Below are 129,563 nucleotides of genomic sequence, written 5' to 3' on the forward strand. Positions count from 1 at the left end.
CTTGGTGGCGTCAGTTTGAAATTTTACAGCCGGAATGATCAAAGAGTGAATCAACAGAGTCTGATGTTGAGCTCATTGTCACGGACAGAGCTTCCATAAAAAGACAACCAGCACGCTCGTTTATATATATATATATATATATATATATATATACCTTTTATTTATTTATTATTTTTGACAGAAAACTGATCTGCTTTCAGCAGTTAGGAGAAAGCCACATATCAAAGAAAACACAGGCATGGTCAGAAAGGGCCAGTCAACACCCTTTGCTACTGTAACAACCAAATCCAGTGTGTGTCCTTGGTTGTGTGTGTGATCGGAAGTTTCAAATACACCACAAAAGTTGGCAGTGATTATCAATGTGGATGTTAAAGTCGCCGGGTTATGACAAGACGGTCAAAACCTGTGAAGCTGTCGACAGAATTTTGCAGATGATGAACCTGTTGATCCTTTTCAGGCATCGCAACTGAGGCACGCATCAAAGCCAGAAACCAAAGACCTGTGTACTATCTTCATGTCATGTCAAGTGATCCGCTTACTCTTAGTGATCAAACACAAGTCCACACTGCAATTGACTAACTCTTGAAACTGAGGACACTTGGCCGTTTTTAAACTGTTTTGGATGTATTATGAAGCAGTTTTAGTGTGTCGTAAAAAAAAAAAACCTAAAATCCTTGATCCTTGGTCCCCCTGGGGGAAGTGGCAGGGCAGATAAAACAGGAGCTGGGAGGGCGGCAAGGTGAACCCTCACAGGTAGTAGCTGGCATGTGGGGTGGAGACTCTCTCTTACTTGGCTCTGATGGTCCCTCATGTTTGAAACTTTCTTCATCCTTCAAGGTTGTTTGCGCTATGCCTCGTCCTCGTTTCGATTCCTCTTGTCTCTTTGGCAGAGGGGGCACATGAGGGTGACGCAGGGAGCCAAATAGGTCGGACGCCGACAATTTTACCCCTGACTAGTTGGGGCAAAGTCCATCCGCCCTGAAAAAGTTGAAGTTGTCAATTAAGTGACGCAAGACAGGTTATCATGGCGCCGCGACTGTTTGTTGAAACAGCGAGTATTGTGTGTGCAGCTGTGTTGGTCGACAGTGTGTTGTAGACATGGTGGCGGCGGCGGGTGCAAACGGTCGGCAGAATATCCGGTTCACCTGTAGAAGAACGTGTGTCTTGGTATATGGTCGCTAACATAAGGAGCCCATGGGATTACATCTTTGCGTGAGCATAGGGATGAAAGCGATGTATGGGTCGCGATCTGTTGCGCCTACCTTGGTCTGTCTCGTCTCCACTTCCGGGGTGTTCGGGCAAAGGACGTCGCCCCGAGGGGTTTGCTCACCTCTTAATTTGCTCCGGGAGGGTGCCATTCGAGAGGTAGGCCAACTTCCGGTGGACTGCCACATAAGGCAGCCAGGAAGGAGGGCAGGGTTGTGACTCACCTTGTCATACTGCGGTGGTCTGCCTTTGCCTCCTCGCTTGGGGAGAGCAGCACATTTTGGTGCTCCGGATCAGAAGTCATGCCTTTTTACGTCTTTCAAACAGCAAAACGCGCCCACAGTCAGAGTCTGAGGCCCGGTCGTCTGCGTTCTCTGTTGCCTTTTGCTTTCAGAATGACCCTCCTGGTCCGGACCCTGCTGCGCTGCGTGAGGATGAGATGTTATGCAGGTCATCTGACGGAGATGCAGGGGTCCCGAGGCGGCGGTGCGAATCTGTTCTCAAATAGCACTTTGTTGTCGGAGAGGTGTGTTGCTGACTCTTCCTTTTGTTTTCCACGGCTGTGTCCTACTAAGCAGGAGGACGAGAGCTAAAATGGGGCGGTGACCCAGCCGGGGTGACAGGAAAATTGGTCGGTGTCCTGGTCCGACCTGGGACAGGCAGAGAGGCTATGAGTGTGTGTGTGTGTGTGTGTGTGTGTGTGTGCGCATGTCATCTTTTGCCCTCTGTTTATAAATAGCATTTAGTCGGAGGCCGCTTGTCTGTTCAAAACAAATTAAATCAGCAGTGTCCTTACCTGCTGTCACTGCTTCCTGGGCCTAATTCTCTCTCTGTTTTGTCTCTGCCTCCGTCTGTTCCGCAAACACAGCAGGAAAGCAGCTCGTCTCTCTCGTTTTTTGCATCAGAAGGGCGAGAGCACTCGGCGGGTTCTGATGCAAAATGTTGAAGAGCGCGTCCCTCCTCCCTCCTTCCTTCCGTCACCGCTGCAACAGGTTGGTTTTTTTTTGCACTCTTTGTTTCCCTGACAGTGAAATCAGCCTTGTCATAATTCCCATTCCTCTATGTGTGTGTGTGTGTGTGTGTGTGTCATGGGTCGTGTTTAATCATGCGACAAGATGTTTTCAGAGAGGGGCATTGATAATTAGGCTTTAAGTGCTAAAATGGAACATTTGCATTTTCCTCCAAATGGCCCTCTCAAGTGTGTTCAACTGAAGCGAAGTGCTTTGTCCAACATGTTTTTGCAAGTCTGTGCAAAGTGCGTCTATTTTTGCTGTGTCTATGTTGGTGTATGTGTTTGAAAGGTTTCAGGCTAGGGCTCTGTATACAACATCCTGTCACTAGCCAAAACGGCCGACCCACTAGTTCTGAGTATCAACAGCGGCGTCCTATCATTCCAGCCCGAGCCGGGATTTGAACGCTCATCCTGCGCCACCCTGCCCTACCACCCTGCCCTACCTCCCCCGCAGCAGTGCTAGCCTCCAGTGACGCAACCTTATGGCAACAGGGCTGTGCGAACAGTGATGATTTGGGTCGGTCGCAACCGTTCGTTTCAACAGTAAGAACAAATTCAAACTTTTTGTTACCACTACTTACTACTGCAAGCAGGTTCGTTTGCTTCCCGGCCATTCATGCACAAATCCTGGTCTTACATATTCATCCACGGCATTCAAAATTTGTGTGTGTGTGTGTGGGGGGGTATATATTAACATTTGGCGTGAAGTAAAATAAATGCGGTTGGCTACATATAAAGAGATTCGGTTCTGTTTTCTCCAGGAAACCTGGACAGTGCGGCTTTTAAAGGGTTTCAGTTTATAAGAAGATACGATGACCCACTGCGTGTTGCTCTTGCTTGCCCCCGGGCGAGAGTAATTCACGTAGCATATTTTATGAAGTGATTATTTTGTAGGTAAGCTTTTTCATCTGCAAGATGAAACCATGGCTGTCAAATGCACGCACAGCAGTCCCTCTGAAATGTAGTGGAGTAGAAGTATGAAGTGGCATAAAATAGAAGTACAATACTGGAGTCAATGTGTTTATTTACATTTCATCGCTGGTGACCACTTCGTGTCAGGGAAGCCGAGGCAAAACCTAACTGACAGCATCGGAGGCAATCAATAACCTTCTTTATACCAATAGCATGAGGATGGCCCAATTCCTGGGTTTGCCCGGTGCCCCCGGATCACTAAATCCACCTCTGCCAAGTCTTGATGCCCGACTAAAGGCCTGGTTCCAGAAGCTTGGTGCCGGAGTGACCCACAGAGTTAGTTGGGGAACTACTGTATAGCTGGCAAGCTGACCGGTGATGGTGACTCACAGCCAATAGGCTACGAAAGCTTCCTCCGGTAAACTTGACGTGATAAATGTTGTGGATTTACTTCGTCCTTGCGAGAACTCACTGTGACGATTCCATTGGAATCCACTGATTTTGTTCTTAAAGCTGATGTGACCAGGCCTCAAATCGTGTAAGCTAAAAGCAAATCGAAGCCTTTGCTCCGAATGGAAATGAATAGATGCTTCTGGTATGAAAAAGAAGACAATGTGTGTCCGTAATTAGATTCTGTTTGCTCTGAGCCAACTCACGAGTTAAGACAGGTTTTGACGTTTTTTTTATCACGACAGTGAGTCTGCTGTTGTTGTCATGGTGATTGCAGAGATGCCGGGCACTGTGCTCGTGTGTGTGCCATGTATGCACATGCGTGCCCATCCGGTATGTACTTGTGCATGTGTTGGAAAAAAAACAAAAAACCTGCAAGTGGCTCAGTACACATAATCCAATCAATCCTGTGACATTTGTGCAACGGCCCCGTCCTGCTGAACCAATCATATTACAGTGATGGCCAGCTGTGAGGGCGCAGCCGGCCAACGGGGTCACTTCACAAGTGAAGATTTGTTTTTCTTCCTGTAAAATAGGAGCTGAACCGTGAGTTTTTTGTTTCTGCTTGTCTCGTATCATAGCCTAACCTGTGGAAACAGGGAGCCCACAGTCTTTTTTTTCCCCCTTTGAAATCTATCTCTTAGTCGGGCTTGGTTTCTCCCATTTTATGGTTTGTTTCTCTGGGCCATGGAGGGACGTGCACTGAATGTAGATAAATCCTTATTGAATGGCTAGCAATTAAAAAGGAAGATATACAGAGGAAGATAAGCAAATGAGTTTATTTCCAAATTTCGAGTTAAGATGTAGGCGTAGGTGGGTCTATTTATCCTCGAGTCTATTTGGGACGGGCCTTACAATTATTTATGCATGTCGGGTTTGGGTAGGTTATCACCTGGTCCGATTTGGATGGGGTCAAACATTTTGGCCACATTTTCAAGACTTCTACTTCTCATCGCACTCTTGAAAGGAAAGCAAATAAGTGTGAATAAATGGTTTATGGCTATAAAGAGCTCCGGGAATGAGTCCTAAAATCCGGAAATGTACACTTCCTGTTCCCTCCTCTCGAAGTCAATGGGTTTCTTGAATGGGTTTTTGGCTAGATGCCTGAAATAACGTCTGTGGTTAACGCAAGCTTAAGAGATTTACACGTTTTGTTCTACGACATAAAATGCGTCAGTAGATACCCCCATTCCTGAATTTTTAAGCTTTTACGTGTCTTAATAAAGGCGGTTGCTAACAAGCGGCTCCATGAGACTACAGAGGTTGTCGCGTCACGTCTTCACGCCGAACACGGAAAGTCATCTACCCATTAGTCTGCCTTTACAGCCTTATTGTGTCTATATCTATGTGTCTATATATCTATATCTATCTATATTCTCTTAAAAGTGAAGCTTAGTAGTGGTGACGTTGAAGTAGTTCCTTTATAGCCTGACGTTAGCTTTTTACTTCTGGCGATTCCATTTACGGTCCATGAACTAATGATGATCATCTCGCTGAACAAAACGTGTAAGTATCAGGAACTTTTGTTTTGCCACAGAGCTTATTTTCTGCAATAATCCAAAATCCTGTGGAAAAGTCCCATCGGCTTTTAGTCGAGGGAACCAGGGCGACGCTAACTTCCAGGTTTGCTTACAAAACACGTCACCCCTGCAACACTCTATAGATGGGTCACACTTGGAGGGCAATGATGAACTACTGTCATTTAGATAAATTACTCGTTGATCTTAAAACACATGGCTGAATTTGCTCATGCTTTTGCCCGGGTGGTGGCCACCTGTCAGGGGATAATGCTTTTGTTTTATAGAGGGACTGTTGGTGCCTGCTTTGTATTTTGAGAGTGTTGTTGAGAGTCGACAGAAATCATCCTCCAACAATCTGGAGCTAGAGAGAAGGAGGGGTTGGTGCAGTCCTGTGGGACAGAAACTGTATGGCCTCACTGGAAACTGGAGCAGTGCGCAGTACGTGTCTGGAGAAAACCCGCTGAGGGTTCGCGGGCCAGGGTGTCACGTTCGCTCTCAGATGGCTCGGACCAGGTCAGCAAAGCAGCTCTGCAGCTCCATTTACTTGCTTGCTCACAGACAAAACGAAACCTGGCAAAGCTCTTAAAATAGCTGATCGTCCACCTCTGATTTCCTCATCCAGGGAATTGATGTCTACTATTTAATAAATTCCCAGCATCAGATTCCAGATTTCATATACACACAGGCGGAGCAGGGTGTGTGTGTGTGTGTGTGTGTGTGTGTGTGTGTGTGTGTGTGACACTGAAGAATTGATTGCCTGTGCCTTTCAGAGGTGATGTTTTAGTCATGGAGACCTTTAGAGGCCGCCTATCCACCACTAAACATTATTTACTTTGGATCAATAGCGCCTCTTGACACAGTTTGTGTATCTAAGAATGCGTGTGTTGACAGGCAATATGTCAGCTCTCTTACTGTACATAAGACCTAGGTCTTGCGCTTTCAGGTGCATACATTCCATCGCTCATGTCCCAGCGCTAAAACCTTGGTTTGTCAAGGCTGAGTCCTTACCGCAGTGGCCCGGGTTTGAGTCCGGCCTGGGCCCTTTCCTGCAAGTTAAAAGTTGGACATTGTGCCATTACTTTTGTGGACGTGAACAAAAGCCACCAGACAGAAGTTCATGGGATATTGAGGTAGAATTGACTGTAGTTTATGTAGACACAAAAGAACCAGAACTGAGAATGAAAACATCTGGTGACCTTCAGACTTTCGCGGCATACCAGGCAAGTCCAACCCCCATCAGCCCTAGACCTTTTTAAAAAAAAAAAAATTGTGTTTAACATTTGTGTAAAGATTACCTGAACAGCAGGCTGAACAGTAGTGTTTCACTGCACTTGAAATAGTAGTCGTTATTATCAACAAATAAAATGTAAAAATGGCGGCACTTGTTCCTTTTGACTTTGGATGCGTTTCTCTGGACAAAGGCATCTTTCACACGAATGCAATGTAATGTTTGTGGCAACATCACTTCAGCGGAATTGCCACGATCGCTGGACGCAAAGTGAATCAGCACAAATGGCTTGAGTTCAAATTTTATGAACTTTGACGAGCAAATTTTCCCGCCATTGACCCACAGCGAGCCGTCTCGACAGTGCCACATTTGAGGAAACAGAGAGGCGGTGTAGTAGCTTAATTGCTTAATTGTGTTGCACCTCCCACTTTTATTTAACCTCTTTCGTTGGAGTATGAACTGCCCCACACAAGAGATGTGGTTTAGTGACAGTTAGTAGGACCAGTCAAAGGTAGCGAATAGGCCTTTTGAGTCCTACTGTCCAAGCAATCGAGAAAGCCAGCTAGAGTTATTGTGGCCATGACTGTGACAGACTAACGCTTGGTTGTTCATCACTGGCTAGCTCGTAGGCTACAGCAGCTCACCAACTAGCCCCATGAGTGGTCCCTGCGTCGCAAAGCGTATAGCACCCAACCACACAAGGACGCGACTTCGCTGTGACACTTTCTAGCGTGGCCAGGCTGAGATAATCCAGGGAAAATTTGACCTTATAGTAGCACTAGAAAAAAAAAGGGGGGCCAGGGGTCACCAAAAAATATCAGACATAATCCTTTGCTTAACAGTGGGGAATGTTTAACTTTAACTTTTCATATGTTGGACACAATGTAAAACAATGTGAACGTGGTCAGAAATGATTCAGTATGTGAAAAAAAAAAAAGAATCCATTCGACGACTGCGGTGACTCTTTTGCTCTCTGACAACTAGCCATTACCGAGCTGAAAAATCCTCCCCGCTGTGTACAGAAATCTCTTCTTTGCTCTGTGTGGTTTCTCTCCTGGCAGTAAATATGGTTCTGGAACAGCGGCCTGACAAAACGCAGCAAATCAAATCAGCGAAATGATTACACTCCAGAAGCGGAGGCAGGCAGAGACGCCGTTTCCTCCTGGCCGAGGTTGTTGCTAATGAGCTGCTGTTTTGTTTCTGACTCGGCGCGGCACTCAGGCCCAAACACGGGGGTGACCTCACGCTCCGGCTCTCTGCCTCACCACGTTGTCCTAATGACTCAAATACACACAATATGCACTGGCGCACAAATGCTGAGATTCGCACACCTGCCCACTCCACTTCTCGAGCCTTAATTAGAATGTGGAAAGTCTTTGCTGCACACTCCTGGGCAGCAGATCGATGGATGCTAATTGGATTGTTTGTGAGAGCAAGAAGGAAGCGTGTGTTCGCGGGTTTTAGGTGCACTGAACGCCATAAAAGCCGATGCCTTTGTTGTAAAGTGACCGGACAAGCTGGGTCCATTCCAGACTGTTTTCCTCATGCCAGGTTACAGCAGGCAAGAGGTTCGTGAGAAACTGAAACGCTCTGAAATATTGCCCGGGACAGCGAAGTGGCGCTGTTCCTTAGCTCATAGACTCCCTGCTAAGTCATGTTTAAGTGTGTGTGTATATGTCTGTAGGAAGAGGTGGGGTGGGGGGTGGGATTTCTTTCCCAGTTCCACTGCTTGTTGCTGTGTAAAAATAGATCCATCTCATTTAGATGCTCACAGATGGCTCCATCCACAGGAGGATTTAACGGAAAGGGTCCATCACCAACTTTCAGCATATTTAGTGGCACTGTATCGTCTGTCGTCTCCAAGCTCGGAGGTCCTGACATTGTTAGACACAGATTGCAGACTCTCATATGGCTTTTTTTTTGTGTTGCAACTTAAGATAAGAGTCTGTCCCAAGCGTGTCCCGCTTTAAGAAGCACTTATCCTACCTACCCAGAATATTGTGTGTCTTATTTTGTGTACGTATTGTTGCCGGTAATTAATTCCACAAAACGGAAATGGCTTTTTAACAGCCACTGTCTTTCCATTCTGGGCCACACTGTGCCATTGAAAGCCAGAAAAACAAAATCAAACACCACTCCCCGGGCCTGACGATCCCTGAAACGACGAGCGCAGAACATCTGAACGGAATTGGAAGCCAACCAAGTCAGCAGTCATTCACAACGGCCTTAAAGAATACATGGCAAACTGCCACACAGCAATAAGAGACTTGTCTTACATAATATCCAACACTTTCATAACCCCTAAATCTTACTCAATGTTGTCAGTTCTGTTGGACCAACCGGCACAGATCTGGAACCTGGAAATGGTTGGGAAGATAGAGAGTACTTGGTATAAGTCTGGATCCTCTATCACTCAATAATTACAGACCAATTTATAATTTTTTTTTTCTTTTATCTAAAGGTGCTGGAGAGAGTCATTTCAAACCTTTTATGCACAATAACAGTATTTGTGACAGTTTTCCCAGTCAGGTTTCAGAGCTCGCACAGCACAGCGACGGCTCCTGTGAAGGTCTCTAATGACCTACTTTTAACAGCTGATAGAGGTGACTGCTCAGTCCTCAGCCCTCTTGGATTTGAGTGCCGCGTTTGACACTATTGATTGCGCCGCGCTCCTGCACCATCTCGAAACTGGGCTGGGTCTTAAGGGAACTGCCCTACAACTGCTGCATTCATACCTGTCCAATAGAACCTTTTCAGTTGTTACAGCAAATGCCAGTTCCTCTGAGCTAACACGCTGACAAGGACTGTAACACTCCATTGCCGCCACATCATAATAACAGATCATTTGGTACATTCTATGGCAAGATCTAAATCAGTTTTGATTGGTCCAAGACGTGCTTGACTCAGGGACGGAAGGTGGGGGGGGCGGCACAGCTGGCCCCGCCAAAAGAGTAAGAAAAGAAAACTGTGTTTTGAACCAAGTTCTTTCTCTTTAGCTTGCACAGATAGCTTTGCTACGTCACATGGGTTTTTGTACATCTGGTGACCTTCATTCACATCTTTTAACCTTACCGCCTGCCATATCAGGACCAAATACATCAATCATTCAAATGAAGGTCCACGTTCTCAGCGGAACACGTGCCGCAAGCTCCGTGCGATGGTGAGAATTTGCTTAATCAAATGAGAAGGCAGCGGAGTGATCCTGCACGAGAGGGGAGCCACCACTGTTTTACCGCAATTGTAAGCGCTCAGGGATGCCCATTTGTATTCCTCTCTATTACCAGCAGGAACCATCGAGGCTTAATCACGGCGGAGTAAAACTCCGAGGGAGAGCAGAAAATGTGCATTTCAAGCCAATTAAGCCTTTGCAATTAGTAGTTAATCAGTTAGTAATGGAGAGGCTCTTCTCAGAGGGGAGACGGTGGCTCTGCTGCCGCGGAGGGAGCAGCCGATGAAGAGGGACCACTCCATTTGCTGACACGCTGTTTCGTCTGGGTCGGAGGCATAATGGAAGCGTTCGCTTTGTTTTGTGTTGGTGCAACTGGCAGGTGAAATACATATGCAGCCACGACAGGAAACGTGTACCTCAGAGACCAACGCTCCGGTGTACTGTGCGGCCCCCGTATTTAAAAGGGCTCGCAGGCCACCGGGCTTGTAGATTTTCCAGCTTGTCGCTGACATATTCACTGCAAGTGACTCGCCCCGGGAGTGTTTCGGGCCAGACCTTGCTTTGCATTTGACTCTCTCAATTACTGCTACTGCTTTGCTTTTACTACCTTGGTTTGTATTTTAATTCTCTTTGACATTTTATTGCATTACTGTGCTGATAATTGGGGTTAGGGTCAGCATTTTGATATATATTTGTTTCCCCAAGTATTTCCTCTGGTTGAATATTTTTCTTTTGGTCTCTGATACCATTTTAACTACTAAATTAAAGTATATCCCATTTTTCTTTGCATGCTAGCGCCTTAAGTGTGCCCTTACCGTAGGCAAAAACCCCCCTTTTGCGATCAGCTGCAAACAAACAACAAACAAACTGAGTGTGTTTAATGAGTGTATTGTTAGGATGAAAGTCCCTAGGTGTAATTTGGCCTGTAAACGAGACCTGGTCGAGCCCTCTTTTCTAGGGCTGCCCCCGCGGTGATTTGAGTCATCTGTAGTCCCTGTCGAGTCTTCAGTATTTTAGCTGAACTGTCAATGAGCCATTTTTCTTTGTATATTTATCTTTGCCATCACTCACAAAGGATGATGTAGATGTTTTAGCCTTAACTCAAGATAAGTTTTCAAGGTGGTTTTGCCGAGACGAGGAAAGAGACGGGCAACGAAAGCAGGCACAAGGAGGATTAAAAAGGCAGGGTCATAACATGAGCAGAGCTGATAAGTCGGTAAAAGCCAAAGCACATATCAGAGTAGAAGGCGAACTGGAGAATGCCCAAATTTCCTCCGCCGAAGAACAACAAAAAAAACACCTTGGACAGGACTTTGTTTAGCCTTAAAGGATCAAACCAGAAGCTTTGCATGTCCTTGCTAAATAAGTAGAAACTGTGTATTAAAAAAAAATTAATTCTTATCTTTGCAAACCATTTCCTACAGTATACCATATTAAATTTGAAGTCAACATCCGGCTGTTGAATCCACGTAATTCCAGTATGCCATGAAAAGAACTTGAGGTACAGGTAATCTACTTTACACGTAATCCACCAGTGTTTCACAGTAATCATGATCTAATATCAATATTCAAGAGTCTTCTGTAGAGCGTGAACTCACAGCGGGAGTGTGGAATATGTACAGAGCTCCTATTTGATGTCTGGGCTCTGCCCTTGTGGCTCCCCAAAGCACCAAGCTCAGCGCAGCAGGGATCGGAGATGACGATAACATCTTCCGGCCCCTAGGGGAATCTCGGAACCCACGGGTGGTAAACTGCCACAATGCCAAGGGTGCATTCGATGTGAGTATGTTACGTGTCAGTAGCAGCAGACTTGAGTTGACAGCCTTGAACTCACAGACTTTGCTTCATGTGACAAATAATAAGCGAATTCATTAAAGTGTACAAACGGAACACTGTCTCTATTTAAACAATAACATGACATCGTTCTTTCCAGGAAACTCCTTGGAAATCATTAAGAAATTATTTTGAAATTACAGGGGGGGGGGGGATGGTGTTTCCAACATTTTAAGTCTGTTTTTGTTATTGCGTTGTCCACCCTGAGCACCCTGAAGTATTGGCTGGGACAGTTTGTCTTCCCCAATACAGACAGTAGGTGCATCAGTATGCACATGAAGACTAGGGTGCAGTTAGTCCGTTTGGGCTAGGCAGTTAGGAGGGGGCGCTCCACAATCACTCAGTCTCCCTGTGGTTGGGTATTGTGTGACTCAGGCTGCCTTGTTGTGTTCTTTCAGATGTACTTATCAGAAGTATTCGTCGCTTGTCTTGAAGTCCATTTGACCATGGACTTGAACATGGACACTGAGCATAGTAATACTTTGGTCTGAATTAAAAAAAAAAAAAACAATTTTCATAGTAATTTGGGCCGGTTAAAAACTGAAAAGATACCCCAAAAAAAGCTGAGGGGCACTGTTGAGGGGCTAGCTGTATCTACCAGGCCTTTGGAGGTAGTTCCGACCAAAGTGGTTTCAATAGTTTCAGAGCTTTTTGGTTGGAGCCATGCTGTTGGAGCATGAGAGAATGAGGGTTGGGGTAACATTGGAAAGGGAGAGGCTAGAAGTAGAGTGATTGGAAATTATAGAAAAGGGATGAGCAGGAGTCATTGTTAGCCATTGGTAGAAGTGAATCTACTGGTGTTTTATACTGGTTTGGATGTTTCTAGAAACGTGCGTCTTTTGCAGAGGTTAGAGGATGGCCTGCTAGTCATAAAGCTTTGATGTCCCAGTGTGTTTTCACAAGCAAGGCCCGGAGAGCTTTTTCTGCCCTTGCTTCTGCTGGAAGTGGCGATTATGCAAAGGTTAAAGGTGAAGTTCTAAAAGTTCCTAAAGCATTCTGGCAGAGATTTAAGAACTGGAAGAAAAAGGGACAAGCAACCCCATGTCGAATTTGCACAAGATACTCATTTCACTCATTGATGCTCTGATTTCAATGCATGTAATAGTGTAACAGTTCAAGAGTTCATTGTCTGCCCACCTTGCTACTTATATCAATGAGAAGAGGGTGGAGACGGCATCTGTGGCTGCAGTTTTGTCGTGGCGATCAGAAAACCTGATGCTGTCTGGTGTTGGTGAGATGATGGTAATGAAATACTCAAACACAATATCTGTCTTTGTTTCTAGTGCCTAAGAATTCTTTAATGCTTGCGAGCAAGTCACCACAAACCCCCCCCCCCCCCCCCCCCCCCCCGAGTTAAGATTTTTTTTTTTTTGTCTAAAGCTCTTTTGTTTGATTGATGGGCTTCAATGTGACTAAAACCACCTTCCATATCCCAGGTATGGTTCCAGTCCTTCAGCGCACGACTCGTGTAACATGGACAACACAATAAAAAGTCCTCCAGTGCCCCCCCCCCCCCCCCCCCCAAGCCTTTACATCCCGGCAAAGGTTGTTATGCAAGTGCAGCAGAGGGAAAATTTCAGGTTTGGGCCGAGTAAGTCTGGATGCTGCCAGTGAGCCTGTTCATGTTGCCTGTGAGGCATGTTCCAGGGACAATTGGAAAGTTTGATCCAGGTAAGGGCCGTGTGCAGGATGTGGGTTACCGCGTCATCAGTTGATCTGTTGGATCGGTGGGGAAACTGAAGAGGGTCTAGGGTGCCGGGTAGTGAGGAGGAGATGCGGTCCTGCCGCTCATGACCACGGAGGTGAGTGCCATTGGACGGTAGTCATTCAGGCAGGCTGGTGCGAGGGATCTTGGGCATCGGGACAATGGTGGTCTTTTTGAGGCTTGTGGGGATAACGGACTGGGCCAACTCTGGTGCTAGCTGGTCACTGCTGCACTGCATTTTAACCCTCTTAAGTAACCTAATTTTGTGAAAACGAAACAAAGTCGATACTGGATTTAACAGGTGGCCAAAAAAAACTCTAGTTCGATGCCTTTGTTCTGTGTCCTTTGGATGTCTAAGCAGGACCTGCTTCTTTAGCTGTAGAAACTAGATAACCCAATAGTATATCAAGGCCGTGGTGCATCTTTGAAGTCACTATGCTGACAGGCAAAAGTTTAGCTTGTGAGACTCTCTCTAAATTAACATCCCAGTGCTTTCCACTTCTGAATGACCCCTCTCTGTTTTTACCATCCCGACATCCACTTTCAGCAAATGTGTCACATGAATGCTCTCAAAGTGCTGTTTCATCTGGACTTAAAAGGTATTAAAATTACAGATACATTGGCTGTCAGAATAAAAAGGTAATTGAATGCATTTCACATGCATTTCACAGGAATGTAACCATCCCCCGAAAAGATTATTTCTGAACCATTCAGCGTCTGGTTACGTTTTGAGAGTGATCTTACATTACATTCCTCCCTGATCTCTGGTGGAGGCTCTTGCTGTCCTCCCTGTCATCTATCAGGTGACTCTTTCAAACGCATCAAAGGGCTCTATCTCCATAAATTCTTTACTAATGAAACCAAAATGGCTGGCACTTCATCCCCTTCTCTCAAAGGTGATCAAGAGGACAGAGAGGTATCATTTCATTTCGTCAAACAGTTTCCGACTCTCTGAAACATGGTGAAAAATATTGGTTGGAGGTACTGTACATGTGCTAGGCATGTGTATATATATATTAAACTTAACCTGGGGATTTAATCATCTAATGTCAATGTTCTTGTCTGGCCATACATCTTCAGACACAAGATGCAGCACACCACATGGGATGTTTGGTGAATGTCCATGGAATGCATTTGAGCGGTCAAAGAATTTGTAATCTCCAGAAAGCTGATTGTAACAAGGAATGGCTGCAAAGAAAACTTTGACTGACTGGACAGAAGATGTGAAACGTGTAAACTCATATCCCCGAACAGTAGAGGTGCTGGTGGTGTTACAAGCTTTTGCAGAAGTGCCTGAAGATGCTGTCCCAGGCCACCGGAACCCTTTCAAGGTCGACAGAAGAACACCCAACTTTTCTCCCAAAATACAATTCATTGCATTGTTCCAGAAGAAGTTGCTAAGTCCACGTCTTCTAGTGGGTCTTAAGTTATTCTATTATGAGAGACTACGACTTAAAGAAAGGTATACGTAGGAGTGTTTGCTTTGATTGACCGGTTTCTTGGGCCTGTCACATTCAAGCGGTGTCGCCACCTTTCTGGCCCCATGCCGTTGAAAAGATGGAACGGTTGCATGCGCCATTTGTTCAAATACCTAAATCAACATCAAACATCTTTAATGTTTAATGGACAAGCATGAAGTCGGATTAGATGGATGTATCAACAAAATGTGACGTTTCCAGTCCACGTTGCTTTTGTTAACCATAGCCATGATCATTCCGTAAACCTTAACCAAGCAGTTCTTTTAACCATGGTGACGAATTTTCCCTGCCTTCACTGAAGTTGTTGAATACAAACCTGCACAAATCTGTTGGCTGATTGGCCTGTGTGCTGACCCGTTAGTATAGCAAATTCACCTTATGTGAGGAACATTTCTCAACCTCTCTTGTTCTAAACCACATAAATATCTCTGACAAGCATGGTGAACCCCTGTGAGCATTAAAAACCCTTTAACTGGGAAAAAAAAAGGAAGAAACCTCTCTCCCAGGATGAACAGATGTGGAATAGATGCCCAGGACCTCCTCACAACTTCCTCTCCACCATGGAACCTGGATAAGGACAGATTAGTCAAACACACAGCAGGGGGTTAAGGCAAAACGTTGAGTTACAAGTTTGGATTTAAAGGCCTCACACTGTCTAATGTCAACAGGGAGGTTATTCCAGAGGAAAGGGGCCATTATAGGACAAGGCCCCGCAGCCAGCCAGCTGACTTTTTAACTTAAGGTTTAATGAGATCAGAGAGACAAGAAGGGACGAGCCCATTTACAGTTTTATAACCCACGCAGAAGCACCTTAAAGTCTGATCTCACATGGATGGGGAGCCAGCGAAGGGAAGCTAAAGCTGGTGCGCCATGATCAAATTTTCTAGTTGTAGTTAAAATTCTAGCTGCAGCATTCGGAAACAATTTGAAGCCTTTTAGTACTAGTACACGTGGCAGGCCTGACAACAAAGCGTTACAATAATCTAGTCTGGATCTTTTTTTTTTTTTTTTAATGTGCTGATCAAAAGAGAAAGAAGGGATCAAACGTAACACCAAGATACTTGGCTGTCAAACTTTGGGAAATCACAGTGCAGCGCTGCTTTTTGACGTGAATGCCGGATAATAACTGCTCCTTAGAGTGGTGCTTGGAAAACTAAACGTTCATTTGAACTAGTCCCACCCGTCTCACCTGTCAACCACGAGTCTCATGGTTCCGGCTCTGAGTGTGAGTGAGGTGCTGGACCGGACTCGAACCCGAGCCGCTGCGGGTAATTCAAGAACTCAGCCTTGATATGTGATATGCGCTCTACTCGGTAAGTAGAATGGTTGCTTTTAATCATTAACACGTGTGTTTGTATAATTTAGTTAACTCTAGTGTGGGCTCTAGGCTGCTAGCATAACATACCTGAGGTGGTGAAAGATAAAGTTATGTAGCCTGAATAAATAGGAAATCCTATGTAATACCGGGTTTTGATACCCATCCCTAATTGTGACCCATGGATGTAATACAGATTTGGAGTGTAATCTAGCTACCTGCTAGCTAACCCTGATGGGTTGTTTGATTCAGACCGGGTCCATTTTTTTTTTAACTTAGAAAGGGGCAGGTGTTCACAGACACACATTTATTTAGGAACCCTTCAATTAGTATTAGTATTATATCAAGTATTGTTAGCGACACGGTCAAAATGAGTTATTTCAACCCATAATATTGCTTACTATAAAGTGTAAATATTTCTTGACCCCACATCTTCATCCTGTAACATCAGGCGCCCACTTTCAATTCAAAATCTACTGTAATTCTGGAGCTAAACTTGAATTGCTTCTCCACCCAAGGCAACAATTTGTTTCTGTGCAGATTACAAAAAGGTTCATTCTCAAATGTTTTTTATGGTGGAAAGTGAAGAGTTCCTTTACTTAACTTTGTTTGTTTCCCCCAAAACAAATTCAGGAAAAATAAGGCAGTACTAGTACAATTACTCACTAAACTTGATTACATATTTGAGATACTACTTCATATTTATGATTTTCTTTTTCTCTCAGGAGCCGGTAGAGACCAAAAACAGAGCTAAAAGGAGAGTGAATATTGTATTACATTCACCAGGTGGACGCAAACACTTTGCTAACACATCAACAACTTTATAGGGTGATGCTTGTTGTGCCGCCCCAAAGTAGCTAACAGATTCAATGCATCCAGGTTTTAATGCTACTTCACTTCAACTCTGTTACATTTTTAAGGGAAATATTCAGTATCGATGCACACGGCCACGTCTCCGTGAATGATGACAGTATCTGATTTCGGATATTACTTTTTCTTTTGGGGGAGGGGGGGAGTAGGGGGGCATAATCATCCTAAAAAGGCATAAAAATTTACAACCTATATAGCTAGGTAGCCTTAAAACATTTCTCTCACCTTCACTGTTTCTGTAGTTACTGGTACTTTGTAAGGCAGTATGGTTTATGGGCACAGTACATTCAGCATAAAGGCACGTTATTAGCTACAGTGACAGTAACATTTTCATGCTTTTCACCTCCAATCGATACCTGTCCTATCCCTACGAGATGAATCGTTGTGGCAAAGCTAATGATGCCACCGGAGGAAAGCTGGCAGGATGCCAAACGGATGGAAGGAAAAAAGACAGTCAGAGGTGGAGGGTGGAAGAATTAAGAGAAGGGGGGGGGGGCCCTCAGGAGGGGCGTATTTAAGGAGAAAGACGGAAAAAGATGGATGTAGAAAGCAAGGAAGGAGGAGAAATGGATTTCTGGATGTAGTAGATGTATTTAGGGATGGATGAGTGATCAATACTAGAACAAAGCCCGCCTGGTGTAATGCAGCCTTGTGAAATGGCTTCTTTAATCAGGACTGTAGCAGAGAATCAGCACTGATTTAGCCAGAAAAGGCTGATAAATCCATGGAGTCTGGTATCTCCAGTTTGAGTTTTAGAGTCAGGTTTAAGGGGTCGAGCCTTTTGCAGTCATGGTTCCCATCTCTGCACATCTCAACGTGTGACGAATGCGTCGGGGAGCTGCCGATCTTGACCAAAAGTGAAAAGAAAACTCACACACTCAGACACACACACACACACACACACACACACACCCACTTTGGGAAACACTGGTATAAGAAACAGTTTTGATGCTTGTTCATATACCTGAGGAAGGTCTTGTAAGTTCTTTTCAAGACATACTAGTATAAAATGTGTGTGCTTCAAAAGGCAACGTGTGTTCATAGCTTTTACATCTGAGTGGGTTGCAGCCAATCAAGATATATTCCCAGCTTTCTCACAAGTCATACTTTTCCAGTTCTAACAAGTTCTCACCGCTCAAACACCAGTGGATCATCCTTTATATGGAACGAAGCCCTTAAGACAGACTGAACAAGCAGCACACAAGTCCTGATATTTTGAAGCTCTGAACCCCCCCACCCCCCCTCAATCTGCCCATTAAAAATATGTAGCTCTATTAAAAATAGGCCGGAAATTTGCAGATTCCGGGTCAGTCTCTGCAGGGAAAGGTGTTTTTTTTTTTTTTAATCCTTAAATGTCCTTAAGCTATGTTAAATCTCTCTAATATTCAAATCTGATGTAACTTGGTAATTCGATTCTGAAGTAGATGTGACTTTTAATTGGATTTTAGAAGTCGATGTAACTTCTAATTTAATTTCGAAGTTTCTAATAAATGCAAAGAGGCGCTGCCCGTGCACTGCAGAGCCACGTGGGCTGTGTGTGAGCGCGAGTTTGCCCCATTAAACGTTGCGGTAAGTAAGTGGAGGGACTGAGTTCTGAAGGTCTACTGGCACCGAAAGCGGTTCTCTGTGGGAAATTACCTCTCTAAGAGAAATCAGTTAGTGAAGCCAGCGAGTTGCTCTCCTCCATCTCGCTCCCTGATGTCTAATAATCCTCAGCCATGCCTCAACAGTTCAGCCTCAACAGTGCGAAGCTGTAAAAAAAAAAAAAAAAAAAGAAAGAATAGGCTGCTAAAATTCCATTTCCTGTTACTCTGGACCTCTTCCGCATTGTTCTTTTAAAGAGCTCAACACTCCAGAGTTTTTGTGCGAGGACGGAGAGAGATACTGGGGGAGGCATGAATAAGAGGCCAACAGAACTCCCTCAGGGGGGTTATTGCCTATATTTGCTGATGTGAAGCCTCGGCTAATAAGACGAGTCCTGGATGACCCACAGGTGCTCATTCGCGTATTTGAAACGTAAGTGCTGATGATTCGGTCAGCAGTAGCGAGCACGAGTGGCGCCAATGCGTAAACTACACGGCAAAAGAGAATAAAATCGTGACGGGGGCACACAGCCACCACAACCAGGTACACCTTGAAGCCACCTACGCGCCATTGGTGGCCAGCACAAGGATCGTGAGGGTCTGGTCCGAGGAGACCCTCCAAGAGTGTTTTCCATTGTCACGGACTGGGAACCGTTCTAGGAGGACTATTGAGGGTCCGTCTCACTGCGCGAAAGATTACATGTGCTTCTGGGAGGAGAGTATTGCACCTTCCAAAAAGGTCCACTGCTTCCCAAACAATTAAAAAAAAAAAAACTACAGGGAGAAGATGAGGCCAAAATGGGACTGGAGCCTACCTCCGTAGTACAGGGGGACCTAGAATTTGCTACCAAGCAGAACCTATTCTTCAATAGGATCGACACAACCCCAACCCCGGTGCGCTCCGGCAGTGTGTCTAGGTCCCCACCCACCACCTCGTCCTCCACCCACCACCTCTGCTGAGGACTCTGCTCTCCCTCCCAAAACGGAAAACCATCAAGACCATAAAGAACATGGCTTCCTCCCCGTCTCTTGTGATGGGATCTCACTTCTCCGCTCCACATGCAAATAAACACAACAAATGTGTGTGTTTCTGGGGGGCCCGGGCCTCACTTTTTGTCACTGATTTTGGTGAAACTGGATCGTGTTTCGTGGGGGGATGTCCTCCGGCTGCTCAGCCGACTCAGGGACAGAATTTGGATTTATCGAACGTAAAAGTGTGGGACATTGTGAGGAGGGGCACCCATTTTCCATTCAATTCAATTCCATTTTATTTGTGTAGCGCCCAAACCATAACAGAGGTTATCTCAGGGAAAATGGATCACTGAGGCACGTGTGATTGGCATTTTCTCTCCAAACAACCAAATTCTAACCAATATTTTTTTTTTGTAGTCTATTCTCTGTGGAGAACGGAAATGAAAAAAAAAAATGGGGCCAGCCTTTCCCCCTTTGTGCCCTCCAAACAACATTCCCCCCTTTGGTTGGAACAGAGCTGGACGAGTCCCAGGGAAACGCCAAGTGAGTGGCTGCTGCTGCGGGCCTCCTCTTCCTCATTCCCCCCGTGTTCTCCTCCGGGCCTACACCTGACAGCGGACAGGAAATTAAAATTGGGCCTGGGAAATAGATCGGATATCCAGTCGGCGCGGCGCTGAGGAGATATAGAGCGACAGAGCCGATGGCGGAGTGGGGGTAGAAGGGGGAGAAATATATTACAGTCCGGAAAAAAAATGTTCACCCCCATGTCAGTCGTCGGCTCAGTTCATCATGTGAACTACGATTCTCGTCCACTGTCAGAGGTGACGCTCTCCTTTAACGATCTCCTCCTCCTTATGCATTATTATCATGCCGGCTGCTCAGAAACACACGTGAGAAAGTAAAACGCCAATCCACCAAATATGACTCAATTCAGGGATGGGATTCGTCTACCCCCCCCCCCCCCCCCATCATCAAACTAATTTTAATATTAGACAAAGATAACCCGAGTAAATACAAAATGCTGTTTTTAAATGATGATTTCATTTTATTAAGGGAAAAAGGGCCAGGTAGGTTTGGATAGCTTTTTTCCCTTAATAAAATGAAATCATCATTTAAAAACTGCATTTTGTATTTACTCTGGTTATCTTTGTCTAATATTAACATTTGTCTGATGATCTGAAACATTTAAGTGTGACAAATATGCAAAAAAATAAGAAATCAGGAAGGGGGCAAATACTTTTTCACAGCACTGTATATACCTGCTTGCAAACACGTATGATCTTCCAGTTCGTCAATGTTGCCGTGTTGCCCTTTGCTTTCCAAATATTTGGACAAATTATATTTCGAAGTTTTGGCAACATTGTTTTTCACATTTTGAATCGAATTGAATAACTCCCCACAGGCTACAGAAGTCCACAGGCTCAGGGTGAATATTATGATTATTAATAATAATAATAATAATAACTGCGACTGTGCAGCTGCATGGGACTGTGGCTGTATGTTTCCCCTGACTGACTCAAGATGTGCTTGAAACGGAAAACAAAGAGGAAGGAATGGACTGTGAAGAACAACAACAGACAAAAAGTTGCCAAAGAGTGATTCCGGTTCTACACATCATGTTTCTTTGGAACGCAATCTGAAGGAAAAGTTGTTTGACAGGCAGCATCGGGGGACGTTAACTACAGGTTCAGGATTCAGCGGGCTGCACAGGCTGGGGGTAAAAGCTGCCGGCAGCGCACTTCACCGTGGTAGTGGGTTGTAAAGAGTGCCACGCCTACCAGGGTATGATGGCAGTGAGGGAGAAAGAGGTAGAGAGGCAGTGGTCCTTCGTGAGGGATTCAGTGGTAAACGAAGGAAGTGACGTCCACGGCAGTTCCTTTTACACCCAGCATTCAAGCCGCGGTATTGAGGTCCCGCCCACACACACCCCGCCCGACCCAATCGTGAGCGCGCCACAGTCAATCTCCGCTGCCAATCGTGACGTCTTACCCCGTTTTTATAGCATCAAATAACTAATTAAAACCAAACTAGATAAAGATAAATTGACACTTTTCTTGTGTCAACTTCTTTTACCTCAAGCAACATTTTATGATGATATATGCACGCCGTCCTGCCGCCCCCAAATACTCACTAGAGCGTCAACTGTGGATTCATCCGCCGCTGAAAGTAGTCCCCCAGCAAATGCACTATTCCCCCCCTGTTTGTTAAAAGCAGTGACACAGCTGTTTTAGAACATTACTGAGCCTTTTTTTAAAAAAAAAATGTAATTCTATATTTATGAGCTGCTCTTAAAGATTTAGATCTTCAGTAGGAACCAATGCACTCGGAGCTGAGTGCGACAGACAAACTAGGGAAGTCAGAAAGTATTACAAGACGGACTCTAAACAAACCGTTGGTTCATTAGATTTGTTGACTATAAGAAAAATATAGAATGGCACCAGATGTTTCCTTTAATATGAGACAGCTGTGAATTTACCTATGTCAAAAAACAAAAACAAAAACATGCAGAGCGACCCAGTAACTCACCTGGTAAAAAATATCCTCATCCTCACAGACGTGGGCTGTGCTGATCCTTTGGACTTTGTGACTGAACACCTGCAAAGCATCAAAGTTCAACCCCGTGCCTCGCCGGGGCGGCTATCAGCTCCAAACCTGAAGCACGTCAACGCGACGGGGCATCGTTGAATCACCGTTTTTTAAATTGCTGTTTACAAGCGCACGCACAGACACAATCCAGCACCTCCCCGAGGACGGAGGAATGCTCCTTCAGTGTGTGTGTGTCTCAAGTGTTGGTGGCGAGGACAGTGGGCTTTGTTGTTTTGAGCTTGAATTCTTTCTTCTAAAGGTGGCACGGTCGTACTTTGCCCAAAGACTCCTGCTTTCATCCCGACCATCCCGGAGAGGATATGCCGCCGTGCAGAGAGCAAAGTGTAGAGCTCAGCGAGGGGGCGGGGGAGGGGGGGGTTGGGTGGGTCCCTGACTACTCTTAAATGCTGATCACTGGGTGTTGGGAACTCCATACAAATGTGTTTGAATCCTCACAGTGTGCCGCGACAAGTAGGACGCAGGACATCAACGTGACGGACTTTCGGATCAACGGAGAGCCACGACTGTTAAAGAACCGCCTGAATTTGCCTTAAAGCCACTTGGACGGGAGGTTGTTAAGATGTTTCTGCACCAATGTCACTAAAGCGTACTGTGTACTGCAGATTTTCTGAGCTGGCATACGAATGCAAATCGATCGCAAACCCACTCCTCTTGTCATTTTAAGCTCCAGCTGCTCACATTCTCCACTGATATCAGTATTGCGGGGTTTTTTTTATTTTTTTTTTATCACAGACAAATTAAGGTCCATTACAGAACCCAGCATATATAGTAGTCCCTCATAAGTGACAGTTGAATGGGGGAGATTACAGCCAGTCCATTTTATGCCCAACCACTGTCCTCTCTCTGAATGTCATTTTGGCAGAATGAGCTGAGGAGCGGGAAGGTCGCCACGTGAAAGAAAATTGCATTAGAATTTCATTTTGTTTGATGAGATGATCTACTGGGCGACTCGCGAGCGTACGTGACCGCTGGCTAGCCACTTAGTCCCACGAGCATTCTCTTCACACTGTAAGACAGCCGGCGTGAAAATGTCACTCTCTCATTTTCATTGTGTTGTATCGTTCATTCATGGCGGTGCTGGTGCTGTTTTCCAGAGTTGACCAACCGGAGAGCAGAGAAAAAAGGTATTTCCTGAGCTAGCGTATGCTCCCCAGAGGATTTCCATGACAGAGCTTTTCCTTTAGCGCCAATCTCACGCCAAAATGTCATCCGAGCACAAAACATGTCAGATAGTCTCGTTCGAAATGACGTGAGACGATATTGGCAAAGCACGATCCTGTCTTTCAAGGGGGTAGGCCCTTTGTCTTTAGCTTTAAGAATAGCCTAAATCAGTGCTATGTTGTTTAGTACATTCCATGGGCCCAGCACGGTCTAGACTGTCATGAACATTGCAGCTTTTGAAGGGATACTTCACTGATCCGGCGTTATGTGTCACAGGAATCCTATTTTAAAAGAAATGCAAAAAAAACGCAGCAGCGGAGGTGGATATGCTCTGGCTTTTAGCCCCTTATAGGGGTTAAGCTTCAAAATCACTTGGTCCTACACCTCCCATGAGGCAAGTCAATGGTGCCACCCATTCCGCCGTCGAGTTCCGCAAACACTAAAGGTCTCCAGGCCTTTAGTCTCTTAGTCTAACCCTGACGACATCGCCATGATGTCGTGGTTCTTTTTGCAGACTTTGACAAAGCCCCTCCAGAGCCACAGGGGAGTGGGACTATAAGCCATAAGCACTTGCAGGCTTTAGTTGATGTCATCATCTTGAAGTGCCTTTAAAGTGCCAGAGGGTCTGAGGTCTGCAAAAGCTTCATGACGTCTTGTTTCCGTGGACAGCAAAGTGTGAGGCGGATGGTTCGTGGGGTCATGGATTGCTGTTTTAGTTGTTCGCTCCCTGCAAAGCAGGTACTTTTGGACCACATCAACACATTTGGAGTTCCCATCATGAGAATAACAATTGCTCATCTCTGTTTTTTATAGCGCCACAACACTATTGTCATTGTGGGTTGTTCCCTTGAGCAAAGCCCGTAGAGTTGCTGAGAATCAGAAAGCGGGCCTGTCGTGGAGCCCCTGTCACTCCTAACCTGGCCAGCAGTGGCCCTCAGCCCTTCCTGCAGTTTCCCCATCACCCAATTGGCTTCGTAGTATATAAATGTTCCTTCCTGTCCCTGGTTAGTTCCCGCTTACCTGCTCCCTTTCTGGACGGGTCTTGCCTGCTGTTGTTGCCTCTTTCTGCTTTAAGGCCAAGTAAACTGCCTCACCTGCCCTGCCTTTGCATACTGCTTTGAGTTACCAGATTCCTCACACACACACACACACACACACACACACACACACACCGATCCCTCACATGGCCCTGAGCCCTGTGGCAGACTTAGCGGGAACTGTGCTTCATTGTCTGCAAGCCCACATGGGCGGACCCAGAAATTGGCCGTAGTCCTGGTGTAGTGGCCCTGATGTGCCAATGCCGAGAGTGAACGTGACTGAAATGTCAGCCTTTTTGCACAAGTTGCACTTGTGCGTGTGTTTTGACAAGCTGTGTGTCGCTCCTATGGGTTTCTCAAAGGGCTATTGGCTTCAGACGAGGCATTTTGGACTCTAGAACAAGGTCTGTATGTGGCTTATGTGTCTGGCTGATGGGAGTCTTTTGTTGTCTAGAAACTATTAAAAACACGTCAAAGAGACATGCCGTTGCAGCCGCGACACATTACTTACATTACATTGCTACACATAACCATGTGTCCGAGCATGCTCGGTAATAGGTTAGCCTCACAAAAGAGCTGCTCTCAGAGATGCAGCTGTGAATGGCCACGTAATAATGTATAGTGTAAATAATAATAATAATAAAAAAACACAACCAAGCTTCATCCTAGTTAGTAACGTTTTTTAATTAAAAAAAATATCCTCCGAGAGAAGAACGCCCCCAAACCCCTGGATATTATATGGCTTTGGTGTCACTACAGTTTGAAATCAAATATGCAAATATGGATGGGGGGGGGGGGGGGGGGGCATGGCTGTACACACACACACACATTCATACAAGAGCAAATAAAGTTGTTAAAATTGTCAAAGAGATGGAAGTCAAACTCAAATCCTTCAAAGATAGATACAACTTGAATTACAGTTTATGTCGCCCCCCCCCCCCCCACACACACACACACACTTCTGGTCCAAAATCACTGAGTCACACTTCTGCCATCGCTTCCTTCCTGTTCCGTCATGATGATTGCGAGCCCCGGTTGGGGGGGGGGGGGGGCTGGTAATTAAGAGGAGGAGTGATGGAGGGTGAAGTGGGTTGGGGGGGGGGGGGGCAGAGAAAAGGAAATGGAGAGAGAGAGAGAGAGAAAAAAGAGAAGGGTTAGATATGAGGGAAGGTGAGCTGAGTCATTTCATAACCCCGGGATAGGCTGACATGGAGATTGGTCTCTATGCATTCTGGATCAGCAGATGAGGAGTATAATTTGAAGGCAGCATGTGAGGCAGTAAGAGATTTCATATAAAGGGAATGAGAGTGAGAGGAAAGAGAGAGGGAGAGGGTTGAATACAGAGAGAGAGAGAGAGAGAGAGAGAGAAACCCTGCGGATACGCAGTGAGCTTGAATACTTGAAAGAGAACTTTCATGTCATTGTTGCGGCTGTTTTGACAATTTTGAATCTTGAAGCTGTATTTGTAGAGGCGTAAATGTACCACTTCACCCAATACTGGGTGTTAAAAATGACAATGTTCTGCTTTCAGTCAAGTTCAAACGAGAGAGGGTCTCGTGGTCACGACAGTCACATTGAGAAAACGCATATTCCTTGTGGAACAGGGATCTACCCTCTCCATGATATTAAAGTATTAAAGCATAGTTCCGATTTTTTATTTCAGAATTAGAAATACTTTATTGATCCCGGGGGGGGGGGGGTTACACAAGTTACAGGGGCTCCCAATTCAAGAATAGAAAACATAGAATGGAGTTAGAAATGGGAAGTATGTAGAAATGTAAGATATAAAAATAAAAAAATGTAATAAATATAAAAAATATGTACATTTACAATATTTAAGTGAAAAATAAAAAAATATATACGATAGCAGTGTATATGTCTATATATATATATATATATATATATATATATATATGTGTTTCCAGCTCCACCCCCACAACGTCACTGGCCTTGCGGATCAGTTTGTTGAGTCTGTTGGAGTCCGCCACCCTCAGCCTGCTGCCCCAACATGCAACAGCATAGAGGATAGCACTGGCCACCACAGACTCTTAGAACATCCTCAGCATAGTCCGGCAGATGTTGAAGGACCTCAACCGCCTCAGAAAATAGAGACGGCTCTGGCCCTTCTTGTAGAGGGCATTAGTGTTCTTTACCCAGTCCATTTTATTGTCAATGTGAACTCCCAGGTACTTGTAATCCTTTACAATGTCCACACTGACCCCCCTGGATGGAAACAGGGGTCATCGGCGCCTTGGTCCTCCTCAGATCAACAGTCAGCTCCTTTGTCTTTGTCACGTTGAGCTGCAGGTGGTTCTGCTCGCACCATGCGACAAAGTTGTCCACAGCAGCCCTGTACTCCTCCTCATCACCCTTACTGATACATCCAACTATTGCTGAGTCATCGGAAAACTTCTGAAGATGGCAGGTCTCTGTGCAGCAGCTGAAGTCTGTGGTGTAGATGATGAAGAGGAAGGGAGAGAGGACAGTCCCCTGTGGGGCCCAAAAGATGCTAACATGAGGTTTCAGCAGTCTAAGCCGAAGTGAATATTTTCCTATTTCCAAGTTCCAGCGCGTACAGGAGGACAAAATACTGTAAATGTGCTAGCTCAGACTGCTGAAACCCCATATTGTCACGGCTGGTGCTAGCAGGGTAGCAGGAACACAGGACCTGGAAGCCGACATGGGTGGGACCACTCCGGAGGCAGACAACATAGGCGGAACCATTGGCGATGCTGGCGACCAAGGCTGGGACTCTCTGGATGTTGGCAACAGGCCTGGAGGACCGGACCAACAGGCCGCTGGAGTGCAGAGCAGGAGGCTGGCAACAGGAGAGCTGAGCCGGAGGCCGGCAACAGGGCAGCAGGACTAGAGGCCAGCGACAGCTGTGAGACAGGCAGGTGAGCTGGTGGGGCCAAGGAAACAGGGGACTGCTGCAACACAGGAGCTGGTAGTTGCTGCAACCCAGGAACTGTGGATTGTTGCAGCACATGAACAGCAGACAAATGTCGGCCGGGCTGCAGACTGGGAACAGGTACAAGTGTGGGGGCAGCTAAGGCTCTGAGGCGCTGGACAGGCGTCAGGAGCCATGACGACCACGACTACTTAGCGGCATCCACGGGACCGTGTCCAGGGTGTACCGCACCCCCAACAGTCCCACGGCGACCCTGCAAAGGATAGGCAGTTACAGAAAATGGATGGATGGATGGGACCTTGGGGATAGTGTTGAGTCACTTGCACACAAATCGGTCTGCATTATTGGTGTTATTATTATTACTATTATTATCTTTACCAGTATTAGTATTATCACCATTACTATCACTTTTACATCTCTATGTAATGTGCTACTGTATGTTCTCTACGCTCTCTCTTCTGCTTAAAGGTTTCTGCCTGTTAAAAGGAAGTTTTTCCTTGCCACTGTCGCCAACTGCTTGCACTAAATATATACAGTGCATCCGGAAAGTATTCACAGCGCTTCACTTTTTCCACATTTTGTTATGTTGCAGCCTTAAACCAAAATGGATTAAATTCATTTTTTTCCTCAAAATTCTACACACAACACCCCATAATGACAACGTGAAAAAAGTTTTTTTGAGCTTTTTGCAAATTTATTAAAAATAAAAAACCTGAGAAATCACATGTACATAAGTATTCACAGCCTTTGCTCAATACTTTGTTGATGCACCTTTGGCAGCAATTACAGCCTCAAGTCTTTTTGAATATGATGCCACAAGCTTGGCACACCTATCTTTGGGCAGTTTCACCCATTCCTCTTTGCAGCACCTCTCAAGCTCCATCAGGTTGGATGGGAAGCGTCGGTGCACAGCCATTTTCAGATCTCTCCAGAGATGTTCAATCGGATTCAAATCTGGGCTCTGGCTGGGCCACTCAAGGACATTCACAGAGTTGTCCTGAAGCCACTCCTTTGATATCTTGGCTGTGTGCTTAGGGTCGTTGTCCTGCTGAAAGATAAACCGTCGCCCCAGTCTGAGGTCAAGAGCGCTCTGGAGCAGGTTTTCATCCAGGATGTCTCTGTACTTTGCTGCATTCATCTTTCCCTCTATCCTGACTAGTCTCCCAGTTCCTGCCGCTGAAAAACATCCCCACAGCATGATGCTGCCACCACCATGCTTCACTGTAGGGATGGTATTGGCCTGGTGATGAGCGGTGCCTGGTTTCCTCCAAACGTGACGCCTGGCATTCACACCAAAGAGTTCAATCTTTGTCTCATCAGACCAGAGAATTTTGTTTCTCATGGTCTGAGAGTCCTTCAGGTGCCTTTTGGCAAACTCCAGGCGGGCTGCTATGTGCCTTTTACTAAGGAGTGGCTTCCGTCTGGCCACTCTACCATACAGGCCTGATTGGTGGATTGCTGCAGAGATGGTTGTCCTTCTGGAAGGTTCTCCTCTCTCCACAGAGGAACTCTGGAGCTCTGACAGAGTGACCATCGGGTTCTTGGTCACCTCCCTGACTAAGGCCCTTCTCCCCCGATTACTCAGTTTAGATGGCCGGCCAGCTCTAGGAAGAGTCCTGGTGGTTCCGAACTTCTTCCACTTACGGATGATGGAGGCCACTGTGCTCATTGGGACCTTCAAAGCAGCAGAAATTTTTCTGTAACCTTCCCCAGATTTGTGCCTCGAGACAATCCTGTCTCGGAGGTCTACAGACAATTCCTTTGACTTCATGCTTGGTTTGTGCTCTGACATGCACTGTCAACTGTGGGACCTTATATAGACAGGTGTATGCCTTTCCAAATCATGTCCAATCAACTGAATTTACCACAGGTGGACTCCAATTAAGCTGCAGAAACATCTCAAGGATGATCAGTGGAAACAGGATGCACCTGAGCTCAATTTTGAGCTTCATGGCAAAGGCTGTGAATACTTATGTACATGTGATTTCTTAGTTTTTTATTTTTAATAAATTTGCAAAAATTTCAAAAAAACTTTTTTCACATTGTCATTATGGGGTGTTGTGTGTAGAATTTTGAGGAAAAAAATTAATTTAATCCATTTTGGAATAAGGGTGTAACATAACAAAATGTGGGAAAAGTGAAGCGCCGTGAATACTTTCCGGATGCACTGTATATATATATATATATATATATATATAATTGAATTGAATTGAGTACATTTCACAGTCTTGTGGCGTGATGTGCCTTTTGAAATGCCTGCTGCACACCAGCCCCACAGGCATGAAAAACGCACAAGGGCCGACTTTCGGACATCACTCAACGGAGAAAGAGATGGAGAGAGAGACAGAGTGGAGGTGATTAAGCAGTAGGTGAGAAATGACAGAACAGATTATAAATTCAGTGCAATGAGTTAGGACGTTACTGCCAGGACCAGGAGAGAGGGCAACACACACACACACACACACTCTCGCTCACTAAAAGTATCAGAAACAATGGTCCAGCGTTCACCAGAGATATTTCAGACAACGCAGTGCGTGACATACACTGGGTTGATTCCGGTGTCTGGCGTTGCACATCGACAGTCCTCACTCCGTGTTGACCCCTGACCTTTCAACCAGCAGGTCGAAACCCAACCTGAGGAGGTTGCAGCTTCACAACTCTCTCGTTCTTTTTTTTTTTACTCCCTCAGTATGGAGAGGATGCATAGCAGGATGTCCCTGACACGGCGTTGGCGCTGTAAGACGTAAGCGTGTTCAGAGCTTACAGCAAACCAATACTGCTGCTGAAGCGAGATTTCCCTCCAAGCCCGCATTTCTCGATTATGCATACACATTGTCGCCAACAGCAATGCAAGCCGCCGTTTCCAAACACGGTAATCATTGCTTTGGACTTTGGTTCTCAATTGTTGTTGTTTTTTTGTACGTCGCAGCTTAAAAACTCTTCCCACAACTTGCTCGTTGTTCAAGATAGCACACCGCGGGCCGTCCAAGGCTTGAGTTTTTAACTGTTTATGTTCTATTACACTCACTGGCAGGCATCGGTTGGATTAGAATTGTAATCCTAATTGTTGCGGTCACTAACACTATGTGCAACTCCCATGCGAGGCCGGATTAACCTGCTAGGAGGCACCTGGGCAATGATTTACTTGTGACCTGTGGCGGCTTCATTATATTCATTATGCGCTCAGAGCCCAGTAGGTGCTATGCTTCAATAATACCACAATGTGCGTCTTGTACGCGCAATATAAACTGTAACAACTGAGGTTTTAAAACTAGATTATTTCGTTTGTGGACTCCAAATTTGTAATTAATCAAATTACTGAGTTCTCGGGGCTTCGGGGCAAGTAGCCCAGCGCCCGGTTGGTAATCCAGCCCTGCTTTCACAGGCTGCTACAACTAAGAAAAGTTACGTGAATATATAATTGTAATATATTTATTGGTAGGTTTGATTAAAAAAAAAACAAAATTCATCTAGGTACAATGCATGTGCAAATACACAACCAAAACCTTCAAACCAGTCCGGCAGTTCCTTACATTTTAGGAGGGTGGTTGTTAAAGGTTCAACAGCGGCCGCAAACCAAATGAACCAACTGCATTGTGATGCACCGTCGAAGAAGATGTTTCATCTTTCACCAGACGGCCCTTTCAGTTGTGACATCCTGTAGAGGTGTAGCATCTTCTGGTGGATAAGAATGAGGTTGGTGGCAACCTTTTCGGCGAACCTCTGTGGCCTTCATGGGGACTGGAAGCTATGGTGTCCAGCAGTGATGCACTGACAGTGCGCCAAATTGTGTATCCACATAAATTCCAGGAAAAAGAATGATGCATGTCACGAAAAGTCAACTCCGAGGAGGGATATCCTCAAAATGGAGCACAGATGATGGCGTATCCTTATCCACCGTGAGGCATGAAATCCCCCATCTGTTGAGGATTACATTCCCTCAAGAAGTAGCAGCCTCATCACTCGCAAGTCAAGAAGCCAACAAAAGTGCTGTCATGCTAGAACTGCATTAGATTCAAGAGTGCAGTTATTGTAAATGACACCTCTCAAGGGTGCCACCCTCACAGGTTTAGTTTCGCCACTCGAATCCGAAAGTTGCCATCAATCCCCTTAAATCCTTTGAAATCTGCCATCTTTTTATATCAAGGCCCACCGTCTCATTGGTCTGCGGACTTCTTCTTGTGCCACCACCAACACTTTTGTTTGTTGTGTGTGTGATTTTATGTCCCCCTTTTCCATAATGTCGAACTGAACTAAACGAAAGCCGCAAACCATCCCAGTGTGCACCAAGGGCCATGAAGCCAGCAGAGCTACATCTTACGAAAAAAGAGCAAGATCTTGGTGACAAGGGTGAATGTTGTAAGGTTGTCCGAGACTGGAGACATGTCCCTGATCTTTGGATATTTTTTTTTACCAAACTAGAGCGTTTGTGATTGAAGATTGAAATATTTTGAATAAGGAATCGTGAAAGACATCTATCATGACAGAAATGACTCTGAATTTTGAATAAATAGAGTGTGGATTAACTGGGATTCAACTGATCCATGCTCACACTGTATTGTTCCCACATCATTGGAATGGAAAATGCGCTTAAAACAAGCCGCTACATCCATAACCTGGACATAAATTTCACTTTAGAAGGGCCTGCATATTGTCCGGTCAAATCTTTCCGGCCCCCGTCACGCTTACCTGAAGGCCGAGCGTCTCGAGGTTCAGTCTTGTACTTCTATGTTGTTATGCACAGAACGAGGGGGGAAGTGGTTCTTTCTCTGCACACAGCATCAGTCCAGAAATGTGGGCAGACTTTCAAAAAAAAACAACAGAAAAACCCAAACATTTCTAGTCAAACACCTCTTCCGGCGAAGAGGCGGGAGAAAGCGAAACGGGGGTCACCGAGGAGACACAGACTGCGATAAAGCAGAGGGCAGGCAAAGGACAGAGGGGAGGGCGTGAATAGAGGCAACTTTACGGCAAGAAAGGGTGGCAGATTGAAGAGGAAGCGGCGGCGAGAGAAAGAGGTGAGAAAGTCAAGGGGGGGTGTTCGTCGGATGGGGAAAGAGAGAAGAGGCGCCATTCAGCGCGCTCCTCTCCATTGACACCGTAGAATTACTGAGTTGGCAACCGACGATAAGAGAGCTGTGATGGCAGGTTGCATGAGCGCCGCGACTCCACGCGCCCTCAAGAGGGGAAGCAATCATATCTGTGGAATGTGGCGGAATAATAACAGCCCGGCTCTGCCACCGGAAGTCACGCTCGCTTTCTCATAGAAATAGGGCTCGTAGGGAGGATTTTGAAAGCGGCGCGTGTAATTCCATCTGCGGAGGCAGGATTACGAGGCAATGTGTTCGCAACATCATGCTGCAGCCAAGGATGTGTGTGTGTGTGTGTGTGTGTGTGTGTTCATGTGTGTGTGTGTGTGAGTCTCTCTGCCCCTTTGCACGCTTTTAAAGCAGTAAATCACACCTGACATATTCCAGTCGTAATGTATCATTAGTCATTCAGCAAGACCGGGAGAGAGGCGGGGAGAGGTTCATGAGATTTTAATGGCCAGCGCGTCGCGGCAAACAAAGCAGAATTAATGAACTACAGTCAAACTTTACGGCCTGCTCAAGAAAGGAGCAATTCAGTCTCAACTGATGTACAAAAGGATCATTAATGACTGGTTTTTTTTTTGGGGGGGGGGGGGGGGGGGGGGGGTTAAAAAGCCACGTTTCTGTCACAGACTAAGTGGCAACTAGAATTTTAAGTTTGTGCTCCAGTCGGAGGAGGGATCTCTCAACGTCCGGAGATGATTGATGATGAACATTACAACAAGACAAAGGCATGTGTCCGAAATGACCCCCTCTTTCACTTCTTCGCCACCCCCCCCCTGTATAATAGGCGCTCAGTAGTTAACTCAAAGGTAAGAGCAGCAAATTGAGATTTCCGACACCTCCATTTTAGCATCGCGTCTATTTACGCGCTCAGAATTCGGACCCCCATATGAACACAGTCTAACGGACAGCCATGCTAGCAGCCTGCAGGCGCGGCGGTGCTTAGAGCTAAACATTCCACCATGGTCAAAATGGCAACGTTAACATGGTTGTGATGTTTAGCAGGCATCGCTCCACCGGCTTGGCAGACTTTACCCTCTTGCTCTCGTTGGCCTCCTCAAGGCGATCCTCCCACAGGGACAGTGACACAGTAGCTAGAACTCAGGGGAACATGCAGCTGTCCAGCCATAGCTGGGAAACTGCTTTGGTGGCGGGACCTCAGCCCACGGTGATGTTCTCCCTCTGCGGATGTCCTGCCCCCTATGGGTAAGAGCGTATCTGGTACCCTTATTGACGCCGTGGTGGATGTCTTACATCATCACCAGAGGCTGCAAATTCTGCTGCACCCTGCTGCCTGCCATACACCTGAGACCATGAAGTCTGTTGTGGAGGTTCAGAGCCCCAGGGCCTACACTTGGCACCGCCTACACTTGGCACCACCTGCACTGCTAGATACACGTTGAGGGCATTCCCTTGTGCAGAGAGACTTTCCTGCCCTACCCAATGTGCTCTGTGAGTCTTGAAGAAACACTCTGACATGTTGGTGAGGTCCTTTCTAATGCTTTCTGTTAGAGGGGGGGCCTCTGCCGTAGCAACTGAACCATGCAGCTTCTTAGTAGCAGGTTTCCCTGAGTCCTGTCCCCGCTTGCAATCAGGTGTGCGCTCACGTCTGCATTTCTTACAATGCCCTCCAGAAAGATGTCTGCCTTCACTCAACTGGGCCGCCCGAATGCGATCCTCCATCACCCCCCCCTCCCCAGGACATTCACTCAAGGACATTCCTGATGGCCATTGCAAGGGTCCGTGACGACACAACTAGGAGGCCATTCTCCCCACCAGCTGGCCACAGTCTGCTGCCAATCAATATGGGTTCTGACTAACACTCACCCAGTTAAACATGCACAATAAATCAACCCCCCCCCCCCCCCCACGGGGGATAAAGACAACACAAATAGTACCTCACCACCATTGCTCACCATATGCACACAAAGTCAACTCTAGCTTGGGACGTCAGACACAGTCCAGCACACACACACACACACACACTTACACATTCCACCATCTAATTACGTCAATAGGTGTTGATATCGATCTGTAGACTAAAGCTCTCCGCATCTGTAAATGAGATTGTGTTCCTCTGCTCAGTCAATTAACCGGCCAGAGACCAGCCGCTTCAACTTGCTGTTTCCACGCCGACCTACAGTATATACACTCTTCAACGCCCTTGCTTTATCATTGGATTTAGCCTTCCGGGGTGTATTATACGACAAAAAAAAACAACAACTATACATTGTGAATGATCGAACAATCTGTTAATTGTAGTATTTTCTTTGTTTATGACACAATCCCTTTATCAATTTTTATGGTATACTGACTTACATTATCTTTTAGCTTCGGTTGTACAGATTTCGGTTCTATGAAGAATTTGAAGATGCTCCAAAGACATGACATCATAATGAGCTAAAATTCCAACATAGGCACAGGCGGACCGTTTCTGTTGCAGAGTTCAGAGGGTTAATGATGTAGCTGTACGATTACAGTGCTGCCTCCACATCTTCTCCCCGTAGCTGCTGGGAATGAGGAAGATGGTGCGTAGGAGCCACCAGATAAGGGGCAAAGAAAAAATGTCAACAAAAGAGACTACAAAACACAACATTCCAGTAAACCAAATCATCTAAATAGACTATAAACTATGATGTCAAAATATGTGCAGTTAGGTTGGTTTCTAGGCTCTAATCCTCACACTCCCCACAGCATACAGTACGCTATGTACAAATGGGGAGTTTAATAATAATAATAATAATACTAATAATAAACTTTTATAGCACTTATCTAGGCACAATAACAGTTAGTAAGTGTGTTGCAGTCAGAACAACGCAGCAAATCTGAGAGAAATGGTAAAGTTTGCAGAAATAATCAGCCAACGGTGCAAACTAAGAACACAGGGTGCGTGGACATGGTAGAAAAGGGTTGGTAAACCTCCGGTAAAAGTTCAGCTTTACGAAGTGATTTAAAAGATGCGACTTACGCCTGAGATGCTCCAGCAGGGAGATCCTTGACTGGAGTCTGACCACGCAGGCCTCAAAAGATACCAGCAGGGTCTGAAAATCAATTCTAAAACGCACGTAGGGAGCCGGCGAAGGGTAGGCGAGGATGAGGGGTGACTTGTTTGTGTCCCTTTTCCAAGCACTTGTTAAGAGCCGGGCCCCGGCGTCTTTGGACAACCCGGAGACAAGTGCCTAATTCATGTCTGAGGTCTGAATGACCGCAGCAGTCCAAATAAAAAGCATGGACGTCTTCCTAGGAATCTGAGGAAAATGAAAGGTCTTCGGGGGGACGCCAAGTTGTCAACAGAATTTGATGTTTTTGTTTGTTCCACTTGCTAAAACCAATAGATTCAAACACCCCTTTATACCTGTTGCTATTTTTATCTTTTAAATTTTTTTTTTATATATATATATATTTTGATTGTAATTTCACTGTGTGTTCATGGTTTTTTTGAGGGGTTTTCTTTAGTGTTGTATTTATGTGCCTTGTGTTTTATGTGTGCTAAATGTATTTTCATACATGCAGACATTCTAGCAGTGGCAAGAATAGTTTCAAGACTCAACAATAATACGTTTTTATACAACAAAACATACAGAACTGCTTTTTCGCACATATGGACTCAAATACTGAAGGCACTGTTCCATGTATTGTACTGTTTCACACTTGCAACACTTTTTGTCAAGCTGCCAAGCCTGGAACCAGTATAGTAGCATATGAATTAATATGCATGTCATTCTGCACGGCAAAGTCAGTTCCTTTGTTCATGTATGAGTTCAAAGTGCTAAAACTGAGTCTGCCCGAGTCCTGGAAGGCGGGAGTGCTAGCGGTTGTCAGATTGGCCCCTCTGTAAATTGGCCAATTGTCGCTTGATTTTCATTCGTATCCACTCTGAGGTCTGTTTTATGACCCAGACGTCATCTGAAGACAGGGTGTTTGGGGAAAGTTCATCTAATCTAAAGCAGGCGGTAGCACAGGATGCCAGACACTGGGAATGGAGCCTTCAAAGACACCCTGCCACTGTCGGCCACCACTGTGCCCAGTGACGCAAAAGAAAAGATGGCCAGCCGTGGTGACGCGGGAGTGTTGCAGCAAGTCCAACTGCACGCAAATGTCCTCTTGATGCATCGGAGCGGCAATCAATCCTCGTCCTGACTCATTGGCGAAACAGAAGGGGCGGCCTAGGGGCACCATCCATGAACCACAACAATCCATGGTTCAAGTCCAGCTCGGGACCTTTGTTCAATGTCATTACCCATTTCTCTTCCCTCGTTTCCTGTCATCTCTCCAATGTCACTCACTAATAAGGTTATACAATAAGAAAAACAAACAACCGACATTAAATTGTGGAAAATCAACGCAGTCTAACTTTTTTGAGCTACTTGAACGGGAAAACCGATGGAGTGGGAATGCATTGCTCGGGAAAACCCAATCGAGCAACCCGCTTTGAGTCTGTATGCGCAAACAAAAGGTTAAGGTCCCCCTTTTGTCCCACGGTAAGACCACCGCCGACAATAAGATGTCATGGATGTTGTGAAAGTGATGACGTGAGTTCAGTAGCTCTTCTGCATTGAAAGGGTCGCTCTTTAGCAGCAGCCGAGTCACACATGCAACAGCCAATGGCTGCCTGGGAGGAAGGAAATCGATCTAAAACCCGATCGAAGGTTTTAGATCAGATCAACAGATCAAAACTATACATACAGGTATTGCCAAGAAAAGAAAAATTAAATCAAAAGTCAAATACATTTTTTTTTTTAAATGAGTGATTCACATAAAGGCTTGTTTTCAGGAGGGATTTAAAAGATGAAACGTAGTTTGCCAGAACTGATTTCCTCAGGCAGCTCGCCCTGATAGAGAAAGCACAGTCGCCTGTAGGTCTTGAGCCTGTGGACTGCGGAACACAACCGAAAGGGGGGTAGGGGCCTCGCTTGAGGAGCTAAGGCTGCGTTTCGGCTCACAGTCAGTTAAAAGGTCAGCGGTATAACTCGGGGCTAGACCTTAATAAGCAATCAGCAGAATCTTAAAATCGATTCTAAAACAGGAGAAATGTGGTCTCTACGTTTAGGGCCAGCTAAAACTCTCGCTGCAGCGTTTTTGGACAAGCTGGAGAGCGATTTTCGACCTCAACCATGTTCAGGCAGCGGAATGTAAAAGAAGCAATAAAAGATACAAACAAGGTGCAGTCAGCTGGTCGAAACATGTAAAAACCATCAGTGTGAGCCTTTAAACAAGTTGTTCCCACGCTACACTCATCCACTATTGAAGAGCCGCCGTGACACGCAGCCTTTTGCAGCGCATTTTCTCCGGCCCATGCAACATAGATGCGCCAAGTGCCGAAGTGCTGTGGCAGAGGCAGGGGAGGCGACATGGGATTATGACACAAAGATCAGGGCGTTTTTGGAGGGCTGCTTTCGCGTCGCCCTGCGTCCTCCTCCACCATGCAATCAAGGGTTCGGCTTTTCTTCTTAACCCCCCGTAGCCTCGCGCAGTGAAATGCTTACACTGGTGCGCAGTCGATTGACACATCAGACGCCAGCCGTGTTCTTCCTGTGAAATAACATCTCTTTTGAGGGGGAAAAAAAAAGAAGCAGCATCAAACTCTCAGCAATGCATCAAAGGTTTTGCAGCTACGGCGGATAGATAAAAAAACGGAGCAGTGTGTTACATCACTCGCAAGAATAGAGACGCACTCCTCCTGACCCCTCTGAACCGACTGAGTGAAGCGGATCTGTTGCTGCCGCCTGCTTTGAAAAGCTGAATGAGTAGGAAAGGATTGGTGCGCGATTGTTTTTTTTTTTGGTTTGCAAGCACTTCTGTGAGACACAAAGGGTGGGGGGGGGGGGCGTCATGAAAAAGTGTGTGTAGGCTAATAACGCTGTGTTCTTGTCTCGGCGGCGGAGGCGAGAGTCCGCTGCAGGCGAGCTGCACTTCTGTCTGTTCTCTTCAAAGTCGCTTGTTTTGGGCTCATTAGCTTAAAAAAGCTAATCCCAGTGGAGCGGGGGTGGGGGGTGGGGGTTTCCATAACAAAGCAAACAGTCTATTAAAAAAAAAAAAGGTACAATGAACTGACGAGCCAAATTCCCCTCAATGCCCTCATTAAAAACATCAGTAGGCGATGTGCGAGTGCAGACAATGCAGCCTCAGAATGGTTGGCGGTGGGGGGGGGGGGGCTCCGATTCCGCCTCTCTGTCTGTCTCTCCACGACGTCAAACCACAGGAAGATGCATGAGTCAGCAGAGTGTGATGTGATATCAGTCCTATGACATGCACGTTTTGAGTTTGAAAATTGAGTTTTTCATCTTTCACTGACCTCCAAGCTCCCACATGTCAGGCACAGCAGGCTTGGTTGCCCATGACTACATGGCGTCCGTGGCCCTTCACACAGCCGGGCATAATATTGTGCAAACACGTAGAAGTTGTGGTCATCAACAGAAGGATGATGGGGAGCTTATAAGACCTGTGAATATCAGACGTACGTCCCACAGGGGGTCAGAAACCTCGATGGGAATGCTCATGTTGCTCTGTGGTCTGCTGGATGCATTAGTAGCCACTAGCCATGAGCACTTTCTAAGCACACAACGTATCAGGACCAGCACATATGAAGCCACTCAGAAAGGCGGGGCGGGGAGGCTGCCGTTTGTGTCCCGTGTGAATCCAAAAGTCAGCGGTGACTTATTGTTTTCACCGAGACCATGGTCTTTCCCTAAACCTAACCAAGTAGTTCTTGGTCCCGAAATCAAAAACCAAACTGCGACCACTTCTAAAGGTTAACCACGCGTTAGAAAGGCTTTCTGGCAGAAAGGCAGGACTTTCTCCCAGCAGGCCGCTGTCCATGTCCCAAGTGAAACCAAAAGTCAGCGGTGACTTATTATTTTCACCTAGACCATGATTTTTTCCTAAACCTAACCAAGTAGTTCTTGGTCCCTAAACCTAAACCAAACTGCGACCGCTTCTAAAGGTTAACCACATGTTAGAAAGGCTTTCTGGCAGAAAGGCGGGACTTTCTCCCAGGAGGCCGCTGCTCATGTCCCGCGTGAAACCAAAAGTTAACGTTGACTTAGCATTTTAACCCAAACCAAGATCTTTCAGTAGTTTTGGTGCCTAAACCTAAACCAAACTGCGACCGCTTCTAAAGGCTAACCACGTGTTAGAAAGGCTTTCTGGCAGAAAGGCCTGTGAGGCCTAGTAACGTTTGTTTATTAAATGGCCCCCTCGCCTCGTGGCTTGTTTTGATCCGCTCCCATTTCCGCTGCGCAAACACAACACTGCCTGTGCGCTTTTCAAATTAAAACCGCCCCCAGCGTTTCAGTTGACAGAAACCCTTAATTTCTTAACAGGGCTTTTATATAATGAAACACGGAACGGGTTGTGGGAAAACTGGAGCTCGTACGTTACCACAAAATACAGTTTGGCCGAGACATAAACACATCATATCACTCCTGTTAGACATCTATAACATGGCCATAAGATCAGGGATCTCGCCCTTGATCCTCCAGGCACAGCAGCCGGGGACGACAAGTTAGCTTCCCTGGCCTAAAGAACCGCGGTGCCGAAAGACAGATGGATGTTTGTGTTTACGCGTGTCATAATGTGTTCAGCAGTTTCATATTAACAATATCAGAAACAGTAAATTAAACTGTAAACTGTTATGAGTAATGCTGATATGGTAATATTATCAGCAATGATAGCGACAATGTCGATAACAATCACTACCCTGCTTTCCGACAAGACATAATAGAATACAACAGACAAGAACAAAAAGATGTTTTTTACGCGTTCTAGCCGCGTTTGCACGTGCACTTGCAACACTATAAGATCCCCACGGTAATCCCCCCAATGTAGGTTACTTGACTTAATGACTCGTTTCTTTGAATGAGTTAGCGAGGATTCCGCCATTTCAAGACATCTGCCGCTGAGCTCTGCAGAAAGGCTCCCGGCTGAATGAGGCCAATGTCCTCGACTACTGTTAAATATTCAACAAAAAAAAATGAGCCCTACATTTCTGGAATCATATTGAAACAAGTGTGACCCACTCTCCTTTTTCCCACAAAGCCCTACGCTGCCAGGAGTCCAGCCCGCAAAGGCTGCCCTGCCTGCCTGTCCTGAGTTCTGGGTGAACTGTCAGCCGCTCAGGCCATTACAAGTAGTTCCAATTGTTAATGTTATTGTTCTGTTGTGTTTCCCTGGTGGTGGGCCCTGATTGGTTGACACCGCACCGGAATATAACCGGAAACGTTGCCAGATTGGGGGGGGGGGGCTGCAGGATGGTTTTATGTCGGTAAAAATCAGCTTGGCTGGGTGGACAAAGCTTTGTCCTGGTTTGTCATAGCGCGGACGTAGCAAGAAGAAGTACTGAAACGAAGCAAAGGAGCTCGATTGACAGGCAGACAGAACACGTCAGCTAGTTTGGTTTCTTCATTCGTAGCCCCACCCGGTGGAAAGGTCACAACAATTAGACCCGACCAAATTATGATGAAGAAAAGAACGAAAATGACAGAGATCACTGGACAGAACCAAAGAAAGTCCCAGAACGAAATGGAAGCGTATGTAGCCCTGAACACAGACGGAGCGCACACAACGGGGGGGGGGGGGGGGGGGGGGCAGTTGAGGACGGGTGGGGCTGCATGTCCTAAATCAACGTCGGCATCAAAGTCCTAGAGAGACCAATACTTGATCAAAAGCGATAACGAGAGTTCCTCTGTCCTTCCGGTCCCGCTGACCCTGAACTGAATTGATTCGCAGCTCTTCTCTCCAGAGCGGAGGAGCAGCCGGTGGGACTGTGAGCTTGTTCTGTACCCCCCCACCCCCGCTCCCTCTTCATTTGGAATGCCACTCTGGGCGTGGACGTGATTTCATGTTCTGCTGGAGGTCATTGACTCGTCTTATTAATCACCATGTTTCACAGCGCTGCCAGGAGACAGACAGACAGACAGACAGACAGACAGCTGGTCCCTCAGCAGGTTGATAACGGGGCCTCTATTAGCTGCATGTTGATGCCTCCAGTCGGGCCCCCCCCCCCCCCACGATGAGGATGAGGCAGCCTCCACCAACTCAGCCCCGTGTTGCATAATGTGTGTGTGTGTATGTGTGTGTGTTGTGCATCATTAACTATCATTGAGAATGTGTGTGTCTCGCTTCCACATATGTGTATGTGCATGCAGCCATGTTTCAGACTGGATTGGATCCTCACTGCATTTGCATTTAAGGGAGAATCACAAAAATATGATAATAATAATGGGAGGAGACATGTTGGTGGGGGTGGGGGGTGATTATGTGTTCCGCTGGATTTTACTCAAGCTCACGCTGTTGGTTACTGTCGGCTTTGCGGCCTCTGGAAAAGGAGGCGTGAACACAGCACAGGTGGGGTTTAAAAGGGGGGGGGGGGGGGTGGTAGATATGGCGGTTTGTGTTCCATCAAACTTAAATTAGAACTTCAATGAACTCCTCTGTTTTGTTTGGACATTTAAGTGAACGCTAGGGCGCATTCACCTCAGTATTCAGGTCCACACCCACGCCACCTCCACCACCACCACCTCCATCTGCTCCGCTCCGCTGGACTTGCTGCTCTCCCCCTCATGAACGCGTTCATTGCCCCCTAATGTGTAAATAATTAGATACATGCTAAAGAGTCTAACATCGCAAGTTATAGTAACAGTTCCTCTCAAGTGTAGACTGGGCCCACGTAAGTATTATGTAATGACGGCTGCTTTATCATTTCTGAGCCGTCACGGCCAGTCGATGATTAACAGGAAAACAACTGGTTCGGCAATTTTTAATATGTAAATACGCCAGTGGCTTCATAATAAATGCGACTGCAACGGATGCTATCCTATTCTAGTCTCTCAGTTTATCAAATCTAATCTTCCATTTAACTGTATTTCGCTCTACTTGTTGTAGAGAGCTGTGAGGCACCAAGGTGGGGGGGGGGGCCTGTCTCTCTCTCTCTCTCTCTCTCATCATCTTGGCCTCGTTCAGCATGGCTGCTCGGCCTGATTGCCTGCGATTGTTGCTGGGCCGCAGCAGCTATCGGCCTGCAAGACGCTGAGCTGGCCCGGTTTGCGCTCCAGGTTGTTTGTCGGTCGGCGTGGGGGAACATTTGTTTTTGCTTTTTTTTTTGTTCTAGAATGAACTTTGGCACGTGCTTGCATGCAGCATACCCCCGCCCATACGTTCTGCGAGTGAGGGGGGGGGGGGGGGTCAGTGGGCGCAGTTCAGGTGGGTTTTTCCAAGTTTGCAAAACTTTACGCATAAAATTACCTCCTCCTCAAAAAGGTGTAAAAACTGTAAAAAAAATAAATAAATAATAATAATAATAAAGAAAAGTCCTGCATTCAAAATCGCTAGTACAGAAATTGTACTTTAAGTCAACAAGTATTTGTCATGCTAAGTGAATCCCTTTCATGGAGATATATGTAAATATATATATTATAGGATTATTGTCACATCGCAATTGTGTTGTAACTGGTTGAGGTGGAGCTGATTTTAACACCTTCATAAAGTGTTGGGCTGTTCGCTCTAGCAACAAACCAAAAGAAATCAATCAATTGAGTACTGAAAACTCCATTTTGTACTTCAACTCCCCTACACTTGAAGTACAGGGGTGTAGTTAAAGTACAGGTACCTCAAAATTGTACTTCTATTACTTACATTCCACCGTTGAAAGGTCAGGACCCAAATCAGTGCAAATTGACGACAGCGTCACAGCTTGACATTAAGTAGCGAGACCGCCGGGACTGAAAGGAGAGCACCCGGTTGGTGCCCAGAAACGGCACGATTAAAAAAAAACAAATACCGCAGGATTCCATGCCAAGCTGCTGGGGGCCTCCGGGATTTTTTTTTTTGTCTTTGAGTAACTGGCACAAGCGCGCAAGTGGCTCCGAAAGCATGCGCTCACAAACACAGCAGTGCTTTTCATGCAAACGCCGACACACATCTGTGTGTGTGTGTGTGTGTGTGTGTGTGTGTGTGTGTGTGTAGGCCTCTGTGCAAAGCTGTGTCATCTGATGCCCTTCAGGAGCAGCAGAGTGGCCCGCTTCCCAATCTCTCCCTCCCCCCCCCCTTATTAAAGCAATGTGCGTTTCTCCCGACAGTTATGTGCCTTTGTCGGGCTTTATTTAACCTCCGCCGCCCAACTGTTGCCTCAGATATGCCACTGCTCCGCGGTGATTTTACGATTTTTTTATAGTACAACCACACTGTAAATCACCACCGCAAGGCAACTGGAGGAACATTGTAATGAATCCATCACATACGTAATGCATTCTCTGCCCTCAAACTACTGCATCCATTCACCAAAAAATATTCGACATCGTTTCCCGTAAATGAATAATAGGTGTGTTAGCACATCACCTCCAATTCATTCCCCGTGTCGGGGGCCTCTGCATGCAACCCCACATTCATTACTGACTGCTTGGATTGATCGTAGCTTCGTTGTGATTTCGGGGCTAAAAATATGTGGACATCCTGCTGGCTTTGACCGTTACACACAGCGCTGTTTTATCTCCTGACACCCCTTGAACACATTATATATATATACAGTGCTTAACAAATTTATTAGACCACCTGTCATAAAAATGAGAAAACACAAATATTTTAGAAATCTGTCAAAAACTTGTTTCAAACTAAGAATTGTATTGTTATTTATTAGGCAAATAACAAACTGGAACAACTAAATAGTGCTTCTTCACATATATTAACCACAAATCTTAATATTCTGTATGACCTCCTTTGGCCCTGATAACAGCTTGCATTCTTTGCAACCACAAAACAAATGCTTCTGTTCAGAAACGCAAGTAAATAACTGTAATTTGGCATCTCAATCAAAAAATAATAATGTGGTTTTTTGTATAACAGTAAATTTGAGAATTCATGGATAACAACAATAATTATATTTTAGCATTAAAGATATCATTTTGATTAAAGAGCTTGGCTTGCACATACTGGTGGATTAACCATTACAGAAACACCTTACACTGGGTGGGGGTCTAATACATTTGTCAAGCACTGTATATATATAAAAAAAAAAAGAGATGTTACGCGAGTAAACTGTGACGGTATTGCTGATGTTAGCCAGTTCTTGCGGCTTTCTTAATGCCGTCGAACCCACGAAAAGATACGGACCAGCGGCGCGTTAGTCCGTCTCCCGTCAGTGCTTTCTGACTTCCCCCACCCGGTCTGTGGCTCACAGCTCCAAGCCCATTGTTTTCCTCGTTCAAGACACACCTGGGATTTGTTGATGATAAAAATAATGCGGAAAACATCGCCAGAGTTCATCCTTTAAAACTCCGCTGCATGGGCGCGAGTAGCTGTAAGGGCTTCAATGAGGAGTCATTTGAGGGACGTCATTAAGTTATCTGACGGCACAAATTATGATGATCGGTTATGATTTGAGGATAGGCGGGACAGAATGTTCCTTGCGTATATATGATCGCTCCACGGGCCTGCTCGATTTTGCGTCCGACATATGCTGTCCCCAAAAATAACACGCACACAGTCGGTGAAACTGGCAGGACTTTTCTTTTTTTTTTTCCAAGATGAAGCCTCTTCCAGTTCACTTGACTTCCTTCCAACGCGATTATGCAATGCGGCGTTTTATTCTGTTTGTTCTATCAGCCGCTAATAGCTCATTATCTACTGGAATTGGGCCTTTCATTTTTTTTTTTTAAATGCAATCGCTCATCCAGTTAAGGAGCCATCATTAGGCATGTAACCCATTAAATAATTATGGGCCAATTTCCAAGCTTCCGTATACTGTCTAAGCTTGTGAAAGAAAAAGGAAAAAAACATACTAGAAGAGCAGCTGACTGCTTTTATGATCTGAAATGAGCTACTTGAAGACTGGGAAGTTCAGTTCAAATGGCATCTCTGAAACCCGACCATATGAGTGTGTGTGGCGTGGTCTTTTGAATAGTAATTGGCACGTGACACACACCTTCCAAAAACCGTTGCATATGACCGTTCAGACACAAAAACTTCCTGGTTGGGGGTCGAGAAAACAATGCTGACTGGAAACAGTTGTCTCCCATGTGGACCCATCCATCCACCCAGATCTCCTCCCGACAGGACTTTACGTCTCGTACCAATGGCGAGCTTTCCATCCAGTTCAGATCTGACTTGAACCAAAATCGACAAAGACAAAACGCCAATGAATCCGTTACCGTCATTTAAATATTTGGAGGCTTGTTCATCGAGATGAAACAGTTGGTGCCGCTAATTCTCCAGCTGGTGCCGTGAAACCGTTGCAGACGAAGAGGGGGCAACAAGATGGCATAATCAAAAGGGCGCCAGTCAAACCTCAGAGGAAAACCATGTAGGTTAACTATGATCAGAAAAACAAACATAATTTGAGGTTTTGCAGAATCACCCCAATATTGACATTCTTATCTGGCAATAGAGTTGGCCATGTAGCAGTTTCTTCATGCTGTTTCTATTCCCTGTGCAGTATATCACATCGCAATGAACTACGCGTCGCCTGGGTGTGGCTGTAAATTACTTAACCAGAGTTACTGTTTTGGGAGGCAAAAGACAACCAGGAGTTGTAATGGCATCTTGTGTGCTACATCCTGAACTTCCAACACCTTTGAAATGGTTCAGTTGTGCCACTGGCATCATCCGTAGTCAGAGATGGCATTTCTGAGAGGGACGCTCTCTCGGGGTTAGGAGTAGAACCCGGATGACAGCGAGTTAAGCAAGTTGATAAGAAGAACAAGCCCCAAATCGGTGGAACTGCCAACTGTTTTGATGACCACTATGGACTTCAAACGCGACAGGGGTTGTCGTCAGCAGCCACCTGTGAATCAGTATCGCAAAGTACAGCACAAGCAGCTTCTGTTTTCCTCCCTTCTTTCAGCCGCCAATCACCACCTCTGTCCAGGCAGCCTGAGGGTTACAGGAGAAACAAGGGGAATGCTGAGTTCTTCAGCTCCACCGTACCTATCTCTTTGTTCTCCCGGTTATAGGAGGAGACAGTGCAGAGGAAGTTCAAGCACACCGAAGAAAGCCTCAGACATGAGAAGAAAGAAGAAACAGCGTTTAAAGAAATCGGGAGAAAGAAAGCAACAATAAAAAATGGCAAGTATGAAGTGTTGAAGAAAAAGAAGAAAATCTTAAATTGAAATGAAAGCCAGGTGAAAGTGGAGATTGATTTGTCAAACCAGGTCAAATCAACAGGCAGATTGAGGCTAAACTTGGAGCAGGCTTCGCATTTCAGACCAGAGTAGTACTGAGAGCCTGACCTTTACTTAGGTCCATGTATATGCAATTGGAAAAGAGCAAGTTGGTTCTCAGTATATTGTCTCCTGTCTACTGCATGAGAAATATGCCTCCCTCTGCCAAAGCAGAAACCTCAGGCACTCTGCGAGCAAGAAACCACCTCAAACCCTGTTGGGTGATGAAGACGGTGGATTTAGACATTGCCATGGAAGGTAAGAGTTGATTCTTTCGAACAGATGAATTGGAAAAAGAATGTTTCTTGAGGCCTCTCTCTGAACGTCAACACTTAAATTTTTTATCAGAGGATGTGCCGGAGCCTCTCCTATCTCAAAACTTCCTGCGCTTACATCTTCAGTCTCTTGAAGTTTGATCCTCAAAGGCACAAATCAGTCTGTCTTCCTCTTAAAAGCGCATTTCAACCGAAGAACAATTTCCTCGAGTGTGTTTAGAGAAGGAGGAACTTTTGCGGCGGGGAAAAAAAAATGTTATTTCCCAGATGAATTGAGCAGATCTCAACAGCACAGTAGACTTGTAAGTAAAAGCATGTGATTTATTAATGTTGGTTTTCAGTTAGTACTTCCCAAATACTTGTTGTTGGGAGACAGTGAAAGGTTTACTGGGATCGGGCGTTGCCCGATATACCTCGGAGAAGACTCTCAACGTCATTTAATAGGTGAAAAGGGCAGAGAAAGACGTAGGAAGAGAGGACTAACCTTTTCTTGACCTTTACCAGTAAATGTAAAGACAATTAGCCTGACAAACGCCCACATGTGACTAAGGTCATTACAGTCTGGCAAGACTCAGGAGCTATTAGCTTGGGAGTATTGGATGGATCAGCCTTAAACAAATGCACACATGCCACATTTTAAGTAAGCTGTGTAAATGGATAATTGACAGTTCAACTGACTTCCCTCACTGAGACATCAACATGAAGCCTTTTTTGCGCAAGACTGGACAAACGCACCTCTCTCAAGGCCATCGCTTGATCTTTGTTGCTGATCGTCAGACTGGAGAAACATTTCACTTTAGTTGTACCTCGTATAATTGCATGGGTCCAATAAATTGATTGATCGATTGATTGACGTTATGTCTACAATCCACTTGACATAGCAGGCCATACGTTTTGGGAGTTTGAAGAGGCAGCGAGTCACATCTTGATCTCTCAAGAGATCAAGTTCGCCGATTGATCCGCTTTCCAACCGATGGGACTCAGGTCGATTCCTAGTACGTTATCACATTAAACAGATTAGTATCCAATAGCAAAAATGGAGCTTACCAAATTTAAGATGGCTTTTCAAGACTAGAGGACAAGATTTCCATCAGTGAGGTTGTTTTCGAACGTATATAGATCATTTGCTCTGGTCCAAATCAGTGGACGAGCTGGTAAGCTTGTTGCGTTTTCCCATAGGTTCAGTTTCATTTCACACACAAAAAAATTCCAAGCAAACCGAACAGCATCACTAAAAGCCATGTGACAAAGCTCCCTCTGCTCATTGGTCAGATGGTTAGATTGACTGAGTTTCAAGGGCAGGGGAAAGAAAAGCCAAAGCCAAAGCAATAAATAGGTGATAACTTTGTATTAACAAGGGTTATATCTGATTAACATGAGGCTGAAATGTATGTAACAGGGTAATAAGGGGCCAAAAACAAAGGGGAGTAATAGGAAACATATTTAAAGATGGCAACTGTCAAGGAATGTTCCTTCTTTAGGCTGAAAGGTAGCACGCAGTGGTCCCCAGATCACATTCAGGCACATAAAAGCAGTAAGTCCTTGCCTGTCTCTTTAAGAGCAATAGCTGAACTTCAATAAGGGAAGTTAAGGCAAGGCTGTCTCCATCACCTAGGAGACCAAGGCCGGGGGGGGGGGGGGGGGGGGGGGGGTACACTTTGCCTCAGACTCCACTGTGATATACTGTCTCCTCTGAATATGACCTGATTGACATACAAAGTGACTTGTGTCAACTTAGGTCTTTAGCTGGGTGAAGAATAACCTTATTTGGACATGTCGTGAATCTCTATTAAATACTCCTCGCCAGGAAGCAACCTTCAGAATTGGGTGGCATTACACTGTGTTCACTTGTAATGCTCATCTCTAATCTCCTCAGCCGAAATTCACTAAATGCTTCTGTATAACACATTCAAGTCCCCTGAAACCTTTGATAACGAGTAACCGGCTTGTAGTTTTCCATCACAGCAACGAGGCAAAGTAATAGTGAAGTAATATTGTGGTAACAATATGGTAACCTGCTAACAAAAAATGATTATGTCAGTGGAATATTTAGATTAAAAAAATGGTAATATGGTGACATTGCTGGGCTCTGAATCCAGAGATCTGAGTTCAAATCTCAGTGGACGCTGATTTTAAGCGGGAAGGCAGATAACCTACTGGTTTATGCAGTCATGCTAAAGCTAGAATGTGTTTGTATACAGTAGGCCCATTTGATGTTTGACCAAGTGTTTGTAGGCTGTCTTTTTCATGTGTGGGTTCGAATCCCACTTCTGACAGCAAGTTTTTACACACATACATGGTGATATCATGTAAGAAATTATTGCACAACGACCTGGGACAGCTTTGTGGAGGTTCCATGGTGTAATGGTTAGCACTGTGGTCTCCGAATCCAGCGTTCAGAGTTCAAATCTCAGTGGAACCTTGTTTTAAGCAGGAAGGCAGATAAGAGAATGCAACCAATACCTGATAAATAATAACTAATACCTGAAAACAACATAAGTGCTGGAACATGAAAGCAAGACCACCGCCTTGTAATAATCCAATGAAAAACTTGGCATAAACCACCTAGGGTGTAATGAGTCTGTGTTTGAAATACAGCTCATGAATTACCCTGATTTCCTTTTAAACATGTATTCTTACAGTGTGTGGTGGGAAATATCATGAATGAGAAAGTTAGCTGTATACCTTCTTCTGCAATTATTTTAATGTTGGGTAATATTAACTATGGTAAATAACTCAGCAGTTTGACTAATCTGCCGTTTCATATAACGGATATGATATTGACGTTTTTATTATATTGGCCTACATTCCTGTCACTGGCTCGGAAGTCAAAATGAACGTTAGCAAGCTAACGTACATATACGCCTTTTTCATCGCTTTCTGCAGAAGCCCGCCAATACATTCGTTTATACATCTGAATTTAAAGGATTTGGTAAAGAATATTCTGCTTCATAGTCAACATGTTGTTCCCCAAATGCTGTATTAACAGCCTAACGTCACCTAAAAGCCACAATAACAGATAACATTAGCTAAAGGCCAGCTGGCAAGAACTAACGTCAGCGAAATTCACGACAGATAATGGAGGGTTTGTAATGTAATAAAGAGAATGCAACCTATCCACTAATGGATAATCACAGACCTTCGTCTGATCTTGTTGCATGTGCAGATTTTTACTTTGTTTCCTGACTAGTGCAGCGCCTGGTCTTGACATAGCCAATGTACTACATCATGTTACATAGCAAAAGTTCCGCTACTGATGGCCTGAAATGTTTTCAAAACCCACTTCTGAAAGTTATTACATACATATATGGTGATATCATGAAAAAAAACTGTTGCACAATGGCCTGGACAAGCTTTGTACAGGTTCCATGGTGTAATGGTTACCACTTTGCACCAATGCAGCACCTTACTGATTGACGTTGCATTGCAACCAAAGATGAGCCATGCTATGTCATTGCATAGTGTACAAAATCTTGTATGCATGTTTGGGGAAAAGTACTAGGCAGTCACTGGCCTCTCATGAAACTCCAGCTGCTGCTCTGCCAGGTCCCATTCACAACCAATAGCAGCATGTCGTTATCCCAGCTCTTCATTCTGCATGTATGAACGGCTGTAAGTCATTACAGTCTTAACCCATGCTTTTTCATGCGTGGGGTCGAATCCCACTTTTGACAGCATTCTTTTACATACGTACACGGTGTGTCAAATCTCGGTAGGACCTGATTTTAAGCGGGAAGGCAGATAAAAGAATGCAACCAATACCTGATGAATGATAACTAATACCTGAAAACAACATAAGTGCTGGAACATGAAAGCAAGACCACCGCCTTGTAATTGTAATAATCCAATGAAAAACTTGGAATAAACCACCTAGCGTGTATTGCGTCTGTGTTTCAAATACAGCTCATGAATTAACCTGATTTCCTTTATAAAAAATTATTCTTACAGTGTGTGGTGGGAAATATGTTACCTGTTACAGTGGAGCTAACTACCTTGAACTTGTGTAAAGCATTGACATTATCACCATGAACGTGGCCTAGTCTATACAAATGAAAACTGTCATTATGTGAAAGTGATATATAGGTTCCATGGTGTAATGGTTAGCATGCTGGACTCTGAATCCAGTGATCCGAGTTCAAATCTCGGTGGGACCTTGTTTGAAGCGGGAAGGCAGATAAGAGAATCACGAATGGATAATCACAGACCTTCGTCTGATCTTGTTGCATGTGCAGTCTTTGTTTCCTGAACAGTGCAGCGCCTGACTGATTGACGTTGCGTTGCGACCAAAGTTGAGCCATGGTGTATGATTGCGTAGTGCACTAAATCATCACAAATGCGATGTACCATATCATATTACATGGTGAAATTTCCATAACACAAAGGTTGCACAGTCAGGATGGCCCAGAAGCTGGGGAACATTTGTATTGATACTTTAATAAACAACTATTAACTATTTACAATACATTGCACATTATTATTTTGGGAACTTTTTCCTCATTTCCTCCAACCATTGGTCTTTGGTCAGAGATTCTGACTGAGGACAATACACTCTGCCACGGTTATGGCTGTGTCCAGTGTCAGCAGTGCGGAACTGGCCACACTTTTTACACGTGTTTGCCTCTACAGTTCGCCTATATGGCCTCTTTAGAGTGGCTCCGGCTCCTGCTTCCACTGTTGTGGTAGGCGCACTAGGGTAGGTGCCCTGAACCACGACAAAGGAAGGACTACTGGTACCAGATTTAGAGTTTGTACTGGTTGTGCAAAGAACTGAGGTGCCAGGTAGGGTCCTTGTGCAGGGGGTGTGACAAACAAATGCCTCTTCACTGGCCCCATTGGCAAGATTGGAAGTGGAAGCACTTCTGACACATTTTCACAGGAAACTGGAACTGTCTCCTCTAAAGTATTGTTAGTATTACAATTTGAAAGTCAGCCATTGTTCACACCAGGATAGTGTCTGTTGCCCGGACATTGAACTGTTGGCTGTTGGACTCAGGCCGTATTATTTGCCCAGGGAATCGAACGTGCCATTGTTGTGACTGTAATTCACTCCTCCATAGCCCGTTTACAGGCTCAACGCCTGAATGCACTCATTGCTATTTCGGGTGATTTCAACCACGTCACCATGGCTAAGACACTTCCCACCTTCAGTCAGTATGTGGGCTGTCCTACTAGAGAGAGAGGACTCTGGACTTGCTGTATGCTAACGTAAAGGATGCATACATCTCCTCTCCCCTCCACCTCTGGGTAGGTCAGACCAAAACCTAGTGCACCTCAACACCTGTTATGTGCCTTTAGTCAAGAGCCACCCTGCCATCATGAGAACAGTGACGAGATGGTCGGAGGAGGCTTATGAGACACTTCAGGGATGTTTTGAGGTGACTGACTGGCAGGCACTCTGTGAGCCGCGTAGAGAGGACATTGATGGGCTCACAGAGTGTATCACAGACTACATCAACTTCTGTGAGGAAAGGACTGTCCAAGTCTGTCCACGTGCTGCGATGCCAGAACATTTCTGTGATAAATAGTACAGTCAGGATGGCCGAGCGGTCTAAGGCGTTACATTCAGGTTGTAGTCTCCAATGGAGGCGTGGGTTCGAATCCCACTTCTGACAGCAAGTTTTTACCTATGGCCACCTAGGTTCCATGGTGTAATGGTTAGCACTCTGGACTCTGAATCCAGCGATCTGAGTTCAAATCTTGGTGGGACCTTGTTTTAAATAGGAAGGCAGACAAGAGAACTTTGTCGATGTTGTTCTGACCATGATGTCCTCCAGCCTCCAGTAATATCTATTTGGCAAAGCAACAGATAAAAGAGACGTTACTCACTTTTGTGTGAGGATGATCCGAAATTCTGATCTGTGAGCCAAGTCCAGTTGTGTGAGGACAGTCTGGCTCCAAGAGACGTGAGTTGATCTACATTTGGTGCAGGTTAGTGTCTCTGCCACCATATTGTAGATCCTTTCCACATCCAGGACCCGCTGTGCCCTCTTATCCCCCTGGTCCTGTGAGCGGACGGGCCACCTCTATAGAGGTTCCATGGTGTAATGGGTAGCACTCTGGACTCTGAATCCAGCAATCCGAGTTCAAATCTCGGTGGGACCTTGTTTTAAGCGGGAAGGCAGATAAGAGAATCACTAATGGATAATCACAGACCTTCGTCTGATCTTGTTGCATGTGCAGTCTTTGTTTCCTGACCAGTGCAGCACCTGACTGATTGACGTTGCGTTGCGACCAAAGTTGAGCCATGGTGTATGATTGCGTGGTGTACTAAATCATCACAAATGCAATCTACCATATCATATTACATGGTGAAATTTCCATAACACAAAGGTTGCACAGTCAGGATGGCCCAGAAGCTGGGGAACATTCGTCCCTCAAAGAGGGGGAAAAGACGGGAAAAGGGGCAAAGTTTGGCTATTTTGTATCCATATATATTTGATGCACGTATTTCTAGCTGCCTGAACACAAATAGGAAACTTTTTATGTTTTTTTACATTTTTTGGACATGTCTCGGACGGGTTTCGAACCGGCGAACTGCAGTTCTCAATGGAGGATAGTGGCAGATACGTGCTGAGTGACGTACATTACCTAATTTGGACATCGCTTCCAGAGTTGGGGGTATTCCCCACTTATAAGGCTGGGCTACTGACACTCAAGGAACTCCATTAACTGTTGTTCCCCTTGCCCGTCCCCCAAAAGTTTAGGTTGTAAATAATCAGGCAAGACATGATACATTTCATATCCATATACCTCTTTTCTTTCTTTTTTCCAAGTGTCAAGTTAATTAACTTGTAAATAACATACCATGTTACTATTATAAAATGTCATCATCATCATCATCACCATTATTATGATTATTATTGTGCTGTTTTACACGAACTGTCATTTCCTGTACACCAGTTTTGTTTGTTCAAGGAAAAAAGAAATAAAGAAAAACTTTTGAAAGATTTTGCAGGATTTATTACTATTTACAGTAAACACAGAGTAATATATTGATACTTTAATAAACAACTATTAATATTTACACCACTGTTATTTACAACTGTTAACTATTTACAATACCACTATTATTTACAACTATGAACATTTACAATGCCACTATTATTGACAACTCTTAACATTTACAATACCAATATTATTTACAGCTATTAAAATTTACAAGTGTTCACTATTTACAATACACACTTTTTACACATGTTTGCCTCTACAGTTCGCCTATATGGCCTCTTTGGAGTGGCTCCGGCTCGTGCTTCCACTGTTGGGGTAGGCGCACTGGATTGTGGGTAGGTGCCCTGAACCACCGACAAAGGAAGGACTACTGGTACCAGATTTAGAGTTTGTCCTGGTTGTGCAAAGAACTGAGGTGCCAGGTAGGGTCCTTGTGCAGGGGGTGTGACAAACAAATGCCTCTTCACTGGCCCCTTTGGCAAGATGGGACGTGGAAGCTGCGTGGTCTGTTTAGAGGCTGAAAGCCTTTGTTGCGCCTGACCTGCTGTACTCGCTGGCAGCCAGTATTCGTGTTCCTGTCGTGCTGGGATGGGTGCAGCAGGGAGTGCTCTTGCCTCCTGAAGAGGCTCTTCTGACTCAGGGAGGGCTGGAGGCAATGCAGTGCCCTGGAGCAGTACAGAGAGCCCCTGACTCTTCTGCCTGTTGTTGTGCCATTGGATGAGGGTGTTCTGGTTCACTTCCACCAACTGAATCTCTGTTCCCTGCATCACCAGGGTGTTACCAACGACAAGATGCCTAATCTTATGATAGTCCCTCAGAATTAAGGACCACCTTGAATCCGCTCTCTTCCCTTTTCTTACCGGGCCTGGATGAAGATCACAGAGTCTTATAAAAATGTTCTCAACTAAACGGGAGCAGTCAGGCCACTGTGCGGGTGCACTGCTCGCACCTAACATGCAGCGGGAGGTGCTCTCAACACCAGCCGTTATTGAGTGCTTTTTTGGCGTCCTGAAACGTCCACTCAAAAGACATTGATGGGCTCACAGAGTGTATCACAGACTACATCAACTTCTGTGAGGAAAGGACTGTCCAAGTCTGTCCACGTGCTGTGATACCGAAACATTTCTGTGATCAACAGTACAGTCAGGATGGCCGAGCGGTCTAAGGCGCTACGTTCAGGTCGTAGTCTCCAATGGAGGCGTGGGTTCAAATCCCACTTCTGACAGCAAGATTTTACCTATGGCCACCTATGTAGAGGTTCCATGGTGTAATGGTTAGCACTCTGGACTCTAAATCCAGTTCAAATCTCGGTGGGACCTTGTTTTAAGCAGGAAGGCAGATAAGAGAACTTTGTCGATGTTATTCTGACCATGACGTCCTACAGCCTTGTTAAAATATCCTAGCTGCAAACGGAGAGGAGCCACTTACAGCTCGGCACCACAGCAGGGTCTGGAGGCTCAGGTTCATGGGCAACAGTCCTGGATCAGTCCATGCACTCTGTGGTGTACCTTGCCACGCGATGCAGCCACTCCTCCGTGTGGTTCTCCCTCAACTGCTTTAAAACCCGTGTTGGGCTGTTACCCGGGCCTCCACCAGATCACCCGTATGTCACATAAACAGATTTATCAATAAGAATGTTTTACGTACTATTTGGCAAGGCAACAGAGAAAAGAGACGTTACTCACTTTTGTGTGAGGATGACCCGAAATTCTGATCTGTGAGCCAAGTCCAGTTGTGTGAGGACAGTCTGGCTCCAAGTGACGTGAGTTGATCTACTTAGTGCGCATGCATTTCATTCGCCAGCTTTTCATTCTGTATGTGTGAAGGGCTGTAAGTCATTACAGTCTTAACTGCCAAAGCCAGAATGTGTTTGTATACAGTAGTCCCATTGGATGAAGTTTTTGTAGGCTGTCTTTTTCATGCATGGGGTCGAATCCCACATTTGACAAACATACACGGTGATATCATGTAAGAAACTGTTGCACAGTGACCTCAGCCACGTTTGTAGAGGTTCCATGTTGTAATGGTTAGCACTCTGAATCCAATGTCCCAATCTCGATGGGACCTTATTTTAAGCGGGAAGGCAGGTAAGATTCTGGACCAATACAGCACCTCACTGACTGACGTTGCGTTGCAACCAAAGTGGAGCCATGCTATGTCGTTGCATAGTGTACGAAATCTTGACATTGCTAATGTACTATGTCATGTTACAGAGCAAAATTTCCACTACTGACAGGTTTATGCAGTCAGGATGGCCGAGGGGTCCAAGGCGCTGCGTTAAGGTCGCAGTCTCCACTGGAGGTGTGGGTTCGAATCCCACTTCTGACAAATTTTCACAGGAAAACAGTGCGTATCTTGCAGCTGAGTGGTGGGCAGTTGAGAGCAAGCTCCTCTCTGCACAGATGTTTTTTGATGTCGTCATCAGTAGGGGAGGACAGGCCCTGGGATTGAAGCCGCTGTCTTTTTGCTTCACGCAACAGAGCAAAATCAGCTGCATCCCGCTCAAATATGCACGCTGACAGGCATGGGACTCAGTGGAACCTTGTTTTAAGCGGGAAGGCAGATCAGAGAAACTGGTCAATGTTATTCTGGCATTGATGTGTTCCAGCCCTGTTAAAATATCCTGGCTGTAAACAGAGAGGAGCCACTTGCAGCCATTCCTGTTGTGCTGGGATGGGTGCAGCGGGGAGTACTCTTGCCTCCTGAAGAGGCTCTTCTGACTCAGGGAGGGCTGGAGGCAATGCAGTGCCCTGGAGCAGCACAGAGAGCCCCTGACTCTTCTGCTTGTTGTTGTGCCATTGGATGAGGGTGTTCTGGTTCACTTCAACCAGCTGAATCTCTGTTCCGTGCATCACCAGGGAGTAACCAACAACAAGCTGCCTAATCTTATGATAGTCCCTCAGAAGTAAGGACCACCTTGAATCCGCTCTCTTCCCTTTTCTTACCGGGCCTGGATGAAGAGTCTTATAAAAATGTTCTCAACTAAACGGCAGCAGTCAGGCCACTGTGCGGGTGCACTGCTCGCACCTAACATGCAGCGGGTGGTGCTCTCAACACCAGGCGTTACTGAGGCCTTTTTTGGCGTCCTGAAACGTCCACTCAAAAGTCTGTCCTGATGTCGAGCAGCATAAACAACCCGCTTCTTGTCCCCTTAATCCAGGCTCCCCCACAGTGCTATAATCGCACTTCCCTGCTGGTTGCTGAGACAGAGAGCGGTCTGACCCCACGCGCCACCAAGTACTCAGCAAGTCTGTCCACGTGCTCGCATGCCAGAACATTTCTTTCACCAACAGCACAGTCAGGATGGCCGAGCGGTCTAAGGCGCTACGTTCAGGTCATAGTCTCCAATGGAGGCGTGGGTTCAAATCCCACTTCTGACACAGGAAAGTAGAACTGTCTCCTTTAAATTATTGTTAGTATTACAATTTGAAAGTCAGCTGTTGTTCACTCCAGCTACTGCAATGCCAGGTTCCATTCACAACCAATAGCAGCCTGTCGTTATCCCAGCTTTTCGTTCTGTTTGTGTGAACGGCTGTAAGTCATTACAGTCTTAACCCATGCTAAAGCTACAGTGTGTTTGTATACAGTAGTGTGTCGGATGAACCCCACTTCTGACAGCAAGTTTTTACACACATACATGGTGATATCATGTGAGAAATTGTTGCACAGCGGCCTGGGCCACCTTTGTAGTGGTTCCATGGTATAATGGTTAGCACTCTGGGCCAATGCAGACCCTTACTGACTGACGAAATAAGTGTCCATGCGCCGACGTGCATGCAGCCTTTTACAGTTGCTCCTGTTTGTTTTCTTCTTTTTCTTACTTTTCTCCTTTATTTCTTTATTTAACTCAGAACTTTTTTAAGTACTGACTTTTGAAGTTGTGCCCTCTTCAAACACGCTGGTGGAGAGAGTTCTGGTACTTTTATTCACTCTGGAATTCCTTTCAGTCAAACATCGGACAGTCGCGCAGCAACTTCTGGGCCGCTTTGTTTACTCCAGAGATCAGCTGATCGCTCTGAAGCCGGCCGGCTTGGAGACCAGATCATCGGACATCCCCGCTGAAATCTGGAGAAAAACACGCAGAGGATGCAGAGGGGGAACGAAGCGACGAGGGAAGAGAGGTGGGTCGAGACAGCAGAGGTTTATGGAGAAAAGGAGATATAAGCCGTGTCTCCCCTCTCTCATCATGGGCAACGTGAGATCGCTGGCAAACAAGATGGACAAGCTGGCGGCGCTGGCCAGGAGTCAGAGGGAGTGTTGGGAGTGTAGTTTAATGTGCTTTGCGGAGACATGGCTGCACCAGGACATTCCTGACGACAACGTTTCCATCGACAGCTTTCAGACTGTCCCGGCCGACAGGGATTGCACTGGGAGCGGTAAGCGTAAAGCGGCTTGCCGTTTTCGTTAACAACAGGTGGTGCAATCCTTACCCACATCACCATCAAGGATAGTGTCTGTTGCCCGGACATTGAACTGTTGGCTGTTGGACTCAGGCCGTATTATTTGCCCAGGTACACCCCCCCCCCCCCCCCCCCGCGCGCCAACTCGAAGTCGGCGTGTGACGTCATTCACTCCGCTATAGCCCGTCTACAGACTCAACTTCTGTGAGGACTGCTGTGTACCAACTCGGACCAGGGTGAGTTACAACAACGACAAACCCTGGTTCACAGCAAGACTGCGACAGCTGAGGTTGGAAAAGGAAGAGGCGTTTAAGAGTGGCAACAGAGCAGAGTTTAAGGAAGCCAAGTACAAGTTTAGCAAGGCGGTGAGGGAAGCTAAACGACTGTACTCAGAGAGACTACAAGACCAGTTCTCCTCCAACGACTCTGCTTCTGTGTGGAGGGGGCTCAGGCAGATCACCAACTACAAGCCAAGAGCCCCCAACTCTGCTAACGACCGACGCCTCGCCAACAGCCTCAACGACTTCTACTGTCGCTTTGAAAGACAATGGGACAGTCCTGACACCATCCCCCACACCATCACCCACCAGCTCCAGCCCAACAGCCCCAACCCCCTCATCACACCTGGGGCTGAACTCTCACACCTCCTACCACCACAGCTGCCCCCCACAGCGCCCCCCACTCCTCCAGCATCGACACCTCTGTCTGTCCTTGAAAGAGATGTGAACAGGCTCTTCAAGAGACAAAACCCGCGTAAAGCTGCTGGACCAGAATCCATCTCCCCATCCTGCCTGAAGCGCTGTGCCGATCAGCTGTCTCCGGTGTTCACGGACATCTTCAACACCTCACTGGAGACATGCCACGTGCCAGCCTGCTTCAAGGCCTCCACCATCATCCCCGTCCCCAAAAAACCAGGGCCCACAGGATTAAATGACTACAGACCCGTCGCCCTGACCTCTGTGGTCATGAAATCATTTGAACGCCTGGTCCTGTCCCACCTCAAATCCATCACAGACTCTCTGCTGGACCCCCTGCAGTTCGCCTACAGAGCCAACAGGTCTGTAGACGACGCCGTCAACCTGGCTCTACACTTCATCCTCCAGCACCTGGACTCCGCAGGATCCTATGCCAGGATCCTGTTTGTGGACTTCAGCTCTGCCTTCAACACCATCGTCCCGGCTCTTCTTCAGGACAAGCTCTCCCAGCTGAGCGTGCCTGATCCCACCTGCAGGTGGATCACAGATTTCCTGTCTGACAGGAAGCAGCACGTGAAGCTGGGGAAACACGTCTCAGACTCGCGGACAATCAGCACCGGCTCCCCTCAAGGCTGCGTTCTTTCTCCTCTACTCTTCTCCCTGTACACCAACAGCTGCACCTCCAGTCACCAGTCCGTCAAGCTCCTGAAGTTCGCGGATGACACCACCCTCATCGGACTCATCTCTGGAGAGGATGAGTCTGCCTACAGGTGGGAGATTGACCATCTGGTGACCTGGTGCAACAGCAACAACCTGGAGCTTAACGCTTCAAAGACAGTGGAGATGGTTGTTGACTTTAGGAAGAGCGCAGCCCCACCCGCCCCCATCACCCTGTGTGACTCTCCAGTGGACATTGTGGAGTCCTTCCGTTTCCTGGGCGCCATCATCAGCCAGGACCTCCGGTGGGAGCTGAACATCAGCTCCCTCATCAAGAAAGCCCAGCAGAGGATGTACTTCCTGAGGCAGCTGAGGAAGTTTAACCTGCCACAAAAAATGCTGGTTCACTTCTACACCGCCATCATAGAGTCCATCCTCACCTCCTCCATCACCGTCTGGTACGCTGCTGCCGCCACCAAGGACAGGCGCAGACTGCAGCGTATCATCCGCTCTGCAGAGAGGGTGATCGGCTGCAACCTCCCATCTCTTCAGGACCTGTAATCCTCCAGGACCCTGAGGAGAGCAGGGAAGATCGCTGCCGACCCCTCCCACCCCGGACACCATCTGTTCGACCCCCTCCCCTCTGGCAGGAGGCTGCGGTCCATCAGGACCAAAACCTCCCGCCACAAAAACAGTTTCTTCCCCTCTGCAGTCAACCTGACAAACTCTCACTGACCCCCCCCCCAGAACACAAACACAAGCTATACGTTATATTAACGTACATCACCCCTGTCCCCACTGCGTTACATTAACGCACTCACCCCCTACTGGACACTTTATCTGGACACTTTACTTTATTCTGGTCACTGCACTGTTGTTATTTATCTTATCTTATTTTTATTTTTATTCTTATTCTTATTTTAGCTTTTATATTCTACTTATTTGTTATCAAAACATTAGCACCTTCAGACCACAGCAAATTCCTTGTAATGTATGTTACTTGGCAATAAACAGTTTCTGATTCTGATTCTGAACACCCGAATGCACTCATTGCTATTTCGGGTGATTTCAACCACGTCACCATGGCTAAGACACTTCCCAACTTCACTCAGTATGTGAGCTGTCCTACTATAGAGAGAGGACTCTGGACTTGCTGTATGCTAACGTAAAGGATGCATACATCTCCTCTCCCCTCCCCCTCTGGGTAGGTCAGACCACAACCTAGTGCACCTCAACCCCTGTTATGTGCCTCTAGTCAAGAGCCACCCTGCAATCATGAGGACAGTGACGAGATGGTCGGAGGCTTATGAGACACTTGTTGTTTTGAGGTGAGTGACTGGCAGGCACTCTGTGAGCCGCGTGGAGAGGACATTGATGGGCTCACAGAGTGTATCACAGACTACATCAACTTCTGTGAGGAAAGGACTGTCCAAGTCTGTCCACGTGCTGCGATACCGAAACATTTCTGTGATCAACAGTACAGTCAGGATGGCCGAGCGGTCTAAGGCGCTACGTTCAGGTCGTAGTCTCCAATGGAGGCGTGGGTTCAAATCCCACTTCTGACAGCAGGTTTTACCTATGGGCACCTATGTAGAGGTTCCATGGTGTAATGGTTAGCACTCTGGACTCTGAATCCAGCAATCTGAGTTCAAATCTCGGTGGGACCTTGTTTTAAGCAGGAAGGCAGATAAGAGAACTTTGTCGATGTTATTCTGACCATGATGTCCTACAGCCTTGTTAAAATATCCTGGCTGCAAACGGAGAGGAGCCACTTACAGCTCGGCACCACAGCAGGGTCTGGAGGCTCAGGTTCATGGGCAACAGTCCTGGATCAGTCCATGCACTCTGTGGTGTACCTTGCCACGCGATGCAGCCACTCCTCTGTGTGGTTCTCCCTCAACTGCTTTAAAACCCGTGTTGGGCGGTTACCCGGGCCTCCACCGGATCAATAAAAATGTTTTACGTAATATCTATTTGGCAAAGCAACAGATAAAAGAGACGTTACTCACTTTTGTGTGAGGATGACCCGAAATTCTGAAATGAGCCAAGTCCAGTTATGTGAGGACAGTGTGGCTCCAAGAGACGTGAGTTGATCTACATTTGGTGCAGGTTAGTGTCTCTGCCACCATATTGTAGATCCTTTCCACATCCAGGACCCGCCGTGCCCTCTTATGCAGCCCTGCTCCTGTGAGCTGGTGCTGCCCACAGGCAGGGTTGGCACAGACCACCTTCACCTTCCACAATCTGTAGGGAATCCAGACAAGAAGTGGGTGGGCAAAAAAATGGTCTGGAGCAGGAGCCTGTTGGTACACATGGCTCGGCTGTGGTGGAAAGTACCAGAGCTTCAGGTTGTGTTGAAGCTCTAGCCTTCCTTTAGGGCCCAACTTCAGCACAGTCTTGACAATCCACTTGTGGTCCTCAGGTGGCAAGCCTTCAGACCACAAACGGGGCAGCTGAGATGGTGACGCTTCAATTGTCTCTGTCCTGGAGTCAGCCGTCTGTGCAATAACAAAACAATGTATAAACATACTTATTACTGCTAAAAGACACTGCTGATGCTCTACACAGTATGAAATTAAAAGTTAAATGACTTACTGACACAGTGGCACACTGGAACAGGCACTGAAGCTTGAGCAACAGTCTGAGGGTCTGGAGCCTGTTAAAGCATGGCAAAGAATATCCTAAAATTCATAGCATTCACAACACAATCAAAGTGTAAGTTATTATTTCATACAGCTGCTCTACATGAAACACTGTTATTTAGCTTTCAAGTTTCATTTCTCATTTGAAAGCTTTTTTAATACTAATAAAAAATGTGTGTAGAAATACAAATACTGTATTCAAAAAGTGAGTTACATCAGTACTCACTGGGACAGCAATGCTGGCTGGAGAACTGGTGGGGTCAGTGACTTGGGTCTGTAAAGAATTCCGTCTAAGTAACTTGTAACAATAACACAATTTAAACAGCTGCTATTTGATCTCGATTTACCTGGGTTACTCTTCTAGCTTTGCTGAGATTTGGCTTCGCAGCAGCACCATGAGACCCCCCAAATCTTGACTTGGTAAACTGAAAGGCAAAAAAGCAAAGGGCCGTGTCATGAGAGGACTGTATTGTCAAACTATCATTCAGTGAATAAAGCGTCAAATATTCAGTAACAAATCCAAATACCATTGATAAATTCAATATTGGTCGCTGTTTATGACCCTGCACTCCCAGCACTTGTCCCACTGCTGCAGTCTGTTGCCCCACGGTGGCTTGGGCAGGAACCGGACCCACTGCTGCAGTCTGTTGCCCCACGGTGGCTTGGGCCGGACCCACTGCTGCAGTCTGTTGCCCCACAGTGGCTTGGGCCGGACCCGGACCCACTGCTGCAGTCTGTTGCCCCACGGTGGCAATCCTTGCTCCAGTTGGCTGTGGCATGGCAGAGTAGACACATCACTAATTAGTTCATTTACTGATATGCATGCACACACACACACACACACACACTACTTGAGTCTTTAATTGAACAGGGTTACCTTCTGAGTGTGGAATCCACACGTGCACGTCCTTGCTTGCCCAAACAAGGACGTCTGTCCATGGCACTGCATTGGACATTTGTCGATCTAAAGATGATAGTTGTACATTTGATTGAATTGAACACATATTAAATCATTGATTTGCATTTGTGTAGTTACAGAGATCTGATGAAAATGATTTGCTTATTACATGTTAACTCATAGGATCCTTTTATTGTATTTGATACAACCCTAACCCTATAGTGAGTAAAATGCATTGTGAGCGTAAATAACAATGAATACAATGTACTGTGCCATGAATATACTCATACCCTTTGACTCAGCTCATACCACTTCTTTTGCCTGGGAGCCAGTCTGTTTCCCTCGCCGGCAGGCCAGGCCCCAGAGCTGGCAAACTTTCTTAAGCGTGCCATCCACTCTGAGTCTGCCATCGCTTTGTGGGATTTTGATTTTGAAGACATTGCCTTTGGTGACATAAACGCATTAACATTTTTTGAATGCCTGAAAACAACATAAGTGTTGGAACATGAAAGCAAGACCTCCGCCTTGTAATATTGTAATAATCCTATGAAAAACTTGGCATAAACCACCTAGGGTGTATTGTGTCTGAAATACAGCTCATGAATTAACCTGATTTCCTTTAATAAACATGTATTCTTACAGTGTGTGGTGGGAAATATCATGAATTAGAAAGTTAGCTGTATACCTTCTTCTGCAATTACTTTAATGTTGGGTAATATTAATTAGAAGAGCCTGACTGCACATGCACTAGTGATTGTGTGAGGAATATGTTTAACACTAAATGATAACCATGAAAGTATTATATGCATGAAAATTGTGTCACTTAACCGAAGTTAAGGTTAGGTACGTTAGCTGTTACAGTGTAGCTAACTACCTTGAACTTGTGTAAAGCGTTTTTATGATATTAGGCCTACATTCCTGTCACTGGCTCGGAAGTCAAAATGAACGTTAGCAAGGTAACGTACATATACGCCTTTTTCACCGCTTTCTGTAGAAGCGCCCCAATACATTAGTTTATACATCTGAATTGAAAGTTGAGCCATACTATGTCATTGCATGGTGCTTACGAAATCTTGACATAGCTAATGTACTATGTCATGTTACATAGCAAAAGTTCAACTCCTAACAGGCCTGTAAGTTTCACAGGAAGCCGGAACATTCTCCTGCAAAATAATAATCACCCTATATTTGGGGAAAAGTACTAGGCAGTCACTGGCCTCTCATGAAACTCCGGCTGCTGCTCTGCCAGGTCCCATTCACAACCAATAGCAGCCTGTCATTATCCCAGCTTTTCATTCTGTATGTGTGAACGGCTGTAAGTCATTACAGTCTTAACCCATGCTAAAGCCACAATGTGTTTGTATACAGTAGTCCTGGTGGATGAAGTCTTTGTCGGCTGTCTTTTTCATGCATGGAGTCGAATCCCACTTCTGACAGCAAGTTTTTACACACATACATGGTGATATCATGTAAGAAACTGTTGCACAACGGCCTAGGCCACCTATAAGAGGTTCCATGGTGTAATGGTTAGCACTCTGGACTCTGAATCCAGCGATCTGAGTTCAAATCTCGGTGGGACCTTGTTTTAAGCGGGAAAGGCAGATAAGAAAACTTTGTCGATGTTATTCTGACCATGATGTCCTCCAGCCTTGTTAAAATATCCTGACTGTAAACGGAGAGGATCCAGTTACAGCTCAGCACCACAGCAGGGTCTGGAGGCTCAGGTTCATGGGCAACAGTACGGGATCAGTCCATGCACTCTGTGGTGTACCTTGCCACGCGATGCAGCCACTCCTCTGTGTGGTTCTCCCTCAACTGCTTTAAAACCTGCGTTGGGCTGTTACCCAGGCCTCCACCGGATCACCCGCATGTCACATAAACAGATTTATCAATAAGAATGTTTTACGTACTATTTGGCAAGGCAACAGAGAAAAGAGACGTTACTCACTTTTGTGTGAGGATGACCCGAAATTCTGATCTGTAAGCCAAGTCCAGTTGTGTGAGGACAGTCTGGCCCCAAGTGACGTGAGTTGATCTACTTAGTGCGCATGCTTTTCATTCGCCAGCTTTTCATTCTGTATGTGTGAATGGCTGTAAGTCATTACAGTCTTAACTGCCAAAGCCAGAATGTGTTTGTAGTCCCATTGGATGAAGTCTTTTTCATGCATGGGGTCGAATCCCACATTTGACAAACATACACGGTGATATCATGTAAGAAACTGTTGCACAGCAACCTCAGCCACGTTTGTAGAGGTTCCATGGTGTAATGGTTAGCAATCTGAATCCAATGATCCGAGTTCAAATCTTGATGGGACCTTATTTTAAGTGGGAAGGCAGGTAAGATTCTGGCCCAATGCAGCACCTCACTGATTGACGTTGTGTTGCAACCAAAGTGAATCCATGCTATGTCATTGCATAGTGTACGAAATCTTGACATTGCTAATGTACTATGTCATGTTACAGAGCAAAAGTTCCACTACTGACAGGTTAATACAGTCAGGATGGCCGAGGGGTCCAAGGCGCTGCGTTAAGGTAGCAGACTTCACTGGAGGCGTGGGTTCTAATCCCACTTCTGACAGATTTTCACAAGAAACCAGTGTGTATGTTGCAGCTGAGTGGTGGGCAGTTGAGAGCAAGCTCTTCCCTATATTTATGTCGTCATCAGTATGGGAGGACAGGCCCTGGGATTGAAGCCCCTGTCTTGTTGCTTCCCGCAACAGAGCAAAATCAGCTGCATCCCGCTCAAATATGCACGCTGACAGGCGTGGGACTCAGTTTTAAGCGGGAAGGCAGATAAGAGAACCTGGTCAATGTTATTCTGGCATTGATGTGTTCCAGCCTTGTTAAAATATCCTGGATGTAAACAGAGAGGAGCCACTTGCAGCCGGTATTCATGTTCCTGTCGTGCTGGGATGGGTGCAGCAGGGAGTGCTCTTGCCTCCTGAAGAGGCTCTTCTGACTCAGGGAGGGCTGGAGGCAATGCAGTGCCCTGGAGCAGCACAGAGAGCCCCTGTCTCTTCTGCCTGTTGTTGTGCCACTGGATGAGGGTGTTCTGGTTCACTTCCACCTACTGAATCTCTGTTCCCTGCATCACCAGGGTGTTACCAATGACAATATGCCTAATCTTATGGTAGTCCCTCAGAATTAAGGACCACCTTGAATCCGCTCTCTTCCCTTTTCTTACCGGGCCTGGATGAAGATCACAGAGTCTTATAAAAATGTCTCAACTAAACGGCAGCAGTCAGGCCACTGTGCAGGTGCACTACTCGCATCTAACATGCAGCGGGAGGTGCTCTCAACACCAGCCGTTATTGAGTGCCTTTTTGGCGTCCTGAAACATCCGCTCAAAAGTCTGTGCTGATGTCGAGCAGCAAAAACCACCCGCTTCTTGTCCCTTTCGTCCAGGCTCACCCACAGTGCTATAATCGCACTTCCCTGCTGGCAGCTGAGACAGAGAGCGGTCTGACCCCAAAGTGCCACCAAGTACTCAGCAAGTCTGTCCACGTGCTGTGATGGCAGAACATTTCTGTCACTAACAGCACAGTCAGGATGGTCGTGCAGTCTAAGGCACTACGTTCAGGTCGTAGTCTCCAATGGAGGCGTGGGTGGAATCCCACTTCTGACATATTTTCACAGAAAAGTAGAACTGTCTCCTTTAAATTATTGTTAATATTACAATTTGAAAGTCAGCTATTGTTCACTCCAGCTACTGCAATGCCAGGTTCCATTCACAACCAATAGCAGCCTGTCGTTAACCCAGCTTTTCGTTCTGTATGTGTGAACGGCTGTAAGTCATTACAGTCTTAACCCATGCTAAAGCTACAGTGTGTTTGTATACAGTAGTGTGTCGGATGAATCCCACTTCTGACAGCAAGTTTTTACACACATACATGGTGATATCATGTAAGAAACTGTTGCACAACGGCCTGGGCCACCTTTGTAGAGGTTCCATGGTGTAATGGTTAGCACTTTGGACTCTGAATTCAGCGATCTGAGTTCAAATCTCGGTGGAACCTTGTTTTAAGCGGGAAGGCAGATAAGTGAACCTGGTCGATGTTATTCTGGCTTTGATGACCTCCATCCTGACTGTAAACGGAGAGGAGCCAGTTACAGCTCGGCACCACAGCAGGGTCTGGAGGCTCAGGTTCATGGGCAACAGTCCTGGATCAGTCCATGCACTCTGTGGTGTACCTTGCCACGCGATGCAGCTGCTCCTCTGTGTGGTTCTCCCTCAACTGCTTTAAAACCCGCGTTGGGCTGTTACCCGGGCCTCCACCAGATCACCCGTATGTCACATGAACAGATTTATCAATAAGAATGTTTTACGTACTATCCATTTGGCAAGGCAATCGAGAAAAGAGACGTTACTCACTTTTGTGTGAGGATGACCTGAAATTCTGATCTGTGAGCCAAGTCCAGTTGTGTGAGGACAGTCTGGCCCCAAGTGACGTGAGTTGATCTACTTAGTGCGCATGCTTTTCATTCGCCAGCTTTTCATTCTGTATGTATGAATGGCTGTAAGTCATTACAGTCTTAACTGCCAAAGCCAGAATGTGTTTGTAGTCCCATTGGATGAAGTCTTTTTCATGCATGGGGTCGAATCCCACATTTGACAAACATACACGGTGATATCATGTAAGAAACTGTTGCACAGCAACCTCAGCCACGTTTGTAGAGGTTCCATGGTGTAATGGTTAGCACTCTGAATCCAATGATCCGAGTTCAAATCTCGATGGGACCTTATTTTAAGCAGGAAGGCAGGTAAGATTCTGGACCAATGCAGCACCTCACTGACTGACGTTGCGTTGCAACCAAAGTGGAGCCATGCTATGTCATTGCATAGTGTACGAAATCTTGACATTGCTAATGTACTATGTCATGTTACAGAGCAAAAGTTCCACTATTGACAGGTTTATACGGTCAGGATGGCCGAGGGGTCCAAGGCGCTGCGTTAAGGTCGCAGTCTCTACTGGAGGTGTGGTTCTAATCCCACTTCCGACAGATTTTCACAAGAAACCAGTGCGTATGTTGCAGCTGAGTGGTGGGATGTTGAGAGCAAGCTCCTCCCTACATAGATATTTATTGATGTCGTCATCAGTAGGGTAGGACAGGCCCTAGGATTGAAGTCGCTGTCTTTTTGCTTCACGCAAAAGAGCAAAATCAGCTCGCATCTAACATGTAGCGGGTGGTGCTCTCAACACCAGGCGTTACTGAGGCCTTTTTTGGCGTCCTGAAACGTCCACTCAAAAGTCTGTCCTGATGTCGAGCAGCATAAACAACCCACTTCTTGTCCCCTTCGTCCAGGCTCCCCCGCAGTGCTATAATCGCACTTCCCTGCTGGTTGCTGAGACAGAGAGCGGTCTGACCCCACGCGCCACCAAGTACTCAGCAAGTCTGTCCACGTGCTGTGATGGCAGAACATTTCTGTCACTAACAGCACAGTCAGGATGGTCGTGCAGTCTAAGGCACTACGTTCAGGTCGTAGTCTCCAATGGAGGCGTGGGTGGAATCCCACTTCTGACATATTTTCACAGAAAAGTAGAACTGTCTCCTTTAAATTATTGTTAATATTACAATTTGAAAGTCAGCTATTGTTCACTCCAGCTACTGCAATGCCAGGTTCCATTCACAACCAATAGCAGCCTGTCGTTAACCCAGCTTTTCGTTCTGTATGTGTGAACGGCTGAAAGTCATTACAGTCTTAACCCATGCTAAAGCTACAGTGTGTTTGTATACAGTAGTGTGTCGGATGAATCCCACTTCTGACAGCAAGTTTTTACACACATACATGGTGATATCATGTAAGAAACTGTTGCACAACGGCCTGGGCCACCTTTGTAGAGGTTCCATGGTGTAATGGTTAGCACTTTGCACTCTGAATCCAGCGATCTGAGTTCAAATCTCGGTGGAACCTTGTTTTAAGCGGGAAGGCAGATAAGTGAACCTGGTCGATGTTATTCTGGCTTTGATGACCTTCATCCTGACTGTAAACGGAGAGGAGCCAGTTACAGCTCGGCACCACAGCAGGGTCTGGAGGCTCAGGTTCATGGGCAACAGTCCTGGATCAATCCATGCACTCTGTGGTGTACCTTGCCACGCGATGCAGCTACTCCTCTGTGTGGTTCTCCCTCAACTGCTTTAAAACCCGCGTTGGGCTGTTACCCGGGCCTCCACCAGATCACCCGTATGTCACTTAAACAGATTTATCAGTAAAAATGTTTTACGTACTATTTGGCAAGGCAACAGAGAAAAGAGACGTTACTCACTTTTGTGTGAGGATGACCCGAAATTCTGATCTGTGAGCCCAGTCCAGTTGTGTGAGGACAGTCTGGCTCCAAGTGACGTGAGTTGATCTACTTAGTGCGCATGCATTTCATTCGCCAGCTTTTCATTCTGTATGTGTGAACGGCTGTAAGTCATTACATTCTTAACTGCCAAAGCCAGAATGTGTTTGTATACAGTAGTCCCATTGGATGAAGTTTTTGTAGGCTGTCTTTTTCATGCATGGGGTCGAATCCCACATTTGACAAACATACACGGTGATATCATGTAAGAAACTGTTGCACAGTGACCTCAGCCACGTTTGTAGAGGTTCCATGGTGTAATGGTTAGCACTCTGAATCCAATGTCCCAATCTCGATGGGACCTTATTTTAAGCGGGAAGGCAGGTAAGATTCTGGACCAATACAGCACCTCACTGACTGACGTTGCGTTGCAACCAAAGTGGAGCCATGCTATGTCGTTGCATAGTGTACGAAATCTTGACATTGCTAATGTACTATGTCATGTTACAGAGCAAAAGTTCCACTACTGACAGGTTTATACAGTCAGGATGGCCGAGGGGTCCAAGGCGCTGCGTTAAGGTCGCAGTCTCCACTGGAGGCGTGGGTTCGAATCCCACATCTGACAGATTTTCACAGGAAAACAATGCGTATCTTGCAGCTGAGTGGTGGGCAGTTGAGAGCAAGCTCCTCTCTGCACAGATGTTTTTTGATGTCGTCATCAGTAGGGGAGGACAGGCCCTGGGATTGAAGCCGCTGTCTTTTTGCTTCACGCAACAGAGCAAAATCAGCTGCATCCCGCTCAAATATGCACGCTGACAGGCATGGGACTCAGTGGGACCTTGTTTTAAGCGGGAAGGCAGATAAGAGAACCTGGTCAATGTTATTCTGGCATTGATGTGTTCCAGCCCTGTTAAAATATCCTGGCTGTAAACAGAGAGGAGCCACTTGCAGCCATTCCTGTTGTGCTGGGATGGGTGCAGCAGGGAGTACTCTTGCCTCCTGAAGAGGCTCTTCTGACTCAGGGAGGGCTGGAGGCAATGCAGTGCCCTGGAGCAGCAAAGAGAGCCCCTGACTCTTCTGCCTGTTGTTGTGCCATTGGATGAGGGTGTTCTGGTCCACTTCAACCAGCTGAATCTCTGTTCCCTGCATCACCAGGGAGTTACCAACAACAAGCTGCCTAATCTTATGATAGTCCCTCAGAAGTAAGGACCACCTTGAATCCGCTCTCTTCCCTTTTCTTACCGGGCCTGGATGAAGAGTCTTATAAAAATGTTCTCAACTAAACGGCAGCAGTCAGGCCACTGTGTGGGTGCACTGCTCGCACCTAACATGCAGCGGGTGGTGCTCTCAACACCAGGCGTTACTGAGGCCTTTTTTGGCGTCCTGAAACGTCCACTCAAAAGTCTGTCCTGATGTCGAGCAGCATAAACAACCCGCTTCTTGTCCCCTTCGTCCAGGCTCCCCCACAGTGCTATAATCACACTTGCCTGCTGGTTGCTGAGACAGAGAGCGGTCTGACCCCCAAAGCGCCACCAAGTACTCAGCAAGTCTGTCCACGTGCTCACATGCCAGAACATTTCCATCACCAGCAGCACAGTCAGGATGGCCGAGCGGTCTAAGGCGCTACGTTCAGGTCGTAGTCTCCAATGGAGGCGTGGGTTCGAATCCCACTTCTGACATATTTTCACAGTAAACTGGAACTGTCTCCTTTAAATTATTGTTAGTATTACAATTTGAAAGTCAGCCATTGTTCACTCCAGCTACTGCAATGCCAGGTTCCATTCACAACCAATAGCAGCCTGTACTTATCCCAGCTTTTCGTTCTGTATGTGTGAACGGCTGAAAGTCATTACAGTCTTAACCCATGCTAAAGCTACAGTGTGTTTGTATACAGTAGTGTGTCGGATGAATCCCACTTCTGACAGCAAGTTTTTACACACATACATGGTGATATCATGTAAGAAACTGTTGCACAGCGACCTGGGCCACCTTTGTAGAGGTTCCATGGTGTAATGGTTAACACTTTGGACCAATGCAACACCTAACTGATTGATGTTCGAATCCCACTTCTGACAGATTTTCACAGGAAACTGGTGCATATCCTGCAGTGGTGGTTTCCTCTCCACTGGTCCTCCTCCGGCAATGGGGAGCCAGCTCCTCCCTGGATGTCGTCGTCAGTTGGGCTAGACAGACCCTGGGATTGAAGCTGCTGTCTTTTTGCTTCATGCAACAGAGCTAAATCAGCTGCATCCCGCTCAAATATGCACGCTGACAGGCGTGACATAAAGATTGGGTACAGCTGATGAGCATCTGTTGTGCATCCCACGGCAAGTCGGCGCATGAAGTGCCAGATATCCAACCTTATAGTAAGGTCTGGCCACCCGCTGAATCTGGCCTTGAGCTTGGTCTCCCCTGCGTCAGTGCAGCAGCCACAGGCCACGTATAAGGCAACAGGGGGATCCACACCGGCCTGCTGGTATCTCTTCACCAGGTCTGTTGCCATCATGTTCAGGCCAGCTCCCTCCTGAGCAGTCAGCACACTGATGAGAATCTGACCGTACTCCTTTCCCACAGAGGTGAGCCAGAGTGCTGTACCCTGTGCTGTTCCGGCAAGCTTCTTGGTGATCTGAAGCACACAAAATGTATTGGCCTCTGTGAACATGACTCAGAATTACTGAAATACAGGCAGGAGTTAATAATATCAGTAACCTATTTCAAAGAAAAAAGATTGTTTAACCTTTTTGGTGGATTGCATTTTAAGAATGGTGCCGTGAGTCGATGTTATCCTGGCTTTGATGACCTCCAGCCTTGTTAAAATATCCTGGCTGTAAACGGAGAGGAGCCACTTACAGCTCGGCACCACAGCAGGGTCTGGAGGCTCAGGGAATGCCATGGGCAACGGTCTTGGACGCTGGAGGAAGTCCATGCACTCTGTGGTGCACCTTGCCACGCGATGCAGCCACTCCTCTGTCTGGTTCTCCCTCAATTGCTTTAAAACCCTCGTTGGGCCGTTACCCAGGCCTCTCTCCCGCAGAAGCCGGATCACCCGGATGTCACACGCATACCTTGGACATAAACAGATTTATCAATAAGAATGTTTTGCATAATATCTATTTGACAAGGCAACAGAGAAAAGAGACGTTACTCACTTTTGTGTGAGGATGACCCGAAATTCTGATCTGTGAGCCAAGTCCAGTTGTGTGAGGACAGTCTGGCTCCAAGAGACGTGAGTTGATCTACATTTGGTGCAGGTTAGTGTCTCTGCCACCATATTGTAGATCCTGTCCATGTCCAGGACCCGCCGTGCCCTCTTATGCAGCCCTGCTCCTGTGAGCTGGTGCTGCCCACAGGCAGGGTTGGCACAGACCATCTTCACCTTCCACAATCTGTAGGGCATCCAGACAAGAGGTGGGTGGGCAAAAAAACAGTCTGGAGCAGGAGCCTGTTGGTACACATGGCTCGGCTGTGGTGGAAAGTACCAGAGCTTCAGGTTGTGTTGAAGCTCTAGCCTTCCTTTAGGGCCCAACTTCAGCACAGTCTTGACAATCCACTTGTGGTCCTCAGGTGGCAAGCCTTCAGACCACAAACGGGGCAGCTGAGATGGTGACGCTTCAACTGTCTCTGTCCTGGAGTCAGCCGTCTGTGCAATAACAAAACAATGTATAAACATACTTATTACTGCTAAAAGACACTGCTGATGCTCTACACAGTATGAAATTAAAAGTTAAATGACTTACTGACACAGTGGCACACTGGGACAGGCACTGAAGCTTGAGCAACAGTCTGAGGGTCTGGAGCCTGTTAAAGCATGGCAAAGAATATCCTAGTGTAAGTTATTATTTCATACAGCTGCTCTACATGAAACACTGTTATTTAGCTTTCAAGTTTCATTTCTCATTTGAAAGCTTTTCAATACTAATAAAAAATGTGTGTAGAAATACAAATACTGTATTCAAAAAGTGAGTTACATCAGTACTCACTGGGACAGCAATGCTGGCTGGAGAACTGGTGGGGTCAGTGACTTGGGTCTATAAAGAATTCCGTCTAAGTAACTTGTAACAATAACACAATTTAAACAGCTGCTATTTGATCTCGATTTACCTGGGTTACTCTTCTAGCTTTGCTGAGATTTGGCTTCGCAGCAGCACCATGAGACCCCCCAAATCTTGACTTGGTAAACTGAAAGGCAAAAAAGCAAAGGGCCGTGTCATGAGAGGACTGTATTGTCAAACTATCATTCAGTGAATAAAGCGTCAAATATTCAGTAACAAATCCAAATACCATTGATAAATTCAATATTGGTCGCTGTTTATGACCCTGCACTCCCAGCACTTGTCCCACTGCTGCAGTCTGTTGCCCCACGGTGGCTTGGGCAGGAACCGGACCCACTGCTGCAGTCTGTTGCCCCACGGTGGCTTGGGCCGGACCCACTGCTGCAGTCTGTTGCCCCACAGTGGCTTGGGCCGGACCCACTGCTGCAGTCTGTTGCCCCACGGTGGCTTGGACCGAACCCGGACACACTGCTGCAGTCTGTTGCCCCATGGTGGCTTGGGCCGGACCCGGACCCATTGCTGCAGTCTGTTGCCCCACCGTGGCTTGGACCGAACCCGGACACACTGCTGCAGTCTGTTTCCCCACGGTGGCAATCCTTGCTCCAGTTGGCTGTGGCATGGCAGAGTAGATACATCACTAATTAGTTCATTTACTGATATGCATGCACACACACACACACACACACACTACTTGAGTCTTTAATTGAACAGGGTTACCTTCTGAGTGTGGAATCCACACGTGCACGTCCTTGCTTGCCCAAACAAGGACGTCTGTCCATGGCACTCCATTGGACATTTGTCGATCTAAAGATGATAGTTGTACATTTGATTGAATTGAACACATATTAAATCATTGATTTGCATTTGTGTAGTTACAGAGATCTGATGAAAATGATTTGCTTATTACACGTTAACTCATAGGATCCTTTTATTGTTTTGTTTTTTTGATACAACCCTAACCCTATAGTGAGTAAAATGCATTGTGAGCGTAAATAACAATGAATACAATGTACTGTGCCATGAATATACTCATACCCTTTGACACAGCTCATACCACTTCTTTTGCCTGGGAGCCGGTCTGTTTCCCTCGCCGGCAGGCCAGGCCCCAGAGCTGGCAAACTTTCTTAAGCGTGCCATCCACTCTGAGTCTGCCATCGCTTTGTGGGATTTTGATTTTGAAGACATTGCCTTTGGTGACATAAATGCATTAACATTTTTTGAATGCCTGAAAACAACATAAGTGTTGGAACATGAAAGCAAGATCACTGCCTTGTAATATTGTCATAGCCCTATGAAAAACTTGGCGTAAACCACCTAGGGTGTATTGCGTCTGTGTTTGAAATACAGCTCATTAATTAACCTGATTTCCTTTATAAACATGTATTCTTACAGTGTGTGGTGGGAAATATCATGATTTAGAAAGTTAGCTGTATACCTTCTTCTGCAATTATTTTAATGTTTGGTAATATTAATTAGAAGAGCCTGACTGCACATGCACTAGTGATTGTGTGAGGAATATGTTTAACACTAAATGATAACCATGAAAGTATTATATGCATGAAAATTGTGTCACTTAACCGAAGTTAAGGTTAGGTACGTTAGCTGTTACAGTGTAGCTAACTACCTTGAACTTGTGTAAAGCGTTGACATTATCACCATGAACGTGGCCCTGAAAACGATTGTTTATTGCATGAGCAACACTGGCCTTTAAAAGGCTCGGAAGTCAAAAAGAACGTTAGCAGGCTAACGTACGTTTCCGCCTTTTTCACCGCTTTCTGCAGAATCCCGCCAATACATTCGTTTATACATCAGAATTTAAAAGATTTGGTAAAAACTATTGTTGTTGTTGAACATGTTGTTCCCCAAATGCTGTACTAATAGCCTAACGTTACCTAAAAGCCACCGTAATAGATAACATTAGCTAAAGGCCGGCTGGCAAAAACTAACGTTAGCGAAATTCCCGACAGATAACGGAGGGTTTGTAATGTTGATGACAACATGATATAACTGGTGAAATTACTTCCATACTTTAAGTCATATACAACACTGTAATAGATGTGTAAATACTCACCATGCCGCTTGAATTGACTCTATTTGCGTGACCGATCTTGCGCTCTGTATTCAACTTTATTGAACGCCCCTTTCATGACACTGCGTCAACATTTCTGCGCCATGATTAGCGAAATGTTGAAAGCCGGGGAGACATTTCGTCAATATTTCTGCACCGTGATTAGTCAAATGTTGAAAGCCAGGGAGAATGCGCTAACAAGATTGGTCGCCGAATGTTGAAGCCACGACTCTTATAGGCCGTAATTCTTCAACATTTCTGAATGTTGACAGCCGATCCGGCGGCAGCTAGCGTTCAGGTCACAGTCTCCAATGGAGGCGTGGGTTCCAATCCCACTTCTGACATATTTTCGCGGGAAACTAGAACTGTCTCCTCTAAAGTATTGTTAGTATTACAATTTGAAACTCAGCCATTGTTCACTCCAGCTGCTGCAATGCCAAGTTCCATTCACAACCAATATAGCCAATCATAACCAATAATTTGTATACAGTAGGCCCATTTGATGTTGCATCAATCCCACTTCTGACAGCAAGTTTTTACACACATGCATGGTGATATAATGTAAGAAATTGTTGCACAACGGCCTGGGCCACCTTTGTAGAGGTTCCATGGTGTAATGGCTAGCACTCTGGACTCTGTATCCAGCGATCGGAGTTCAAATCTCAGTGGAACCTTATTTTAAGCGGGAAGGCAGATAACAGAATGCAACCAATACCTGATAAATAATAACTAATACCTGAAAATAAAGTAAGTGCTGGAACATGAAAGCAACACCACCGCCTTGTAATTGTAATAATCCAATGAAAAACTTGGCATAAACCACCTAGGGTGTATTGTGTCTGTGTTTGAAATACAGCTCATGAATTAACTGGATTTCCTTTATAAAAATGTATTCTTACAGTGTGTGGTGGGAAATATCATGAAGTAGAAAGTTAGCTGTATACGTTCTTTTGCATTTTTTTTAACGTTTGGTAATATTAACGATGGTAAATAGCTCAGCAGTTTCACTAATCTGGCGTTTCATATAACGGATATGATATTGACGTTTTTATTATATTAGGCCTACATTCCTGTCACCTGTTCTCAGAAGGGTTAGAAGAGCCTGACTGCACATACACTAGTGATTGTGTGAGGAATATGTTTAACACTAAATGATAACCATGAAAGTATTATACGCATGAAAATTGTGTCACTTAATCGAAGTTAGGTTAGGTACGTTAGCTGTTACAGTGTAGCTAACTACCTTGAACTTTTGTAAAGCGTTGACATTATCACCATGAACGTGGCCTAGTCTATACAAATGAAAACTGTCATTATGTGAGAACGATTGTTTATTGCATGAGCAACACTGGCCTTAAAAAGGCTCGGAAGTCAAAATGAACGTTAGCAAGCTAACGTACATATACGCCTTTTTCATCGCTTTCTGCAGAAGCCCGCCAATACATTCGTTTATACATCTGAATTTAAAGGATTTGGTAAAGAATATTCTGCTTCATAGTCAACATATTGTTCCCCAAATGCTGTATTAACAGCCTAACGTTACCCAAAAGCCACCGTAATAGATAACATTAGCTAAAGGCCGGCGGGCAAGAACGCTAACGGAGGGTTTGTAATGTTGATGACAACATGATATAACTGGTGAAATTACTTCTATACTTTAAGTTACATCATATACAGCACTGTAGTAGATATGTAAATACTCACCGTGCCGCTTGAATTGACTCTATTTGCGTGACCGATCTTTCCCAGCTTGCGCTCTGTATTCAACTTTATTGAACACCCCTTTCAAGACACTCCGTCAATATTTCTGCGCCGTGATTAGACAAATGTTGAAAGCCAGGGAGAATGCGCTAACAAGATTGGTCGCCGCATGTTGAAGCCACAAATCTTATAGGCCGTAACATTTCTGAATGTTGACAGCCGATCCTGCGACAGCTAACATTCAGGTCACAGTCTCCAATGGAGGCGTGGGTTTGAATCCCACTTCTGACATATTTTCACAGGAAACTGGAACTGTCTCCTCAAAAGCATTGTTAATATTATAATTTGAAAGTCAGCCATTGTTCACTCCAGCTGCTGTAATGCCAGGTTCTATTCACAACCAATACAACCAATCATAACCAATAATTTGTATACAGTAGGCCCGAAATTCTGATCTGTGAGCCAAGTCCAGTTGTGTGAGGACAGTCTGGCTCCAAGAGACGTGAGTTAATCTACATTTGGTGCAGGTTAGTGTCTCTGCCACCATATTGTAGATCCTGTCCACGTCCCGGACCCGCCGTGCCCTCTTATGCGGCCATGCTCCTGTGAGCGGCTGGGTCACCTATATATAGGTTCCATGGTGTAATGGTTAGCACTCTGGACTCTGAATCCAGCAATCCGACATCAAATCTCGGTGGGACCTTGTTTTAAGCGGGAAGGCAGATAAGAGAATCACTAATGGATTATCACAGAACTTCGTCTGATCTTGTTGCATTTGCAGTCTTTGTTTCCTGACCAGTGCAGCACCTGACTGATTGACGTTGCATTGCGACCACAGTTGAGCCATGGTGTATGATTGCGTAGTGTACTAAATCATCACAAATGCAATCTACCATATCATATTACATGGTGAAATTTCCATAACACAAAGGTTGCACAGTCAGGATGGCCCAGAAGCTGGGGAACATTCGTCCATCAAAGAGGGGGAAAAGGGGCAAAGTTTGGCTATTTTGTATCCATATATATTTGATGCACGTATTTCTAGCTGCCTGAACACAAATAGGAAACTTTTGATGTTTTTTTACATTTTTTGGACATGTCTCGGACGGGTTTCGAACCGGCAAACTGCAGTTCTCAATGGAGGATAGTGGCAGATACGTGCTGAGTGACGTACATTACCTTATTTGGACATCGCTTCCAAAGCTGGGGGTATTCCCCAGTTATAAGGCTGGGCTACTGAACATTTTGAAACGGAACATATCTGTCATCAACAGTACAGTCAGGATGGCAGAGCGGTCTAAGGCGCTACGTTCAGGTCGTAGTCTCCAATGGAGGCGTGGGTTCGAATCCCACTTCTGACATATTCACAGGAAAGAGGAACTGTTTCCTTTAAATTATTGTTAGTATTACAATTTGAAAGTCAGCCATTGTTCACTCCAGCTACTGCAATGCCAGGTTCCATTCACAACCAATAGCAGCCTGTCGTTATCCCAGCTTTTCTTTCTGTATGTGTGAACGGCTGTAAGTCATTACAGTCTTAACCCATGCTAAAGCTACAGTGTGTTTGTATACAGTAGTGTGTCGGATGAATCCCACTTCTGACAGCAAGTTTTTACACACATACATGGTGATATCATGTAAGAAACTGTTGCACAACGGCCTGGGCCACCCTTGTAGTGGTTCGATGGTGTAATGGTTTGCACTCTGGGCCAATGCAGACCCTTACTGACTGAAGAAATAAGTGTCCATGCGCCGACGTGCATGCAGCCTTTTACAGTCGCTCCTGTTTGTTTTCTCCTTTTTCTTACTTTTCTCCTTTATTTCTTTATTTAACTCAGAACTTTTTTAAGGACTGACTTTTAAAGTTGTGCCCTCTTCAAACATGCTGGTGGAGAGAGTTCTGGTACTTTTTTTCACTCTGGAATTACTTTCATTCAAACATCGGACAGTCGCGCAGCAACTTCTGGGCCGCTTTGTTTACTCCAGAGATCAGCTGATCGCTCTGAAGCCGGCCGGCTTGGAGACCAGATCATCGGAGATCCCCGCTGAAATCTGGAGAAAAACACGCAGAGGATGGATCTTCAATGACATTTCAGAGCTGGCAACAGGGACGAGGTGAGAACGATCCAGGGAGGATCATGAGAAGTAAAGATCAGGGAGGCTAAGGAGAAGTACAGGAGGAAGCTGGAGTGGAAACTCCAGCAGAACAACATCAGAGAGGTCTGGAGTGGAATGAGGACCATCCCTGGTTTCAGGCCGACCAACAACCGAGGAGCTGAAGGCAGGCGCTGCGTTAAGGTTGCAGTCTCCACTGGAGGCGTGTGTTCACCCTATGTTAGGGGAAAAGTACTTGGCAGTCACAGGCCTCCCATGAAACTCCAGCTGCTGCTCTGCCAGGTCCCATTCACAACCAATAGCAGCCTGTCATTATCCCAGCTTTTCATTCTGTATGTGTGAACGGCTGTCAGTCATTACAGTCTTAACCCATGCTAAAGCCACAATGTGTTTGTATACAGTAGTCCTGGTGGATGAAGTCTTTGTCGGCTGTCTTTTTCATGCATGGAGTCGAATCCCACTTCTGACAGCAAGTTTTTACACACATACATGGTGATATCATGTAAGAAACTGTTGCACAACGGCCTGAGCCACCTTTGTAGTGGTTCCATGGTGTAATGGTTAGCACTCTGGACTCTGAATCCAGCGATCCGAGTTCAAATCTCGGTGGGACCTTGTTTTAAGCGGGAAGGCAGATAAGAGAACTTTGTCGATGTTATTCTGACCATGATGTCCTCCAGCCTTGTTAAAATATCCTGACTGTAAACGGAGAGGATCCAGTTACAGCTCGGCACCACAGCAGGGTATGGAGGCTCAGGTTCATGGTCAACAGTCCTGGATCAGTCCATGCACTCTGTGGTGTACCTTGCCACACAATGCAGCCACTCCTCTGTGTGGTTCTCCCTCAACTGCTTTAAAACCCGTGTTGGGCTGTTACCCAGGCCTCCACCGGATCACCCGGATGTCACATAAACAGATTTATCAATAAGAATGTTTTACGTACTATTTGGCAAGGCAACAGAGAAAAGAGACGTTACTCACTTTTGTGTGAGGATGACCCGAAATTCTGATCTGTGAGCCAAGTACAGTTGTGTGAGGACAGTCTGGCTCCAAGTGACGTGAGTTGATCTACTTAGTGACCATGCTTTTCATTCGCCAGCTTTTCATTCTGTATGTGTGAACGGCTGTAAGTCATTACAGTCTTAACTGCCAAAGCCAGAATGTGTTTGTATATAGTAGTCCCATTGGATGAAGTTTTTGTCTTTGTCTTTTTCATGCATGGGGTCGAAGAACCTGTAAGAAACTGTTGCACAGTGACCACAGCCACGTTTGTAGAGGTTCCATGGTGTAATGGGTATCACTCTGAATCCAATGATCCGAGTTCAAATCTCGATGGGACCTTATTTTAAGCGGGAAGGCAGGTAAGATTCTGGCCCAATGCAGCACCTCACTGACTGACGTTGCGTTGCAACCAAAGTGGAGCCATGCTATGTCATTGCATCGTGTACAAAATCTTGACATTGCTAATGTACAATGTCATGTTACAGAGCAAAAGTTCCACAACTGACAGGTTTATACAGTCAGGATGGCCGAGGGGTCCAAGGCGCTGCGTTAAGGTCGCAGTCTCCACTGGAGGCGTGGGTTCGAATCCCACTTCTGACAGATTCTCACAAGAAACCAGTGCATATCTTGCAGCTGAGTGGTGGGCAGTTGAGCGCAAGCTCCTCCCTACATAGATGTTTATTGATGTCATCATCAGTAGGGGAGGACAGGCCCTGGGATTGAAGCCGCTGTCTTCTTGCTTCACGCAACAGAGCAAAATCAGCTGCATCCCACTCAAATATGCACGCTGACAGGCGTGGGACTCAGTGGAACCTTATTTTAAGCGGGAAGGCAGATAAGAGAACCTGGTCAATGTTATTCTGGCATTGATGTGTTCCAGCCTTGTTAAAATATCCTGGATGTAAACAGAGAGGAGCCACTTGCAGCCGGTATTCATGTTCCTGTCGTGCTGGGATGGGTGCAGCAGGGAGTGCTCTTGCCTCCTGAAGAGGCTCTTCTGACTCAGGGAGGGCTGGAGGCAATGCAGTGCCCTGGAGCAGCACAGAGAGTCCCTGACTCTTCTGCCTGTTGTTGTGCCATTGGATGAGGGTGTTCTGGTTCACTTCCACCAACTGAATCTCTGTTCCCTGCATCACTAGGGAGTTACCAACGACAAGATGCCTAATCTTATGATAGTTCCTCAGAATTAAGGACCACCTTGAATCTGCTCTCTTCCCTTTTCTTACCGGGCCTGGATGAAGATCACAGAGTCTTGTAAAAATGTTCTCAACTAAACGGCAGCAGTCACTGTGCGGGTGCACTGCTCGCACCTAACATGCAGCGGGAGGTGCTCTCAACACCAGGCGTTATTGAGTGCTTTTTTGGCATCCTGAAACGTCCACTCAAAAGTCTTCTACCTTATTTGGACATCACTTCCAGAGTTGGGGGTATTCCCCAGTTATAAAGCTGGGCTACTGACACTCAAGGAACTCTATTACCTGTTGTTCCCCTTGCCCTTTCCCCAAAAGTTTAGGTTGTAAATAATCAGGCAAGACATGGCACATTTCATATACATATACCTCTTTTCTTTCTTTTTTCCAAGTGTCAAGTTAATTAACTTGTAAATAACATACCATGTTACTATTATAAAATGTCATCATCATCATCATCACAATTATTATTATTGTGCTGTTTTACACGAACTGTCATTTGCTGTAAACCAGTTTTGTTTGTTCATGGAAAAAAGAAATAAAGAAAAACTTTTGAAAGACTTTGCAGGATTTATTACTATTTACAGTAAACACAGAGTAATATATTGATACTTTAAAAAACAATATTTGAAACTATTTACAATACCATTATTATTGACAACTATTAACTATTTACAGTACCACTATTATTTACAACTATAAACATTTACAATACTACTATTATTTACAACTGTCAGCATTTACAATACCACTATTATTGACAACTGTTAACATTTACAATACCACTATTATTGACAACTGTTAACATTTACAATACCACTATTATTGACAACTGTTAACTATTTACAATACCACTATTATTTACAACTATAAACATTTACAATACCACTATTATTGACAACTCTTAGCATTTACAATACCACTATTATTGACAACTATTAACTATTTACAATACTACTATTATTTACAACTGTCAGCATTTACAGTACCACTATTATTTACAACTATTAAAATTTACAAGTGTTCACTATTTACAGTACATTGCACATTATTATTTCGGGAACTTTTTCCTCATTTCCTCCAACCATTGGTCTTTGGTCAGAGATTCTGACAGAGGACAATACACTCTGCCATGGTAATGGCTGTGTCCAGTGTCAGCAGTGCGGAACTGGCCACACTTTTTACACGTGTTTGCCTCTACAGTTCGCCTATATGGCCTCTTTGGAGTGGCTCCGGCTCCTGCTTCCACTGTTGTGGTAGGCGCACTGGTTTGTGGGTAGGTGCCCTGAACCACCGACAAAGGAAGGACTACTGGTACCAGATTTAGAGTTTGTCCTGGTTGTGCAAAGAACTGAGGTGCCAGGTAGGGTCCTTGTGCAGGGGGTGTGACAAACAAATGCCTCTTCACTGGCCCCTTTAGCAAGATGGGACGTGGAAGCTGCGGGGGCTGTTTAGAGGCTGCCAGCCTTTGTTGCGCCTGACCTGCTGTACTCGCTGGAAGCCAGTATTTGTGTTCCTGTTGTGCTGGGATGGGTGCAGCGGGGAGTGCTCTTGCCTCCTGAAGAGGCTCTTCTGAGTCAGGGAGGGCTGGAGGCAATGCAGTGCCCTGGAGCAGCACAGAGAGCCCCTGACTCTTCTGCCTGTTGTTGTGCCATTCGACGAGGGTGTTCTGGTTCACTTCCACCAGCTGTATCTCTGTTCCCTGCATCACCAGGGAGTTACCAACAACAAGCTGCCTAATCTTATGATAGTCCCTCAGAATTAAGGACCACCTTGAAACCGCTCTCTTCCCTTTTCTTACCGGGCCTGGATGAAGATCACAGAGTCTTGTAAAAATGTTCTCAACTAAACGGCAGCAGTCAGGCCACTGTGCGGGTGCACTGCTCGCACCTAACATGCAGCGGGTGGTGCTCTCAACACCAGGCGTTACTGAGGCCTTTTTTGGCATCCTGAAACGTCCACTCAAAAGTCTGTCCTGATGTCGAGCAGCATAAACAACCCGCTTCTTGTGCCCTTCGTCCCGGCTCCCCCACAGTGCTATAATTGCACTTGCCTGCTGGTTGCTGAGACAGAGAGCGGTCTGACCCCTAAGCGCCACCAAGTACTCAGCAAGTGTGTCCACGTGCTGGGATGCCAGAACATTTCTTTCTCCAACAGCAAAGTCAGGATGGCCGAGCGGTCTAAGGCGCTACGTTCAGGTCGTAGTCTCCAATGGAGGCGTGGGTTCGAATCCCACTTCTGACATATTTTCACAGGAAAGTAGAGCTGTCTCCTTTAAATTATTGTTAGTATTACAATTTGAAAGTCAGCCATTGTTCACTCCAGGTACTGCAATGCCAGGTTCCGTTCACAACCAATAGCAGCCTGTCGTTATCCCAGCTTTTCTTTCTGTATGTGTGAATTGCTGTAAGTCATTACAGTCTTAACCCATGCTAAAGCTACAGTGTGTTTGTATACAGTTGTGTGTCGGATGAATCCCACTTCTGACAGCAAGTTTTTACACACATACATGGTGATATCATGTAAGAAACTGTTGCACAACGGCCTGGGCCACCTTTGTAGTGGTTCCATGGTGTAATGGTTAGCACTCTGGGCCATTGCAGACCCTTACTGACTGACAAAATAAGTGCCCATGCGCCGACGTGCATGCAGCCTTTTACAGTCGCTCCTGTTTGTTTTCTTCTTTTTCTTACTTTTCTCCTTTATTTCTTTATTTAACTCAGAACTTTTTCAAGTACTGACTTTTGAAGTTGTGCCCTCTTCAAACATGCTGATGGAGAGAGTTCTGGTACTTTTTTTTACTCTGGAATTACTTTCATTCAAACATCGGACAGTCGCGCAGCAACTTCTGGGCCGCTTTGTTTACTCCAGAGATCAGCTGATCGCTCTGAAGCCGGCCGGCTTGGAGACCAGATCATCGGACATCCCCGCTGAAATCTGGAGAAAAACACGCAGAGGATGGATCTTCAATGACATTTCAGAGCTTTCACAACCAATACTGGAGGCGCGTGTGTTCACCCTATGTTAGGGGAAAAGTACTAGGCAGTCACTGGCCTCTCATGAAACTCCAGCTGCTGCTCTGCCAGGTCCCATTCACAACCAATAGCAGCCTGTCGTTATCCCAGCTTTTCATTCTGTATGTGTGAACGGCTGTAAGTCATTACGGTCTTAACCCATGCCAAAGCCACAATGTGTTTGTATACAGTAGTCCCGTTGGATGAAGTCTTTGTAGGCTGTCTTTTTCACGCATGGGGTCGAATCCCACTTCTGACAGCATATTTTTCCACACCTACACGGTGATATCATGTAAGAAACTGTTGCACAACAACCTCAGCCATCTTTGTAGAGGTTCCATGGTCTAAAATGGTTCGGAAGTCAAAATGAACGTTAGCAGGCTAACGTAAGTATACGCCTTTTTCACCACTTTCTGCAGAAGCCCACCAATACATTCGTTTATACATCTGAATTTAAAGGATTTGGTAAAAAAAATATTCTGCTCATAGTCAACATGTTGTTCCCCAAATGCTGTATTAATAACCAAGACCTATTAATAGGTCGCAGTCTCCAATGGAGGCCTGGGTTCGAATCCCACTTCTGACATATTTTCACAGGAAACTGGAAAGTCTGGCTGACTTGAAAGTCAGCCAGTGGTCACGCCAGCTGCTGCAATGCCAGATTCCATTCACAACCAATCATAACCAATAATTTGTATACAGAAGGCCCATTTGATGTTGGATCAATCCCACTTCTGACAGCAAGTTTTTACACACATACATGGTGATATCATGAAAGAAACTGTTGCACAGCGGCCCAGGCTACTTTTGTAGAGGTTCCATGGTGTAATGGTTAGCACTCTGGACTCTGAATCCAGTGATCCGAGTTCAAATCTCGGTGGGACCTTATTTTAAGCGGGAAGGCAGATAAGAGAATGCAACCAATACCTGATAAATAATAACTAACACCTGAACAACACAAGTGCTGGAACATGAAAGCAAGGCCACCGCCTTGTAATTGTAATAATCCAATGCAAAATTTGGCATCAACCACCTAGGGTGTATTGAGTCTGTGTTTGAAATACAGCTCATGTATTAACCTGATTTCCTTTGTTAACATGTATTCTTACAGTGTGTGGTGGGAAATATCATGAATTAGAAAGTTGTATACCCTCTTCTGCAATTATTTTAATGTTTGGTAATATTAATTAGAAGAGCCTGACTGCACATACACTAGTGATTGTGTGAGGAATATGTTTAACACTAAATGATAACCATGAAAGTATTATATGCATGAAAATTGTGTCACTTAACCGAAGTTAAGGTTAGCTACGTTAGCTGTTACAGTGTAGCTAACTACCTTGAACTTGTGTAAAGCGTTGACATTATCACCATGAACGTGGCCTAGTCTATACAAATGAAAACTGTCATTATGTGAAAACGATTGTTTATTGCATGAGCACCACTGGCCTTAAAAAGGCTCGGAAGTCAAAATGAACGTTAGCAAGCTAACATACGCATACGCCTTTTTCACCGCTTTCTGCAGAAGCCCGCCAATATATTCGCTTATACATCTGAATTTAAAGGATTTGGTAAAGAATATTCTGCTTCATAGTCAACATGTTGTTCCCCAAATGCTGTATTAATAGCCTAACGTTACCTAAAAGCCACCATACAGAGACTGTATTCAAAAAGTGAGTTACATCAGTACTCACTGGGACAGCAATGCTGGCTGGAGAACTGGTGGGGTCAGTGACTTGGGTCTGTAAAGAATTCAGTCTAAATAACTTGTAATAATAACACAATTTAAATAGCTGCTATTTGATCTCTATTTTCCTGGGTTACTCTTCTAGCTTTGCTGAGATTTGGCTTCGCAGCAGCACCATGAGACCCCCCAAATCTTGACTTGGTAAACTGAAAGGCGGCAAAGCAAAGGGCCGTGTCATGAGAGGACTGTATTGTCAAACTAGAGTCAAGCGTCAAATATTCAGTAACAAATCCATTTCTGAATGTTGACAGCCGATCCTGCGGCAGCTAGTGCTCAGGTCGCAGTCTCCAATGGAGGCGTGGATTCGAAATCCACTTCTGACATATTTTCACAGGAAACTAGAACTGTCTCCTCTAAAGTATTGTTAGTATTACAATTTGAAAGTCAACCATTGTTCACTCCACCTGCTGCAATGCCAGGTTCCATTCACAACCAATATAACCATTCATAACCAATAATTTGTATACAGTAGGTCCGTTTGTTGTTGAATGAATCCCACTTCTGACAGCAAATTTTTACACACATGCATGGTGATATCATGTAAGAAACTGTTGCACAACGGCCTAGGCCACCTTTGTAGAGGTTCCATGGTGTAATGGTTAGCACTCTGGACCAATGCAGCACCTTACTGATTGACGTTGCGTTGCAACCAAAGTTATGCTATGTCAAAGTTTACGAAATCTTGACATAACTAATGTACCATGTCATGTCACATAGCAAAAGTTCCACTACTGACAGGTTTATGCAGTCAGAATGGCCGAGGGGTCCAAGGTCCTGCGTTAAGGACATGTTCCTGTCGTGCTGGGATGGGTGCAGCAGGGAGTGCTCTTGCCTCCTGAAGAGGCTCTTCTGACTCAGGGAGGGCTGGAGGCAATGCAGTGCCCTGGAGCAGTACAGAGAGCCCCTGACTCTTCTGCCTGTTGTTGTGCCACTGGATGAGGGTGTTCTGGTTCACTTCCACCTACTGAATCTCTGTTCCCTGCATCACCAGGGTGTTACCAATGACAATATGCCTAATCTTATGATAGTCCCTCAGAATTAAGGACCACCTTGAATCCGCTCTCTTCCCTTTTCTTACCGGGCCTGGATGAAGATCACAGAGTCTTATAAAAATGTCTCAACTAAACGGCAGCAGTCAGGCCACTGTGCAGGTGCACTACTCGCATCTAACGTGCAGCGGGAGGTGCTCTCAACACCAGCCGTTATTGAGTGCCTTTTTGGCGTCCTGAAACATCCACTCAAAAGTCTGTGCTGATGTCGAGCAGCAAAAACCACCCGCTTCTTGTCCCTTTCGTCCAGGCTCACCCACAGTGCTATAATCGCACTTCCCTGCTGGCAGCTGAGACAGAGAGCGGTCTGACCCCAAAGTGCCACCAAGTACTCAGCAAGTCTATCCACGTGCTGTGATGGCAGAACATTTCTGTCATTAACAGCACAGTCAGGATGGCCGAGCGGTCTAAGGCGCTACGTTCAGGTCGTAGTCTCCAATGGAGGCGTGGGTTCGAATCCCACTTCTGACATAGGAAAGTTTTCATTTTCACAGGAAAGTAGAACTGTCTCCTTTAAATTATTCTAAGTATTACAATTTGAAAGTCAGCTATTGTTCACTCCAGCTACTGCAATGCCAGGTTGCATTCACAACCAATAGCAGCCTGTATGTGTGTCGGATGAATCCCACTTCTGACAGCAAGTTTTTACACACATACATGGTGATATCATGTAAGAAACTGTTGCACAACGGCTGAGGCCACCTTTGTAGAGGTTCCATGGTGTAATGGTTAGCACTCTGGACAAACGCAGCACCTTACTGATTGACGTTGCGTTGCAACCAAAGTTGATTGTTTATTGCATGAGCAACACTGGCCTTAAAAAGGCTCGGAAGTCAAAATGAACGTTAGCAAGCTAACGTACACATACGCCTTTTTCATCGCTTTCTGCAGAATCCCGCCAATACATTCGTTTATACATCTGAATTTAAAGGATTTGGTAAAGAATATTTTGCTTCATAGTCAACATGTTGTTCCCCAAATGCTGTATTAACAGCCTAACGTCACCTAAAAGCCACCGTAACAGATAACATTAGCTAAAGGCCAGCTGGCAAGAACTAACGTCAGCGAAATTCACGACAGATAATGGAGGGTTTGTAATGTAATAAAGAGAATGCAACCTATCCACTAATGGATAATCACAGACCTTCGTCTGATCTTGTGGCATGTGCAGATTTTTACTTTGTTTCCTGACTAGTGCAGCGCCTGGTCTTGACATAGCCAATGTACTACATCATGTTACATAGCAAAAGTTCCCGCTACTGATGGCCTAAAATGTTTTCAAAACCCACTTCTGAAAGTTATTACATACATACATGGTGATATCATGAAAAAAAACTGTTGCACAATGGCCTGGACAAGCTTTGTACAGGTTCCATGGTGTAATGGTTACCACTTTGCACCAATGCAGCACCTTACTGATTGACGTTGCATTGCAACCAAAGTTGAGCCATGCTATGTCATTGCATAGTGTACAAAATCTTGACATAACTAATGTACTATGTCATGTTACATAGCAAAAGTTCCACTACTGACAGGTTTATACAGTCAGGATGGCCGAGGCACTGCGTTAAGGTCGCAGTCTCCACCGGAGGTGTGGGTTCGAACCCCCCTTCTGACAGATTTTTACAGGAAGCTGGAATTGTCTCCTGCAAAATTATAACCACCCTATGTTTGGGGAAAAGTACTAGGCAGTCACTGGCCTCTCATGAAACTCCAGCTGCTGCTCTGTCAGGTCCCATTCACAACCAATAACAGCATGTCGTTATCCCAGCTTTTCATTCTGCATGTATGAACGGCTGTAAGTCATTACAGTCTCAACCCATGCTTTTTCATGCGTGGGATCGAATCCCACTTTTGACATCCTTCTTTTACATACATACACGGTGTGTCAAATTTCGGTGGGACCTGATTTTAAGCGGGAAGGCAGATAAAAGAACGCAACCAATACCTGATGAATGATAACTAATACCTGAAAACAACATAAGTGCTGGAACATGAAAGCAAGACCACCGCCTTGTAATTGTAATAATCCAATGAAAAACTTGGAATAAACCACCTAACGTGTATTGCGTCTGTGTTTGAAATACAGCTCATGAATTAACCTGATTTACTTTATAAAAATTTATTCTAACAGTGTGTGGTGGGAAATATGTTACCTGTTACGGTGGAGCTAACTACCTTGAACTTGTGCAAAGCGTTGACATTATCACCATGAACGTGGCCTAGTCTATACAAATGAAAACTGTCATTATGTGAAAAAGATTGTTTATTGCATGAGCAACACTGGCCTTAAAAAGGCTCGGAAGTAAAAATGAACGTTAGCAAGCTAACGTACATATACGCCTTTTCATCGCTTTCTGCAGAAGCCCGCCAATACATTTGCTTATATATCTGAATTTAAAGGATTTGGTAAAGAATATTCTGCTTCATAGTCAACATGTTGTTCCCCAAATGCTGTATTAACAGCCTAACGTTACCTAAAAGCCACCGTAATAGATAACATTAGCTAAAGGCCGGCGGGCAAGAACGATAACGGAGGGTTTGTAATGTTGATGACAACATGATATAACTGGTGAAATTACTTCAATACTTTAAGTTACATCATATACAGCACTGTAGTAGATATGTAAATACTCACCGTGCCGCTTGAATTGACTCTATTTGCGTGACCGATCTTTCCCAGCTTGCGCTCTGTATTCAACTTTATTGAACGCCCCTTTCAAGACACTCCGTCAATATTTCTGCGCCGTGATTAGACAAATGTTGAAAGCCGGGGAGAATGCGCTAACAAGATTGGTCGCCGAATGTTGAAGCCACAAATCTTATAGGCCATAACTCTTCAACATTTCTGAATGTTGACAGCCGATCCTGCGGCAGCTAGCATTCCAAGTCCAGTTGTGTGAGGACAGTCTGGCTCCAAGAGACGTGAGTTAATCTACATTTGGTGCAGGTTAGTGTCTCTGCCACTATATTGTAGATCCTGTCCACGTCCAGGACCCGCCGTGCCCTCTTATGCGGCCATGGTCCTGTGAGTGGCTGGGTCCCCTAAATGTAGGTTCCATGGTGTAATGGTTAGCACTCTGGACTCTGAATCCAGCGATCCGAGTTCAAATCTCGGTGGGACCTTGTTTTAAGCGGGAAGGCAGATAAGAGAATCACTAATGGATAATCACAGACCTTCGTCTGATCTTGTTGCATTTGCAGTCTTTGTTTCCTGACCAGTGCAGCGCCTGACTGATTGACGTTGCGTTGCGACCAAAGTTGAGCCATGGTGTATGATTGCGTAGTGTACTAAATCATCACAAATGCAATGTACCATATCATATTACATGGTGAAATTTCCATAACACAAAGGTTGCACAGTCAGGATGGCCCAGAAGCTGGGGAACATTCGTATTGATACTTTAATCAACAACTATTAACTATTTACAATACCACTGTTATTTACAACTGTTAACTATTTACAATACCACTATTATTGACAACTCTTAACATTTACAATACCACTATTATTTACAACTATTGTGTTCACTATTTACAATACATTGCACATTATTATTTTGGGAACATTTTCCTCATTTCCTCCAACCATTGGTCTTTGGTCAGAGATTCTGACTGAGGACAATACACTCTGCCACAGTAATGGCTGTGTCCAGTGTCAGCAGTGCGGAACTGGCCACACGTGTTTGCCTCTACAGTTCGCCTATATGGCCTCTTTAGAGTGGCTCCGGCTCCTGCTTCCACTGTTGTGGTAGGCGCGCTAGATTGTGGGTAGGTGCCCTGAACCACGACAAAGAAAGGACTACTGGTACCAGATTTAGAGTTTGTGCTGGTTGTGCAAAGAACTGAGGTGCCAGGTAGGGTCCTTGTGCAGGGGGTGTGACAAACAAATGCCTCTTCACTGGCCCCATTGGCAAGATTGGAAGTGGAAGCTGCGGGGGCTGTTTAGAGGCTGCCAGCCTTTGTTGCGCCTGACCTGCTGTACTCGCTGGCAGCCGGTATTTGTGTTCCTGTCGTGCTGGGATGGGTGCAGCGGGGAGTGCCCTTGCCTCCTGAAGAGGCTCTTCTGAGTCAGGGAGGGCTGGAGGCAATGCAGTGCCCTGGAGCAGCACAGAGAGCCCCTGAGACTTCTGCCTGTTGTTGTGCCACTGGATGAGGGTGTTCTGGTTCACTTCCACCAGCTGAATCTCTGTTCCCTGCATCACCAGGGTGTTACCAACGACAAGATGCCTAATCTTATGATAGTCCCTCAGAATTAAGGACCACCTTGAATCCGCTCTCTTCCCTTTTCTTACCGGGCCTGGATGAAGATCACAGAGTCTTATAAAAATGTTCTCAACTAAATGGCAGCAGTCAGGCCACAGTGTAGGTGCACTGCTCGCACCTAACATGCAGCGGGAGGTGCTCTCAACACCAGGCGTTATTGAGTGCCTTTTTGGCGTCCTGAAACGTCCACTCAAAAGTCTGTCCTGATGTCGAGCAGCATAAACAACCCGCTTCTTGTGCCCTTCGTCCAGGCTCCCCCACAGTGCTATAATTGCACTTGCCTGCTGGTTGCTGAGACAGAGAGCGGTCTGACCCCGAAACGCCGCCAAGTACTCAGCAAGTCTGTCGACGTGCTGGCATACCAGAACATTTCCATGACCAGCACACAGTCAGGATGGCCGAGCGGTCTAAGGCGCTACGTTCAGGTCGTAGTCTCCAATGGAGGCGTGGGTTCGAATCCCACTTCTGACATATTTTCACAGGAAACTGGAACTGTCTCCTCTAAACTATTGTTAGTATTACAATTTGAAAGTCAGCCATTGTTCACAACAGCTACTGCAATGCCAGGTTCCATTCACAACCAATATAACCAATAATTTGTATGTATCCATGGTGTAATGGTTAGCAACCTAGGTCAATTCAAGCATCGGACAGTCGCGCAGCAACTTCTGGGCCGCTTTGTTTACTCCAGAGATCAGCAGATCGCTCTGAAGCCGGCCAGCTTGGAGACCAGATCATCGGAGATCCCCGCTGAAATCTGGAGAAAAACATGCAGAGGATTCAGAGGGGGAACGAAGCGACAAGGGAAGAGAGTTGGGTCGAGACAGCAGAGACTAATGGAGAAGAGGAGATATAAGCCGTGTCTCCCCTCTCTCATCATGGGCTACGTGAGATCGCTGGCAAACAAGATGGACGCGCTGGCCAGGAGTCAGAGGGAGTGTTGGGAGTGTAGTTTTATGTGCTTTACGGAGACATGGCTGCACCAGGACATTCCTGGCGACAACGTTTCCATCGACAACTTTCAGACCGTCTGGGCCGACAGGGATTGCACTGGGAGCGGTAAGCGTAAAGGAGGGGGGCTTTCCATTTTTGTTAACAACAGGTGGTGCAATCCTTCCCACATCACCATCAAGGATAGTGTCTGTTGCCCGGACATTGAACTGTTGGCTGTTGGACTCAGGCCGTATCATTTGCCCAGGGAATCGAACGTGCCATTGTTGTGACTGTAATTCACTCCTCCATAGCCCGTTTAGAGACTCAACACCCGAATGCACTCATTGCTATTTCGGGTGATTTCAACCACGTCACCATGGCTAAGACACTTCCCAACTTCACTCAGTATGTGAGCTGTCCTACTAGAGAGAGAGGACTCTGGACTTGCTGTATGCTAACGTAAAGGATGCATACATCTCCTCTCCCCTCCCCCTCTGGGTAGGTCAGACCACAACCTAGTGCACCTCAACCCCTGTTATGTGCCTCTAGTCAAGAGCCACCCTGCAATCATGAGGACAGTGACGAGATGGTCGGAGGCTTATGAGACACTTGTTGTTTTGAGGTGAGTGACTGGCAGGCACTCTGTGAGCCGCGTGGAGAGGACATTGATGGGCTCACAGAGTGTATCACAGACTACATCAACTTCTGTGAGGAAAGGACTGTCCAGGTCTGTCCACGTGCTGGGATACCGAAACATTTCTGTGATCAACAGTACAGTCAGGATGGCCGAGCGGTCTAAGGCGCTACGTTCAGGTCGTAGTCTCCAATGGAGGCGTGGGTTCGAATCCCACTTCTGACAGCAGGTTTTTACCTATGGGCACCTATGTAGAGGTTCCATGGTGTAATGGTTAGCACTCTGGACTCTGAATCCAGCAATCTGAGTTCAAATCTCGGTGGGACCTTGTCTGGCCTTAAAAGCCTTAAAAACGCTCGGAAGTCAAAATGAACGTTAGCAAGCTAACGTACATATACGCCTTTTTCATCGCTTTCTGCAGAAGCCCGCCAATACATTCGTTTATACATCTGAATTTAAAGGATTTGGTAAAGAATATTCTGCTTCATAGTCAACATATTGTTGATGATCACAGAGTTGAAAGCCAGGGAGAATGCGCTAACAAGATTGGTCGCCGCATGTTGAAGCCACAAATCTTATAGGCCGTAACATTTCTGAATGTTGACAGCCGATCCTGCGACAGCTAACATTCAGGTCACAGTCTCCAATGGAGGCGTGGGTTTGAATCCCACTTCTGACATATTTTCACAGGAAACTGGAACTGTCTCCTCAAAAGCATTGTTAATATTATAATTTGAAAGTCAGCCATTGTTCACTCCAGCTGCTGTAATGCCAGGTTCTATTCACAACCAATACAACCAATCATAACCAATAATTTGTATACAGTAGGCCCGAAATTCTGATCTGTGAGCCAAGTCCAGTTGTGTGAGGACAGTCTGGCTCCAAGAGACGTGAGTTAATCTACATTTGGTGCAGGTTAGTGTCTCTGCCACCATATTGTAGATCCTGTCCACGTCCCGGACCCGCCGTGCCCTCTTATGCGACCATGCTCCTGTGAGCGGCTGGGTCACCTATATATAGGTTCCATGGTGTAATGGTTAGCACTCTGGACTCTGAATCCAGCAATCCGACATCAAATCTCGGTGGGACCTTGTTTTAAGCGGGAAGGCAGATAAGAGAATCACTAATGGATTATCACAGAACTTCGTCTGATCTTGTTGCATTTGCAGTCTTTGTTTCCTGACCAGTGCAGCACCTGACTGATTGACGTTGCATTGCGACCACAGTTGAGCCATGGTGTATGATTGCGTAGTGTACTAAATCATCACAAATGCAATCTACCATATCATATTACATGGTGAAATTTCCATAACACAAAGGTTGCACAGTCAGGATGGCCCAGAAGCTGGGGAACATTCGTCCATCAAAGAGGGGGAAAAGGGGCAAAGTTTGGCTATTTTGTATCCATATATATTTGATGCACGTATTTCTAGCTGCCTGAACACAAATAGGAAACTTTTGATGTTTTTTTACATTTTTTGGACATGTCTCGGACGGGTTTCGAACCGGCAAACTGCAGTTCTCAATGGAGGATAGTGGCAGATACGTGCTGAGTGACGTACATTACCTTATTTGGACATCGCTTCCAAAGCTGGGTGTATTCCCCAGTTATAAGGCTGGGCTACTGAACATTTTGAAACGGAACATATCTGTCATCAACAGTACAGTCAGGATGGCAGAGCGGTCTAAGGCGCTACGTTCAGGTCGTAGTCTCCAATGGAGGCGTGGGTTCGAAGCCCACTTCTGACATATTCACAGGAAAGAGGAACTGTTTCCTTTAAATTATTGTTAGTATTACAATTTGAGTTTTTACACACATACATGGTGATATCATGTAAGAAACTGTTGCACAACGGCCTGGGCCACCTATATAGAGGTTCCATGGTGTAATGGTTAGCACTCTGGACTCTGAATCCAGCGATCTGAGTTCAAATCTCGGTGGGACCTTGTTTTAAGCGGGAAGGCAGATAAGAGAACTTTGTCGATGTTATTCTGAACATGATGTCCTCCAGCCTTGTTAAAATATCCTGACTGTAAACGGAGAGGATCCAGTTACAGCTCGGCACCACAGCAGGGTCTGGAGGCTCAGGTTCATGGTCAACAGTCCTGGATCAGTCCATGCACTCTGTCGTGTACCTTGCCACACAATGCAGCCACTCCTCTGTGTGGTTCTCCCTCAACTGCTTTAAAACCCGTGTTGGGCTGTTACCCAGGCCTCCACCGGATCACCCGGATGTCACATAAACAGATTTATCAATAAGAATGTTTTACGTACTATTTGGCAAGGCAACAGAGAAAAGAGACGTTACTCACTTTTGTGTGAGGATGACCCGAAATTCTGATCTGTGAGCCAAGTACAGTTGTGTGAGGACAGTCTGGCTCCAAGTGACGTGAGTTGATCTACTTAGTGCGCATGCTTTTCATTCGCCAGCTTTTCATTCTGTATGTGTGAACGGCTGTAAGTCATTACAGTCTTAACTGCCAAAGCCAGAATGTGTTTGTATACAGTAGTCCCATTGGATGAAGTTTTTGTCTTTGTCTTTTTCATGCATGGGGTCGAATCCCACATTTGACAAACATACACGGTGATATCATGTAAGAAACTGTTGCACAGTGACCACAGCCACGTTTGTAGAGGTTCCATGGTGTAATGGGTATCACTCTGAATCCAATGATCCGAGTTCAAATCTCGATGGGACCTTATTTTAAGCGGGAAGGCAGGTAAGATTCTGGCCCAATGCAGCACCTCACTGACTGACGTTGCGTTGCAACCAAAGTGGAGCCATGCTATGTCATTGCATCGTGTACAAAATCTTGACATTGCTAATGTACTATGTCATGTTACAGAGCAAAAGTTCCACTACTGACAGGTTTATACAGTCAGGATGGCCGAGGGGTCCAAGGCGCTGCGTTAAGGTCGCAGTCTCCACTGGAGGCGTGGGTTCGAATCCCACTTCTGACAGATTCTCACAAGAAACCAGTGCGTATCTTGCAGCTGAGTGGTGGGCAGTTGAGCGCAAGCTCCTCCCTACATAGATGTTTATTGATGTCATCATCAGTAGGGGAGGACAGGCCCTGGGATTGAAGCCGCTGTCTTCTTGCTTCACGCAACAGAGCTAAATCAGCTGCATCCCACTCAAATATGCACGCTGACAGGCGTGGGACTCAGTGGAACCTTATTTTAAGCGGGAAGGCAGATAAGAGAACCTGGTCAATGTTATTCTGGCATTGATGTGTTCCAGCCTTGTTAAAATATCCTGGATGTAAACAGAGAGGAGCCACTTGCAGCCGGTATTCATGTTCCTGTCGTGCTGGGATGGGTGCAGCAGGGAGTGCTCTTGCCTCCTGAAGAGGCTCTTCTGACTCAGGGAGGGCTGGAGGCAATGCAGTGCCCTGGAGCAGCACAGAGAGTCCCTGACTCTTCTGCCTGTTGTTGTGCCATTGGATGAGGGTGTTCTGGTTCACTTCCACCAACTGAATCTCTGTTCCCTGCATCACTAGGGAGTTACCAACGACAAGATGCCTAATCTTATGATAGTTCCTCCGAATTAAGGACCACCTTGAATCTGCTCTCTTCCCTTTTCTTACCGGGCCTGGATGAAGATCACAGAGTCTTGTAAAAATGTTCTCAACTAAACGGCAGCAGTCACTGTGCGGGTGCACTGCTCGCACCTAACATGCAGCGGGAGGTGCTCTCAACACCAGGCGTTATTGAGTGCTTTTTTGGCATCCTGAAACGTCCACTCAAAAGTCTTCTACCTTATTTGGACATCACTTCCAGAGTTGGGGGTATTCCCCAGTTATAAAGCTGGGCTACTGACACTCAAGGAACTCTATTACCTGTTGTTCCCCTTGCCCTTTCCCCAAAAGTTTAGGTTGTAAATAATCAGGCAAGACATGATACATTTCATATACATATACCTCTTTTCTTTCTTTTTTCCAAGTGTCAAGTTAATTAACTTGTAAATAACATACCATGTTACTATTATAAAATGTCGTCATCATCATCATCACCATTATTATTATTGTGCTGTTTTACACGAACTGTCATTTGCTGTAAACCAGTTTTGTTTGTTCATGGAAAAAAGAAATAAAGAAAAACTTTTGAAAGACTTTGCAGGATTTATTACTATTTACAGTAAACACAGAGTAATATATTGATACTTTAAAAAACAATATTTGAAACTATTTACAATACCATTATTATTGACAACTATTAACTATTTACAGTACCACTATTATTTACAACTATAAACATTTACAATACCACTATTATTTACAACTATAAACATTTACAATACTACTATTATTTACAACTGTCAGCATTTACAATACCACTATTATTGACAACTGTTAACATTTACAATACCACTATTTTTTACATCTGTAAACATTTACAATACCACTATTATTGACAACTGTTAACATTTACAATACCACTATTATTGACAACTATTAACTATTTACAATACCACTATTATTTACAACTATAAACATTTACAATACCACTATTATTGACAACTCTTAGCATTTACAATACCACTATTATTGACAACTATTAACTATTTACAATACTACTATTATTTACAACTGTCAGCATTTACAGTACCACTATTATTTACAACTATTAAAATTTACAAGTGTTCACTATTTACAGTACATTGCACATTATTATTTCGGGAACTTTTTCCTCATTTCCTCCAACCATTGGTCTTTGGTCAGAGATTCTGACAGAGGACAATACACTCTGCCATGGTAATGGCTGTGTCCAGTGTCAGCAGTGCGGAACTGGCCACACTTTTTACACGTGTTTGCCTCTACAGTTCGCCTATATGGCCTCTTTGGAGTGGCTCCGGCTCCTGCTTCCACTGTTGTGGTAGGCGCACTGGTTTGTGGGTAGGTGCCCTGAACCACCGACAAAGGAAGGACTACTGGTACCAGATTTAGAGTTTGTCCTGGTTGTGCGAAGAACTGAGGTGCCAGGTAGGGTCCTTGTGCAGGGGGTGTGACAAACAAATGCCTCTTCACTGGCCCCTTTAGCAAGATGGGACGTGGAAGCTGCGGGGGCTGTTTAGAGGCTGCCAGCCTTTGTTGCGCCTGACCTGCTGTACTCGCTGGAAGCCAGTATTTGTGTTCCTGTTGTGCTGGGATGGGTGCAGCGGGGAGTGCTCTTGCCTCCTGAAGAGGCTCTTCTGAGTCAGGGAGGGCTGGAGGCAATGCAGTGCCCTGGAGCAGCACAGAGAGCCCCTGACTCTTCTGCCTGTTGTTGTGCCATTCGACGAGGGTGTTCTGGTTCACTTCCACCAGCTGTATCTCTGTTCCCTGCATCACCAGGGAGTTACCAACAACAAGCTGCCTAATCTTATGATAGTCCCTCAGAATTAAGGACCACCTTGAAACCGCTCTCTTCCCTTTTCTTACCGGGCCTGGATGAAGATCACAGAGTCTTGTAAAAATGTTCTCAACTAAACGGCAGCAGTCAGGCCACTGTGCGGGTGCACTGCTCGCACCTAACATGCAGCGGGTGGTGCTCTCAACACCAGGCGTTACTGAGGCCTTTTTTGGCATCCTGAAACGTCCACTCAAAAGTCTGTCCTGATGTCGAGCAGCATAAACAACCCGCTTCTTGTGCCCTTCGTCCCGGCTCCCCCACAGTGCTATAATTGCACTTGCCTGCTGGTTGCTGAGACAGAGAGCGGTCTGACCCCTAAGCGCCACCAAGTACTCAGCAAGTGTGTCCACGTGCTGGGATGCCAGAACATTTCTTTCTCCAACAGCAAAGTCAGGATGGCCGAGCGGTCTAAGGCGCTACGTTCAGGTCGTAGTCTCCAATGGAGGCGTGGGTTCGAATCCCACTTCTGACATATTTTCACAGGAAAGTAGAGCTGTCTCCTTTAAATTATTGTTAGTATTACAATTTGAAAGTCAGCCATTGTTCACTCCAGGTACTGCAATGCCAGGTTCCGTTCACAACCAATAGCAGCCTGTCGTTATCCCAGCTTTTCTTTCTGTATGTGTGAATTGCTGTAAGTCATTACAGTCTTAACCCATGCTAAAGCTACAGTGTGTTTGTATACAGTTGTGTGTCGGATGAATCCCACTTCTGACAGCAAGTTTTTACACACATACATGGTGATATCATGTAAGAAACTGTTGCACAACGGCCTGGGCCACCTTTGTAGTGGTTCCATGGTGTAATGGTTAGCACTCTGGGCCATTGCAGACCCTTACTGACTGACAAAATAAGTGCCCATGCGCCGACGTGCATGCAGCCTTTTACAGTCGCTCCTGTTTGTTTTCTTCTTTTTCTTACTTTTCTCCTTTATTTCTTTATTTAACTCAGAACTTTTTCAAGTACTGACTTTTGAAGTTGTGCCCTCTTCAAACATGCTGATGGAGAGAGTTCTGGTACTTTTTTTTACTCTGGAATTACTTTCATTCAAACATCGGACAGTCGCGCAGCAACTTCTGGGCCGCTTTGTTTACTCCAGAGATCAGCTGATCGCTCTGAAGCCGGCCGGCTTGGAGACCAGATCATCGGACATCCCCGCTGAAATCTGGAGAAAAACACGCAGAGGATGGATCTTCAATGACATTTCAGAGCTTTCACAACCAATACTGGAGGCGCGTGTGTTCACCCTATGTTAGGGGAAAAGTACTAGGCAGTCACTGGCCTCTCATGAAACTCCAGCTGCTGCTCTGCCAGGTCCCATTCACAACCAATAGCAGCCTGTCGTTATCCCAGCTTTTCATTCTGTATGTGTGAACGGCTGTAAGTCATTACGGTCTTAACCCATGCCAAAGCCACAATGTGTTTGTATACAGTAGTCCCGTTGGATGAAGTCTTTGTAGGCTGTCTTTTTCACGCATGGGGTCGAATCCCACTTCTGACAGCATATTTTTCCACACCTACACGGTGATATCATGTAAGAAACTGTTGCACAACAACCTCAGCCATCTTTGTAGAGGTTCCATGGTCTAAAATGGTTCGGAAGTCAAAATGAACGTTAGCAGGCTAACGTAAGTATACGCCTTTTTCACCACTTTCTGCAGAAGCCCACCAATACATTCGTTTATACATCTGAATTTAAAGGATTTGGTAAAAAAAATATTCTGCTCATAGTCAACATGTTGTTCCCCAAATGCTGTATTAATAACCAAGACCTATTAATAGGTCGCAGTCTCCAATGGAGGCCTGGGTTCGAATCCCACTTCTGACATATTTTCACAGGAAACTGGAAAGTCTGGCTGACTTGAAAGTCAGCCAGTGGTCACGCCAGCTGCTGCAATGCCAGATTCCATTCACAACCAATCATAACCAATAATTTGTATACAGAAGGCCCATTTGATGTTGGATCAATCCCACTTCTGACAGCAAGTTTTTACACACATACATGGTGATATCATGAAAGAAACTGTTGCACAGCGGCCCAGGCTACTTTTGTAGAGGTTCCATGGTGTAATGGTTAGCACTCTGGACTCTGAATCCAGTGATCCGAGTTCAAGTCTCGGTGGGACCTTATTTTAAGCGGGAAGGCAGATAAGAGAATGCAACCAATACCTGATAAATAATAACTAACACCTGAACAACACAAGTGCTGGAACATGAAAGCAAGGCCACCGCCTTGTAATTGTAATAATCCAATGCAAAATTTGGCATCAACCACCTAGGGTGTATTGAGTCTGTGTTTGAAATACAGCTCATGTATTAACCTGATTTCCTTTGTTAACATGTATTCTTACAGTGTGTGGTGGGAAATATCATGAATTAGAAAGTTGTATACCCTCTTCTGCAATTATTTTAATGTTTGGTAATATTAATTAGAAGAGCCTGACTGCACATACACTAGTGATTGTGTGAGGAATATGTTTAACACTAAATGATAACCATGAAAGTATTATATGCATGAAAATTGTGTCACTTAACCGAAGTTAAGGTTAGCTACGTTAGCTGTTACAGTGTAGCTAACTACCTTGAACTTGTGTAAAGCGTTGACATTATCACCATGAACGTGGCCTAGTCTATACAAATGAAAACTGTCATTATGTGAAAACGATTGTTTATTGCATGAGCACCACTGGCCTTAAAAAGGCTCGGAAGTCAAAATGAACGTTAGCAAGCTAACATACGCATACGCCTTTTTCACCGCTTTCTGCAGAAGCCCGCCAATATATTCGCTTATACATCTGAATTTAAAGGATTTGGTAAAGAATATTCTGCTTCATAGTCAACATGTTGTTCCCCAAATGCTGTATTAATAGCCTAACGTTACCTAAAAGCCACCATACAGAGACTGTATTCAAAAAGTGAGTTACATCAGTACTCACTGGGACAGCAATGCTGGCTGGAGAACTGGTGGGGTCAGTGACTTGGGTCTGTAAAGAATTCAGTCTAAGTAACTTGTAATAATAACACAATTTAAATAGCTGCTATTTGATCTCTATTTTCCTGGGTTACTCTTCTAGCTTTGCTGAGATTTGGCTTCGCAGCAGCACCATGAGACCCCCCAAATCTTGACTTCGTAAACTGAAAGGCAGCAAAGCAAAGGGCCGTGTCATGAGAGGACTGTATTGTCAAACTAGAGTCAAGCGTCAAATATTCAGTTACAAATCCATTTCTGAATGTTGACAGCCGATCCTGCAGCAGCTAGTGTTCAGGTCGCAGTCTCCAATGGAGGCGTGGATTCGAAATCCACTTCTGACATATTTTCACAGGAAACTAGAACTGTCTCCTCTAAAGTATTGTTAGTATTACAATTTGAAAGTCAACCATTGTTCACTCCAGCTGCTGCAATGCCAGGTTCCATTCACAACCAATATAACCATTCATAACCAATAATTTGTATACAGTAGGTCCGTTTGTTGTTGAATGAATCCCACTTCTGACAGCAAATTTTTACACACATGCATGGTGATATCATGTAAGAAACTGTTGCACAACGGCCTAGGCCACCTTTGTAGAGGTTCCATGGTGTAATGGTTAGCACTCTGGACCAATGCAGCACCTTACTGATTGACGTTGCGTTGCAACCAAAGTTGAGCCATGCTATGTCAAAGTGTATGAAATCTTGACATAACTAATGTACCATGTCATGTCACATAGCAAAAGTTCCACTACTGACAGGTTTATGCAGTCAGAATGGCCGAGGGGTCCAAGGTCCTGCGTTAAGGTCGCAGTCTCCACTGGAGGCGTGGGTTTGAATCCCACTTCTGACAGATTTCCTCAGGAAGCTGGAATTGTCTACTGCAAAATAATAATCACCCTATGTTTGGGGAAAAATACTAGGCAGTCACTGGCCTCTCATAAAACTCCAGCTGCTACTCTGCCAGGTCCAATTCCCAATGAATAGAAGCCTGTTGTTATCTCAGCTTTTCATTCTGTATGTGTTAACGGCTGTAAGTCATTACAGTCTTAACCCATGCCAAAGCCAGAATGTGCTTGTGTACAGTACTCCCGTTGGATGAAGTGTTTCTAGGCTGTCTTTTTCATGCATGGGGTCGAATCCCACTTTTGACAGCAAGGACCACCTTGAATCCGCTCTCTTCCCTTTTCTTACCGGGCCTGGATGAAGATCACTGAGTCTAACAAAAATGTTCTCAACTAAACGGCAGCAGTCAGGCCACTGTGCGGGTGTACTGCTCGCACCTAACATACAGCGGGTGGTGCTCTCAACACCAGGTGTTATTGAGGGCTTTAATTACACTTTATTGATGCTGTGGATTTTGGCTCATATCTATATACCTACATATTCTAAATTGATCACACTGACACCTACCATATCTTCATCTTCAGCTTGTGTACCAACTCCAGCCTCAGAGGATGAACTAGAGGGCAGAATGGATGCACCAGAGGCCATTGCAGATGTGCCAGGAGCCAGGGTGGATGTGCTGGGAGCCATGGTGGAGGTCACGGGGGCCAGAGTGGATGTGACAAGAGCCAGGGCTGCACGATATGGTAGAAAGAAAACATATTGTGATTATTTTGACAGATATAAAAATTGCGATAAGATTCACGATTAGTGGGATACATTTTAAGTGAAGAAACTATTACAATCATGGTGTGACATTTGTTGATCTGTACCAACATGTTTTCTTACATCTGGAGATCAAGATTTGTAGGCCAGGGGATACTACAGTACTTCATTATAATGCTGTTTTGTCACACATTTCACCTTTATAAAAATTGTATCTTCTGTGATTTGGATATTGATTTTGAGATATTGTGATTTCAATAATGCGATTAATTGTTCAGCCCTACCAGGAGCCATGGTGGATGTGCCAGGAACCAGGGTGGATCTGCTAGGGGCTGTGGTGGATGTGGTGATAGCCAGGGTGGAGACGCTGGAGGACAGACTGGATGTGTTGTGGGGCAGGGAACCGAGACCAGATGTAATGGCAGAGGGACCAGGAGTCCGAGAGGGACATCCAGGTCCAACACTGTGGGGTCGTCTGTGATGTCAGAGAAGCCCTCATCTTCCTCCACGTCATCCTCCACGTCATGGTCTTCAATTAACTGAGCCGTCTCCTCCGAATCAGGGTGCATATGCTGCAGTGCCTGACCAGTCTGCCGGAACAGATACTGTACCCCAATGAGCTCTCCTGAAACCATAGAGGTTAAATGGATCATTTACAAAAGTTAACAAAGTGAATAAAAGATTTTAAAACCGAGTTGAATTACCAATGTGTTCACAAATGCTTACCAGTGTAACGTGAGGGTGGACAGAACTCAGGTGCCACCTTCCTGCCGAACAGCTTCTCATAATTTTTGTTGACGCTGTGAAGCAGGTCACCTGAGTAGCTGCGTAAAGCCGATGCCAAATCCAGTTGTGTGAGGACAGTCTGGCTCCACGAGACGTGAGTTGATCTACATTTGGTGCAGGTTCGTGTCTCTGCCACCATATTGTAGATCCTGTCCACGTCCAGGACCCGCCATGCCCTATTATGAAGCCATGCTCCTATGAGCTGGTACCGCCCACAGGCAGGGTTGGGACAGACCTCCTTCACCTTCCACAATCTGTAGGGAATCCAGACAAGAAGTGGGTGGGCAAAAAAACGGTCTGGAGCTGGAGCCTGGTGGTACACATGGCTCGGCTGTGGTGGAAAGTACCAGAGCTTCAGGTTGTGTTAAAGCTCGATTCTTCCTTTACTAAATCATCACAAATGTAATGTACCATGGCATATTACATGGTGAAATTTCCACAATGTAAGTGTTGCACAGTCAGGATGGCCGAAGTGGCTCAACCAAAGTTGAGCCATACTTTGTCATTGCATAGTGCTTACGAAATCTTGACAAAGCTAATGTACTATGTCATGTTACATAGCAAAAGTTCAACTCCTAACAGGCCTAGAAGTTTTACAGGAAGCCGGAACATTCTCCTGCAAAATAATAATCACCCTATATTTGGGGAAAAGTACTAGGCAGTCACTGGCCTCTCATGAAACTCCGGCTGCTGCTCTGCCAGGTCCCATTCACAACCAATAGCAGCCTGTCATTATCCCATCTTTTCATTCTGTATGTGTGAACGGCTGTAAGTCATTACAGTCTTAACCCATGCTAAAGCCACAATGTGTTTGTATACAGTAGTCCTGGTGGATGTACAGTAGTCCTGGTGGATGAAGTCTTTGTCGGCTGTCTTTTTCATGCATTGAGTCGAATCCTACTTCTGACAACAGGTTTTTACACACATACATGGTGATATCATGTAAGAAACTGTTGCACAACGGCCTGGGCCACCTATACAGAGGTTCCATGGTGTAATGGTTAGCACTCTGAACTCTGAATCCAGCGATCAGAGTTCAAATCTCGGTGGGACCATGTTTTAAGCGGGAAGGCAGATAAGTGAACCTGGTCGATGTTATTCTGGCTTTGATGACCTCCAGCCTTGTTAAAATATCCTGACTGTAAACGGAGAGGAGCCAGTTACAGCTCGCCACCACAGCAGGGTCTGGAGGCTCAGGTTCATGGGCAACAGTCCTGGATCAGTCCATGCACTCTGTGGTGTACCTTGCCACGCAATGCAGCCACTCCTCTGTGTGGTTCTCCCTCAACTGCTTTAAAACCCGCGTTAGGCTGTTACCCGGGCCTCCACCGGATCACCCGGATGTCACATAAACAGATCTATCAATAAGAATGTTTTACGTACTATCTATTTGGCAAAACAGAGAAAAGAGACGTTACTCACTTTTGTGTGAGGATGACCCGAAATTCTGATCTGTGAGCCAAGTCCAGTTGTGTGAGGACAGTCTGGCTCCAAGTGACGTGAGTTGATCTACTTAGTGCGCATGCTTTTCATTCGCCAGCTTTTCATTCTGTATGTGTGAACGGCTGTAAGTCATTACAGTCTTAACTGCCAAAGCCAGAATGTGTTTGTATACAGTAGTCCCATTGGATGAAGTTTTTGTAGGCTGTCTTTTTCATGCATGGGGTCGAATCCCACATTTGACAAACATACACGGTGATATCATGTAAGAAACTGTTGCACAGTGACCACAGCCACGTTTGTAGAGGTTCCATGATGTAATGGTTAGCACTCTGAATCCAATGATCCGAGTTCAAATCTCGATGGGACCTTATTTTAAGCGGGAAGGCAGGTAAGATTCTGGACCAATGCAGCACCTCACTGATTGACGTTGCGTTGCAACCAAAATGGAGCCATGCTATGTCATTGCATAGTGTACGAAATCTTGACATTGCTAATGTACTATGTCATGTTACAGAGCAAAAGTTCCACTACTGACAGGTTTATACAGTCAGGATGGCCGAGGGGTCCAAGGTGCTGCGTTAAAGTCTCCGCTGGAGGTGTGGGTTCGAATTCCACTTCTGACAGATTTTCACAAGAAACCAGTGCGTATCTTGCAGCTGAGTGGTGGGCAGTTGAGAGCAAGCTCCTCCCTGCATAGATGTTTATTGATGTCGTCAAGAAAACAATCCTCAGGAAGTGGAAATCAAGGAACCCCATACATATCACCCTGGCCCTACACTTCATCCTCCAGCACCTGGACTCCGCAGGATCCTGTTTGTGGACTTCAGCTCTGCCTTCAACACGATCGTCCCGGCTCTTCTTCAGGACAAGCTCTCCCAGCTGAACATGCCTGAACCCACCTGCAGGTGGATCACAGATTTCCTGTCTGATAGGAAGCAGCAAGTGAAGCTGCGGAAACACGTCTCAGACTCGCGGACGATCAGCACCGGCTCCCCTCAAGGCTGTGTTCTTTCTCCTCTACTCTTCTCCCTCTACACCAACAGCTGCACCTCCAATCACCAGTCTGTCAAGCTCCTGAAGTTCGCGGACGACACCACCCTTATCGGACTCATCTCTGGAGAGGATGAGTCTGCCTACAGGTGGAAGATTGACCATCTGGTGACCTGGTGCAACAGCAACAACCTGGAGCTTAACGCTTCAAAGACAGTGGAGATGGTTGTAGACTTCAGGAAGAGCGCAGCCCCACCCGCCCCCATCACCCTGTGTGACTCTCCAGTGGACACTGTGGAGTCCTTCCTCCCTCATCAAGAAAGCCCAGCAGAGGATGTACTTCCTGAGGCAGCTGAGGAAGTTTAACCTGCCACAAACAATGCTGGTTCACTTCTACACTGCCATCATAGAGTCCATCCTCACCTCCTCCATCACCGTCTGGTACGCTGCTGCCTCCACCAAGGACAGACGCAGACAGCAGCGTATCATCCACTCTGCAGAGAGGGTGATCGGCTGCAACCTCCCATCTCTTCAGGACCTGTACTCCTCCAGGATCCTGAGGAGAGCAGGGAAGATCGCTGCCGACCCCTCCCACCCCGGACACCATCTGTTTGACCCCCTCCCCTCTGGCAGGAGGCTGCGGTCCACCAGGACCAAAACCTCAGCAGAAGGAAGCATGAAGTGCTCTAAAATGTCCTGCTAGACGGCTGCGTTGACTTTGGACTTGATAAAACACAGTGGACCAACACCAGCAAATGACATGGCTCCCCAAAACCATCACCGACTGTGGAAACTTCACACTGGACTTCAAGCAACTTGGATTCTGTGCCTCTCCACTCTTCCTCCAGACTCTGGGACCTTGGAAATGCAAAATTTACTTTCATCTGTAAAGAGGACTTTGGACCACTGAGCAACCGTCCAGTTCTTTTTCTCCTTAGCCCAGGTAAGACGCTTCTGACGTTGTCTCTGTCTCAGGAGTGGCTTGACACGAGGAATGCGACAGTTGTCCTGGATACGTCTGTGCGTGGTGGCTCTCGATGCACTGACTCCAGCCTCAGTCCACTCCTTGTGAATCTCCCCCAAATTCTTGGATGGTCTTTGCTTCACAGTCCTCTCAAGGCTGCGGTTATCCCTGTTGCTTGTGCACCTTTTTCTACCACACTTTTTCCTTCCACTCAACTTTCTATGAATATGTCTGTATACATACTGTAGAATGTTATTAATATCATAAGTAGTGTTAATTGAAATGGTTTATATAACATGTGTGTAGTCTCCTATGGAAAAGGGATGTAAAAGGATGCCTACTTGTGCCATCATTGTTCGTATTCAGCAATCAAGGCCCACCCAAATTCCGCTTCGCCGTGCGCAGACGGAAATATTTCATGGTCCACGTTAACTGCGGACATTGTCTTCAAACAGCCTGCCGCATATCTCCGGTTGAACTTCCATTTGGTTTTGTCGGGAGCCACAGCTTTGTACGGGGACCGTCAACGCCAAGCGTTTCCACTGACGACAGGCCCAGCCTGGGCAATTAAGTCCAGAGAAATCTGCTTGAAACGCATGAAGGCTTCTCAGCATCTACTGTTCAAAGGCCACGCCAAGCCCTCTTAAAGCATTGGAATGATTACGTAAAGATGAGGGTGAGCACACACACACACACACACACACACACGTGCAGCATACAATTATCACCCTTGCCCACAGCCATTTACACATGCTCATGCTGTCGGAATGATTTGGCCAGGCGGCTATGTAGTATTATTTCAGAATCTCATTAAAGCCAGCCTGTGTCGCTGCCGTACGTGCACATCGTGTGTGTGCTCAGCGCATTAACATGCGATCTGTATCTGGATATTTCTAAGTCTTGCCGGTTTTGAATACAATAGAACTGTCGCTTGGTTTTGTTCTCTGCTTGCTCCCTTTGGAAAGTTTTTTTTTTCTGGGGATCGGCAACGATGAGGTCGACCTGCGTGTCGCATGATTTCTTTAAGTGTATTGTTGTTGCATTTCTTGCTGTACGGAAACCTCTATTTCGATTTATTCAAACTTGTGGAATTGAGTCGAAATCGTCAATTTTAAGTCAAAAACTGTGAGATACGCGTGGAGCCGAGGTGCCATCATGCTAACTGGGAACCCCTGGCCAGTGTTCAGTGGCCAGTGGCCTAAGCTATTCGAGCCCGCCTGCCCAGACGCCAGTGCCGGGCCCCTTCACCAAGCTCTTCTGTTGTCATATGCGCAACAATCACAGTGGAGCAGTCACTGGCAATGGAACTCTTAGCTCTCAGACTCCCCCCAGCAATGATAATATCACACAATATGTATAAAAAGAAAATCAAGTAAGTAAAAGAGGAACTAAGACATAAAATAGTGCAGAAGTTAAAATATAGTATGATTTAGTATAACACTTTGGTAGGCAGGTGATGGTGTGGTGAGTTCGGGTCAGATCCTCGCCGATGTGAACCCGAGGAACCAGAAGCTGCTGACTCTCTCCACCGCAGTCCCGGCGGGGGTATGTGCCGCTGCCTAGCCGCACAGCCTGGGGTCTGCCTGGGGCCAGTTGCGTAAACTTAGACCAGTCTTTGACGCGGGAAAATGAGCCGGCGATTGAGCAAGGACCTGGTCGCTGTGACGCGGCCATGGGCCTACACACACTGAAAGATGCAACTGTTAATGTCCTTAACATTTTGGGCTATGTCCAGCTGCTGGATTTTTTGGGGGGGTTTAAAGATTCCCTTTTTCGGATTCTTGCACCATACCCCTAAAACATTTCGGAACATCTCTGGCGGATACTTGGTGTCGCTTCAGATTTCTGTTAAGCTGATTAAAACTACGAAATAACATTCTGCAACGATCCACATTGTGTTCCTCCGGTGATCTTTCGCCGCCAAGGGTCGCTGTTGCGTCCGCCATTTTCTCTCCTCTTCGGAGTGTCTTATTTCTCCCATAATGCACTTGGCGGCAGGCTATCGAAGTCAGCCTCGCATTAGTCACTCATAGGGAAGCTTTATGCAACAAGTGTCTATAGCAAGTCTGATGTCTGACGTTTCTACGCAACTGGACCCAGGATCTGGTTCAGGATGCTGCAGGCCTACGAGTGGGGGTTATTTCCATTGGTCAGTGCGCTTCAAATATAATGGATTTAAAAGGAATGAATGCCTTTAATTTCAAATGGTTGATGCTGCATTGCTTGCCTGACTATATTTGAATCTATGATAAATGTTGTATGCTTGGGGGAAGTCCTCGTCTCCGACGAAGGTATCACCATCGAATTTGTGGGATTTTGGCTGGTTTCTGGTTAAAGGGGTCATGGTATAAGCTAACTAAATGCAGGCCTTACCACGGCCAGGGCAGCGCTAACTTTATATGTCTTGTTCTTTTGCAGCAGGTACAAATATGCCTTGATAAATCCATTTATCCCTCTGAGACATTAAATCTCAGAAAATAAAGTTGAGCAAAAAAAAAAGCCCTTCCAGTGACAAGCTGACATGTTAATTAACCTAAAGGATACACACACGCAAACCGAAATGGAAGGATGCAGTAGCGTGTCGAAATCAATGAGTTCATCAACCTGCCTGTAATACACATGCATGAAAAGGCACGTGCGCACACACACACACACACACACACACACACACACCTACACACACAATCAGCAGAAACGTCCTCCAGCGACGAGCTAACAGGCAGAGCTTCTAACATACGATCGTGCGCCCCACTGGAGGGATGCAGTAATGAGCCGAGCTCTCAGATCAATAAATGAATCAAGCTCCAGCTTCATGAGTACTTGGTACTTGTATTTGTTCCCTTTGTTGGGGAGGAGGGGGGGGTCAGGCCTACAAAGCGTCTGACTTCAACGTTGCAGTTTGCATTACTGTGTATCATGTAATCTCTTTTTTCCTAACCTCAACCAAGTGGCTTTAATTGATAAAGCTGATGACCCCCCCCCCCCCCCCGAAACATTTTGGATCCACAACATTTCTCTCTGTTTTGCCTCCTGGGTCAACACTCGCGTACAACAAAAACAGACTGGATAACACTAGGCTTTTCAAAATAAAAGAGAAATGTCTCACACGTCAACCCACGCAGGTGGAAGCGGGTGGTGTCTTTCGCGACTTACATGAATGAATTCATATGTGGGAAAAGTCACGGCGCCCCCGGGTCAGTCCTCCCTACAGACCCTTTGTCGCACCCCCCCGGAAAACAGCATCCATCTCTCCATCTCTTGTAAGTAGCTACGATACAAAGCTCAGGACTTTTATTTTTCTGCGTTTTGACACTCTGGAAATGGTTTTAAAATGACAGGCGCTATAGTGAAATTTGTTTGTGGCTTTAGGAGTTCATTCCTGGAACTCTTGGTGGATGTCGTCGGCACTGAGAAAGGATGTTCATTTCTGCCCTGAAGTCACAAGTCACACTGAAGTAAAACACCTATTTCCATGAAACCGTGCACTATTATGCTCACATAGCCGTACACGGCATCAACAAATGGTAAATAGCTGCTAATTATATAACGCTTTTGTCCAAAGTGCTTTACAATTTGCGATTTTTTTTGTACAAGGACAGCTGTGGGAATGGAACCTCCAGCCCCCGTGGATCAGCAGACAGCCCACTTTAGGAGAAACCGTTCCTCTGCCCTCCCGAGACACCCCGACAGAACCCACATTTGAACTGGATCCAATTTGCTTCTCAGGGATGAATTGATCTGGCCCAGTTCAACGCATTCCCTCCCTGCTCTCTACATGAGAGGCTCTGCCAGAACGACCTCCAAGTCACACTGGCCGCAAAAATTAGATTTCTTTTTTATCGATTAGTCCCCTCCTTACAGTAAGAGGTATATATCTATATCTCTTGGTTAACACGCCACAGTTTTCCACCAAGGTTTTTCGAAACCAGGTCAGTTTATTTATTTCAACTTCAACCCTCTGCGCTGCCTGCCTGCCTCAACCCCGTTACCTACCAGGCTCCTCCTTTTTTTTGGGTGTAGTTGCTCTTTAAGGACAATGTATTAGTGGTAATTAAACTGTATGAGACTGTTGATCCAGACCAGTGGTTCCCAACCCAGGGGTCCCGACCCCCATCGGGAGTCATGAAGCCCTCTTGATTTTAAGGGTGTAAGAATTTTTATGCATACAAAATATAATATACATGCATTTAATTCATATTATATATTATATACAAACTTCCTGCAGGTATAAATTTCACTATTTAGCTTAATTTTACAATTTATTGTGCTGTTATTGTTTTTTATGCAATGAATATATGAATGAAATACATATGTAATATTATATATATTTCAAAAGAAGTAGGCTACTTTTCCCCCTTTATTGCAATTGAATTTTGGTGGCATGGGGGGGGGGGGGGGGGGGGTCGTCAGTGTATATGCCATGGTAAAATAGGGGTTGACAGTGACTTTGCAGATTCTGACCGTTAATACAAAATATAATCAACGAATAAGGTGACATATAACTACAGCATAAGTGACACAACAGTATATAAAGTAGTTATATTCATACTCTTACACTGAAATGGGCTATTCTGCACAATGAGTACTTTTACCAAACTATCTTTAAAGCTCCTGAAAACCTGGTTTCCAGTGGTTTGTCTCAATAACAAATAGATATTAATACCTAAATAAGCGCCAATACATCCCGAGGTGTTATTTATTAAGAGTTTGACACTCGAAGACATAAGCAACCGGCTGTCATCGTACTCTGATCAACTGTTTTCAACTCAATGAGAAAAGGCAAAGGGCAAAAAACACGAGTACAGAAATTTTTCACATGGAAAAAAGACTACCACCTACCAGCCTCCAAACATGTTATTGCGTTGAATCTCGTTGAATCTTCGCTGCCATGTTTTGTCACTCACATTTTCGATACAGCAGGCATTTCAACCACCTGGTACGTTGTGATGCGGGGAAAGGAAAATAGTTTGCTGTACTCCTATTGGGCACTTTTTTTCTACCACATGCAATACGATACGGGACGGGGAAACCTTTGACTTTGAAAGTTGAAATCATCCTGATAACCTGGTCGGAGCACAACACCAGACAGACCCGCCGAGCGGCTGACAGTTGTGGGGCCGAAGCAGTGGCTACCACATCAGAAATTCTCCACAGCAAACACTGTCTGCGAGCGAGCTAGCAGGCTAGCACACAGTTATGCCACCGTTAAGGTGCTGTGATGCAGCGGCTCGCCGTGTGACCATGGCAACCACGGCTGGGGAGACAATGCAGGAGCTGATTTCACAGGTGTCTGAGCTCCCTGAATTATTCACCTCTTCTCCAGCGGAGAACAGACCGGATCGGTGAGGAGAAACCCGCGAGCAACAGGATCAGCTCGTCGTTGCTTCGGGTCTGCACGTGGGATTTGTTGAAACATAGAAACGTACAGAATATTGCGAGCTTCTGGGACTATTTTGACCTTAAGTTATTATTAGAGCAGAGTGTCAGGGAGAGATGTATGCTCATCATGTTTGTCCCCAACACCAACCTCACCTTGCACACCGCATGACTATCGCATGCGACATGCATACGTGGATCGGTCAAAACAAACATGGTATTTAGCGGCATTGGCATTCCTCTCGTTCGTTCCCCTTGAAGGCCCCCACGGCCATGTCTGCCCTGCCCGACGCAACTCCCACCCGTCCCTCGGCATCAAATGTCACGGCCAGAGGACCGGCAGCTAGTGAGCACACTACACGGCACTCTGTCTGCCTCTGGACCAAAAAGGGGGGGGGGGCAGAACCTACTGCTTGTGACACAGCAGAAAGTTGCTGACATGCTCCCCTGTGCGTAGAATGTTATGTATGACTCTGGATCCAAGGCGACCCATTATTAAAGGAGCATGCCCCTCCTCTACATTTAGATTCTGTCCACGAAATGTTTTGTACACTTGGGATACAATGACCATCCCTCATGTCAAAGTGTCCTTGAGCAAGACACTGAACGCTAAGTCGCTCCCGATGGAGGCCAGCACCTTGCATGGCGGTTCGGTTGCCATCAGCGTGTGAACGGGTGAATGAAACCATAACTGTAAAGCACTTGGGAATTGAACAAAGTCGGTGTAGGGAGGAGGTCGGGGTCGATGGATGGATTAACCAAAAGTCAGACTTCAGACGGGAGACAGCCGTTCATTTCTTGCTTCAGCGTTGGTTTTTGGGGCAAGACCACGATCGTTCAAAAACCTTGTAACCGCGATGACAAAGGTCCCCTAACCTTACAGAAGGACATATTTGAAGCCAAACTACAATCCCTAGACCCTAAACCTAACCAAGTCGTTTTTGTGCCTCAACCACGCCGAACCTTAACCTTGCCTTTGGAAGGCACTGATAAATGATGGCGCCCTGCTGATAGAGGTGTTACCTGATGTGAACTTCCCCAACCTTAACTACATTGTGGTGGTTTTGTGCCCAAACCTCCCCCGAGTCGTCGCGTCATGAAACTGATTCCTTTTCAACGGGGGCCACAGACGAATGACATGTCTTCCCGCAGATAGGGGCATCAGATCAGCTTCTATGTTGCATTAGCACAGCATGGACGAACAGCGGATTTTGACTTTTTTAATTGGTGGACATCTCCATGACAACTGAGCAACCAGTCCTGCGCCAAGGAAGGCCATGGGAAGTGACCGAAAGCTTCGAAAACACTGGGGGGCCAGACATATAAACCATGCATACACCCTTTCCCACACACCAACTGGTATTTATAAAAACAGAATGTGTGGTGGTTTGATGAGAGAAGACGAAAGACAAAGACAGAAAGTAGTAATAAAATGTTCGGATTGACCTAAAAGTGACCATCACGTGACTATTTAAGAACTCAGCTATGATTAATTACCCTTCTTTCATTGGAGGCGTACTTCTACTTGCCTGTGTTTGGGATATTTTGATTTGATCCTGTGTTGGGACGCTACTTGGAAAGTCCGTTTCAACGTGCAGCGCTGTGAACGAAATCACCGACGATCTTTCATGAGAATCACTTCAAATACCTCCGGCGCAGGTACATACGGCAAAGTAACAACATGGCCGACAGACAAAGCCAAAGCCGCGCGCAATCAAAGGTGTTCTGGCGGCCTGAAGAGACCCCTGCGACACAATCTGGTAAAATTGCCACTTCTTTAGACTGACAAGTCCAAAGATCAGTCGGGCAGGCACAGGTATTGAAAAGCAAATGGCTATTAAGTGTCAACTGTGGGAGTGGAAATCAGGCTTGCGCCCGGTCTCACAACGGCCGAGATTTATAAAACAGACCTGTGCTTGTGCAGGCTTTTATAAATCTGATAAAAAGAGCCTCGAATTTTAGGCACCTGGCACCTTTGTTTTTTTTTCAAACTCCTATGTCTGAGGTCAAAAAGGAGCCTCAAGCTCAAGTAAAGATCTGCTTCTTTTAGTGGCTTTCTGTACATGTGCTTGACTTGACAATATGCACTCAGCCACAACACACTTTAGCTTTGAACCTGCACATTTTTTGGGCCGCTTGGGGGCCACAACAACACAACAATTAAAGGGGATTTGGCGAACTCATTAGCTGCTCATTTACACGTCCAGCAGTTACAGAGTGACGCGGTCATCGTTTGTTTCCGGTCACCTGCCGAACTAAAGTCCAGTGTTCGCCTGCTGTTAGCTGCTGAGCGGGCCGTGTGCAGGAGCCCCCCTTCCACATCGTCATTTGATGCGTTGGTGTTATAAAAATGTGAATCATGGCCACTTTAAGGATGCTATAATTACTTAGGAATTGAAACGGGCTGCCCAACAGATGAAGGCTTGCTGCAGGCTCCTCTGTCAGCGCTCGAAGAAGGTCCCTGACCGAAGGTTTACTTTCAAAGACTGGAGTGTGCAGCTGTTCCTCTTATCGTTGCAGTTGGCAAAAATGAACTGCGTTTATTTACCATGATTTGGGAACGAGAGGCTTTGTTTGCTCTCCACATTTAAACGGCATGTGACTCAGAAGGGAAGGGACGGCAGGGAGAGACGCTTTCTCCCTCTGCTCTTCCGAATGAACAAAGTTCTGCAGCGATTTGACGGAGATTAATCGGAGCCAGCTGAGGATCGAGTTTTACTGTGGAGATGAAATTAAAGAGCTGGATACCAAGATGTCCCAGCGAGTGAGTCATACTGATTATCACACAGACAAGGAGACAAACACACACACACACACACACACACACACACGCAGTCTGCATACACTTGGTGAGACAATACACGCACAGAAAGTTCAACACACGAGCGAACGCGAAGTCTCTCTGGGTGACCAGCTGGCAGCAGTTATCTCTCCCCGCAGAGCTGCAGTGTTAATCACACATATGGATCTCTCTCGGGCACACACACACACACACACATACAATATATTACAATACTTCTAAAGAGGCACCTCAGAGCCAAACAAAGGACAGTAAGCCACAATTAGTTATGGGTTGACTAACTGGTCTGTTTTTTGAGGGCCTCACACACACACATCAGCTCGTGTAGACACACCACATGGCTGTAGGATTATAGTGGACCCCTGCTGGGGAGCAGAGCTGTCTTGCCCGACAGACGCGTGTTTGTGTGTGTGTGTGTGTGTGTGTGAGTGGCAGGAAGAAACATGTCCAGTTAAAGCGAGGAGAATCAAGGGAGTGTATTTAAAATCCTTGGTGATCCTCTCAAGCACACCCAGGTCACTGGTCAATCCTAAGCCGGCCCCAAGCCACAGCACCACGACTTGCCCAGTTCGAACTCGGGCCAGGCACCTTTGATGCCCCCTCTCTAATAATTAATAATTTGCTGTCGATACCAAAAAATGTGGGTGTCAGACTGTCTTGAATGTAGCAGGAGAGTTGGTGGTTGATCTTCACACTGCACTAAAAAGAATTGAGGCCTGCCTTGAAGGCAGTTTGACCAAATGGGCCATTTGTGTAGTCCTTGCACGGTTCTACGAGCCAAGAACATACCAGAACACTTCTCTATATACTGTATGTGCCAATGATCGAGGAGGGCAACACAATCGAGTTTTGTCCACGGTCTTGGCAATCACCAGTGCTTGACGTGATCGTTGATCCTAAACAGTTTGTCTGAAGCTAACATGAGGCTTCGGCCATCCAAATCAGCCAAAGTCGGTCACAGTCTGTCTGTTCGTCCCTGTTCTCCGGCCGCATTTATGTTTCCCCAGGCCCCCTTCGTTGCCGTTTTCCTTCCCATCCACCGCATGCCCTCGGCCTGGGCTCCCCGGCCAACCTCCTCACCTGCAGCTCCGTCCCTACTGGGCTGCTCTCTACACATACCAACCCAGGTCCTTTGCTCCTTTGTCAGTTCGCCCCAGCTGCCATTTTTTTTGCTTTCGTCCTTGCGCCCTTGGAACCAGGACCTGAAGCCGCCTATCTTCCTGCCTGTTATCTGACTACCTGTTTGCCTGTCTGCGAGCTATTTTTGGTCATTAGACCATTAGTCTCGCATAACCAGACCTATCTTCACACATGCTGTGCCAGCACTGGAGAAAGGTCTGGCTGAACCCATTAGCATTCTGGGATGGGGGGGGGGGAAACGCTCTGGCCCAGGACGCAGCGACAGTGCCCTTGCAAAATGGTAAAACATGCAAGATAGCGGAAGGGGAGGGGAATTCCAACTGAAATAGTCGGCCAGTGGCGGACTTATCCCAACAGCCTGCATCTGGTGAGTCAGGCTATCAGACCACTGATATCATCCTGCCATCTCGACCGTCTGCATTTGGGTCCTTCCCCTGTTGCCAACTCTCCCGCGCGAAACCAAGTGGATGCCTTCCAAAGTCGCAGCCTCCTTCGTACAAAGACAAACTTGTGAATCGATTTTTGCACATAACGAGGACTATGGGTTTTTGCGAGCGCATTAGAAAGGGATGTTTTGATGTGAACCTACCCTTTCATCATTCTCCAGTTGCCAGGAGCAGACAACGTGGGGGGAAAACAAATGAAACATGTTGGCGAGAGTGCTCCGCAGAACAGACTGGCGCTGGATAGTTTAGCCGTGTTCAGTATAAATGTTTCCTCTCTACGTTGATTAAAATTGTAATTTGGGTGGCTCTACACTCCCGGCAAAGTGTATTTGCGCCTGCAAATGAGGAGCGCATGAACAGAATTTCCGGAGGGTTGTAAAATCATCAGTCATTTTAGTCAAATTAAAAGTTCCAATCAAACATTAAGCCGTGTGTTTGTGTCGCCTGCCAGGTGTCTGTGGTAAATCCACTGAAACCCCTTCCTCTTGCCATTTTTAGATCCAAAACTCTTTCACAAATATCCCCATTTTCCATTTTTATGGAAGTGCGCAAGTGTTTTATAATGTCAGCTGCCTGCCATCCCCCCTTGGATGTTCACAAGCGTCCCGGAAAGCTTCTTATTTAGTTCATATGCAAACTTTGAGATTCATAGCGTTTGTTGGCAGATCAGCACGATGTGTCCATCTCTAAAGGTGTTGCGTTACAGTCTGATCACTGGATCACAGGACACATGAAGCCAAGAAGATTCGAAACGTTTGTTTGACGGGGAAATAGTCATTGTGCGTCATAAAAACATGTACAACGGTTAATTTGCACAGGGAAGAGGAAGTGAGTTAGACATCATTCAAAAAGTTCAGGCTATTCACACATAACGTTTGGAGAATGACATTACCTGACCACCTCCAGCAACCCCCCCCCACTTAGAGTACCTCTTGGATTAATTTCCATTCAACATCACTTATGCCCATTACCTACTTACAGCTTAAAATTGCTTTCAACTTCCGTTTGGTGTCCCTGTGAAAATCAATCAGGCATGCAACACTCAGTTCTCAGTTCATTCCCACCTGAACCACATGCCTTCAAGGGAATCCTAGTCTTTGGTAAAAGGTTTTGAACTACTGCTTTGTTTTTCAGCACATTGTTTAACATTACCCAGTGTTGAACCTTCCCAGGATCCTAAAAATCGTTTTAGGAACCAAAGCCTTGCATTCCCAGAGTAGGAACTTTTCAAGGAACCTTTTTAGGAACTCAGGTATGTTGCCTGTGTTTCCATAACTTTTCTAGGTTACCCAGGAACTTTGCCTGCGTTCCCACAGAGAGAACCTTTTCACGAACCCAGGATTTTTATTTTTTTTTTAAGACTTCAGCTCATTCAAAATCATGAATCTGGGAATTATTTTGGTTTGATGAGAATATCATGAGGAGTTGGACTGAGTGGCAAAGTCTGGGCTAATTTTATTTCTAAAGCCTGGAAAATTAGGCAAACGAGACTGAAAAAGACATACATACAAAATGCGATCAGTACATTTGATGCTTGTCAAGCATGAAGGCATACAGAATATAGCATTTATACCGCCGTTTTGCTATCATTTGTATATTTGTTCTCACACCTATGTACACGGAAACTGATAGTCTGCCTTGTAAGCTTGTTTGGGCTGAGCATCTATTGATGCAAGATACTACACTGACCGGGTGAGATACCACATTTCTAGGGAGTTCCATGCGTTAGCCACAGGTACACCTACATTCAGGAATCACCTAGTTTTTTTTTTTTGTTTGTTTTGGGTTGGAAAGTGTGCAACCTGTACAGCCGAGGCTGGGACTTCTGGACAGCTGTGTGCAGTCTCACCTGTTGGGCTAAGCTAACGTTAGCTGCTGGATGGTCAGTAACGTCCACCCCACCCCCCCTTTTCTGAGAGGTTTTGCGGCACTATAACGAAGTCAAACTGCTAGAGAGCAGCCATTATTTGCACAACTACAAGAGGCTGCATGGATTTAGACATCCACAAAGACATGGAGTAATATTAGCACTCATTTAGAGTGGTGTTCTCTGACAAATCTAAGTGCAACGTAGCTGGCTCTTTAGCTGCTAGATGCTCCACTATGTTCACCAGTTTGTCTCTTAACTTTGTCTGCTTTGTCTGGTGCTGGAGAGTCTAGCATACAGTGGTTTCATCACAACATTTTCTCTGGGGAAAAAAAAAAATGAGATCAATGAAAGCACTGAACCGGACAGGTTGTAGGCCGGAAAAAACAAAACGATGTTGTCCGTAGATGTTGTGTTGAGAGAAGTAGCACTGAAACGATGTCGCACTTTTCTCACCGGACCGTCACTCAATGGCAACAAATCTTCAGTGACTGAGTTGCTGTGGGAGGCAATGCAATAGGCCACCGCAGAGACGTGAATCCGGTCGGCGATCCAAAAACAGGGAGGGAATTACATTCATACAAACACACACACACACACACACACACACGCCACAGGTTCTGCACTGCAAGCGTTGGTGTATTGTAAAAATGAAATGTCACAGGCACGTCAATCATCCCTCTCTGTATACAGTATGTATGAAGCTGGTGTGGGCCCGTGGGCTGCAGGGCAGGCACCTCAGCAGGTTGTGGGCAGCCGAAATGAAATGGAGGTCAAACTGTCAGCTTAAGAGGGTGGAAAACGAGAAGAGACAGCCTGACATTATGGAGGTTAGACAGAGAAGAAACTGGAGTGAGAGGAGGAGTACGATGAAGTGTAGATGACGAGTATGGAGTGAAACAAAGGAAACATGATACAGTAAAAGAAAAAAAAAAAAAAAGTATGCGAAGGGAAATGTAGATATGGGAACAAACAAAGAGGAGTTAATCAACATGAATGCATCACATCTGCCCTGTCTGCGGCTCTCAGCTCCGAGCCCATGGGTTAAAAAAAAAAAAAAAATGGCTCAGTAATTTTACTAAAACAGCTGGTCACTGTAGTTAACAAACGTTCCTAAAACGGGAGGAAACAGTGTCATTCGTTACACATTTGGTGCCCCGGTGAGTGTTTGGGGCAGCAGAGCGGCGCATGTGGCACTACGTCGAAATAAACGCCGGCGATGAGGGAGCGCTGATGTGTCTTTGACAGTTTTTGGACCACAAACGGAGCTCTACGGCACAGAGGAAGACGGTACGTCGGGTTTCGCTGATCAGGTGCAAAGTCACTCTGGGCAAAGCCAGACGTGGTGAAGATGTGAAGGGTTTCAACTGGAGCATACTGTGCAGCTGCCATAAATCCTGAGACTGTGTGGCCCTCCAATACATGTACAGAGACAATAGAGCGTCGCAGGGATGACGGATTTTTGGGAGGGCACACCATGGAGACGCAGCCATGTGTGACATGGACGTCTGTCGTGACACTTTTTTTTTTTTTTGGTTTCTGCAGTATTTTGATCTCCACGTATTCATAATCAAACGTAAGCCTATTTTGCCAGACATGCGTAATTGCAGTGGGGGAACATGTAAATTCCTCCTCTTCAGTATACAAAGCAGGAAAAGCGGGTTCCTGACCAATTCAGACTCAAAATACAGTGATACGGTTCATTTCTTTCTTTCTTTTTCATGTTTGAAACACGGCAGCAGGACACACAATCCCGAGAACTGAGGGGAAAAAACAACAACACGGGCAGTGGTGCCTCGCGCCGTGTAGCTGCATGTCCATTGTTTTAATTGTGACTGCACAGCCGCAAATACTCAACAGTCCTATAATGTTTCGAGGGGGAAGAAGCGTTATGTAAAGCCCGTGAGGAACAGTGGTGAGAGCAGACCAACAGTGACAGCAAGACACCCTAAACCACGTCCTCAAGCTGAGCTGAATTAGGACCTCTGACAGCCTTTACGAAACATTGTGCGCTTCACTGCTGCAGCTGGTATCTCCTGCAGGGCAGCTGTACTAGATGTGTTGTGTTTCCCTTATTTTGTCCACCCCATGGAAAATTGGATTAAAGCCGCAACTAAATATCAGGCAGACGCCGCCTGTTCCGTACAGTCAGCACATGTTGTACATATTTGCGCGTGCTCTTTTTACGCTTCATTTAAAAAAAGCATTGAGATGCGTTCAGGCGCTCATTTTCATGATTGTCTTCGTGCGTCTGTGTGCTTATTGGGTTTAAGCAGGTGAAGTAGGTCGTACGTGGCACTGCAGGGCTAACCTCTCTGGAAGTAGCCCCTGACCAGTGGCCAGTGGCCCCATAATGTGGCATCTCAACTGGAATAATTAGCACCCAGCGGGTTTGAGAGGCTTTCACCCTATTGCATAATGTTATTTACCAAGCCGCTGTCTTTGAAGAAGAAAACTTGCTGAGATGGTTGTCGAGGAAAGGAAACGGACGGGGAAATCACCGGGGAAATTATTTATATGAGAAGTTTCAACGTTTTGACACATATTCTGACAAATTGACTGCCAGCATGACAGCGAAACCCACTTCTCAATATATTTCTAGGAGCTGTCTGCTTGAAAAACAGGAACCTCTTATGGGGTGTTCTCTAAACTGCTTATCCCTTTCAGGTCGTAGGGGGCGAGAGCATGCACTGTGAAAGAAATAGACAGGTTCTAACACAGGGCTGACGCATCAACCCTGTCTCTTGGTAATAATTTGCTTTGCCAAATAAACGTCTGTTCATTGGAACATTTTTTTCAACCTATACAGAAACATTAAGGAAGTGGTGGATGTTTGGGCATACAGAGTACAGAACTCTGTCTCTGGAGACTGGGGTCTATGTGTTGTGGTTTAGGCTACTAGAACACTTTATTTTTGTGACACCGCTACAAACGCCACAAGCAACAGCAAGAAAAAATGAAATTAACAGTGAATAGTAATGGCTACTAGAGAAGGTGATTTTTGAAGAAGATTGCGGCGTGAATGCTGGCTGTTGAAAGGCTGACACTGAACTGGATTGCTGGCTAAAAGAGTTGAATAGTACCAATAATGTATGACAGATGTGGAATGTTTTAAGAAATGTAGAAAAGCTGACGCTAAACTGGATTTATGGCTTTAAAAGTTGAATAATTCCAATAATATATGAAATAGCCTAATTCCAATAATGCATGACATAAGTTGAATAATACCAATAATGTATGAAATAAGTTGAATAATTCCAATAATGTGTGAAAGATTTTGAATATTTTAAGATATGTTGAAAGGCTGGCGCTAAACTGGATTGCTGTCTTAAAAAGTTGAATAATACCAATAATGTATGAAATAAGTTGAACAATTCCAATAATGTATGAAATAAGCTGTGTGAAAGATTTTGAATATTTTAAGAAATGTTGACAAGCTGATGCTAAACTGGATTTATGGCTTTAAAAGTTAAAGAATTCCAATAATGTATGAAATAAGTTGAATAATTCCAATAATGTATGAAATACGTTGAATAATTTCAATAATGCATGACAGATGTGGAATATGTTAAGAAATGTAGAAAAGCTGACGCTAAACTGGATTTATGGCTTTAAAAGTTAAAAAATTCCAATAATATATGAAATAGGCTAATTCCAATAATGTATGAAATAAGTTCAATAATACCAATAATGTATGAAAGATTTTGAATATTTTAAGGATTGTTGAAAGGCCGGCGCTAAACTTTATTGCTGGCTTTAAAAGTTGAATAATACCAACAATGTATGAAATACGTTGACTAATTCCAATAATGTATGAAATATGTTGAATAATACGAATAATGTATGATATAAGTTGAATAATACCAATAATGTATGAAATAAGTTGAATAATACCGATAATGTATGAAATATGTTGAATAACACCAATAATGTATGATATAAGTTGAATAATACCAATAATGTATGAAAGATGTGGAATATTTTAAGAAATGTTGAAAAGCTGACGCTACACTGGATTTATGGCTTCATGGAGAAGCAGCTGAGTGAGTTTGAAGAGTTGGAAAAGTAGAAAATGGTCTAAATACAACCTCATATTGCATTAAAAAGGTGGAAGGTTTTAAGGTTTGAATGCCGTTTCGAGCTGAAAGCCTGACAAAGTGTGAGTATGTCTCAGCATCTGTATGTTTGCGTGATTTCAATCAGCTGTGTGTCCCCAGGTGTGGTCAAAAGGTCGCCACGGTGACGGCAACTTTGCTCCGCATGCTGTCTGCTCAGACAGTTCATTTCATTTTACTTTTCCTCTGCGCTCTAGCGATGATGTCACCCAACACACACACACACACACACACACACACACACACACACACTCATGCAAGAGGGGCGGGCCTGACTGTAATTATCCACTGATGCTGCACACCTGAGAGGCACCAGGAGAGCAGCAGAGGGCGCGACGGCACGAGCTTTGGCCTGTTGTAGTTGTTCGAGACTGTGTTACAATTGTTCCAGCCATCTTTTTTACCCATAAAAAAAATTAAAAAATAAAAACACGGCCCACACCTAAAGAGGAGCGGGTTGGCCCAGAAGACCCAGAAGGAGCCAGCCAGCCAGAATGGCTACCAGTCGCCACCAGCCTGGTAAGGAGTATGTCGCGTAGCATGGCTGATACAGAGTCCAGTATGTTCCTTGTGGCTGAAACGTATATTTACTTTTATCCTATTTTTTACTATATTTACTTAATTACCTGAAGTGCAATTTTTGACGTATTTGTACTTTACTTGAGTATTATCATTTTGTGCTACTTAATGCTTCTGTTCCGTTACAACTCAGGTGAAAACGTTTTACTTTTACTCCACCACATATATCTGGCAGCCACCGTATGGTTACTGGTTACTTTGAAGATTAAAACATATGATTATAGATTAACTGCTTAACAGTATATGAAGTACTTAATATTAGTTCTGCCTCAACCTGCTACAACAGTAAAATGCTCCTCATGATAAATGCACCGCTATTAACAATCGGTTAATATGAGGTATAATCATATATAATCACTGGGGCCATTTTTTCTGCATAACAAGTACTTTTGATACTCGTCCATTTTGAATAATACGAATACTTCTGCACGACAACATTTTGAATGCTTGTTGTTGTATGGCTACTTTTACTTAGAGATTAAAGACCTGGATGCTTCTTCCACCGCTGCCCGGGAAGCGGAACACGGTGGGGACATGAGGGACACACGGGAGCGTCTTCACATCAAACATGCTGGAGTTTGGTTGCAGGTACGTTAGGTATGAGCATAGACCCCTTTTTCTGTTAAAAAATGAAATAAAATGAAAATGAAAAAGTAAATATTACGATGTTTTTGTGTAGGAGGAGCTTAGGTGGAGGCCTGAACACGTTAGCTAACGTTAGCTAGGATGTTTTGTTAGCTAGTTTCTTAACAATGGCTGAACAAATCATTATATATATATATATATATATATATATATATATATATATATTACTGTAGCCTTGCTTATGGAAGTGCTGAAGGAATGAGTCCTAAAACCCAGAAATGAGTCAGCATTTTTACGCTTCCTGTTCCCTCGTCTGGAAGTTAGTGGGTTTTTTGAATGGCTTTCTGGTTAGGTGCCTGAAATGTGGTCTGTGGTTAACGCAAGCTTAAGAGATTTACGCGTTTTGTTCTACAACATAAAATACGTCAGTAGATACCACCCCCCCACTCGTGAATTTGGAAGCTTTTACGTGTCTTAAAAAAGGCGGTTGCTAACAAGCGGCTAAATGAGACGACAGCGGTTGTCGCGGACATCAAACGTCTTCACGCCGAAACACGGAAAGTCATCTAACAGTGGCTGAAGAGAATACAAGTCTCTCTGAATATACATGCAGGCCTACAGGACTCGAAATGATTTTTGAGTTTTGTCTCCGGCCACACAACTAGCCAACAAAGTTAGCTAATGCTCTAAAACAGACCTTGCAAATTCTTATATGGCAATCTATTCATTTTAACTTTGACAATAGCACGAGGGACCCGGCCGTCTGAAATAAAGTAAATAGAATTAAAGCGATTGAAATGAATACATTATTTACAATACAACAAAATAAATAAATAAAATGCAGTTGTTTAATTGCAAAGCCCATCACCTCCAACACTTCACAAAGAAGAATTCATTAAAATAATGCAGGGAAATTAATGAATAAATCAAATAAGATAAGAATGAAAGAATCGAATGAATAATGGACTTTTAAGAATTTGTCAGCTCTGCGATCAAACTTTCGCAGCAAGGAGTCATGGGAGTATCACCGGGGCCGCCGTTGCGTCTCACATGAACTTATCCAGGGGCCCAAGAATCTTTCCAAGTTGAGTTCCAGCTCTGTTGGTTGTACTCATTTGCATAGTTTTCACACGAATGCGCACGCAATACCTTTTAGTTCCTGAGATAAGCTCCTGTCAGGGATCGGTGATTGGCCCGGAGTGTCAGGCCAGTGTTAAAACTGCAAAAAGTAAAAAGTGGAAATCCAAGTCGGCACAGGAAAGTGACACTAAATGCTGCTAAATTACAGATACGTACACCAGCGAGGGACATGGGCACGTCATAATTTATATTTTTTATATTATTGATGGATTGATAATGGAAGTGCAATAGAGCGCTGCGAGAATGAGTCCTAAAACCCGGATATTAGTCCGCATTTTTACACTTCTGGTCCCCTCGTCTGGAAGTCAGTGGGGTTTTTTGAATGGATTTTTGGTTAGATGCCTGACATAAGGTCTGTGGTTAACACAGGCTTAAGAGATTTCAACGTTTAGTTCTACGACATAAAACACGTCAGTAGATACCCCGCACTGGTGAATTTTGAAGGTTTTTACGTGTCTTAAAAAAGGCGGTTGCTAACAAGTGGCTAAATGAGACTACAAAGGTTGTCGCGGACATTAAACGTCTTCACGCCAAAACACAGAAAGTCATCTACTCACTAGTCCGCCTTTACAGCCTCGTTGTGTTTATACTCTATATCTATCTGTCTGTATATCTATATCTGTCTATAGTCTCTTAAAAGTGAAGCTCTGCGGTGGTGACGTTGAAGTAACGCCACCGTGGTGGAGATCCTTTATAGCCTAACGTTAGCTTTTTACTTCTGGCGATTCCATTTACGCTTCAAAAATCATGAAAGTGGTGTTCATTAGTGAAAGATTATCTCGCTGAGCAAAACGTGAAAGTATCACAAACTTTTGTTTTGCCACGGAGCTTATTTTCTGCAATAATCCAAACTCCCGTGGGGAAGTCCCATTGGCTTTTCATCGAGGGAACCAGGGGCGACGCTAACAACAAATGCGTCATGCCTGCAACACTCTTGAAAATTGAAGCCTAAAAGATGAGTTACTGGCATAAACAGCAAACAGAAAATAATATTTCAACGAAGCGGCGACAGTACACGTTGTTGTCTGTTGTGAATATGTGGAGGCTGGCGTTCTCAGTCCAGGCCCGGCTGAGCTTAAAAAACCTCCACTGTTAATGACAAACTGATTGTTTACCGCAGCTTTAAGTAGATTTTCACATCGTACTTAAATGAACTGAAACCAACGGGTATCTAGAAGGAAGTAAATGAATCTAAAAACCTGGTATGCTTTGAAAATGTCGGCAGCGACGCACTGAAACGCGCGCGCGATTTGTAACCGAAGGCCACAAACATAATCGAACCATTGCCATCGCTCCTCACCTCCCGAGCATCCCAGACACTGCAAGTTATCGTCATCGCACTTAATTGACATTAATGGCTCTCCAGGCACTTGCCAAGGTGCGGTTAATGGCTGTGAGCCCTGACAACATTACTACAGTCAATACATTACACCCTAATGCTGTTTGTCCCTCCTTGACCTCCACAGCCTGAACGAGGGTCTAACAATCCTGTCTGCGCTGACATGCTCTCTAATCGGCTAAGGACCTGCCTCCTTTAACACAGGGGCTTAGTAATTAGATGGCTTTATGGGGGGGCTCCTGGGGCGTGCGCACACACACACACACGCACACGCACACACACACACACACACACAAATCTCTTGCTCTGTCATGGGGCCCTAACACGCACTCACAAACCGTGTCAACATTTACTACAGACTTTTTGATTTGTAATGCTGTTTAATGGTCATATTAACGCAGCATATCATTTCACTGTGGACGACTTTTCAAAGTAAAAGCTTAAAGTTACTTATTGCCATCATAAACGAGCAAAACACACCACGGACGGAACCAGAGAGACAAAAATAGTCAATGTTTAACGTGTACCATCATTCATGGAGAGGACTTTGTTGGGGAAAGTGTTCACTCAGTCAATTTATTTTATGTTAACAATGCATCACATTGTATGTGTGTATGTGGAATGACAATGTAATAAGACATAATAATATGAAATGTCTTCACAGGAGAAGTTATAATTGTTGACGAATGCCGTACATTAGTAAACACCTCAAATGTCCTCATATCTGTGTACAGCTATGTTGTAGTGTGTTATCAACAATGTATGCAGTGTTTAGTATACTGCTCATAAGTGCTGAATAGGGGTGACTTAAAGTGAAGTTTTAAAGTCTTGGGTTCAGTCCAGATGTTTGTTTTTTTTATTGTAAATATAATAATATAACTGTCAACATTCGGTATTCAGTAGTGATTCAATTTTTCTTTGCGTCCAAAGAGGGAGGCTGAGGAGTGCGAGTGTGAGCAGGGTGGTGGGCCAGAGGGGTGGAGGTGACGGGTTGCGTAACTTTAACAGTATTTGGCCAGGACTTATTAGTAGGTGGAGATCCTCCTCCTCCTGGAAGACCATTTGAGCTCTGGGTGTAGCTTGTGTGTGTGTGTGTGTGTGTGTGTGTGTGTGTGTGTGTGTGTGTGTGTGTGTGTGTGTGTTTGGGAGGGGGTTAACGGGGTGTGTCTGTGTGTTAGCTCAGTGTGTGAGCTATTCCTGACCTCGGGGATAGACTTAACAACGTGTGTGTGCTTTGTCTAGCCTCATTAGGAAGCATGTGTGTATGTTGTGGGGTGGGGGGGTGGGGCTGGCAGGTGGTTTGTTTGGGTGGTGAGCGGATTTCCAGCCAGTTGAGCCCGTGAGAGACGCGGCGATTGGACAGGAACAGAAACACTGACAGTGCACGCGCTGCTCCGCCGGCTGATCAATATTTGAACAAGCACGCTCCAAAATAAGCTCCCTGTCATCTGAGACAGGCAGGGCCTCCTGAAGGAGCCCCTCATTACTGAACATTAGCGCTGTCATTAGCTCTCAAAAGAGCTTTGTTGCCGAAAAAGTGGGATTTTGGGATTAAACCATCAGTGCTTTTGAAGGATATTGCTGGGTGACTGCTGAAAAGTGGTTTTCCAATGAGACAGCCCCGCCACTGACTAAAGATATGCTTAATTTGGACCAAAAATATTGTTGAATTGCGCAATATTATTAATACAGTGCTGGAGGAGTGAGCCCTAAAACCCGGACATGAGTCAGCATTTTTACACTTTCAGCTCCCCCGTCAAACCCAAGTCCATGGGGTTTTTTTTGAATGGGTTTTTGGTTAGAAAATAAACACAAGCTTAAGAGGGTTCAACGTTTTTTTTTTTTTCGTTTTTGGATGTCTTGTGGACAGCCATGGTTGGTGGAAGCTGTCAGATGGGTCATTTGAGCACATGGTGCACTCGGATTCAGTCTCATAAACGTGTAGTTTGTATTTGCTAATATGAATTCTATGTAGGATTTTATACCGAATTAGTTGCATTCTGATATTACATGACAAATGATAGGACATAATAGGAGTCTGTAAGTTTGAGAGAGCAATTTTCTGGAATGGAAAAGTTGCAATAGGGCACTGCAGGGATGACGTTTTTTTTGTAGGCCAACCCGGAAGTTAGCATCGCCCTGGTTCCCTCGACACAAAGACAACAGGATTTTTCCATCCAGAAAATAAGCTCTGTGGCAAAACAAAAGTTTATGGTACTTAAACCTTTTGTTCGGCGAGATAATCTTCACTAATGAACACCACTTTTATAATTTTTGAAGCGTAAATTGAATCGCCAGAAGTAAAACGCTAACGTTAGGCTATAAAGGAACTACACCACGGTCGCGTTACTTCAACGTCACCACCGCTGAGCTTCACTTTGAAGAGAATATAGATAGATATAGATATATATAGACAGATAGATATAGAAATTCACGAGTGGGGTATCTACTGACGTGTTTTGTGTCATAGAACAAAACGCTATCTCTTAAGCTTGTATTTATTATCTAACCAAAAACCCATTGACTTCCAGACGAGGGATGGATGTGAACTCATTTCCGTGTTTTTAGGCCTCATTCCTGCAGCACTCTCTGGCCGCGTAAGGGAATATCTCTTTTATTTTTTTGGGGGGGGGAAGAATGCCGCTCATCCCTCCAGTAGATTTCCACTGACTTGGAGAGTCTCTGACAAGGAGAACCGAAAGCTGTAGGGGCTTTAATGACACACTTTATGTATTTTGTTTATCTGTAGAAATAGCACACAAAGGTCTCGACCAGAGGATCCGAGGACGGATGAAAACCTTTATTTTTCTTGCGGCAGTCGGTTGTGTTTAATACATAATAGATCAAAAAAGGACAACAGAGGAAAAAAAAGAAAAGAATAAAGCCACATGAGTATAACTGTACATGTACACACACACACACACACACACACACACATATTTGGAGATATATATTTATTATATTTCTCAGACTTGTGAAATGTTGTTTCCCATAATGCTGTATTTATTTTAGCATTTTGTCAATTTTCTGTGCACACGTCTTCCTCTCATATTCTTCTTTAACACCGAGTTTGTTTGTCAGAGATTATAACTGTCACTATTAGCGCGCGTGCGTGCTGTCATTGGGGGCCAACTTAGTCACGCACTCATTAAGACCTCTGCCAAAAAAAAAAAAAAAAAAAAAAAAAATCAAATCAAATAAATAGTCCCTTCACTTGGCAGGAAAAAAATCATTGCT

At 45.4% G+C, this 129,563-nt stretch overlaps 32 non-coding genes across 32 annotated transcripts; all 32 read left to right on the plus strand.

Annotated features, from left to right (window-relative positions):
- The first annotated feature begins 50,569 nt into the window (after window positions 1–50,569).
- Window positions 50,570–50,641, plus strand: trnaq-cug (transfer RNA glutamine (anticodon CUG)). The gene has a single exon. It is a non-coding gene; the product is annotated as a tRNA-Gln (tRNA).
- A 1,375-nt stretch (window positions 50,642–52,016) lies between these two features.
- Window positions 52,017–52,099, plus strand: trnal-cag (transfer RNA leucine (anticodon CAG)). The gene has a single exon. It is a non-coding gene; the product is annotated as a tRNA-Leu (tRNA).
- Window positions 52,100–52,124: 25 nt separating this feature from the next.
- Window positions 52,125–52,196, plus strand: trnaq-cug (transfer RNA glutamine (anticodon CUG)). Its single transcript has one exon. It is a non-coding gene; the product is annotated as a tRNA-Gln (tRNA).
- Window positions 52,197–52,517: 321 nt separating this feature from the next.
- trnaq-cug (transfer RNA glutamine (anticodon CUG)) lies at window positions 52,518–52,589 on the plus strand. The gene has a single exon. It is a non-coding gene; the product is annotated as a tRNA-Gln (tRNA).
- A 1,988-nt stretch (window positions 52,590–54,577) lies between these two features.
- On the plus strand, window positions 54,578–54,660 carry trnal-cag (transfer RNA leucine (anticodon CAG)). Its single transcript has one exon. It is a non-coding gene; the product is annotated as a tRNA-Leu (tRNA).
- Window positions 54,661–55,680: 1,020 nt separating this feature from the next.
- On the plus strand, window positions 55,681–55,763 carry trnal-aag (transfer RNA leucine (anticodon AAG)). The gene has a single exon. It is a non-coding gene; the product is annotated as a tRNA-Leu (tRNA).
- A 969-nt stretch (window positions 55,764–56,732) lies between these two features.
- trnal-cag (transfer RNA leucine (anticodon CAG)) lies at window positions 56,733–56,815 on the plus strand. Its single transcript has one exon. It is a non-coding gene; the product is annotated as a tRNA-Leu (tRNA).
- Window positions 56,816–60,669: 3,854 nt separating this feature from the next.
- trnal-cag (transfer RNA leucine (anticodon CAG)) lies at window positions 60,670–60,752 on the plus strand. Its single transcript has one exon. It is a non-coding gene; the product is annotated as a tRNA-Leu (tRNA).
- Window positions 60,753–60,782: 30 nt separating this feature from the next.
- trnaq-cug (transfer RNA glutamine (anticodon CUG)) lies at window positions 60,783–60,854 on the plus strand. The gene has a single exon. It is a non-coding gene; the product is annotated as a tRNA-Gln (tRNA).
- Window positions 60,855–64,236: 3,382 nt separating this feature from the next.
- Window positions 64,237–64,308, plus strand: trnaq-cug (transfer RNA glutamine (anticodon CUG)). Its single transcript has one exon. It is a non-coding gene; the product is annotated as a tRNA-Gln (tRNA).
- A 914-nt stretch (window positions 64,309–65,222) lies between these two features.
- Window positions 65,223–65,305, plus strand: trnal-aag (transfer RNA leucine (anticodon AAG)). The gene has a single exon. It is a non-coding gene; the product is annotated as a tRNA-Leu (tRNA).
- A 1,366-nt stretch (window positions 65,306–66,671) lies between these two features.
- On the plus strand, window positions 66,672–66,743 carry trnaq-cug (transfer RNA glutamine (anticodon CUG)). Its single transcript has one exon. It is a non-coding gene; the product is annotated as a tRNA-Gln (tRNA).
- A 1,826-nt stretch (window positions 66,744–68,569) lies between these two features.
- On the plus strand, window positions 68,570–68,641 carry trnaq-cug (transfer RNA glutamine (anticodon CUG)). Its single transcript has one exon. It is a non-coding gene; the product is annotated as a tRNA-Gln (tRNA).
- A 912-nt stretch (window positions 68,642–69,553) lies between these two features.
- On the plus strand, window positions 69,554–69,636 carry trnal-aag (transfer RNA leucine (anticodon AAG)). The gene has a single exon. It is a non-coding gene; the product is annotated as a tRNA-Leu (tRNA).
- A 971-nt stretch (window positions 69,637–70,607) lies between these two features.
- trnal-cag (transfer RNA leucine (anticodon CAG)) lies at window positions 70,608–70,690 on the plus strand. Its single transcript has one exon. It is a non-coding gene; the product is annotated as a tRNA-Leu (tRNA).
- A 7,420-nt stretch (window positions 70,691–78,110) lies between these two features.
- trnal-cag (transfer RNA leucine (anticodon CAG)) lies at window positions 78,111–78,193 on the plus strand. The gene has a single exon. It is a non-coding gene; the product is annotated as a tRNA-Leu (tRNA).
- A 1,297-nt stretch (window positions 78,194–79,490) lies between these two features.
- trnaq-cug (transfer RNA glutamine (anticodon CUG)) lies at window positions 79,491–79,562 on the plus strand. The gene has a single exon. It is a non-coding gene; the product is annotated as a tRNA-Gln (tRNA).
- Window positions 79,563–80,466: 904 nt separating this feature from the next.
- On the plus strand, window positions 80,467–80,549 carry trnal-aag (transfer RNA leucine (anticodon AAG)). The gene has a single exon. It is a non-coding gene; the product is annotated as a tRNA-Leu (tRNA).
- A 2,751-nt stretch (window positions 80,550–83,300) lies between these two features.
- Window positions 83,301–83,383, plus strand: trnal-cag (transfer RNA leucine (anticodon CAG)). The gene has a single exon. It is a non-coding gene; the product is annotated as a tRNA-Leu (tRNA).
- Window positions 83,384–84,967: 1,584 nt separating this feature from the next.
- trnaq-cug (transfer RNA glutamine (anticodon CUG)) lies at window positions 84,968–85,039 on the plus strand. The gene has a single exon. It is a non-coding gene; the product is annotated as a tRNA-Gln (tRNA).
- Window positions 85,040–87,337: 2,298 nt separating this feature from the next.
- On the plus strand, window positions 87,338–87,420 carry trnal-cag (transfer RNA leucine (anticodon CAG)). The gene has a single exon. It is a non-coding gene; the product is annotated as a tRNA-Leu (tRNA).
- Window positions 87,421–90,003: 2,583 nt separating this feature from the next.
- Window positions 90,004–90,075, plus strand: trnaq-cug (transfer RNA glutamine (anticodon CUG)). The gene has a single exon. It is a non-coding gene; the product is annotated as a tRNA-Gln (tRNA).
- A 1,528-nt stretch (window positions 90,076–91,603) lies between these two features.
- Window positions 91,604–91,686, plus strand: trnal-cag (transfer RNA leucine (anticodon CAG)). The gene has a single exon. It is a non-coding gene; the product is annotated as a tRNA-Leu (tRNA).
- A 1,238-nt stretch (window positions 91,687–92,924) lies between these two features.
- On the plus strand, window positions 92,925–93,007 carry trnal-cag (transfer RNA leucine (anticodon CAG)). The gene has a single exon. It is a non-coding gene; the product is annotated as a tRNA-Leu (tRNA).
- Window positions 93,008–93,038: 31 nt separating this feature from the next.
- Window positions 93,039–93,110, plus strand: trnaq-cug (transfer RNA glutamine (anticodon CUG)). Its single transcript has one exon. It is a non-coding gene; the product is annotated as a tRNA-Gln (tRNA).
- Window positions 93,111–94,448: 1,338 nt separating this feature from the next.
- Window positions 94,449–94,531, plus strand: trnal-cag (transfer RNA leucine (anticodon CAG)). Its single transcript has one exon. It is a non-coding gene; the product is annotated as a tRNA-Leu (tRNA).
- Window positions 94,532–94,657: 126 nt separating this feature from the next.
- trnaq-cug (transfer RNA glutamine (anticodon CUG)) lies at window positions 94,658–94,729 on the plus strand. Its single transcript has one exon. It is a non-coding gene; the product is annotated as a tRNA-Gln (tRNA).
- Window positions 94,730–95,661: 932 nt separating this feature from the next.
- trnal-aag (transfer RNA leucine (anticodon AAG)) lies at window positions 95,662–95,744 on the plus strand. Its single transcript has one exon. It is a non-coding gene; the product is annotated as a tRNA-Leu (tRNA).
- Window positions 95,745–98,563: 2,819 nt separating this feature from the next.
- Window positions 98,564–98,646, plus strand: trnal-cag (transfer RNA leucine (anticodon CAG)). The gene has a single exon. It is a non-coding gene; the product is annotated as a tRNA-Leu (tRNA).
- A 1,584-nt stretch (window positions 98,647–100,230) lies between these two features.
- Window positions 100,231–100,302, plus strand: trnaq-cug (transfer RNA glutamine (anticodon CUG)). Its single transcript has one exon. It is a non-coding gene; the product is annotated as a tRNA-Gln (tRNA).
- A 1,613-nt stretch (window positions 100,303–101,915) lies between these two features.
- On the plus strand, window positions 101,916–101,998 carry trnal-aag (transfer RNA leucine (anticodon AAG)). The gene has a single exon. It is a non-coding gene; the product is annotated as a tRNA-Leu (tRNA).
- A 2,527-nt stretch (window positions 101,999–104,525) lies between these two features.
- Window positions 104,526–104,597, plus strand: trnaq-cug (transfer RNA glutamine (anticodon CUG)). The gene has a single exon. It is a non-coding gene; the product is annotated as a tRNA-Gln (tRNA).
- Window positions 104,598–129,563: the final 24,966 nt, after the last annotated feature.

This window comes from Enoplosus armatus, chromosome 22 (assembly GCF_043641665.1).
Source record: "Enoplosus armatus isolate fEnoArm2 chromosome 22, fEnoArm2.hap1, whole genome shotgun sequence".
NCBI lineage: Eukaryota > Metazoa > Chordata > Actinopteri > Centrarchiformes > Enoplosidae > Enoplosus > Enoplosus armatus.